General features: G+C 41.4%; 2 protein-coding genes across 2 annotated transcripts; one reads left to right on the top strand and one right to left on the bottom strand.

The window, feature by feature from the left end:
* Window positions 1-23,498: 23,498 nt before the first annotated feature.
* On the top strand, window positions 23,499-83,138 carry LRIT1 (leucine rich repeat, Ig-like and transmembrane domains 1). The gene is made up of 5 exons (XM_082266799.1): window positions 23,499-23,825; window positions 34,224-34,690; window positions 57,480-57,785; window positions 78,575-78,751; window positions 81,973-83,138. Exons 1-5 carry the CDS (start codon window positions 23,704-23,706, stop codon window positions 82,740-82,742), a joined length of 1,842 nt encoding a protein of 613 aa, XP_082122925.1. The 5' UTR covers window positions 23,499-23,703; the 3' UTR covers window positions 82,743-83,138.
* Window positions 83,139-95,519: 12,381 nt separating this feature from the next.
* On the bottom strand, window positions 95,520-104,510 carry LOC309564865 (meteorin-like protein; the record flags this gene model as incomplete). The annotated part of the gene is made up of 4 exons (XM_082269552.1): window positions 95,520-95,833; window positions 97,060-97,119; window positions 98,622-99,022; window positions 104,410-104,510. 4 exons carry the CDS (start codon window positions 104,508-104,510, stop codon window positions 95,520-95,522), a joined length of 876 nt encoding a protein of 291 aa, XP_082125678.1.
* Window positions 104,511-144,179: the final 39,669 nt, after the last annotated feature.

Raw genomic sequence — 144,179 nt, 5'->3', positions numbered from 1 at the left:
TCAAATACAATGCATCATAATTCGCATAAAGTCCATTATTTAAAATCTTCCTAATAGGGAAATAAAGTTCCATCGTGCTAAAGTGCCAATCGCTGTAAACTCAAATGCGGTGCAAATCGTGCTCCCCTCCTGTGTGCCCACTCATTCACCAACTGCTGTGGACTTCCAATGACAGGAGTCACATGCGCTTGTGCAAATATCCTAGGTCTGCTTAGCTTTGTAGTCCTCCTTCATCATCTAGCTGCTATGGACTCTCAAGGACAGGAGTCATATGTGCCTGTGCAGATATCCTGGGTCTGCTGAGGTTTGTAGTCATCTTTAAGGATGATCGAACTTTTGAAAAGTTCGGTTCGGCCAGAACATCCGAACTTCCCGAAAGTTCGGCCCGGATTTCAGAACCCCATTGAAATCAATGGGACCCGAACTTCGGTAATCAAAAAACACCATTTTGAAGCCCCAAAACCCAATAAATGCCCCTAAAAAGTGCCTAGGGTTCTGGGTCATGCCCCATTAACTATTAATCACACAAAAAAAAGTTCTTAAAAATTGTCAATTGAAAAAATGCCAGCAAAAACACACCTGGGCATTTTTTTGGGACGCTAGCGTTTTTTTTGGCATTTTTTGGGGTTCTTTTGAGGCAGGCAAAACATCAGAACTTGTGCACAGTACCACTATACACAAGTTCAGATGTTTTGCCTGCCTCAAAAGAACCCCAAAAAATGCCAAAAAAAACCCGCTAGCGTCAAAAAAAAAAAATGCCCAGGTGTGTTTTTGCTGGCATTTTTTGGGGGGTTTTGGAGGCAGGCAAAACATCAGAACTTGTGCACTGCAAAGAACCCAAAAAAATGCCTTCTATTAAACCGGCAAGGTGTTACAGCAGAGAAGCCATATTCCTGTGCTTAAAGTTTTCTAATACAAACGATCTTTTTTTTATGGTTCTGGACATGCTACAGAGCTGAAACTTCACATGTACACCTTTTATACCCCCCAAATCTGAAATCCAAAGTAAAAATCAAAAAATCTCTTTTTTTTTGTTATTTTTTTTTAATTTTTCAATAATTGGCTTTTTTATCAGAAATGACAATTTTTAAGAACGTTTTTGTGTGATTTTGTGTCTGTGGGGTCTAAAAGGTGTACCTGTGAAGTTTCAGCTCTGTAGCATGTCCAGAACCCCCAAAAAAAAGATCATATAAGTGTAAAAGAGGGGTCCCACCATCCCTGCTCTACTGAAAAATGATCTTTTTTCTGGTTCTGGACATGCTACAGAGCTGAAACTTCACAGGTACACTTTTTAGACCCCCCAGACACTAAATCCAAAAAAAGTCATGCCTGCCTCCAAAAATGCCCGATAAATGCAAGAAAAAACGCCATAGAGAAGCCGTATTCCTGTTTTAATAAAAATTATAAGAAAATGCTAATTTTTGGGGGGTTCTGGACATGCTACAGAGCTGAAACTTCACATGTACACTTTTTAGACCCCCCAGATAAAAAATCTCTCTTTTTTTTTATTTATTTTTTTTAATTTTTCAATAATTGGCTTTTTTATCAAAAATGAAAATTTTTAAGAACTTTTTTGTGTGATTTTGTGTCTGGGGGGTCTAAAAGGTGTACCTGTGAAGTTTCAGCTCTGTAGCATGTCCAGAACCAGAAAAAAAAAGGATTGTTTGTATTAGAAAACTTTGAGCTCAGGAATATGGCTTCGCTGCTGTAACACCTTGCCGGTTTCAAAGCAGGCATTTTTTTTTGGGTTCTTTGCAGTCAGGAAAAACATCTGAACTTGTGTATAGTGGTACTGTGCACAAGTTCAGATGTTTTGCCTGCCTCCAAAACCCCCCAAAAAATGCCAGAAAAAACACACCTGGGCATTTTTTTTTTTTGACGCTAGCGTTTTTTTGGCATTTTTTGGGGTTCTTTTGAGGCAGGCAAAACATCTGAACTTGTGTATAGTGGTACTGTGCACAAGTTCTGATGTTTTGCCTGCCTCCAAAACCCCCCAAAAAATGCCAGCAAAAACACACCTGGGCATTTTTTTTTTTTGACGCTAGCGTTTTTTTGGCATTTTTTTGGGTTCTTTTGAGGCAGGCAAAACATCTGAACATGTGTATAGGGGGTATATATACACATATATGTCTGAATATATACCCCTAGACATATATAGGTGTGATAGTAGCAGAAATATATTACTGTAAATGATTTCATTAGCGCAAGCATTTATTTCTGCTACTATCACACCTATATATGTCTAGGGGTATATATTCAGACATATATGTCTATATATACCCCCTATACACATGTTCAGATGTCATGTCTGACATCAAACATGTCCTCAAAAAAGCACTGGCAGTGGCAGCCCCTGCAGCATAAAAAATGCTTGGCTGGTGAGAAGCCATATTCCAGTTACGAAGCAATTCAGAGAAATTATCATTTCTCTATAGCGGTCACCCTGCTATGGAAGGGTTTTGTCACCCTGCCATAGCAGTCACTGCCAGTTAACCCTATACTACACTACGGTCCCCTGACACTTAACACTTTCCCTACAGAAACTCAATTTTTGAAGCTAACTTAAGTGTAAAGGAGCACTCTAACTACACTAGATATCCCTTTCCTCACACAAAAAATAGCTAAATGACACTTTTCAAGTAAAATTAACAGAACTGCTTCCACTCTCTTCCATGTCCAGTATAACAATGCTAGGAATATGGCGGGGACGATCTTATATACTGGGGGGCGTATTCACTAATGATTGGTCTAGGGACCCCCCTAGTCACTCCAATCACATTCCTAGCATTCTCCTGCCCCCTCAATTGGCTTTTGCTAATGGTTCTGGTCCAATCACGGGCTTTTAAAGCCCATTTCCTGAAGCATTGCATTTTGGGCGGTTCTGGTTGCCGAATTCCGAATATTTTGGGCAAAAAGTTCTAAATTCGGCCGAACCTCGAACACCCAATGTTCGGGCCGAACCGATGGTGGACCCGAACCGTTCGATCATCCCTAGTCATCTTTCGTCGCTCCTTTATTATTGGGCAATGGCATTCTCATACATGGTGTAAATAAATGGCAGAGACCCACATAGGGCAATTCAGTTTATTATAAAATCAAATCATGTAAAACATATCCACTCACATGGTATAGGAAATGATAGGCATAAAACCGGAACCGGAAGTCCACAACGACCTGTGTCTCACTGGGCAGAAATTAAGTTACCACCCACTGTCAGTGACACTTTTCGCCCCTCCCACAGGGCGTTATCAAAGGATATCCTCGGTTGATGTATTATGTGTATTTACAATGTAATACTCCTCCCTCCAGACCTAATTCCTGATCAATCTAAGCTTCCACACTTTCTGTTTCATTACATAATATCTACTTCCTGTTCTGGTCCATCCTGGGTGTACAAAGCCTTATCTCCTATTCAATCCACCATCTTAATACACTAGGGTGACCAGACGTCCCCAGTTTCCGGGGACAGTCCTCGGATTGAGGACACTGTCCGCTGTCCAAGTCTGTCCCCGGTTTTGTCCCTGGATTCAGGGCCGGATTATAGACAAGGCATCCCATGCTGGCTGAGAAACAGCCTGATGGCTCAGATGCTGACGCCCCCTGCTGGATGATCTCACTGTCACTCCTGCTGCTGTTAAGTGGAGGAGAGGCAAAGCCAAAAATTAACTGTGTGGAGGGCTGAGCCTGGGAGATGAGCAGATGGGGGGCTCTGATTGTACACAGGTGAGGGCAGTGGGGGAGCAGGGTTTAGAGCTGATGCAGCTGCATGGAGAGATAAAGAGTTTAGTTGTAGTGGGGGAAGGGCTAGGAGGTGGCTGCAGGGATAATCTGTGAGAGAAGGGTGCAGAGGTGAGCAATGGATGTGAGGGCAGAAGTGTCCTCTGTGCATAGCAAACCTCTGAACCCTGTACTCTATGCCTAACACCCTCATGTATATTATGTCGTCCTGTGCCCAGTTCTCTGTGTATTATGTAGTCTTGTGCCCAGCGCTCTGTGTATTATGCAGTTCTGTGCCCAGTGCTCTGTGTATTATGTAGTCTTGTGCCCAGCGCTCTGTGTATTATGCAGTCATATGCCCAGTGCTATGTGTATTATGTAGTCCTGTGCCCAGAGCTCTGTGTATTATGCAGTCCTGTGCCCAGCGCTCTGTGTATTATGTAGTCCTGTGCCCTGAGATCTATGTATTATGCAGTCCTGTGCCCAGCACTCTGTGTATTATGTAGTCCTGTGCCATTTTCCAATAAAAAAAAAAATATATATATATATATATATATATATGTCCCTGGATTTCATTTTAAAAATCTGGTCACCTTATAGTACACCCAAGATCCCTAATCAATCTAAGCTTCCACACTTTCTGTTTCATGACATAATATCCACTTCCTTTTTTGTCCATCCTGGATGTACAAATCCTTTTCCCCTATTTAATCCACCATCTTAGTACATCTGAGACACCTGTATATATCTACTACTAAAATACCTCGTACATGCCTAAGATCTCATATGTTAATAAACTTATTTATTCATCTAGGTTTACACTATAGGGACATTCATTAATCAAATATTATATTCAATTTATATATAAATTATACTAAATATATTAAATAGTTAAAATACATGAAATACTAATACATAGCAACTCACTTCATACTATCGTCATCTAGTGGCTAATTAGAAAATTAAAAAGTAATATCCCATTTTTCACCAGCTGCATGATACCTTCATCAAGCCTACAAATTAAAATCCGTCCTAAGTATATTTTTGTAGGGTGCATTTTTGAGGTTCTATATTGAAAATTTAATGGAAAGCTATGACATCAGAATTGACAGTGTTAATTCATTATACCACATATCCACATAACATTAACTATTTGAAATAAAACAGTTCACATCCATTTCAACATTTAAGGTGCCATAGTGGCTAGCTTGTGATCCCCCTCCAAAGTTTATTAACTCTATCTATGCCACAGAATTTGAGTTGCTTGGGTCCCCATGATGATACATTCTAAAATGGTTGGACAGGATGTGTTGTCGGAGTCCTTTTTTAATATTATTAACATGTTCCCTCAATCTGATTTCAATTGTCTCATTGTTCTTCCTATATATTGTAACCCGCAGCTACATTCTCTATGCTACATGTATGCTGTCACAAGAAATTCATTTTTTTTTTACATATCATAAGTTTTTCCCCTTGCTATTAGATTTGAATTAGGTTATTTTCCTATTTCTGTGGATCGTCCTACATGTTAGACATCTGCCACAACTGAAAAAACCTTCTACATCTAGAAAGGTAGCTGTCTTTTTTGGGGGGTCAGGTACATTCCTTACCAATTTATTCCTAAGGGTAGGTGGTATTTTAGATGTAGCACCCTCCTAGGTAGGTGCTAGCACAAACTATAACGGGGGCCCTGCCTGCTTATCAGGGGAGTCTGATTGTTCAGCTAGGCTGTCATGTGTTTCCAGGTGTGCCTGTTGAGCTCGGGAGTCTCCCCACTGTGTCCAACAAGAACTCTTATTGGACATTGGAGGAAACCTGACCATTAGCACACCAGGTCTTGTATCTATCCCAGAGGGTGTAGAATATGCCACAATGCATCCTGGGATGGGGTATAAGTCTGAGGGGAGCACATGACAGGGGGTCTTTGGCGGGAAGCAGACACCCAAGAGGAGGGTGATGGCTGTCTCTCCTCCTGTCAGCGTGAGGAAAGTGTCCTGGGAAGTCGGCCTGGGGACAGAAGGTTGAGCTGGGCTGCAGAGAGGGATCCAGAGTGCTGAGGACCAAGCGGAGCTGCTGGGGCAGGAGTTTCCTGGAAAGCAGTGTTGTGAGTACTGTAAACTGCCCAGGGGTCTGCCTAGGATAGGGGACCACTCCGGAAGATCAGAGGGATCCAGGAGCCAGCTAACCAGTAGAAAAGGCTTAGAAAGAGGGTGCCAGAGTCTAAGCCCTGAAGAGAAGTCAGTGTAAAGAGGGTGTCGGTGCGGGCCCTGAAGCATTGAGAGTTGCAGCAGTGTTCACAAGTAGCTACCTCAGCAAAGAGGGCTAAAGGAAGCAGTACAGAGGACTTTGTGTCACCTGGTAGTGTCAAAGTCAGTTCAGAGTTAACGGACAGCAACTCAGTGTTAACCAGTGCCAACTGGCGTCGACCAGCATCCGGCCAGCGTCAAGTCAGCGCCATTAGGCATTTTCGCAGTGTCCCATTCTTTGTGCATAGTTGAGCCAGAGGAGTATCCCACTCATCCCTTCTCCCATCCAAGTTCCTAAATAAATATAAAAACCCAAGATGCTGGACTGTTTACTGTCTCAGTGCTCACATTTGGAGAACATGCTTAAATGTGCTGTTGTCGCTAGCGGTAACCATGGCGGACTCACATCCAGAAAAACGGCTGGGAATGCTGCTACATATATAAAATGTAGCCTTTCCAAAGTATTTTTGACAGTATTGGGTCCTCTTTTAGTATGGGCCAATGTTTTCTTATGGCCTTTGTATTGTTTGTTGAACTGCATACTAAAATTTATTTCATAGTTTTTTTTTTCCTCCCTATTTTTCACCTCCAGTAATTCTTCCCTTCTCATGTTTTTAACTTGTTCCTTGACTCTTACTAATGTTTCTCTTTTGTACCCTTTTTCAATAAACCTTTCTATCAGGATTTCTGTTTGTTTATCAAAGTCCTGGGCTGAATCACAGTTTCTTCCTATTCACGTCATCTGTCCTTTGGGAATACCATTTAACCATTTGGGAGGGTGTCCACTCTTGTCCAGAATGTAGCCATTGCATTCAGGGTCCTTGAAATGTTTGCATGTGTGGAGAATGACCCCACTCGCAAAGATCTCCAAATCTAGAAAATGTACTGGTACCTTACTATGAGTATCTGTGAATGTAATATCATACTTAATTCACCAATAATTTATGGCCTGGACCTACTGATTGGTTCTGGTGAATCACAGAATGTCCTGCACAGGAAATGATGAAATCTTCCCTCCTGGAGCCCTTTTTCAGTTCCAGCTTGAGAGGAGAGAGCATCTACTGTGATTACACTACACTGACACCAGTACACATAGGTACATATTTCACCCCCTGATCACTAGGGATGATCGAACTTTTCAAAAGTTCGGTTCGACCAGAACACCCGAACTTCCCGAAAGTTCAGCCGGATTTCAGAACCCCATTAAAATGGGACCCAAAACTTCGGTAATCAAAAAAAAACAATTTTGAAGCCCTAAAACCCAATAAATGCCCCTAAAAAGTGGCTTGGGTTCTGGGTCATGCCCCAGAGACTATTAATCACACAAAAAAAGTTCCTAAAAATTGTCATTTTTGATAGAGAGCCAATTATTGAAAATATTATTGAAAAAAAAAAAAAGAGATTTTTTTGGATTTAGTGTCTGGGGGGTTTAAAAAGTGTACCTGTGAAGTTTCAGCTCTGTAGCATGTCCAGAACCAGAAAAAAAAGATCATTTGTATTAGAATTAATTTAGAACAGGGATATGGCTCCTCTATTTTCACACCTTGCCGGTTTTATAGCAAGCGTTTTTTTGGGGGTTATTGGAGGCAGGCATTACATCAGAACTTCTGTGTAGGGGTATATATACACACACACTCATATGTATATATACACATACACATATATAGGTGTGAAAGTAGCAGAACACTATACTTGCGCTAATGAAATAATTAACACCCATATGGCTTCTCTGCTATAACACTTATATATGTGTATGTGTATAAATACATATAAGTGTGTGTGTATATATACCCCTATACAGAAGTTCAGATGTTTTGCCTGCCTCCAAAGACCCACAAAAAATTCCCAAAAAAACCGCCTGCAATAACACACCTGGGCGTTTTCTTTTGGCGCAGGCGTTTTTTTGGGCATTTTTTGTGGGTCTTTGGAGGCAGGCAAAACATCTGAACTTCTATATAGGGGTATATATACACACACACTTTTATGTATTTATACACATACACACATATAGGTGTGAAAATAGCAGAACACTATGCTTGCGCTAATGAAATAATTAACAGGCATATGTCTCCGCTCCTATAACACCTATATATGTGTATGTGTATAAATACATATAAGTGTGTGTGTATATATACCCCTATACAGAAGTTCAGATGATTTGCCTGCCTCCAAAGACCCCCAAAAAAATGCCCAAAAAAACGCCTGCGCCGAAAAAAAAACGCCCAGGTGTGTTATTGCAGGCATTTTTTTTGGGCATTTTTTTGGGGTCTTTGGAGGCAGGCAAAACATCTGAACTTCTGTATAGGGGTATGTATACACACACACACTTATATGTATTTATACACATATGCACATATAGATGTTATAGGAGCGGAGACATGTGCCTGTTAATTATTTCATTAGCGCAAGCATAGTGTTCTGCTATTTTCACACCTATATATGTGTATGTGTATATATACATACATGTGTGTGTATATATACCCCTATATAGAAGTTCAGATGTCATGCCTGACAAACATGTCCTCAAAAAAGCCCTATAAACGCCTGCAGAAAAAAGCAGGGTGACAGGCGAGAAGCCATATCGCTTTTCTGTAAGTAACCTAAGAGAAACAATGTTTTCTCTATAGCGGTCACCCTGAAATGGAAGGGTTTGGTTACCCTGTCATAGCAGTCAGAGTCAGTTCACCCTACACTACACTACGGTCACCCTGGCACCTAACACTTTCCCTACAAAAACTAGATTTTTGAATCTAACTAAAGTGGAAAATAGCACCCTAACTACACTAGATATCCCTTTCCTCACACTAATAATTGGTAAATGACACTTTGAAGTAGAAGTAACAGAACTGCTTCCACTCTCTTCCACGTCCCTGTATTACAATGCTAGGAATTTGGCGGGGCTATCTTATATACTGGGGGGTGTATTCACTAATGATTGGCCTCTAGACCCCCTAGTCACTCCAATCACATTCCTAGCATTCTCCTGCCCCCTCAATTGGCTTTTACTGATGGTTCTGGTCCAATCACTGGCTTTTAAAGCCCATTTCCTGTCCCATTGCATTTTGGTCGGTTCTGGCTGCCGAATTCCGAACTTTTTCAGCAAAAAAGTTTGGAATTCGGCCGAATTTCGAACACCCAATGTTCGGGTCGAACCGATGGTCGACCCGAGCCATTCGATCATCCCTACTGATCACCCACCCAGTTAACCTTTTAACTCCCTGTCACACTGTCACTATATACCAGTGTACAGATAATTTACTGATCACTGTATTATTGTCACTGGTGAAGCTAGTTGTGTGAGCAGCAGTTAGTCGTAATTAGCGTCAGTCCCAGATAGGTTTAGGGTACCCGTCATATATTCCCTAATAAATATTTAATCCCTGATCACCCCCAGTTAACCCCTTCTCTGCCCTGTCACAGTGTCACTATTATAGTGTACAGATATTTTTCTGATCCCTGTATTAGTGTCACAGTTAGCGTTACCGTTAGCATCAATCCAGGATAGTGTCAGATTGACTGCCACATATTTAGTAAAAAATTTGAACCCTTTGATTGCCAGTGAAACACACACATGCACACTAAACACCTCCATGACTAGTATAGTGTCTAAAGTGATCTGAACAAAGATATTTATCCTAACTATACTAGCATCCCAAATAGTTTAGTATAGTGTTCCCAAAACTTGGGGCTAGCAGCATTGGCCCCGAAATCTGCCAGCACCTGCGTTTAGCCCCTCCGTCCAGCCCCCAAGGCAGCAAAGCATCAGGAAGAAGTGGATCCTTCCTAAAATTCCAGGAAGAGATCATCACATCCCTTCTGTATCCAGAAGGTGCTGTGGCCCAAATTCACAATCCAGATGAGGTGAGCCGGCTGCATTAAAGATATTTCCGGATGTCCTCCCGGGGTAAGTCTACCCAAAGAGCACCCCAAAGAAGATGTTGTGTCTGTAGAAAATGTGGATATAGGCGTGACACCCACTATACTTGTCCCTCCTGTCCTGGCCAACCTGGTCTCTGCATCTGGGACTGTTTCCGTCCCTACCACACACTAGTGGAGTATAAGTATAGGGTACAGAATGGCACAGTCTAGGGCACACTTTCACACAGGATCTCGAAAGATGTTAGATGGCTATCGAATTTTGAGAAACCCTAGCCATTTAAAAAATTTTTACAGTTACAAAAAAAGTGTAAAAAAAAAAAAAAAAAAGAAAATACAAAAAAATTACAAAAATTTAAAAAGCCAAAAATAGTTGTCGTTTTATTGAGTTCATTTTCTGTTCTTACTGTTTTATGTTAGAGTGGGGGAAGTTGCTTTGTGCTCTGTGCACAAATTTGCATGTAAAAGGTCTGTCTGAAAATTATGGAGACAGAGAGCTGCCTGCAGTACTGAGAGGAATATTCAACCCAATGCTGGGGAGGCAAACGTCAGAAATTCTGAAAATTGATAGAGTGAAAAAAGAGTGAAAAAGTCTCAAAGATACACAACGGAGACACTAAGGATGTCATTGTGAGGTTCCATTATGTGGAAGAGAAAGCGATAATAATGCAAAAGGCACGAAGGATATCTGGAATCATTTTTGAGGTAATAACTCTACAGATATACACAGATCTGGCCAGGGCCGCTGATAAGCCAGTACAACTGGCCCTGTTGTACCGGGCCCAGAGTCCTTCGCTCTGCAGGGGGGCCCAGGCAATCTAAAATCAAAAACACAGTGCAGAATAATTTTTTTTTAAAAGCCTTTTTGAATTAACAGCAGCACCCTCTCCTACTTACTTAACTAGTCTTTTTCCTTTTTCTGGGCCCCTCTGCAATAATGTGCTGGTAGGAGTGGGAGGGACTACTTCTTCTGTTTCGGGTGCATGTCAGTTCAGTGCCCGCTCTGCATAGCATTCTTGCCTGCAGCCTGCTTATTGCCTTCCCTGCCCTGGCGGAGTGATCTGTCTTCCCCTGCTTACGGCACTCAGCTCTTCTCCCCACTCGGCCTGGAAGCTGTAAGGCTGCAGAGGAAGCAGCAGCTCAGCCACATTTCTCCAGGAAGCCGGCAGCAGCACTACAGGAACTGAGGAGGGGAAGAGTTAAGTGAAGAGAAGAAGAGGTTCGTGATCGTGAGGCTGCCAGACAGTGCCTAACACAGCAGAACAGTCAGGTGTGTCTGAACTCTGAGTTTCACACAAAGTCAGGCAAGCAGAGCTATAAATTCAAGGAAAGCCCAGAAAATCCAGATTGTTTCTTTGTATGTATTTGACTTTGTAAACGTTTGCAGGATTGATGTAGCTAAATGTGCTTGCCTGGTATTATTTCCCAAGTCAGCCTAAAGACTTCTATATAGTAAATAGAAAAAAAAAAGTTATGCTTTTAAATTTGTGCTTTTTAATCAAGCTATCTGAGAACAGAAAGCTTTTTTTTTTCAGGTTGGAAATAAAATGATCAATAACCATAGCAGTGTGTGTCATTGAAGGCATCCTGTCACTTCTGTTACAAGGGAAAGTTGCAGGAGTTCAATACGTAATGAACAGAGAGGGTTCTCTCTGCCAGAGGTGGGAAGCATTGTGACACTGACCTAAAAATCTCTGCTTTCACTTTATCTAAAACTCCAATCCCAGACAGAGAGAAAGAGAGAGAGATATAGGGGGAGAGAGAGACAGAGGAGAAGAGAGATATAGATGGGGAGAGAGATGGAGAGACAGAAAAAGAGATGAAAGAGACTGAAAGAGATGGAGAAAACGAGATATAGAGTGAATTAGAGATGGGGGGCAGACAAAAAGGTAGAGACAGAGAGAAAGACACAAATAGTATATCATTTAAGATACAGAGAGAGAGAGAGAAATTGAGAAAGAAGCAGAGCGGTAGGCTGGGCAGAAAGAGAGGGATGGAGAGAGCAATATAGAAAGAGAGAGATAAAGAGAGAGAGAGAGATGCAAGAGGAAAGAGACTGAAAGAGAGAGAGATGGAGAAAACAAGATATAGAGAGAATTACAGATGGAGGGGCAGACAGATAGATAAATATTATATAATATAAGATAAAGATGGAGAGAGATAGAAGGAGAAAGAAAAAGAGAAATGGAGAAAGAAGCAGAAAGAGATAAAGATTATATAATACAGAATAAAGATGGATAGAGAGGGAGAGAGCCTGAAAAGAAAGAGATACAGCAGAGAGAGATAGAATAGAGAGGAGTGGACAGAGAGGGAGAAAGAAAGAGCAGAAAGATATATGGAGAGAGAGGAAAGGATGAGATACCAGAAAAAAAAGAAAGAGGAACAGAATGAACTAACGAGGGAAGAGAGAAACAGAGAACAGAAGAGAGTGCAGAGAGGAGCAGTGAGATAAACCATAAGCTCTATATACAGTATATGAAGCATCAGCTTTTATCAAGAGAACATGAACTTGTATAGAAAACTGTATACGGTGGTAGAAGGCTGTATACGGTGGCAGAAGGCAGTATACGGTGGCACCTGCAGCTCCTCAGGTGCAGACATTTTATGTATATGAGGCCTGAGTTCCCATCACCACCGCTTTAAAATGGGGTAGGGATAGCACTGGTGGCAATTTATTTCAGATCCACCCCAGTTCCATTTCAAAACAGCTAGCTTTAGCCTCAGCATTTTCTGTGTGCCCCCCTTTGGATTTAGTACTAGAATCACTGACTGTCTGTGAAAGCCAGGATTTAGTCCCGGTTTACATTAGTGTGATGTCAAACATCACATGTGATTCGCAGCACACTGCTCTGAAAATCACATGCGATGTCTGTGCAATTCGAATTCAGCCATACAGATTGTATGGCTGAATTTGCATCGCATTCGAACACAACTCGCACAGGACCCTTTTTGGTCCGCAGTAGAATCGGATCGCATGGTGGTTCACATCTATGCGATCCGATTTATGTCCGAACTGACAGTTTGCACTGCGATATGCGATCTGATCTGGGGGTGTCGTTAACTTTGTATTGACACCCCCAGCGATTCGCATATGGCAGTGTGAACTGCTTGCGGTTTGAATGCAATGTGGGAACCCGCAGTGGATTTGCAGAGTTCCCGCATCGCATATATGTGAACCGGCACTTAACACTAAACCCAGAAGCTGAAAAAATAATTTCCTGTGCTTCAAACTGTGCTACACAGCATTCCATATGAGTGCCTGTAGCAGACCCTTCTAGGAAGGGGCCAGGGGCGGGGTCTAGGGAGGGGCCAGGGATGGGGCTTAAGGGGCCCCATCAGGTAGGCTGTACGGGGCCCCATGATTTCTATCAGCGGCCCTGGATCTGGCTGTTGAAACACTAGCAAGAAGAAGGCACCTGAAACCATTGACAGAGCAAATGCGTTGAGCTAATATCCAGTACTGGTGGGGATTTCCTTCCTGCCTTAAAGGGAAAAAAGATGGATGTACAGTGGTACTAAGATTCCCAGAAGATCTACGAGACTTTTGTAGCAAGTGAGGGAGGGAGAGGAGAGGGCAGGCTTTTTTTCCCCTTTGCTTTTCTCTGGTCCCTGCAAAAGAAGTAGGCTGAGTAGCGGCCTTAATAGTCTACCATGGTCCTAGTAAATTTAGGGACCTATAATGTTTGGGGTTTAAACACCCCCAGTAAGAAATATAAGATAAACAGAAAACTACATCAATATGTGGCAAATATAGTTTTTCTGCAAGAGACACATATTACACATGCCTCTGGGTGCAGAATGACTTCTAGATACTATCCCACCTTGTTTTATGGCAATTCTACCTCAAATCGTTCGAAAGGGGTTGCCATCCAATTTAATATCTTTACTTTGTTTATGGTGGAGGAGCAACTCGCAGATCCTGAAGTGCGATTCTTGTTTATTAAAGGAAGACTGTTTAATATGAAATACAAGTTCACCAATATCTACTCCCCTAATAGAGAACCAAATACATTTTTGAAGAAAACATTGGAAAAGTTAATGTCATTTAAAGAAGGGAAATTGATCATAGCAGGAGATCTAAATATCTGTCTCGACCCACAATTGATTCCCCAGGGGATTAGTAGACGTATGGAGAATCAGACATTCACCGCTCAGGAATTACACATACTATTCAGCAGTACATGGGTCCTATTCAGAGATTGACTACATTTTAATAGAACACCAACTATTAGACTCTTTGAAGGATGTGGCTATCAAACCTATTTCTCTATCTGACCATGCACCCATTGTAGTTCAGATAGAAATATCCACGGTGATACCTATTAATTTTACCTGGAACTGAATGAATCACTCGTTTAAGACCCTAAGACTATAAAATGGATAGAGCAGGAGTTCTTTGCTACTAATGATACGCCAGAAATCTCCTCACCCATCTTGTGCGTGTCTCATAAAATAAGGGGTATATTGATTGAAATGGGTACACACGGGAAAAAAGAAATAGGGGAGAGATTAAATTTACTCCTAAAAGAAATCCAAGATTTAGAACAACAGTCCTAACCTAAAGGTATCCCAGAGAAACAGGAACTAATTAGGAAGAGGGAGGAGTTGGCAGCCCTTATAGAACAGAATACAAAGCGCGCATTCCATATGATTATGAAGGAGAATTATCAATGGGGTAATAAACCTGGGAAATGGTTGACAAAAGCCCTTCGGAAAAAGAAAAACGCATCCTTCATTTTAAAGATGAGGGATGAGAAAGGCGAAATAGTGCCCTCATGCCCGGAAATGGCCAAAATCTTCCACACATACTATAGTAAGTTATATAATGTGAGTCAGTTAGAAGACGGTACCTAAAGAAGAGTTGGAAGAGCTAGAATGGCCAATTACACAGGAGGAGGTGATGAAGGCAATCAAAAACATGGCCATAGAGAAAAGTCCAGGTCCTGATGGATACTCATGTCATGTATTACAGAAGGTTCCAGGGTTATTACTTCCTAAGCAAAAAGCAAAGATGCGGGGGGGGGGAGTCATTGCTAGCCTACTTAACCCTCATTTTAAAGGAGGGGAAAGACCCTTTGGCCCCTGTGAGTTACAGGCCGATATCATTGCTAAATGTTGATGTAAAGATACTTGCAAAGGTTCTAGCTGATAGATTAAGACCCTTATTGCCCAAATGGATTTGTATCGGGACAAGAGGGGAAAGACAGTTGCCTTAAGACACTATTCCTGAAGCGAAAAAAAAAGAAAGGACCCAGTTCTTCTCCTGTCAACTGATGCCGAGAAAGCATTTGACTGGGTAGACTGGGGATTTATGTTTGAAACATCAAGACATTTAGGAATAGGAAGCAAGATGATGCAACTGATTATGCATTATATCATCACCCAACAGAGAAAATTAGAGTAAATGGAAGTTTATCCCCATCTCTCTAATTAATAAATGGAACCAGACAAGGTTGTCGCCAATGTTGTTTGTACTCGCTCTGGAACCTTTGCTGATGGAAATCCGGGAGAGTGCAGACATCAAGGGTGTCAGAATCCAGGAGAAGGAGTACAAAGTGGCTGCATACGCAGACGATATTCTTTTTATATCGTCAATCCCAGATGCGTGTTGAAGGAAGTAAGGAGATATGGGATATTATCAAACTTTAAAATCAATACAACTAAATCAGAGATTCTGAATATAACAGTACCACTGAAAGAGCAGCTGGCAATCCAACCTATGTTCACCTTTGCGTGGTGCAGAGAGGAACTGGGAAATCTTAGAATTAAATTAACAACATCATTAAAGACACTGTATAAGGCTAATTATATCCCCTTACTTAATACAATTAAAGAGAACTTAAACTCCCTATATAGGTCAATTTCTTGGCTAGGTACTGTAGAATAAATGCATTTAAAATTAAAATTTTGCCTAAGTTGTTGTATATATTTCAAATGCTTCCAATCACCCTCCCTCAGGAATATTTCAAGAAATTTAGAACTATCATAGTAAAATATATCTGGGCACATACAGATGCACTGATAGGAGGGACCACAGGTCTTCTTGTAGGGGGCCCGAGAATACAGGGGGGTCCACACAGGGAGAGGGATTAGTGATGAATGACATTTACAGAAATCTTTTTCCAGCAGCTGAAAGCAGATCCCCCCCTCTCCCTGCTGCCAGCTTTTATCTGCTAAAAAAGAGACAGTTTTCCCTCACTAATCCCTCTCCCTGTGTGGGCCCCCCTCTCAGCCCTGGCTCTAATGTTAGCTCTGCTCCTGAGGTTGTTATCTCTGTACCTTTGTTTCTTTCCCTGCAGTTCCTCCTACACTCCTTGTCCCAGCCTGTATATTTTTTTTTTTATCTCTCTTCCACATTGCTCTGTCTTCCTGACACAGTCACAGCTGATCAGCTGCATTCCAATAGGCTTAATAATTTACTGTTACAATAGTTCCATAGCTGCCTGTTATCTTGTCCCAGTGCAGTTTAATGTACTTTATATAGCTGGGCTTCCCACTCCTCTCCCCCAGACTGCTTCCTGACCTATGCAACTTTTTTTCTTCTCCCCTACGCCGCCAGTTCCCTCTGCATTCATGTATCAACTCCTTTTATTTACCCATTTACTAGATGATCTGGCAGTAGCAAACGCCATTTGTTTCTTGTATCTACAGGTAAGCCTATATTAGGGCTTACCTGTAGGTTCAGTGAATATCTCCTAAACATAGCAGGAACATAGCTCAGGAGAAGCAGCAGAATGTATTTTGGGGTGTAATTTCACATGTACCCATGACATGCGTGAGCAATTTATAATTTCAAATACATTTTTTTTCTGTCATTGTTAAAACACCTGTGATAAAACAATTAAATATTCAATGGGTTCAACCTGCCTCTCAGCAAATTCCTTGGGGTGTTTACTTTCCAAAAAGGGTAATTTGTTTTTTTTTTTTTTTACTGCCCTGCCATTTTAGCACCTCAAGAAATGAGATAGGCAGTGAGAAAGTAAAAGCTGCGTAAATTCCAGTATATACACCATAGTTTGTAGATGCTATAACTTTTGCGCAAACCAATACATACGCTTATTGAGATTTTTTTTTTTATCAAAGACATGTAGCTAAATACATTTTGGTCTAAACGTATGATAAAAATTTAGTTTATTAGATATTTTTTTTAAGAAAAAATAAGAACATTTCATTTTTTTCTCAAAACTTTTGTTTGTATCAAAAAAATAAAAATCCCAGTGGTGATCCACCAAAAGACAGCTCTATTTGTGGGAAAAAAAAGGACATAAATTTAATTTGGGTACAGCATTGCATGACTGTGCAATTACCAGTTACAGTCACGCAGTGCCAAATTGCAATTGGCCTGGTCATTAAGGGGGTAAAACTTTCCGGTCCTTAAGTGGTTAACCAATTTGATTTTATAATAAAACAGAATTACCCTATGTGGAGCTTTCTCTGCCATTTATTTACACCATATACAAGCATCCCTTTGCCCAATAATTAAGGAGTGATGAAGGAGCTACAAATCTCAGAATACCCAGGTTATCTGCCCAAGCACATATGCTTCCTGTCATTGGGAGTTAATAGCAGATGGAGTGATGAAGGAGGACTACAAAGCTCAGCAGGCCTAGGATATTTGCACAAGCACATATGACACCTGTCATTGGGAGTCCATAGCAGTTGGTGAAGGAGTGGGCAAACAGGAGTGGAGCACGATTTGAACTGCATTTGGGTTTACAGCACATGGCACTTTAGCACAATGGAACCTTATTTCACTATTAAAGCGGAGTTCCGGCACCAAAATCGACATAGTCGATTTTGGGCCATCCGCTTGCTTCTAGGTCCCCTGAAAAGGAAATGGATAATTACGATTTTTTTTTTTTTACTTACCTTGTAATTGCAGAAAAATATACTTACCTTTCTTCCACTTCCTCTCTCGGCAGCCGCGGCCCGCGCGCCGTCACGCTTTGCAATGATTCCTGGGAGCTGAACGTCATCGGTCCCAGGAATCAATGCGCCCGCACCGGCCCCGAAGACAGTTCCGGTGCAGGCGCGTCATACCTTGCTAAACAGCTTCTTGGCATTCCCAAAAGCTGTGCAGGGATGACGCTGCAGCCCCGGAAGTGACGGCGGGGCCGATGCAGTGCATCGTGGGACCGAAGAGGACGGAAGAGGACGCAGAAGAGGATCGCACTGGCTTCAGCTGCCCACACCTGAGATGGCAGTGCTGGAGAAGAAATTTTCAAGGTAAGTATTTCTTCTAAAAGGTAAGTGCGAACCGGGACAGATCAGAGGCTATCCATTGTGGAATGTACTAGCCCTGACTGTCCCAGGGGGATTTTCATTGCAATTTTTTTTTGGCGGCCGGGACTCCACTTTAAGATTTGAGATAATTGTGGACTCTATGTGAATTATGATGCAATGTATTTGATTTATATGTATTAATCATGGTTATATACAGTATCTCACAAAAGTGAGTACACCTCTCTCACATTTTTTTAAATATTTTATTATATCTTTTCATGAGACAACAATGAAGAAATTACACTTTGCTACAATGTAAAGTAGTGAGTGTACAGCTTGTATAACAGTGTAAATTTGCTGTCCCCCTCAAAATAACACACAGCCATTAATGTCTAAACTGCTGGCAACAAAAGTGAGTACACCCCTAAGGGAAAAAGTCCGAATTGGGCCCAATTAGCCATTTTCCCTCCCCAGTGTCATGTGACTCGTTAGTGTTACAAGGTATCAGGTGCAAATGGGGTGCAGGTGTGTTAAGTTTGGTGTTATCGCTCTTACTCTCTCATACTGGTCACTGGAAGTACAACATGGCAACTCATGGCAAAGAACTCTCTGAGGATCTGAAAAAAAGAATTGTTGCTCTACATAAAGATAGCCTATGCTATAAGAAGATTGCCAAGACCCTGAAACTGAGCTGCAGCATGGTGGCCAAGAACATACAGTGGTTTAACAGGACAGGTTACACTCAGAACAGGCCTCCCCATGGTCGGCCAAAGAAGTTGAGTGCGTGTGCTCAGCGTCATTTCCAGAGGTTGTCTTTGGGAAATAGATGTATGAGTGCTGCCAGCATTGCTGCAGAGGTTGAATGGGGTAGGGGGTCAGCCTGTCAGTGCTCAGACCATACGCTGCACACTGCATCAAATTGGTCTGCATGGCTGTTGTCCCAGAAGGAAGCCACTTCTAAAGAAAGCCCACAAACAGTTTGCTGAAGACAAGCAGACTAAAGAAATGGATTACTGGAACCATATCCTGTGGTCAGATGAGACCAATATAACTCATTTGGTTGAGATGGTGTCAAGCCTGTGTGGGGGCAACCAGGTGAGGAGTACAAAGACAAGTTGTCTTGCCTACAGTCAAGCATGGTGGTGGGAAGGTCATGGTTTGGGGTTGCATGAGTGCTGCCAGCACTGGGGAGCTACAGTTCATTGAGGGAACCATGAATGCCAACATGTTCTGTGATATACTGAAGCTGAGCATGATCCTCTCACTTCGGAGACTGGGCCACAGGGCAGTATTCCTACACAATAACAACCTCAAACACATCTCCAAGATTACCACTGCCTTGCCAAAGAAGCTGAGGATAAATATGATGGACGGTCCAAGCATGTTTCCAGACCTAAACCCTATGGAGCATCTGTGGGGCATCCTCAAACAGAAGGTGGAGGGGAGCAAGGTCTCTAACATCCACCAGCTCTGTGATGTAATGAAGGAGTGGAAGAGGACTTCAGTGGCAACCTGTGAAGCTCTGGTGAACTCCATACCCAAGAGAGTTAAGGCAGTGCTGGAAAATAATGGTGACCACAAAAATATTGACACTTTGGACCCAATTTGGACATTTGCACTTAGGGGGTACTCACTTTTGTTGCCAGTGGTTTAGACATTAATGGCTGTGTGTTAAGTGTTTTTGAGGGGACAGCAAATTTACACTGTTATACAAGCTGTACACTCACTACTTTACATTGCAGCAAAGTGTCATTTCTTCAGTGTTGTCACATAAAAAAATATAATAAAATATTTACAAAAATGTGAGGGTGTACTCACTTTTTTGAGATACTGTATATACAGTATCTCACAAAGGTTCTGTCCCCTCAAAATAACTCAACACACCACCATTAATGTCTAAAGCGCGGGCAACAAAAGTGAGTACACCCCTAACTGAAAATGTCCAAATTGTGCCCAAAGTGTCAATATTGTGCGTGGCCACCATTATTTTCCAGCACTGCCTTAGTCCTCTTTGGCATGGAGTTAACGAGAGCTTCACAGGTTGCCACTGGAGTCCTCTTCCAATCCTCCATGATGACATCACGTAGCTGGTGGATAATCGAGACCTTGCATTTGAGGATGCCCCACAGATGCTCAATAGGGTTTAGGTCTGGAGAGATGCTTGGCCAGTCCATCACCTTTACCCTCAGCTTCTTTAGCAAGGCAGGGGTTGTCTTGGAGGTGTGTTTGGGGTCGAAGTGGCGGAAGCTCTGCAGAGGACACAGCCAACAAGGGCTGTGAAATGAATGTGAAGTGATGTCACCCATAGACTTACTATGGGGCTTCCATTGTTGGCTGTGTCCTCTGCACACCCCTCCACAGCGAAGAGGTGCCTGACAGCTCAGCGTGGGATCGGGTCAGATCGGCTTCAAAAAAGGTAAGTATATGGATTTCTTCTTTACAGGGCTAGATAGGTTAGTGTTAGATTGTGAAGGTCTATAGATGCTGGGATTTTAGTGTTAGGGTGGACTTATCCTTTAAAGGCCATTTTCTCCTGTATCCATCTATACTGGATAAGGGTTTGGATTTTGGGGGGGGGGGACCCCACACTATTTATTTTTACATGGGGTTCCCCTTAAAATACATACCAGACGTAAGGGCCTGGTATGGATCTTGGGGGGCCTATGCATGTTCTTTGTTTTTTTTGTCATGGGTTTCCCCTTAAAATCCACACTAGATCCAAAGCACATGGTATGGACTGGGGGAGAACCCCCATGCTTTTTTTTATTTCAGTGCCAGCTCTTTTGTTAATACCCTGACAGCAGGGATGACTGATCATTGTTAATAAGCCTTTGTGTGCCAGCTTCTTTACCACCAATGACTCATTCTTGCTGCCAACAACAGGTTTGAGTCACTGGTTGTTAGGATGCTGGCGGGTGCTGACTCCAAACAGCCAGCACAAATCACATGGTAAAACAAATCAATAGACAAGCATCTAAATTGCATCTGCAGGCTTTTTTGAAGTCTAAAGACCACAAAATTGCACTGAATTGCACCAAACTCAGAAAGGACTCTTTTCAAAGTCAGATCTAAATCACACTGCATGTACAGTATGTGAATGGGCTGAAACTGATGTTATTGCACTTTTCATGCTATTTAATGCAATCCCGGGTACAGGATCGGTACACACTATAAGTTATTTTTTATTTAAAAAAAAAAAAAAACTGATAGATCGCCGTACTAACACAAGCTATGTTAGTGTAGCGATCTCCACCGATGTGCTATTGCTTTCTGACAGCTGGACTGCCCCCTCGCCAGAACACACTGATCAGTTCTGGCAGCCATAAACTGCCAGCGCTGGTCAGATGCTGGTCAGATATTGGTCTTCTAGCATGCCTGATCGACAGAAGCCAGTTGGAAGACTGACTTCTGCAGAACAGACAGCAATACCCACAAGACAAAAGTCAGCCCATTGCAGATGAACCTACTGTATTCAGCTGATTTCAAGCCCGTGTCTACCCAACTTAAGTTATTTTCCTGCAACTCCCTAGATTCGTTTTCCTGCTTTCCTCAGCAGGGAAGGCCACACCTATTGAGGCAGTAGTAGCTGGGCAAGTAAGGGGCCCTTCCCTTTCAGATATGGAGTGGGAGACAGCCAGGCAGGAGCCTAATGCAGGCAGGTTCTCCAGAAGAGCCAGCTACTACAGGGAGCCCCTCCTGGCTAGAGTACTCCAATTCCCGTGGGGTGGTGCATTTTCTTTGGGCCTTGGATCCCTCCAGCTGTTCCCATTTTAAGAGATCATTTTATTTATTTTTGCTGTTTCATTGTATGTACAGTATTTCTGGTAATTAAGTAGTAGTAAATAGAATTGTATTAGTAGCTAAATAATAGTTGATCCATTAGTTATTTTCCTGGAAGATCCACATAGAAGTACAAAACCACACTTATATCTAAAGTAAGGACTTTCAATGTGATACCAGGAAAATATAGATTACATTATACATACCGAAAACTTTGAGTACAATTTTATTCATTTATTTTTAACATTTCATATCAGAGATTATAAAATGTATAAAAAATGCATAGTTACTCCTCCAATCAATAGTTACAATTTATATACGGTATGTATAACTGTATTTTTCAGATATAATTTTAATAGTGTAAATAATAACACATTTAAATACAATTTTTTGAATACATTTATAATTTCTGAGATAAGATTTTTTATGATATACTGCAGTGTTTCTTACCTCCAGTCCTCAGGGCACACTAATGGGCCATATACACTATAAGATTTTCTGAAGACTTTTTCCTTTAGACTTACCAAAACCATATAATATGAGGTCAAACCTAAACACTTTCAATTTGTATGCAATCTGGCAGGCCCTTGCACTACATAGAAAAGGTAAATCTGAAGGAAATCTAACCACAAAAGTTGGATAGTGTGTATCCAGCTTAACAGGCCAGGTTTGCAAGAAAACTGAAATACATCACAGGTGATACCATTTGCTGCTCAATGATTGCAGTATTCTAGTCTGCATCCCCCCAAGGTAATACTTAAAATCTGGCCGGTTAGTGTGCCCTGAGGACCGGAGTTGAGAAACACTGATATACTGTATGTAGATTAAAATGCAACATTTTATTCAAAGTTTTTGGTATGTATAAAGCAGGTAGCACAGAGAAAGTCCTTACTTTCAAAAAAGATGAGCTCATTATTGTGTAGTTCTTTTACGGACCTATAGGTGGTAATTACAGCATAGGAAAGGAAGGTATCCTGCCCTGCAGGGCAGAACTATACCACGTGGCAGATCTGTGTAAATATTATAACTGGATGGACATAACAACAAATCCCTTGGCAGATAACAGCTCCCTTGTATATATTTTAGCTGTATAAATTGTTGTTTGACTAAAATTCAGCTTTAAGTATTAACATTTTTTTAAATAATCTTTATTTTTATTTAATAACAAACGTTACAGAAAAAAGAGAAACTTGGAACCTAGGCAATTAAGGCAGTCCAGTAAGGGTTGGGGAAAAAATCTACTCCCGAAGACTCACAACAGTGCAAACAATTCTGAGACATAACAAGCATCTAGCAAATGGAATCTTCATGTGAAAACTATCGTATACAGCTCAAAAAGAACCCAGGCGCTACTACTAAAGAAACTGCCCTTTAAGTATTATCATTTAAAGAGATTATTTATTCATTGTAGCTGTTTAAACCTGTTATGTATTGTATTCTTTCTGGTAACTCATAGTAGTAAATAACATTACATTAGTAGTGTAAACCCCGAGCTAAAGCTAGATCCCTTTGGTAATAAAGTTTCATTTTGAAATTACCTAGTAGCTTTTCTGTCTTGAATCTTTGTATCAGTGGAAGCTGCCTGCTGTCATTTTCCCAATTGGCCATGGGTAATTTAGTGTCATTCCTCTGCAGCAGCTTAAGAGTACGCTTTCCTATGACATTTCAGGAAGCAATAGGCAGCGACAGGAAAATAAGCAAGTCCCTTCACTAATCCCCTATCCTATTTTATCTGATGGACTGAGCTGCAGCTAAAGCAACACTCCGTGACTGAAAGCAGAAGACTCTTAACAAAATGTGACACGTTACTGCCTGTGGATCTCGACCTGTGCATTGTGGGGTAACCGATGGTTAGTTCACCATGTGTATTTTGCTGGTCATCTTTGGTTGCCTAGTGTTTGGAGGCCTTCCTTTCTTTTGCTTCGCCTGTCCATCTCAGTGCAGCTGCACTTTTCACTCACTCGGCGATGGATCAAAGTCTAGGTATGTCAATATTTGTATTCCCACACTACTGACAATCACTTTGTCATCTTTCAGTACATCATGTGTAATCATTATAATTTATGTATGTTATTCCTATCCATTCACGGTATGGTGTTGTTTCCTGTGTTCGAAGGATTAACTTCTGAGCACATTGTAATCAGATTTTAAAGAAACCATTGAATGCCTACTGCACTGCTCAGAGACTGCAGAATTATAATACTCTAGATATACATAAAAAATTGGTGCATACTCTTTGAAAAAAACTGATGCAGATTTGCCTGAATATGTTTTGTAAAAAAGGAAGCCATTTTTTAAAGGAATTTAAATCATAATGTATTTTACAAACCAACTCTGGCAGCTTCATTAATTTATTTTTCTAAAAAAAAAAATAACAATTTGAATGCATATTTGAAGATAAAATACATTGTTCTGTCTTTTGTTCTCTAACACAGCAGAAAAAAATGACTTCTCAGTGTCTATGTTAATTATTTTAAATAATTGTACTCTCTATTCGTAATACATTTTCTTGTTTATAGCTATAAAGCTACTTTATAGTTGGTTTAGTATTGTCTTTGGTTGATTTTCTTGTTTATAGCTATAAAGCTACTTTATAGTTGGTTTAGTATTGTCTTTGGATGATTTTCTTGTTTATAGCTATAAAGCTACTTTATAGTTGGTTTAGTATTGTCTTTGGATGATTTGTTTAGAAAAGTTAAATCCTTGTAAACAAATGACATCACATATAATTTTTGCAAGTAAATTGCACCAATCACCTATGTACCTATGTTTTTTAGGCTAAATTAACCCATAGAAGTAAGATGATGGTGCCTGATTCTGGTGATTTCAGGAGGAAGGGCACCACAGAAGACCTCTGGCAGATTGCTCCTGGTAGACAAAGTCTATAAGCCAAAATTGGTTACTCTTGGCCATTAGTTGTTATTCCTACTAGAAAATAGGAGTGTCCTCTGAATGTATTGCCATTCTTGCTTTTGAGATTCCCTAATACAAGTAATTGTAATCTGATAAAAAAAAAAAAAAAATAGTTCAGTAATTAGTAAATTAATGAATGTCTAACATCAATTTCGCTGTCCACTTTAAACTGGCTGTAGAGGGCCATTGTCTCACCAAAAGTTATACACAGCGATAAATCAGTCTATCCTCTCTCACTTCTTTTCTGCACTGCACCTGCTGGAATATTCTTCTCAGTTCAGACAGAAAAACATGTATGGGGAAAGTCTTTACAGAAAAGTAAAAGATTAGCTTTCATACGTTACAAATGATGATTCAGTATATCACATTCCATGCTATTACTGGACTATGCATTGACAGCCTAAATATCTTAAAACCCCTGTTAGTCCATTTTTTCTGCCAATGTTATAGTGGGGATTTTTTTATGGTTGTTAAAAAATAAAATAATAATTTGAAGATTTACAATCATCCCCTGTTTTGTTGACAACTATAAAATGTATTAACTATTAACATTTTTTGACAATGGTCACCAGGACAAATAGAGATGGTAAATTTCCCCAGAGGGGACACAGCCAGCAATACAAATTAGACAATGGCTCACACTTTTTCCCACTCTATCCAAAATGAAGAAAAAAAAAAAGGTTTTAGTTTTACATATGCTTTAAATATTTTTAATGTAATTTGGAAAAAATAGGTTTAGTTATCTGTATATGGAGGTTTTCTAGTTATTCATTCTATTTCTTTATTTTTTTTTATTGATTGAACTATATGGACTTTCTTCTACCAGACCAGCTATATAACGATGTAAAATACTAAATAACTGATGCTCAATCAGAAATAGAATATTTTGCAATTAAGAAAAACCTGTGTCAAGTCTATCACTAGTCATATTAAGCATTATAATGAAAATGCTAATCAAGGGTGTACCTTCACTATAAACTACACCTCACAATGAGAGATCTTGCAGAATTTATATGCAGATCTCAATTTTCCCTGGTGGTTTTGGTCATGACCCAACCTCTTTCTCACTGCAAAGTGTCAGACTTTTTGACCAATAGGTAGGCTTGAGGGGCAGAATGGGACAGAGCCAAAAGTAACCTTTATAGGACACATTAAGATGTGCCTATGAAATCAGATGACTATATCTCTGGATATACTGATTTGGAATAGTTTTTTTTTTTCATATCCATGATCTGAATAGCCTAGGTTCGTAAGCTATAGTACATGCTTTAAATATTTTAATATTATTGTTTTTAAATACTATTAGGGCTCATTCACATCAGGATAGTCTGTTGTTCATTTGAAGGGGCTACCTAATGCACTACAATAGATCAAAAATAAAACAGTCGTGTGTTACAGTGCCATTCACAATGAGTAATGTTAATAAATACACTAAAATGTGTCACTAAAAAATAATAAACCCCAATACAACATTAGGTTTTTTAGTTTATTATTAGTTTTGCAATACAATTTGGCTCATTCTAGAGCAGTTACGTTGGCAATAGATTCCTTTTCATTTTCAGGGTCCATGCAGTTAGATAAGCAGTGTAGTTATTCTAAAAAAGCTATAGTAATCAAAACCATATGTATATCCTAGGTATACAGTTATAAATATACTGTTTTGGGATAAAAATATAAAAACAACATTTTTAATATTTGATATTAAGATAACTATTCTTTTTGATACAGTAGTCCACTACACATACAATGAACACCTAGGTATCTCTGACATCAAGTGTATATTTAATCATCTGCCAATTTTATTAGTACAGGCTACAGATGGCTTTACAAGAAGATAAAATCATGGGCACGTGAGCCAGTTGGTAATGCAATCAGCTGCAACTAAACAACTTATTGCAATTAAAAGCAAATTCATTTATTTACATTAGGGCAGCAGAAGAGAAGGTCAAACCAGCCTAAGATGCCATTAATTCTGATTGCTATTAACCCATTTGGACTTTGCTCTACAGCTGTTTGGGCCCTTAGCCCAGTACATTTAGTGTAAGGTTTAGAAATTGTATGCCAGCAGTGTTCATTTTTTTCACATTTAATAACTGTTATACTTTGCTAAAACTGTACATTTTAAAAAGCGGAAACACATTCAGTATACAGTCTGAAGAAATTTTCCTTTTTACAGTTAGCGATTGCATGTACTTTATAATCAATGAGACACTCCTATTTGAAGCCCAGGGGATTGACAACATAGATTGGAACCTGGTTCTTTTACATGAGTTCCTTCAGTATCTGTTTACTCATATGTAAGGGGTAGTAAGAGCTGTCGCCTCTGTGTAAAGCCATTGCAAACCTACAGATTGTATATTCTACACAAGTACTTCAATGCTTCATCGGCTGGAAACTAGAGGAAAGCATACAATGTTGGAAGAGGGTAATTTTTTATTCGTAAAGAAATTGGAGAGTTGTCTTAGAATGGGTGGGGTAGCATAGCTACTGTTGATGTTTTTTCTGCATGTCAAGGTTCGTCTTGGTATGTACAACAGGGGTGGTTCTTCATGTATTGGGGAAGGGTTTCTACACACAAATTTATAAAAAAACTTTCTGAATACTAATGCATTCAATCAGCTTTTGGTCATAAAAATGAACAACTGGGTCAAAGCAAACTACTATTACTGCTGCTATATGAGTGATAATATTTAAAATTGTTAATGAAAGTTTACCTTGATCTCTTCAAATGATAGTTTGATAGGTTGGAAGTTGTTGAAGTTGTTGTTTGCTAATGGTCTACATACTGAAAAGGGCTCTTAGAGAATGAACCACCACACATTAGAACTTAAAAACACTTAGTATTAATGAAATGCCAGATAATCATCGCCATGTAGGTATATCCCACATATTAAAATCAATGCATGTACCCCTTATACCTCTTCCTTTAGTTAGTGAAATGCATAAAAAGAAAATACACTAATAATCAGTTTGTTACCCTCTCTGTAATAGAGATGGACTGCACATAACTGAGAAGGGTGCAGTTCTGTTGGGAGAGAAGGTGGCCAAAAAGTTAGAGGTGGGGGAGGGGGATCCGAGGAAGCGATTGTAGGACAGAGGATGCTATTGGGGGCATTAGCAGTAGCGTACCTAGAAAATCTAAACCCAAGATGAATAGGTTGGCAGAATACAATTGCAGCCTCAGAACAACTAAGGAGAAAATAGTATGCACCCGTCCAAATTTAGAGCTATATACACAAATGCCAGAAGCCTAGCTAATAAAATAGAAGAACTGGAGCTGCTGATACATGTGGAGGATTTTGACTTTATGGGAATATTAGAAACCTGGTTTACTTGCTACTTGCTAGGGGGAGAACCTTTGAGTGACACCATGATGGAAAAATATGTGAGAGTCCTAGCAGATCACAGGCTCAGGAATTCCAAGCAATGTAAAGCTGCAGCAAGCAAAGCAAGCAGAATATTAGCATGCATTAAAAGGGGTATTTGCTCAATTTAAAACTTTAAATATATCACTTTACAAAACTCTAGTCCAGCAACATCTTGAGTATGCCACCCAGTTCTGGTCACCAGTCCTCAGGAAGGATGTGCTGGAACTGGAGAGAGTCCAGAGAAGAGCAACAAAACTAATGTTGGTGCACCTCAGTTACAAGGAATGACTACAAGCATTACACTTTTACACTCCCTGGAGAAGAGATGCTTGAGAGGAGATATGATAGAGATATACAAATACCTCAAAGGAGAAGACACACAGCCACTCAAGGAATTTGGAGGAGAAGCAGTTTAACCATAAATTGCGTAGGGGGGGGGGGGGGTTCTTTACTGTCAGAACGATGCTTCCACAATTGGTAGTGTCAGCAGGAAGTGTCTTTTATTTAAGTGCTTGTTATTATGAGTGTGTTTTCTTGACAAAACTCTATAAGCCTTCGCCCTGCTTCATTTTGTACTTTAAGACCATATTAACCTGTTATTTTAGATATGCCTTTGACTTCCTACTTTAGCATTCCAATTTCCCATTATGAGAAGGATATCTTTTTATGGAGTTAGTTCTAAAAGTTATTGTAGATCCTCATAAAAGCGGTCAATGTCAGCTTCTTTGCCACTTTGTAGACTTATCTATTTAATGTACATCTGACAGGTTTATTGTGCTCCAGGATGATAGTTTCTGGAGCTTTGATGCTGGATGCTCTGGAATCAGCTCCTTCAAGTATAGAGTCAGTGCAGCTGCTATGCCCACCCCCTCCTTCTGCGGAATCACAGAAGCGTTTGCATTATGTGAACTCATTCACAAAATACAAAGGCACCTGTTAATGAGCATCAGAGGGGATGGGCAGGCATAAGCTGTTGCATGCAATTTTCTCCTCCCACAGCCCTGGTGTCTCTTCCAGGAGCTCCATAAACCTGTCAGGTATAAAAAATAAAGATAAGTCCAGGAGGTGGCATACACATCATTGGACTTAACTTAAATTCGTTAATTCAATCAGTTTTAAATATGTACTGTATATACACAAGTGGATGCCTCAGAGAAGTGGTTTATCCTCTTCTCTTTTCCTCTGATTGAGGTTTTGACTAAGAGTCAAGGTACCTAACTGCGGTTTTATCTGTAAAACCCATTGTACTTTGGGAATCCTATGTGAAGTAATACATTTTTTTGTAAAACAAAGTGAAAAGACACCAGTTTTAAACCTTCACTAAAATTATAAAATGTTATAGATTTCCTTTAATGTAAGTCCTGGGTAATCAGTTGCAGAATAAACACATGCAGAGAGCAAGAAGAAGTGTACTTCCAATGTCTGTATTGTGTAACTTCCACTTACCATCCTGCATTACAACCACATTCAGCATTTTAATGAAGGTTTGAATCTATTTGGTGGCTATGAGAAACCTCTCAGTAATGGCATTTCTTGTATCAGATTTTCTTTGTTTGAGTTACAGTAGGGAGCACCTTTTTAGCATTTCCAACATGTGTTCCAGGATCACTAGAGTAAAGTCAAAATAACCTGGGGTGGATTTATGCACCACAGCAATGCCTGAAGTAAATCCTAACTGAATGACATTTTGTTTGCTAAGGCATAAATGAGTGCCATAAAAAAAAAAAAAAAATACTAAAAAGAAAACACGATTAATGTTTTGTTGAAACACAGTGCTGCTGATCTGTAAATAGTTTTCGGTGTTGGTTGATACCCCAAGAACCACATACCTTGTTAAGAGGCAACACATTATTTACATTTTTGTAAATATTTTATTATATCTTTTTATGTGACAACACTAAAAAATTACACTTTGCTACAATGTAAAGTAGTGAGTGTACAGTGTACATTTGATGTCCCCTCAAGATAACTCAACATACAGCCATTAATGTCTAAACCACTGGTAACAAAAGTGAGTACACCCCTAAGTGAAAATGTCCAAATTGGGTCCAAAGTGTTAATATTTTGTGTGGTCACCATTATTTTCCAGCACTGCCTTAACCCTCTTGGGCATGGAGCTCATCAGAGGTTGCCACTGGAGTCCTCTTTCACTCCTCCATAATGACATCACAGAGCTGGTGGATGTTAGAGACCTTGCGCTCCTCCACCTTCCATTTGAGGATGCCCAACAGATGATCAATAGGGTTTAGGTCTGGAGACATGCTTGACCAGTCCATCACCTTTACCCTCAGCTCCTTTCACAAAGCAATAGTCGACTTAGAGGTGTGTTTTGGGTCGTTATCATGTTGGAATACTGCTCTGAGGCCCAGTCTCCAAAGGGAGGGGATCATGCTCTGCTTCAGTATGTCATAGTACATGTTGGCATTCATGGTTCCCTCAATGAACTGTAGCTTCCCAGTGCCACCAGCACCCATGCAGCCCCAGACCATGACACTCCCACCACCTTGCTTGACTGTAGGCAAGACATACTTGTCTTTGTACTTCTCACCTGGTTGTCGCCACACACGCTTGACACCATCTGAAACAAATATGTTTATCTTGGTCTCATCAGACCACAGGACATGGCTCCATTAATTCATGTCCTTAGTCTGCTTGTCTTCAGAAAACTGTTTGCAGGCTTTCTTGTGCATCATCTTTAGAAGAGGCATCTTTCTGGGATGACAGCCATGCAGACCACTTTGATGCAGTGTGCGGCGTATGGTCTGAGCACTGACAGGCTGACCCCCCCACCCCTTCAACCTTGGCAGCAATGCTGGCGGCACTTAAAATGTCTATTTCCCAAAGACAACCTCTGGATTTGACGCTGAGCACATGCACTCAACTTCTTTGGTCGACCATGGCGAGGCCTGTTCTGAGTGGAACCTGTCCTGGTAAACCGCTGTATGGTTTTGGCCACCTTGCTGCAGATCAGTTTCAGGGTCTTGGCAATCTTCTTGTAGCCTTGGCTATCTTTATGTAGAGCACCAATTTTTTTTTTTTTAGATCCTCAGAGTTCTTTGCCATGAGGTGCCATGTTGAATTTCCAGTGACCAATATGAGAGAGTGAGAGCGATAACACCAAATTTAACACACCTGCTCCCCATTCACACCTGAGACCTTGTTACACTAACGATTCACATGACACCGTGAGGGAAAATGGCTAATTGGCCCAATTTGGAATTTTGTGTACTCACTTTTGTTGACAGTGGTTTAGACATTAATGGCTGTGTGTTGAGTTATTTTGAGGGGACAGCAAATTTACACTGTTATACACGTTGTACACTCACTACTTTACATTGTAGCAAAGTGTCATTTCTTTAGTGTTGTCACATGAAAAGGTATGTTAAAATATTTACAAAAATGTGAGAGGTGTACTCACTTTTGTGAGATACTGTATATATATAAAATAACAAAGTGTATTACATACACTTAAACATTATTGCCACATATCAGATAAAAGCCACAAAACATTCAACATTGAAGTAGGGATATTTCATAAAATTGCACCTGAAACCTCAAACCCCTTTCGAGTTTCTTAACCACTTGCCGACCGCCGCCCGACTATAGCCCCTCCCAGGCAAAGTGACGTACCTGTACGTGATAAATAAAAATGTGACGATTGGTGTTGGCGCTACCTTTATAAGTACCCCAGATAACGTGAGTGGGGATAAAAGAGTGTGAAGACCCACAAATAGTGAAATGTGCCAAATAGTATTGTAAAATGATAGTCAGGAATGCAAATCAAAGTGTTTATTTACATGAAGATCAAATTAAATCTCAAACAGTGCAGTAAACAAATACCGTGAGTGTGATGAACCCACTACCACAAATTGTGTAAAATGACTTGGTGATAAGTAAATAAACGTGCCACACAAAGTGTGATAATAAACTGAAAAAGACTTTGTGTGTAAAGTCCGTAGTGGCCACTAGGTGGCGTTTTGCAAATACAACCTGTATGATGATGAGGGGTTCCCCTTCGAAATATGATGCAATCAATAGCCGATGGCGGAAGGCCTAGATGCTCACAGAAGAAGAAACCCCATAGTGAATAGTAAAATCATACATAGCATAAAGCAAGGCGTAGATAACTCACTCGTGAGATGATCAAGATCAGAATACAGTGTGCGCCGGGATGCTTCCGCGTTCCACGGCCGACAACTGGAAGTGACGTATGACGTCGGAGACTCTGCCCTGGGGTACTTATAAAGGTAGCGCCAACACCAATCGTCACATTTTTATTTATCACTTTCACCTTCATCTAAGGTTTGATTGGGGCAGCTTACACCTTATTATTCTATTATTTTGTTTGTGTGTTTTTCCACCCCTCTTTTTTCATATTTTGAAATCCGTAGCGCTGGTCACCTCTCTTTATCAGTACCTGTACGTCACTAGCCTGGGAGCGAATAGGGGGCGAGCGTGCGCCGCCGGAGGCGCGCTCCCACCCCCGCTCGTACCAGAGGAAGCCCGCGCATGTGACCGGCGGACCCGAACAACAAAAATGACAAAAATCTTTCCCTTAGTTAGTAAACGCAATAACCTTTGCGCAAACCAATCAAAATATGCTTATTGTGATTTTTTTTTACCAAACATAGGTAGCACGTCGCACGACCGCGCAATTGTCCGTTAAAGTCACGCAGTGCCGAATCGCAAAGTACCCCCTGGTCAGGAAGGGGGTAAAATCTTCCGGGGCTTAAGTGGTTAAGGGATCTGGGCAAAATATGATTGCATAACACAATGTATAGGCTTAAAGGCATGATGTGCTACCAGGTTCCAAGGTGAAGCAAGAGAAGACAATTAAGTGAAGGTGAATCCCCCTGGAAAAAGAAAGGGTAACTCAGAATCAAGCCTTAGGGAGCCCCGGTTTTTAGGGTAGGCCTGTTCAGAAAACATTTCATAATGTCCAGGAGAGAGAATCCTGATGATGGAGTCACCATTCAAAAAATATATATATTTTCTTTGCAGAAATATAGCATGGGGTTTCCTATATCATGGAGAGCCTGCATCCACCGGCTGCTGTCCTGTAATGTTTCAATGAAACCTTGTCCACCTACTGCACTCCTCCAAACTTTGTAAACCTGATATTGCATGCATGCATCCATCAGTGACCAATGTGGACAATCCACAATAAAGTTTGACTTAAAGGCTTTAAGTGTCTGTGTGCTGTGTTGTTAAAAGTCTTGCCACTAGATGTTTCCTAGATATGCTGTTCTTCCCCTAAAAGGAATGATTTTTATTTTGCATTTCTATTTCTGTGCTTTTTTAATTTATTTTATTGGTTGAAATAGATGGATTAGAGTCTTATTTCAACCTAACTATGTAGCTATGAATAAAATATAGCAGGATAGTGACAGATGGTGCTATGTGGTTCAGCATTCACTGCAGGCATGCTTACACTCAGGGCCAGCAAGGTGACATGTGAAAGGGATAGTCCATGCATGTGCATGCAAAGAATGATGTACTGCTTTCCAGAGTGTATCTCTATTCATTGCTACAGTGCTGAGGGAGCAACTCCTTGTGGTTACTATGCAGAGAGGGCAACTGCTCTGCATTGGATCTGAAGGACTACTACTTTCACTGCTGTGGTAGCAGAAACTACTGATTCGCAGAGTACACAGGGATTAGTCAGGTGTTTGATATGAATACTAACACTGGTCCAAGCCATGTCATTTTTCATTAAAAATAATACCTAAAATTCAGCTTTAATGCTTATAATAGATGGTAGTGATGTGGTTTACAGGCTTTAAATACTGTGCTTCCTGTATGCATCTCAAGGTTTTCAGATTTTACTGGAGTTTACATTTAAGATACTGTATATTTTGTATATTTTATAATTCGATTTATATAATTTTCAGTATTTATCCAAAAAATTACAAACATATCTGCTTTTGAACATTTATTAACCTGTATGAGGTATAAGCTCTGTCTTGGGCAAAACTTGACTAACCTATTATAGAAAAATGTAAACTAGAAATACATAATTTAATTGCGCATGGTTCTAACCTAATATTTATAGTGATGTAACATATGATTTAGTATTTTTTTGTTTTTTTTTCCAAAACAGGGCAGTGCTTTGTAATGATCCGGAGATGACTTTAACACCAGTAAATATTCCAACAGACACATTTAAACTTCGAATAGAAAAGACATCTATCAGGCGTGTGCAAGGAGATGCTTTCCATCTACTCTCAAGCCTGGAGTTTCTCTGGATGCCCTATAATTCAATTTTAAGCCTGAGTGTAGTGACGTTGCGAGGCTTGCGCAAGTTGCAAGAACTTAGACTGGATGGCAATGACCTTGCATCTTTTCCATGGGAAGCCCTAGCCAGTACACCCCGATTAAGGCTGTTAGACTTACACAATAATGAATTGTCATCAATACCTAAAGATGCTGCACGTTTTATAAAGAACATTACTTACTTGGATCTGTCTAGTAATAAACTAGTTACACTCCCTCAGGAACTGATTGCATCCTGGCTAAACCTCCACTCGGCATCATATTTTTCCGGTGATCACTCTACGTTAATCCTTGGTAAGTACTGTCTCTATATGAAAATATTGCTTAAAAGGGACGGAAAAGAAACTGTTCTTACAAGGATATTTTAAAATTCTTGCTGTTTGGGTAATTCAAAAGTGCTGAAATGCAAACATTTCCTGGAGAAAATGATGGTCTACACCTGCTTCAGTGCAAAGAAAGAGAACAACAGGGCGCCAGGTTACACTTGACACTCTGCTCTTTTCTTTCTTTGCATGTCTATGAGGGATCTTTCCCAGATCTACCAGAAGTTGCCAGAGTCTGTTATTCACCTGTTCCAATTTTTTTTAGTCATCATATGAACACCATGGACTTTTCTCTCCTTTATTGTGACTTTAAGCGCTGATGGTTTTTGTATATTTTACAAACCTTTGACATTGTACAGATAGATGAAAGAATGAGGGCACATAAAATAAATAGGTACTACTCACAAACATAGGTAGTGTAAGCTAGTAGTGCTCATCAGGCAACTCACTTTGCACTCTCCAAACACTCGAGCATAGGGGGGGGGGGGCCTCACCAGGGTCCCTGCAGGCTAACGCATGTCCTTCTTCTTCAGTAGAGATGGCCTTGCGGTTCGCCGGCGGTCTGTTCGCGGCAAATTTTGCTTGTTCACAAATTTGCGAAAAGTCTGTTAACATTCACAAAAGTCCTTTTCAGGGCTGGTATTTCAGTATAGGTCTACTACAGTCTCTTTTCAGGTTAGGGACAGGTATCCAGTCTGTGCTTTAGGGGCAGTTAGAGATCGGCAGCAGTGACACAAATCTCTCTGTTAATGTCCACAAAAGTCATTTAAAGGGCTGCAATTTTTTTGGTATTGGTGTGCAGTGCACTATATAGGGGGGGTGAGGGGGTTAATCCACGATATAATATACTTTGTAGAGAGCATATTATAGTGGGTTAGTATTGTGTGCACTGTGCAGCATTGTGACAGGTATGATGACTGAGCGTTGCTGCAGCAATACTACAAACAGTGACAAAAGCACTTTTAATGTATTATAACTAGTGTGATAGACCTGTGCCCCCCCCCCCCAATACCACATATTGAAGTGGGGTGTTATCTGAGTATACTTTTACAAGTGTATTTGTGTCCTGCAACAATATTGCCTCTTTTGTTGTGTTAAGTCTGATACACACAGTGCCAAACTCACTGGCCAATTTTTTGAACAATTGGTGTGATAGACCAGTGGGTCTGTAAAGGTTCCTAGAAATTGTGGAATGGATGCGGACCCATTTTACAGATGTGTGAATGGACCCTATATGTATTTGACATGTATTTACCGGCTGCTGTCAGTTCTGGCTGATTAATGAAAAAAACGAAATAATAATTTTTTGCTGTAAAAAAAAAAAAAAATTTAGGGCAACTTTTCCAATTGCAATACTTCTGTTATGACATTGTCCATGTGCTGGGACTATTTGTGCACAGCTAGTACGTCTTTTGTGGCTGCAAATATGACCTAAAGGTTTTTAAAGTTCGCCTCCCATTAAAGTCAATGGGGCCCGCCGTGAACTTGTGGTTCGCGGACTTTTGAGAAAATTTGCGGCTGACGTTCGCGAACCGCCCCGACCGATGTTCGTCCATCTCTATTCTTCAGAGCCAAACAGTAATTGATGAAGAAGGACATGCCTTCGAAACAAGTTAGCCAGCAGGGACCCCGTTGAGGTCTCCCCTAGGCTTGAGAGTTTGGAGAGTTTGGGAGAGTGCAACCAAATTGAGTTACCTAATGAGCGATAATACTACCTATATTTGTGATTATTTTATTTTATTTTAAATATAATTTGTGGGATAACTAGGCAAGTGCGTGCTCTTTCTTTCATCTATCTTTACAGTGTTCTGAGGACAACCCCCGATCTTTGCTAAGGAGCTATTGTTCCATCTGGTTATCTCACTCATGCACAGGGGATCATTGTTGTAGTTTTGACATTGAGCACCTGCTTTAGTGCTGATCACATATCTAACATTCTAGGTGTTCTTGATCATATGATGTTAACTACAGGAGAGGATCAGATAATTTTAATTTTGATGCATTCCTTCCACAAAGATTACTTGAACAATTGCTTTGGCCTTCAGGAATGTGAGCAGGACCACGAGCAACATTTTCACCAGGTGTTTGAGCCCATCTGTTACTCTATATTTGTCTATTCAAGCAACACTGTTAACATTTTTTTATGTTACTATTAGAGATGTATAGAACTGTTCGCCGGCGAACATTTCCCGGCGAACTTCGCATGTTCGCGTTCGCCGCTGCGGGCGAACATATGCGGTGTTCGGTCCGCCTCCTATACATCATCATTGAGGCAAACTTTACCCTGAACATCACAGTCAGCAGACACATTCCAGGCCAATCAGCATACCTCCCTCCCACACCCTCCCACCTCCTATAAATAAGCAAGGGCAGCATCCATTTTAGATCATTTCTGTGTTACTGAGAGCAGGGAAAGTGCTGGTGCTGCTGCTGTTGTTATAGCTGGGGACAGTTCCCGGTCTTGTTAGCCAGTGTTCTTGGTACACTCCTGCTGTAAGGACAGCACCCCAAAAAGCCCTTCCTAGGGCTGGTATTTGAGGTTTTTTTTGGATATATATATATATATATATATATATATATATATATATTGTCCCCAAAAGCCCTTTTGAGGGCTGGTATTTGTGTAATTTTTTATTGTTCTGTGATATATATATATATATATATATATATATATATATATATATATATATATATATATATATATCTATTGTCCCCAAAAGCCCTTTTGTGGGCTGGTATTTGTGTAATTTTTTTGGTTCTGTGATATATATATATATATATATATATATATATATATATATATATATATATATATATATATATTGTCCCCAAAAGCCCCTTTGAGGGCTGGTATTTGAGTATTTTTTTAATATATATATATATATATATATATATATATATATATATATATATATATGTAGCATGTCCAGAACCAGAAAAAAAAATTCATATAGGTGTAAAAGGGGTTCCCACCATCCCTGCTCTACTGAAAAATTATCTTTTTTTTCTGGTTCTGGACATGCTACAGAGCTGAAACTTCACAGGTACACTTTTTAGACCCCCTATACACTAAATCACACAAAAAAAGTTCTTAAAAATTGTCATTTTTGATAGAGAGAAAATTATTGGAAAACTTAAAAAAAAAAAAAAAACTTAAAAAAAAAAATTTCTTTGGATTTATTGTCTGGGGGGTCTAAAAAGTGTACCTGTGAAGTTTCTCTGTAGCATGTCCAGAACAAGAAAAAAAATAGAATTAGGGTTAGGGCTAGGGTTAGGGTTAGGGTTAGGGCTAGGGTCAGGGCTAAGGTTAGGGTTATTTTTAGTGCTTAGGGTTAGAGGGTTAGAGTTAGAGGGGTAGGGGTAGGGCTACTAACTCTAACCCTAAGTATCTCACCGTAACCCTAACCCTAGCCCCTAACACTAAACCTAACCCTAACCCTTTAACCATAACCCTAACCCTCTAACCTTAACCCTAACCCTCTAAGCCTAGCCATAAAAATAACCCTAACCCTAATTCTATTTTTTTTCTGGTTCTGGACATGCTACAGAGCTGAAACTTCACAGGTACACTTTTTAGACCCCCCCAGATGCTAAATCCAAAGAAATTTTTTATTTTTTATTTTTTTTAATTTTTCCAATAATTGGCTCTCTATCAAAAAAATTACAATTTTTAAGAACTTTTTTTTGTGTGATCCCTCTCCGGCATGCCACAGTCCAGGTGTTTGTCCCCTTGAAACAACTTTTCCATTACTATTGTGGCCATAAAGAGTCCCTGTGGGTTTTAAAATTCGCCTGCCTATTAAAGTCTATGGCGGTTCGCCCGGTTCGCGAACATTTGCCGATGTTCGCGTTCGCCGTTTGCGAACGGCGAATTTTAGGTTCGCGACATCACTACTGAGGAGTCCAGTTGCTAGAGTTTAGGGAAATTAATGTTGTTCCGTTCTTGCCTGATATAGGATTCTAACTGTCCTGGGTCTTCTTTGTCATATTTTTTGTTTGTGATTAAGCACACAGTCAGTGTGTGAAACGCGTCTACCTTGTCACGATTGTCATATTTGGATGTCCAGTCAATAAACCTGGATTTTGACTCAACCTGGAGTGCTGCCAATTCCTTTTCTTTTATCAAGTTTTCACGGAGGCGAGCCGGGGCATGCACCTGTGTGAGTCATCAGGCAATTACACCACCTTGAGCAGTGACTCCTTGTCGGTTCGCCCGGTTCGCCGGTTCGCGAACATTTGCCGATGTTCGCGTTCGCCGTTCGCGAACGGCGAATTTTAGGTTCGCGACATCACTAGTTACTATTTGAGCAAAGGTCCACTTTTATGCTTCTTTCTTTTGAAGTACGCTTTCAAGTAGCGTTTGTACTGCAAAAATCGGAATAGTTTTGTGAATAATTATAAAAAATATTAGTCTTGCTATACTTCTCAAACTGTTTTTTTCAGTGCCTGTGAGTGTGTTGCCCCTTAGGATTCAGGGAGTTCAAAAACATAAACTTGTAATTCTAATGTTATTAGCGATTAAAGGATAAGTTCATCTTTTGTAAAACGTTACACCCATATTCAGGAATCATGATAAAGGCCTAGAAGATAAAAGGACAAGAGAAAACATGTTTGAAAATGGGTAAAGAACTATTTAATTTACTCAGCTGCATCCTATTCTTTACCATCCACAATTGATGATGCATATAACCTTGATGTACACTCTCAATCCCACCTCCACGATTAGGCCCAAGGGAGGGTAAAATGTGTTAGGGGGGTGTAGCATACAGGAGGACTGAGCTGAACTTGATCTTCTACTTCTCCTTGAAATTTGTGATATTAAGCTTCATGGACTCAGCTTCTAGCATTGGCACCTGGCAGGGGTTTTGGAGTTGGCAGGTAGATATATGCAGTAGCTCTAAATGGTAAATTTCTTTTTATGGGATCACAATAAGTAAAGAACTAATTAGGAGACAGAAAACATAGGGCCAATGTAAACATAGCTGTAATTCAGTTAGCCCTTTATAATTCTTTATCATTTCACTTGAATCCCCCCCCCACCAAAATAAAGAATACTCGCTTTTCTGTTGCTCCCCCGTTGAACTTTTCAGATTCCAGTTATACCGCACAGTAATAAGTGCCTGAACAACCAACCTTCCCATTATACAGTATTGGGTGCCTGAAAAACCAACCTCTTGAGCCCCATTTCTTTCATATGGAGGTGGAAAGACATTTTTTTAAGCACTTTGTAAACCCTGACCATAGTGACTTGAAGGTGAAGGAGCTGGGAAGCGAAGATAAGGTAAGCATAAGCAGCACCCTAGGATGGCATTTGATGAAACATGTTCCTTTGCTCTAAGTCGGCAGAGCACATGTTAACGTTATTGTTGAAAGCATAAGCGATGGAATACTGATTAATGGTCAACATACCAGCATTATTCAGTGTTAAACTCTAGCTGTGAATACGAACAAAGATCTGCCATGATTACAATGTGAGAAAAAAAGGATTACTGACTAATACCACCTGTTTAAAGTGGTCACGGTCTTGTGTCAGGCTAGGAGGACAGTAGCTATAGCAGCAGCGCAGCACCCACCGACAAGCGGGAAAGATACACAAGTTGACCTGAGGTGCTGAGTCTAAGTACTAACCGATATTTACCAGAGCTCCTGAAAGTGGAGATGGGCTTTGCTGCATGTTAGTACTAGTTTGCAGTCCTCAGGATTGCCCCACCAGGAGGTGTGCAAGCCGGGGTCCAGTAGCAGATATAGCAGGTAGGGATCAAGCAGAAGCGTAGTCAAGGAACAAGCCAAAGGTCAGTAAGGAATGGTTGCAGGTTTGGATTTAGCAGAAGCGTAGTCGAGGAACAAGCCAAAGGTCAGTAACCAATAGTAGCAAAGATATGGATGGCAGCAGGAGAGACAAGCGAGATATTGGCTGGAGAAGGCAAAATTTTCTGTCAACCAGGAAATGCAGAGACATGGCTTAAATCAGGAAGTTCATGGGAGGAGCAATGGGTTCAAGGAAACTAAGATTCAAGGCAGGATCATTCAAGGATTCCTCCACAAGAACTGTCCAGCATTCCAGGTGGATCAGCAAATAGAGTCATTGCCAGACACAGCAGAGGTCCCAGGTTCAAGTCTGGGTCCTGAAAATAGCTATGCTAAAGGGATGCAAAAACATTGTCAGTTCATTTGATTTCTAGAAAATATCAGTTGAGTATTGCTTCCTCAATGTTCTGTTTTCAATATATTTAGGTTCCCTCTCATCTTGCCATCCTAGCTAATTAGGATAGCCTACCTTCAGTTACCCTAGAGCTGTTACCCTTGCTGATAGTGGCCCCCAGATATTTGAAATGCTACCTGCTCCATAAAGGCAGCTCAAAAGTGTATGAACTGCCTTCACTGATCTATAGCTATTATTATACATTTTGGATATCTTCATGCTTATGGACACATTAGTTGTGGTAGTTCTTCCCTCCATGTGTTAAATGGTTCCTTTAGGTGTTGTTATTAGCTTGATATAACCATTAAAGGTCAGCTGTATGGTGGGCAGGTCTCATTCGCTAGCTGTTAAAATAAACTATCTTGTTTTGGTCACATACTGTAGCTGTGGATGTGTAATGTTCCGGTACCTCTGGTACCCTTGTTTCCATATTTCTCCTCTCTTAATTGCGTCCCATCTTGTATAACAAAGGACGCATATACCTTTAAGACCGGATGACATCACTGCCGAGAGCCGCTATGAGCGGCTATTTCAATCGCCGGTTTGCTCTCACTCATCGCTCGTTCAAACCCACATGTTCATCGCACCTACGCCTGAGAAGTCGGAGCTGCTGACATACCTTCCTTGCTGAACTGAAGCCGGAAACCTCGCTGGTGATCCGTATCTCGCTATGGGATCACCCCTCTCCAATGGACACTGTTATTCCTAAACCTATCTAAGTGATAAGTACCCCGCAGGGGATTCTTGCTACCAATCTCCTACTGTCATCTACTGCAATTACCAAGACTATCTATCTATCTATTCACTATCACCTGCATAAGACTGTTAGCTCTTGGGACTACCTTGAACTATCCTTGCACTAGGTTACTCTGTCTAAGTATACTCCATCTGTGTTCTCTTACCATCTGCACTATACTTGACATCAGAACCTATCTGCTTTACCATCACCTGCAACTCTCCTAATACTACTTCTAGTGCTCACCATACAATAGCCTGTCTCTCATCTATATCCTCATATACTCTATCCCTCCATTAAACATCTATTGATATATATATAGTATATAACAGGCTGTACACGGTGATGAAGTCCTGAGAGTTGGATATGTTGTTCAACAGATTCTCTACAAGGCTACTGAGTGTAATAATTCTGCAGCTGTAAATCCATCCACAAACAAAAACGCATGAACGTTACAGGATGATATTATCTATCAACACCTTTACCGTAGTTACATAGTTAGTCTAGTTAAAAAAAGACACAAGTCCATTCAACCATAAAAAGTGAAAGAAAAAAAAAAAATTATACAATCACATATACACAATCCTATACCCCCAGTTGATCCAGAGAAAGGCATGATCCAATTTGCTCCAGCAAGGGAAAAAAGTCCCTTCCTGATCTCCCAAGAGGCAATCAGATATTCCCTGGATCAACTTAACCTAAAAATGTTAGTATCCAGTTATATTATAAAATTACCAGCAGGAATAGATTGTTATACTCTGTTACCTTTGTTATGCCTCGTTGAGCTCCAGCAGTTGTGAATAACTCACTGGGAGCTTGATGTTTTCATTTACTTCCTATACATCCAATACAAGTTCTGGACTCCTGCATTTAGGCTTTACATGATTTTTTTGTGATACAAAATTGAAGGGTCTAAAATGTTTTGGTCACCTCAATACTTTTTTAAATTTATGGTGGGGTAATTTTGACATTCTAGGTACTTCTACCATACTGGTCCTCTCTTAATTGTTATTCCAATATCTTTAAAGTTTGGTTTAAAAAATCTTGAATACATTTTGTCCAGAAAAGTGAGATGCCATCGTGGTTTTGACATTCTCTACGGTCTTTCTTTTTTAAAAAAAATCAAGAGTATACAGAAACATCCCAGACTTGGTCATCTTCACTGCCTTGTACTTGTTGAGCATTTGCCTGGTCTTTTCTCTCAAGTATTTCCTTTTACTGATTTTATTCTTCCTTACAGCTTCTCTTTTTTGATTGTCAACCATGATATATTCTGTTGATCACAGAACTTTACTGTTTCTGTAGTATGCTGCTGCAGCTTCTGTATTAATGATCTTGATCCTGGTCCATAACTACTTGAGGTCCTATCCTTCACCTAAAATTTCCGCTGGCCTCCAACTTACTGGATTTCCAAACTACATCTGTACTTGTGGTTCTTTCAGTTATACGTTTAGATTCTATATCCATTGCTCTTCTGCCCCTTTACAGAGGGTCACTAACAGGGATCATATTAGAACTGCTCAAATATCATATAATGATTTTCCTGAACATTTTGGTGTCGATATGTATGATCTACAAATAACATTATTTGGAAAAACAGGCAACCATGTTTTATGATTTGTGGGACTTTAGTTGTGTAGCTGGCCTGAACACTGAATGTTTGCATTGTATGGGTTTGTTGGGTTTCCCTAAGACAGAACATTGTTTGATTCTGTATGCAGTTGGGGAGTGTTCTCTACTAGATAAAAAGAGAAGATGCAATGTTGTAGGCTTGGAAAATTTATATCATACATAGATAAGTTGCAGTTTAAGTTGTGGTAACCTATAGCAACTAACTGCGAGGTATTATCTGGCAACAAATGAGCTGTGTTTGAGGCTCTGAAAAGAAGTGTGCCATTTATTGTTGGAGAAGATATGAAGTATAACCGCAAATTGTAGCATTCATTTTTTTTTTTTGGTTTACGTGACCTAGTGGTGAGAGAGCCTGGTGCCTACATGGAAGGAAACTATGTGATCAGACTAGGAACTGGGAGGAGCCACTGCAATCTGCTGCTGCCTGAAAGATGAGTTGTTAAGTACTGGAATGCAGGGATCACCCAAACACTCATGGGTTCAGTTTGGGGAGGTTCAGTCAAATATAAAAAAAGCTTGGATGCTAAATCCGATCCTCACTTAAGTCCATGGGAGTCGAATCTGTAAAATCAGTTTTCTCCATCTTCAAGGCTAATAGGGAAAACGTAAATGGGGGACTGGGTACCTCCCCAGTTAACTTATACCAATGGTTTGGGTACGATTTTAAGGGGAACCTCAAGTGAAAAAATAATGCCCTTGGGCCACCAAATCCACAGCAGACCCTTAATCTGAGCACTCAGCCTGGCAGCCATGGCAGGCCATGCTGTCCCTCCCCCACCCTGAACCATACCATTCCACATGCCCTCAACAAGGGCTTCTTTTGGAGGGACTTATCAGAATCTGGAAGCCCCATTAACATAAATAAATAAACACACACGTTTTTGACAAGTATTTTATTAACCCCCCCAAACTAAAAATAAGCATCTTAATGCCAGCATTAATCATGATGAAAGAAAAACCATCCATATGCCGACCCACCCACTTCTGTCACTCCCCCGTGCTAATGACAGCTCTCTGCTGGTTGCCAGTGGTAGGATTTGAATTGTTCAAGGTGTTTGCAACAAATTCATGGTCACTTTAAAATGTGGTGTTGAAATGTTGTTTGAACAGGGACTTTTATGCTCCATCAGTGTGTAAATAGTTTGTAGATAGCCAGGGAGTGTTCTTTTTTCTTTTTGTTCATGCCGTCAACTGCATCGTGCACACTATTGTTAAAAAAAAAAAAAAAAAATCTAAAAAAATTGCATAAAAGAACTTTGTATGAAAGTTCATATGCGTTTTTAACACTAGGTAGTAACTAAGTTTCATTCAGGAATGGACATTTAAGAAATAACTAACATTGGTATTGCCTTAAAATTGATATTCATTGGAGTGCTATTCTTATGAGAATAAGGCTTCAGGAATTAGTTTTCTTGTTTGTTTTCTGTTTTCTTGCAGGTAATGCTATTACCAACACATTTGTAACTAGACGGACATAACATCTGTAGTGCACTTGAAAAATGATGACTATGCCTTCCCTATCAAACTGTGATAGGATGTTATTGATAGTGTAACATAAGTGTACCAATCACTGTATGACTGTTTAGGCCTTGTGACATCAATCCTTTGCTCTTTGTAATATGTAACTACAATCTTTTTGGATTTCATGTAAAATTTCACATACAGTTTGTAATCCATTCTTTTCCCTTTCACTCAGTTAACCCCTTCCCCATCTCTTTGTTAAATAGGATACCCAAATCTGAGCGGGGGGAGATTGCACAGACCCTGCCATAAGCTGGAGTGTCCCTAATTTAAATTCAAGGGTTTCAGCTAGGCTGTAGCCAGCCTGAGCTCTTGTTGTTTACTTCATCTGGGGTTTCCCTAATAGGACAGAGTAATAAGATAGATGTTGTGGGTTTATGAATTTTTTTGATCAATCATTGAGAGGTTTATGTCAGTGATGTATGGTGAGGAAGGAAATAAATATTCAGGGAGACCATTTAGAAGGGTCTGTTCCCATTAGACTTTCTCTGGAGACAAGGTAGCATTGGAAGGTCCTTTTCCTGCTGCCTGAGGTAAATATATCTCCACAGAGGTTCAGTTTATGCTTCTCAGGTCTGCTGCCTGGAGAAGGAAGCTGAAGATGAAGCATTCTACGTAGTCAATTGCTGGTCACAGCTTAAAGGTCCACAAATAGCCCATGACAAGGTCTGAAGATGATTAAAGGCAGCTGTCCATCTGGCCTACCAAATTTGCATTAGCCTGTAAGTGGTATTAAAAATACTAGCGCGCAGAGGACATTTTTGCTACTGTTTTTGGGTATCCTTTATCCCTAACACTCTTTTACCCAGACAACTAAGACAATACATTTTCAAAAGATTGATCAAGTGAAAACCTGTGTGTCAGTCACCATTAGTGGTCAGTGAGTGAGTGGGTGCAGGGCAAGTCACCAGCAGAAAGACTAGGTGGGTCTGCAAAATCAAGTAGCTCCTGAGGGGGCTATTTCTACCCTAGATTTAAAAAAAAAATATTTCCCTGCTATTAGAAGTATTTCCAGCCAGCAAAGATCTTGATTTTATTAGGAGTCCATAGCTTTCATGCACAGAAGATGGCAGTCCTGTAGGAGGAAAAGAAAGGAGCCAGTGTAATTATAGGTTATGCTGCTAGTGCATTTGCAGTTTGCTAAACTTTACAGCTGAAGTTTAGTTAACATTTTTTTTCCGCCATGAATGGTGTTTTATGTCTTGCTGGCAACTTTATATTACCCGTCACTGGAAGATCACAGCTGCAAGAATCCAACATTGGTGAAGGTGGGATTTCTACAACAGAAAGCAGCCAGCAGGTTGTAAAAATAATGTAGCCTACCTTGAAATTTAGCTTCAGTGAGACACGTGGCATTCACTTTCATTCACAATTTGTTATGTCTGAGGAGTAATTGGTAACCTCATGAAATCTGATGCTGGAGTCCATCATGAAGGCAGAACATTTGGTATTGCGGGAAGACTTGCTTGATTAGTTTCAGGCATGGCTTTTTGCTCTGCGTTCTGGCCTATATAAGTAGTAGGTAGGTCAGTGTACGGAGGTTGTTAGTAGGTAGATCAGTGTACAGAGGTCAGTAGTAGGTAGGGTAGGTTACAGAGGTCAGAAGTGAGTAGGGCAGTGTACAGAGGTCAGTAGTAGGTAGGTTAGTGTACAAAGGCCAGTAGTAGGTATTGCAGCATACAGAGGTCAGTAGTATGTAGGGCAGTGTACAGAGGTTAGTAGTAGTTAGGGCAGTGTGCAAAGGTGAATAGTAAGTAGGTCAGTGGACAGAGGTCAGTAGTTGGTAAGGCAGTGCACAGGGAAAAGTGAGGCAGTGGGCAGGACAGGGGGTCAGCAGAGCAATGTACAGGGGGCTCTGGAGGGCATTGTATGGGGGGGCTCAGGAAAGCATTGTATAGGGGGCTCAGGAAAGCATTGTATAGATCAGAAAGCCATGGTACAGGGGGCTCAGGAAGACCTGGTACAGGAGGGTCAAGAAGGCATGTTATGGGGGAGTCAAGGGACATGCCACTGGAGGCCTCAGAGGGGCACACCCCTGGGGGCCTTAGGGATGCACACCACTGGGAGTATCAGGGGGGCACACCACTATGTGTATCTAGAGGGAACACCACTCGGGGCATTGGGGTCACACTACTGGGGGCATTGTTCGGCACACTACTGAAGAGTTAGGAGGGCACACCACTGGGGGCTTAGGATGGCACAAAACTGTTGCCTCAAGTAGAGCAGTAAAGCTACTGTGGCAGATCTACAGTAACTGTTCTAGTGTTGACCAGCCAGCCCTTCTCTCTCGTCCATTCCCCATGATGTCATAAATCCAGTCCCTTGAACTGAAGAGGAGGGCTGGAGGAAATCAACAGAAAACACTATGGACGAGCTTGGGTGCCTTCAGACAAGAGCCCAAACCCGCCCGATATAAAGGTGGCTGAGTTTCTCCCCACAGCCGACTGGTAGACCGCCATCGGCGGGTTGACGGCCCCGGAATTCTAAGAGATGTGCTTTACCCCTGCCTCTGGTGTCTGCTATTTTCAAGAGATTTGAAATATTAAGTACTGCAATGACAGTTGATAATATCATTACAGTGCTGCTCATTCTTTTTCTCAGAGTCTGCTGAAGAGGCAGTTGTACCTGTGGACATCATTTAAGGATCTCTTTGCTCCCATTCATTCTGTCGCTCTATGCTTCCCTCAGCTCTCTTGCTACCTACTTTTTACCTTTTTTACCTTCTTGGCATATTGATGACTATTTAGGAGGTTTCCTTCGGGTACTGGATGGTTAAGTGCAAGCTTTAGGTTGCTGGTGTTACAGCTTTCACAAATTCATGTACTCCCCCAGAGATAGCTCTGACTGGCCCAGTGCTGTCACAGTAAACACGCATGTTACTTCTTACTTATAGTCAATAGAGTAGTCATAGAAGTAATAAGAACAGATTGACGGAGGAGGAAAAGAAAGGTAAGTATATGCAAACTTGTAAAAGAATGCCCATGGGGAGAGTCCCAGATGAATGGCCTCAATCACTCCTGGCCAGGGAAGTAGAGGACAGATGTAGCCTCAGGATTGCAGGAAGAAGCAACCCCAGCGGGGAAAGCAGAGAAGTCAGCTGCAGCTAAGAAGATCACTGACCATGGCCAAGCTTAAAATGCTGAACAAAAGCAACCACTACAAGCTCAGCATGGCAGAGGGTTACACAGTCTCCATGGCGACTATGTGTTTCAGAGCTCCACCCCTTTTTCAGCCTCCCAAGGCTACATCTGTCCTCCACTTCCTTCCTCGAGTGATCAAAGCCATTCCCAATGGGCATAAGCTTACCTCAGTTACCAGTTGCACTGCTATATGTTTAGCATCTTTGCATGAGGTGTTAAATGAGCTGCAGAGAGTCAACAAACATGGCTGAGGGGCCTCAGTTATAAGGAATGACCACAAAAATTATATTCTAATTTATTCTCCCCAGAAAAGAGGTGTTAAAAGCAGAAAAAACTCATTTTCACAATCAAAATTAATCATTTTTAATCCGTATGCTGCTAGCATTACTAAATAGAACATACTGTATATTTTATTTACTTGTTTTAAGCTCTTTTTTTTTTTACATTTCTTCAGTTGCTTCCTTGTTCCTTTCCTAGGACAAAATTATGTCATACATCCCATGAGTCTTCAGGAGGAGAGGAGGGGTGGAGGGGCTTTCTCAGCTAAGCACACTCTCCTGCCTGCTTGCCTGATCTAGGGCCAGATGGATTACAGGAAGTAAATGCTACATTAATTATCTGCCCTTACTCAAGATGGTCATGGCTAGAAATGCCAGGAGGGTGTTTTTCAAAGTGGTTTTGCAACAAAATTAAGCACAAAGACATAGATAGATGGTAATTTTGCTTTGAATGTTAAAAAATAAATAAATAGAGTTTTCAGTTTGTGGTTTTCAAATACAGTAACATAAACGCACACTCACACACAAACACACAGGTTGAACTTAGTCTTTATTCTAACGTATCAACTATGTAAATGTGGAACTTTTGTAAACAGAGGGATAAGTATTGGATAACTACCAGGATAATGTAGGGTCAATAAAAAAAATAAAAAATTATGTCATTAGAATCAATCCATGGGGGGCACAATCCCATGTGAGACAAGTGTCTCCAACTAACAAGCCGACCTCAATGCACTGTTTAATTGGCCAACTATGTGGCAAATGAGGTTTAATGTTGAGAAATGTAAAGTTATGCACTTGGGGGCTAAGAATATGCATGCATCATACATACTAGGGGGAGGATCTGGGTGTTCTGGTCGATCAAAGGCTGAATAATAGCATGCAATGCCAAGCTGCGGTTTTCAAAGCAAGCAAAGTCCTTTCTTGTATTAGAAGAGGCATGGACTCCAGAGAGAGAGATATATAATTTTGCCCCTGTACAAATCATTAGTAAGACCTAATCTCCAATATGCAGTTCAGTTTTCGGCACCAGTTCTCAAAAAGGATATCAGGGAACTGGAGAAAGTGCAGAGAAGGGCAACCAAACTGATTAGAGGCATGGAGGAGCTCAGCTATGAGGAAAGATTAAAGGAACTGAATTCATTCTCTCTTGAGAAGAGGATATTAAGGGGGAAATTATCAACATGTATAAATACATAAGGGGTCCATATAGTGAACTTGGTGTTGAGTGTTTAACTTTAAGGTTATCACAGAGGACAAGGGAGCACTCTTTACGTCTATAGGAAAAGAGATTTTGTCCCCAAATATGGAAAGGTTTCTTCACAGTAAGAGCTGTGAAAATGTGGAATAGATTCCCCCCAGAGGTGGATCTGGCGAGCTCAGTAGATTGCTTTAAAAAAGGCCTAAATTTTTTCCTAGGTGTACATAACATAACTGGATACTAATATTTATAGGTAAAGTTGATCCAGGGACTATCTGATTGCCTCTTGGTGATCAGGAAGGTTTTTTTTCCCCTGCTGTAGCAAATTGGATCATGCTTTGCTGGGGTTTTGTGCCTATTTCTGGATCAACTGTGGGTATAGGATTGTGTATATGGTATTGTATGATTGTGTATTCTTTTATGTTTTTTTTTGTTTTATATTGGTGGAGCTAGATGGTCTTTTTTCAACCTGACTAACCATGTAACTATGTAACACGTAAGATTATATGAGACACCCTCTTATCATGGGGAAGGACTCTCCACCTGGGGCATATACTTGGTCACACCCATGGCGGCCTTTGCCTACCATGGGATTGGCTAGAGGGGACAGTCCTTGGGGGGGGGGCATTGGGGTTATAAGGATGGGAGGAGCTAGCTGTAGGTTCTACTTCTAGGTAAATGCTTATATGTACACATGTTTATGGGCCATAGAAACAGGATGCTAAATCTGTCCCTTTATGTGTTTGGGGATGACATATATACCTTATAAATTTGCTTTCTTTTCTTTCTTTCTTTCTTTTTTTTTTTTGGTTATTTCCCTGATTCCCCTGGTATACAGTATGGGATTTAATATGTACATTCTCTGTAGTGACCCATGGAAGGCTTGGGAGTTTGCCAATATTCTCTCCCTATAGGATTTAGACTTCTAATTAAGTGTGTTAATGGAATTTGTTTGGTGCTCATGGTATTAGCTATCATAAGAGATGGGATGCCTATTAGTCTTTATTTACACTTGCTTAGACTGGGTGCTGGTCCCACCCTCTGTTAGTCTTTATGTGCACCCTCTCTCCACAGGTCGGGGGAAAAGAGGGTGGCTAGCTTCATCAACCACAGGATGAATCGCCTGTGTTAGTGGGAATTAAATGTGGGGTAGGGATGTGTCTTTTTGGCGTCTTTTTTTTTCTTCACCTCTGTCTAACTTAGGCCTCTTTCACATGGAGCGGACCATATTGCGATCCGCTCCGGAACTTTTTTTTTTTACGGACACGGATGACACTTGTGTCATCCGGTCCGTATGTCCGCATATCATCCCATCCATTTGCGGATGATATACGGATGATATACGGACATAATGTATGTCTATGGGCATTGCGGATGTCAGCGGATGTTACTGCTGACATCCGATTTTGCATCCTTTCCATTTTTTAAACGGAAGAAAAAATAGGGTTCTGTTCCGTTCCAAAAAACGGAACAGAACTGAAAGAACGCAATGGTCATCCGCTGACAACCGCAATCCCATTGACATGCATTATGTCCGTATAACACCCGCAAACGGATGGGGTGATATACGGACATACGGAACGCCCGTGTGAAAGAGGCCTTACTGTAATATTGTAATATTCTGTTTAGTATATTTGTATAATTTTGTTTTATTTATTTTTGTAAATGGATCTTGATTCATTGTTAATATTCACATGAAACACATAGACTGGGCTGGATATTAAATGTTTAGTTTTCTGTGCTTTTCACAAAAAAAAAAAACAAAAAACACTTGTTATCACTTACAAGAGGATCCGCTTAATGTTTTTTATTAAATTGGGGGATATTTTAATACATTGTATACAATATATATGTAATTCCTTTAATAAAAATCAATTTGTAACTATAATCATAGAATTATCCCTGGGGAACATATTTAAACTTGTAAGGGCTTTCAAAATGAAAGGTACAATGAAACATTGCAAAGCAACAATTTTTACCCACTTTACCTATTTATTTAAAAGGTTTCACCCAATGTACATCCCTCCCCCTCCACCCACACCATCATAAAACATCTTCACCAAAAGCAGCATCAACAAATATTACAGTATGCAAAATTTAATGAGAGAGATCACACTGCTGTAGTGCTGTCAAAGCTTAACTAGAGGTAGCAAATAGACAGGATGGTCAAAGCTTACATACAGTAGATCAAAATATAGGTTTATGTATAGGCAGGCTGGTTGTATTGATCGGCTTGCATACAACCAGCCTGTTGGAAAAATTTCAGTCACTACAGTTGGTGGTGCTGATCAGCGTATTCTGATAGTAGGGAAATCTCCCTTTCAGAATACAATAGCGCAGTGGCAGAGATTCCGCTGCCCACATTTGCAGATAGATATAACTATTACATAATAACATTTGGATAATATTACCACTATTAGCAAAAATGGATTTTGTATTTTGGGGGACTAAAAAAAAAAAAAAAACGATATTTGTATTATGAATTGGTAATTTATGTATACATGGGAGTTTCCAGTTGGCATCATCAGAGTCCCATATATTTGAGGTAGTTTTAACCGCTTGCCGACTGCGCACAGTATATTTACTGCGGCAGTCGGCCCCGGCCAGGCAGAGTGACGTAGGTCTACGTCGCTCGCCTGTCACTCCTTCCAGAGCCAATAGCGGGCGGGCGCGCGCCCGCTGAGGCGCGCGCCCGCCTCGGCTCGTTCACGGAGGAGTGCGGGAGTGTGACTGGCGGACCCGATGTCCGCCGGTCACACTACGATCGCCGGTACAGCTGGAGAAAGACAGAGCGGCTTGTGTAAACAAGCCGCCTGTCAGTTCTCCCTGTGTAAAAGTGAAGATCAAACAGTTCTACTATGTAGAACTGTTGATCTTTGTTTTTACACTAGTAGACCTGTCCCTGCACAGTTAGAAACACGCCCCTAGGACACACTTAACCCCTCCCTGTCCAATACTGTTAACCCCTTCCCTGCCAGTGTCATTTTTGCAGTAACAGTGCATATATATAGCACTGATTACTGCAGTAATGTCACTGGTACCCCCAAAAGTGTCAAAAATGTCAGTTGAGGGTCCGATCTGTCCGCCGCAATGTCGCAGTACCGCAAAAAAAATCGCAGATCGCCGCCATTACTCGTTAAAAAAAAAAACACCAAAAATGACAAAAATCTTTCCCTTTGTTAGTAAACGAGATAACTTTTGCGCAAACCCATCAAAATACGCTTTTTGCGATTTTTTTTTACCAAACATAGGTAGCGTAAAACAAATTGGCCGAAAATTTTAAAAAATTTTGATTTTTACATTTTTTTTGGGGGGAATTTCATATAAAAAAAAGTGAAAAATATTGTTGTTTTTGCAAAAATTACGCTCTTTTTTTGTTTATAGCGCGTGATCAAAAAATCGCACAGGTGATCAAATACCACCAAAAGAAAGCTCTGTTTGTGGGAAAAAAAGGACGTGAAATTCGTTTAGGTACATCGTCGCACGACCGCGTGATTGTCCGTTAAAGTCACGCAGTAAAAAATCGCAAAATAACCCCTGGTCTTTTAGCAGGAAAATCCTCCGGTGGTAAAGTGGTTAACCTTCCTAGCGGTATTCCCGAGTGTGACTCGGGGTAAGATTTTAGTGCCAAAAGCGGTAACCCCGAGTCACACTCGGGGTAGCGCTAGGAAGATCGCTGGATGCTGGAGGAGGTTTTACTTACCTTTTCTCCGGGATCCAGCGAAGACTGCCAGCGGTGTGCGGCGGCGGAGCTCTCTCCCGATCGTCTGCGAGCCCCGGCTTCCGTCTCCGGCGACGTGACGTCCGCCGGGGGGTGGAACCGGCGGCAAATTCGAATGTAAAATGCACCAAACACACTGATATCGTTCAAAATAAAATAAAATCACATTACATTACCCCCCAGTGCCCTTTCCTGCAGTTTTACTGTACTTTTTATGTAAATATATGTATATATATATATATATACATATATATACAGTATATATATATATATATACGTATATATATACACATATACATATATATATATATATATATATATATATATATATATATATATATATATATACACACACACACACATATTAAATATATATATATATATATATATATATATATACACACATATATATATATATATATATGTGTGTATATATATATATATATATATATATATATATATATACACGTAATTCTTGTGAATGAGCAGCCCAAACCAACTGTATACATTATATATATATATATATATATATATATATATATATATACACATATATATGTATATATATATATATATATATATATATATATATATATATATATATATACACGTAATTCTTGTGAATGAGCAGCCCAAACCAACTGTATACATTATATATATATATATATATATATATATATATATATATATATATATATATATATATATATATACGTATATATATATATAATATATATATAATATATGTATACATAATATATGTATACATACATATATATATATATATATATATATATATATATATAATATGTATAATAAATGTATACAGTTGGTTTGGGCTGCTCATTCACAAGAATTACATGCTTTCAGCACCTAAAATAATGGTACCGCTTTCAGCACCTAAAATCCAAAAGAATCATACCGCCAGGGAGGTTAAAGGGACTTACTATCAGAACAGTGTCATTTGTACTTTATTGAATTCCCCAGATCGCATCTTTACTGGAAAAGATAACAAATATAATTTATGTTAGATAGCTTATAGTTTGTGATACAAAGAAAATTTGTGCCTTCATTCACAAAATGTATGGCAAACAAAAGAATCTGAAATCCCCAATAGGCAGAGAAATAAATATTAAATAAAACAAAAATCACATATATAAAGTCTGAAATATTATAAATTATTCTGTTCTGTGGCTTCCAGATGCAGAATAAATGAATCCCATAGAGATCCATTATAGTAATAGGAATGGAATTTTTCAGAGATTTTCAAACAGAGGCATGTATGTTGGTGTCAAAAACACAGGGGCTCTTCATGCTGTTAAACATCTTGCTATAGGTGTACAAGCCCACATACTTGGTGCAGAAAAAAAGCTAAACAGGATCTCAGTCTAGCAACAGGAATGAAAATCCTTATTATAGTTTCAGCAGCTGGATAGATCTGCTGACTTTCACTTAAATTGGAAATAACAGATTTGAATAGATTTATCCTTCACACTCTGAGCCAATAAAATGTGATTCATTACATACACTCAACATTGCATACAGGGTATCTAAGCTCAGCATAGATTTCCACATTAAAATTACTTAGCTATATACTATTTTTTCTTCACGTGCTGTAAAAATCGGTTATTGAAATGCGATTTTTCCCCTATTGAATTTTTAGATGCTTAAATTGCTGAGAAGTAGCATGTATGTGTTATTTTGTGCACTGCAGAGACTTGTACTGATCCATAGTGGTTTATTCTAATAGCTGCAATTAACCCAAATTAAAAACTAATCCCACATAATTCCATTAAAAGGAAGATGGCATTACCCTTCTATAAATTATGTATGGTCTTACCAATACAGTTACATAATATTAAACCCAAACTGCAACCAGTGTTTTTTTTTTTTTGGTTATTTGAGTGTGGATGGGTTTAAAATTTCTTTATTAATTATTTAAAGTGTAACCCCACTTTTGTTGAGAAAAAAACATTCCCTTCTGGGTGATCTCTGTACATTGCAAAGATTGCAACAACCTTTGTTGCAGATTCCTACTTTTTGTTATTCTGAAGAAATCCCTGTTTGTTCCTCTGTGCCCCTGTGCTGAGTGGGTCTAATGGGAGTGGTTTCATAATTATCTATCAGCTGTGCACCTGCAAGGGCTCTGTGCACCTGCAGGAATTCTGCTGGATACAAGAAAGGTAAAGGAGACACAAGCGCACAGCCAACCCCGCTTTATACAGTTTTATTAAAAGACATCAAACGTAAAAAAAAAAAAGAAGCACTCAATCTCCTTTATGGCCCCTTCAAGTTCAGCATGGAGCTTGATCACTGCTCCTGTACCCTCTATGATGGAACCCCAACGATCTTCTTGCCGAGCCTCCAGCGTTGTCGGCCAAGTGCGCCTGCACTCGGGCCAGCCTGCACAGTAACTAACGCCCGTGCGCACCTACGGCCCGGCCGGAAGACCGATGATAGCGGGGATAGGAAATCTGCTGGGCCTGCAATCGCTTTGTTCCTATTGGGATTATCTCACCAAAAATTACATTTTTTGCAGCAGGGGAAGCCTGAATCTGACTTGTATCTCAGAGCAGACTTCTGGGAAAATCAGTGAGCCAATCACACAAGCAGGAAATTATGTTTTTGGGGCGTGTTCAGTATACATTCTGTGTACAGAACAACTCCAGGTAGCCATATTGCATTGCATTTTCAGAAAATTACTGTGGCTGTAGATTCAAAAGGAAAGGTCATTTTTAATACCATTCAATCACAATATGACTTATGTTGCAATTGTATACTCTATTTTATATTTTCTTTATTTGCTATTTCCCTCCCACAAAAGTGGAGTTACCTTTTAAAGACATCTTTAAAAAATGTGTTGAATGGGGAAGGATAATATTGTCTGTCTGATTTCTCTTGACTGTTGTGCTAATCAATATGACTGTAGATATGTAAATGGTTATATATACAAATCAACATACAGAATGTAAAGAAATACTGCAAACACTCAGCAAACATAGTGAATTATTATTTTGTTATAACATCAAAAGAACAAAAAATAGATAATTATGTCCAGAATATTTAACAAAATGAGAGATATCATGGGGGATTTGTACAGCTACAAAATTTCCCAAGCTTGTAATTAATGGATATATTATATTAACCTCTTTTCACCTGCAGTCCGTATATATATTAACATTCTCCAGAATGATATGTCATCCTGAGAATACTTTATTAAACATTCTCTACCTTGGGAGCCACTGGCTGACACTTTGTGTGGCTCTTAATCTGGGCTGTTACTGACAGCTCAGATCACCATTGATGATCAGAGTGGCTTCTGATCATGTAATTACTGTTAGATATGACATTTTTAGATTATTAAAAAAAAATAATAAATTAGAAAATTGAAAGCAAAACGTATTTTAGCATATCGTTGCTCATTTGCCAGCAAGTAATAGAAAAAGAGCCATGTCTTTATTAAATCAGTATACAAGATACCGTATATACTCAAGTATAAGCCGACCCGAGTATAAGCCGAGGCCCCTAATTTTACCGCAAAAAAATGGGAAAAATGATTGACTCGAGTATAAGCCTAGGGGGAGAATGCAGGGCGGCGGGCATGGTACAGGAGAAAGCAGGGTGGCGGGCATGGTTCAGGAGAATGCAGGGCTGTGGGCATAGTACAAGAGAGTGCGGGGCTGTGGGCATAGTACAGGAGATGCAGTGCTGCGGGCATGGTACAGGCGTACCATGCCCGCAGCAATGCATCCCTTGTAGTATTCCTACAGCCCCGCATAATGGCAGGTAGTGTGGCTGTGTTTCACTTACCTGTTCCAGAGGCGCCTTAAATTAAAAAATGGCGCCACCCGGCGCCGACACATAACTGTGCATGCCCTGCCGCCGTTCGGGAAAGCTCATATACGTTCAACTATTTCTGGGAATAGCCGAACATGTATGGCCTGTCCCAAGAGGCGGCGGCGCATGTGCGGTGACATGTTGGCGCCAGGCAGTGCCATTTTTTAATTAGAGCTGGCCGGGGCATTTTTTTTTTTGACTCGAGTATAAGCCGAGGGGGGTGGTTTCAACACAAAAAAATGTGCTGAAAAACTCGGCTTATACTTGAGCAAATGTTCTTTAGAAAATTATAAAAATTATTTAGGTCTACACATTAGTCATAGAGTTATAATCAAGTTAACAACACATATTAATGCTGCCTAATTAGGCCTGGACACCTAGGCATCAATTACCTCTGGTCACAAAAGGGTTAACGCTAAAGTACTCTTGTCATTGTACAAACTGCAAAGAAAAAACAATATTTCTTTTAACATATTTTCTAAAATTTTACAGGTTTGCAAGATAATCCTTGGTTGTGCGACTGCAGTCTTTACGAAATGGTTCATTTCCTCAACTTCCCATCCCCAGCTGTAGCATTCATAGAACCACGTCTGAAGTGTTATTCACCACGCAGCCTTGCAGGTGTACAATTTAGTCAAGTGGAACTGAGAAAGTGTCAAAGTCCTGTAATTCACACTTCCGTGGCAAAACTCAAGACGGTCATTGGTAGTACTGTTCTGCTACGGTGTGGTACTATGGGAATCCCAATACCTGAACTGAGCTGGAGAAGAGCTGATGGGAATCAAATTAATGGATCAGGTAGGATCACTAGAATTTTTTGTAATTGCCCTAAGCTTATATGGTTCATTTTTTTAAATTCTGACAATTAATGTCTCCTAACATGCAGGTTAAAGCTCAAATATGGCTATTTTTAATATTTTGAAAAAAAAAAAAAATGCCACTCAACAGTTTCTATAACAAAATGCATCTCTGGCTGCAATACATACCTTCAATCCAAAACTGCTGCCTGGGGTAAATTGTACTTTTTTTTCCCACCACTGAGAACATACTGTGAATGCAAGGCATCATGGGTAGCCGCTGTCTCTACATCATTACACTGTGATGTCCCCTCTGTGAGTGGGCTCATGATGCCATGCACTCACAGAGAGCAGCTGTTGTCTGAGTTGTTATAGACTACCCAACACCGGGAGAGAAAGAGGACCTTGCTTGTCCTGTGGCAGGCCTAAAGACATCTGAAAAAGGTAAGTATCCAAAATTTATACTGCTAGGAAGTCTGCAGTTGGGTTATAAATTTACCTTTAGGCTCCGTTCACATTAGGTCGATCCGACTTAGGGGGCGACCTGTGAAGTTGCGTGCAGCACGACTTCGCCACGACTTGCACGGACTTCACATAATGGAAGTCAATGCAAGTCGCCTCCAGGTCGCCCCGAAGTAGTACAGGACCCTTTTCTAAGTTGGAGCGACTTGTGTCGCTCCAATTAGAACGGCTCCTGTACTAGACTACAAGTCGTACCAGTGTGAATGCGGGCTGATTCCTATTTATATCCACCTTGGGTTTCCATTGCTTTTATTCCATGCTAAATTCATGACTCTTGCAGAGTAAACATGACAAGAATCCAAAATCCCTCTTGTAATTATTCAATAAATATTTTTCTGCTGAGGCCTTTTTTAGGACTATTTTGTTTTTGTGGAAAGGATCCATGTGCAGCTGAGAAGGTTCTGGCACTGGAGAACAGTTTTTCATTTATTTTCCTTTTTCTCTGGTGCTGCAACAAAGATGGAGTAGAGATTACATAAAAATGAAGCCAAAGCAGTGGTGGAACTACTTTTATAGCAACCCACATGGCTGCTATGGGGCCTGAACCAGGGCAGATCCTAGTAGGGCCCCAGGGATTAGAAGCTATGGGTCTGAATCACCATCTAGACCACAGTCAGTATGGACCTGCAGAAGCAGTGACAGCTCAGCTGATATTGCTGTCACGTGTAAACAGAGAGCTGGCAAAGGAATGCTTTAACCAATTGTTTTCTTAACATTAGAAGAAGTCATCAGTGAGAGCCTGACAAAGAAAGTGAGGTTGGAAGCCTTCATCTCTACCTGCTCTTTTTTTACATGTGACATCAGTGATCAGCTAAGCTGGGGGGCTGCCCTCTACAGCCAGCCATGGAGCTGCATCATGCAACCCCTTCTCATCCCACTTCCTTCTTTCCATTGCAAGAGATGCAATACACAAAAAGGAAGAGTGTAGATGTGAGCCTGAAATGCAGTTAAGTTAAAAGGTACCAACATCCAGCATAGATTCATGAAGAGGAAGGGGAAAAAGGGCCATTCCTTCCCATAGGAACAGTCCAGGGGAACGGGAAAAGTGAAACTTTTTTGGGATTTTTCCAGTACTGTCATAAAGTATTATATCACATGTAGAAGTATTTTTACAAAATTTTATTCAAAACAAATTTACATTAAAATTGAAACATTGGTCCAAAATACCATAAATAGATGAATGGCTGATTATTCGAACCAGGAAATACAGAGTAATTTCCAGGCATATATTCCTCAACATGTTTCACAGAGAAGGCCGCTTCTTCAGGAGGATATTGAAAATATGCGTAAGTCAGCCACCAAATTCTCTCACCGGCGGACATGGGAGACACATCAATAGTAGGTTAGTAATTATCCACAAGGGGGATATGAAAGGAGACTGGAGAGTGGAAACACTAGTTCCTATGAGATGGATTTATGTATGGCTATCCTAAACAGCTATTCAGGCAGTCAGTCACCAGATCCTCAAGTCAGTCTCTATTTCATGGCAACAAGTGTGGAGGTTCCACTGGATGAAAAAACAGCTCTGTATTTCCTGGTTCGAATAATCAGCCATTAATCTATTTATGATATTTTGTACCGATATTTCAATTTTAATGTAAATTTGTTTTGAATAAAATTTTGTAAAAATACTTCTACATGTGATATAATACTTTATGACGGTACTGGAAAAATCCAAAAAAAGTTTCACTTTTCCCGTTCCCCTGGACTGTTCCTATGGGGAGGAATGGCCCTTTTTCCCCTTCCTCTTTGTGAATCTATGCTGGGTGTTGGTACCTTTTAACTTAACTGCATTTCAGGCTCAAATCTACACTCTTCCTTTTTGTGTATTGCATCTCTTGCAATGGAAAGAAGGAAGTGGGGTGAGAAGGGGTTGCATGACGCAGCTCCATGGCTGGCTGTAGGTTGCAGCCCCCCAGCTTAGCTGATTTACGGTACCAGAAAAATCCAAAAAATTGTTTCCCTTTTTCCCTGTCCCCTAGACTGTTCCTATGAGGAGGAACGGCCCTTTTTCCCCTTCCCCTTTATGAATAAAAAGGAAGAGGCTGGATCTGTGCTATCTGTCCCTGTGTTGAATTTAAAGGAGTACTTCAGGCTTTCATGGTCCTGGAGTTTGGGAAGTAATTGAGTGATTGATGGAAAGGCTGTTGAGTGTGAATAAAGTGTACGAGGGGATTTGAAGTTCCTTGTAGGTGCTGTTGCACTCTGCCTGCTGAGCTGTAGGATAACACACACCTGACCCCTACACCCCTTGCCCTAGGATGTACGTTGAACAATCCTGACCCCTGCACACTATTCCCTTCACACTGTGACCTTGGTTATACAATACATATCCCTGGCCACTGCACATTGTATTTTCCTTATCACTGCAATGTAACAATAATACCACCATCCCATGTCCTTTGTCACGTGTCATGGGAATTACGGTGTTGCACAATGGTGTTTTTTTATGTTGGAAGCCCATTAAAATGTTATGGCACTGTGATTTTTATGCTCCTTCACCACTTCAATACAATGCCCTTTCACCCCCTTCCTGCCCAGGCCAATTTTCAGCTTTCAGCGCTGTCACACTTTGAATGCCAATTGTGCGGCCATGCTACACTGTACCCATATGAAACTTTTATTATTTTTTCACACAAATAGAGCTTTATTTTGGTGGTATTTAATCTCCGCTGGGTTATTTAAAAAAATTATTATTTATTATTTATTAAATTTATTATTATTTTAAAAATGAAAAAAGACAGGACATTTTGAGAAAAAAAAAGTTTTTCTTATTTTTAATCAGTAAATTTTGAAAATAAGTAATTTTTCTCCTTTACTGATGTGCGCTGATGAGGCAGCACTGATGGGCACTGATAGGCTGCACTGATGGGCACTGATGAGGTGGAACTTATGGGCACTGATGAGTAGGTACCAATATGCCACATTGATGGGCACTGATAGGTGGTACTGATGAGCACTGATAGGTGGCACTGATGAGCACTGATAGGCAGCACTGATGGATACTGAAAGGCGGCACTGATGGGCACTGAGAGGTGGCACTGATGTGCACTAATAGGCAGCACTGACGGGTGGCACTAATGGGCACTAACGGACAGCACTGATGAGCAGCACTGATGGTCACTGACGGGCAGCACTGATGGTCACTGATGGGCGGCACTGATGGACACTGATGGGCAGCACAGATGAGCAGGCACTGATGGGCACTGACTGGCAGCACTATGAGCACTGGTTATGGGCACTGATTGGGCACTGTTTTTTAACTTTTATGTAATCAGGGCACTGATCATCAGTGCCCTGATTACCTGTCCTAGACTTCCCTTTGAAGAGGAGCTGCTGATTGGCTTTCCTCACCACACACTCTGACAGTGTGAGGCAAGGAGAGCCGATAAACGGCACTTCCTCATTTACATGTGACCAGCTGTGATTGGGCACAGCCGATCACATGGGTAAAGAGCCACGTCATTGGCTCTTTACCAAGATCGGGTCGCGCCGTGTCCTAGCAACACGGCGCTGCCACGATTGGCACGCGAAAGAGGCCGTTCTGGCGCGCCGTCATATGACGTCGTCCCAGAAAGAGAGCCGCACCACTCTGCTGTCATTTGATGGTGGGCAGGCGGTAAGTGGTTAACTAAGCTTAATATGACTGTCATACATTTAAAATCATATAGGTCAGTAATTACCGTTTTACTGGGAAAAAAATTGTTAAATCTTAGATGCTCATATACAGTAGCTCACAAAAGTGAGTACACCCCTCACATTTTTGTAAATATTTTATTATATCTTTTCATGTGACAACACTGAAGAAATGACACTTTGCTACAATGTAAAGTAGTGAGTGTACAGCTTGTATAACAGTGTAAATTTGCTGTCCCCTCAAAATACCTTAACACACAGCCATAACTGTCTAGACTGCTAGCAAAAAAAATGAGTACACCCCTGAGTGAAAATGTCCAAATTGGATCCAATTAGGCATTTTCCCTCCCTGGTCTCATATGACTCAATAGTGTTACAAGGTTTCAGGTGTGAATGGGTAGCAGATGTGTTAAATTTGGAACAAAAAGAGGAATTTGGACTTTAAATGAGAGACATGACAAGGCTGGCAGGGATACAGTTTGCACATTTAATAATATAAAAGGATATGAAAACATGACATGTAACAGAATATAAAACACTCAAAGTTGCATAAGAGCTGATTAGTGGTACCCAAGACCAAATTGATAACCACCAACATAACAAAATTCCATGGGGTAATAGAGTAGTATACACTTAATAATAAAGTCATGACATCAACGGGCTCAATACGTTTCGTGGACCAAGCTTGCCACTTCATCAGGAGCAAGTATGTGATGCATATCTGCAATATATATATATATATATATATATATATATATATATATATATATATATATGTGTGTGTATAGAAAATTGCAAACATGATGAATAACAAATTGGAAAGGGAAGGGAGGGGGAGACAAAACACCCACATTCCCAAAATCACAAGTCAGCTCAGGTATTTGTGACAGTGGAGCAGGACCATGGGTATCCCCCCCCCCCCCCCCCGGGAGCTGAGGGAGCATGACACGGGAGGCTAAGGCGGAGCACGACACCCACAGGTGGAGTGTGGGTTAGAGATAATAAAATAAAAAAACTATTGTCTGTAGAAGCATGAAGGAACATCTGTGAAAGAATATAAAAAACAGTAAGTAAAGTGTATACTCAAATAAAATTAGTAGTGCTGCTTACATGGTGAAATAGTATGTAGAGATAAAGAATCCAAATGTAAGTATAGAGGAATTAAAATAAGTGAAGGATATGAAAGTAAAGCAAAGGCCAAACATAAAGGAAAGTGAAACTGAAACAAGGTTATTAATGCAAAATGAGTGATAAGGACCCAAGAGGATACCCCAAGTAGTAGAACCCAGAAATTAACATGAGAAAGAAAAGGAAACTGAAGAGAAAAGGGACAAGACAACCATCCTAAGGTGGTGGAAAAGAATCAAGGGGATAGTGAGAAATAGAGAATGATCACTAAGAAGAAGTGCCAAAAAACAGACACCCAACTCCAAACATGTGCGCCCCATGACCACCAGAAAACCACCAAGTATAGCACTCCCAGCGTCATGCCAGTGTGTTGGAAGGATCTCCAGAGTGGCTGTGAATAGGGTTGAGCGAACACCTAGATGTCCGTGTTCGACGGGTTCGGCCGAACTTTAAAAAAAAGTCCGGGTCCGTGTCCCGGACTTTTACCGAACTTTTCCCGGACACCGAACCCCATTGAAGTCAATGGGGACCCGAACTTTAAGGCACTAAAATGGCTCTAAAACACCAAAGGAAAGGGCTAGAGTGCTGCAAATGGCAGCAAAACGTAATTAAGAGCATGGCAAGTGCTCTGCAAACAAATGTGGATAGGGAAATAACTTAAAACAACAAAAAAAAAACAGAAAAATAAAACAATGTTCTTCTTCATCTCTGAAGGACGAGGCCCATATGGAGTAGGAGGGAGGTTGAGGTGGTGGTGGATGTGGCGGTGACATAGGCGTGCGCACAGGGTGTGCTGGGTGTGCCTGGGCACACCCTAATCACCTAGGGCACATAGCATTGCCAGTGAGGAGATGGGAAAGATCTCCCTGGGACCTGCTCTGCTCTATTTCTGCTTGCCTACAGGTACATGGCCCCGATACATTACTCTCCCTGCTGGCAAACACATGCATGTGTATTTCAACTTTGGGGTGCACACCTTAATGCAATAGGCTGCGCACACCTATGGGCGGTGTAGGTGGAAGCGGCGGTGGAGGAGGACCAGGGCCGGATTAACAGCATCATGGGCTTGGTGCTGAGGATTTTGAAGGGCCTTAAGGGCCGTGCCTTGCCATGCACCCAGAGGAGGAAGGGTGCAGCCATGCATGCCTAATTCAACATGGGATGCTGTCTCTGAAGCCCATAAACACATCCATGCATCGCCAACTGTCCCTCCTTGTCCGGCCTTCACGCTGTGTGGGGAGGTTCTGAGGGTGCTGCCTGGGGAAGCGAGCATAGAAGCCAGACTTCTGTGTTTACAAGTGACAGAAGAGCGGTAACAGTGAATATGGCCAACCCGGGGCCTATATAAAAGGTAGGGGCCTGGAGCTGCAGCTCCAATAGCCCCTACATTAATCTGGCCCTGAGGAGGAGGACGAGGTAGCCAACACTGCTTCTTTTCAAAAATTTTAAATGAGGGTACACCCCAAAAGAGTGAGAAAGAGCAAAAATGGAACAATGGGTGGGTAAGGTCGGTATCCATTGCTATTCTGCATAAGGTACGGAAAAGTCCCGTGGGATCCATGCCTGGTTCATTTTAATGAACGTGAGCTTGTCCACATTGTCTCTGGACAGGCGGCTGCGCTTGTCTGTTATAACGCCCCCAGCCGTGCTAAATACCCGTTCAGATAATACACTGGCTGCAGGGCACGCCAGCACCTCCAAGGCGTAAAGGGCAAGCTCAAGCCATGTGCCCAATTTGGAGACCCAGAAGTTGAAGGGGGCAGACCCGTCATTCACTACATGTAGGCGTGTGCACACATACTGCTCCACCATGTTGGTAAAATGCTGCCTCCTGCTAAGACGTTCCATCTGAGCTGCTGGTGCTGCTGTTTGTTGTGGCGTGCTGACAAAGCTTTTCCACATTTCGGCCATGCTAACCCTGCCTTCTGAGGTGCTGGCGGTGCCCTGGTTGCGTTGGCGACCTCCTCCTCCTCCTCCTCTGCCTTGTGCTTCCACTGTGGCCCCGCTGTCAGATGGGAATGCCAGCAGCATGGCGTCTACCAGCGTGCGCTTGTACTCGCGCATCTTGCGATCGCGCTCCAGTGAGTGAATTAAGGACGGTACGTTGTCCTTGTAACGGGGATCCAGCAGCGTGGCCACCCAGTAATCAGCACAAGTTAGAATGTGGGCAACTCGGCGGTCGTTGTGGAGACACTGCAGCATGTAATCGCTCATGTGTGCCAGGCTGCCCAGAGGCAACGAAAGGCTGTCCTCTGTGGGAGGTGTATCGTCCGTGTCCTCTGTATCCCCCCAGCCACGCACCAGTGATGGCCATGAGCTGGCCTGGGTGCCACCCTGCTGTGAACATGGTTCCATCTCCTCCTCCAGCTCCTCCTCCTCCTCATCCTCCTCATCCTCCAGAACTGTGCCCCTGCTGGACAATTGCGTCCCTGGCGTTTGCGTGTGCAGGAACCCACCCTCGGAGCCCCTTGCGAATGACTGCCCTGAAAGCCTTGGAAATGTTACCTCTTCATCCTCCTCCTCCTCCTCATCCTGTGCCACATCCTCTTCCATCATCGCCCGAATTGTTTTTTCAAGGAGGCATAGAAGTGGGATAGTTAAGCTGAGAACGGCGTCATTGCCACTGGCCATGTTGGTGGAGTACTCAAAACAGCGCAACAAGGCACACAGGTCTCGCATGGAGGCCCAGTTAAATTAAATAGCGGAATAGAAAATATGATCCAAAAAAAGTGTATGTATATCACACGTACACAACCACACTGGGCCCCAATTACTATTGTTTGTACCCCTAAAAGGCTAGATGAGGAGTAGGGGGAGTATGGAACAGGCAGCACCCTCAAACCTTCAGAAGTATGAGATGAACCCCAACAACTTGGAAAGGTGGATCTCTCTCACACGTACCGACACAGACTATCCCGCAATTCAATTGATCCTCAAAGGTTTTTATTGAATAGCGGAATAGGAAATATGATCAAAAAAAGTGTATGTATCTCGCACGTACACAACCACACTAGGCCCCAATTACTATTGTTTGTACCCCTAAAAGGCTAGATGAGGAGTAGGGGGGGTATGGAACAGGCAGCACCCTCAAACCTTCAGAAGTATGAGATGAACCCCAACAACTTGGAAAGGTGGATCTCTCTCACACGTACCGACACAGACTATCCCCCAATTTAACTGATCCCCAAAGGTTTTTGATTAAATAGCGGAATAGAAAATATGATCCAAAAAAAGTGTATGTATATCACACGTACACAACCACACTAGGCCCCAATTACTATTGTTTGTACCCCTAAAAGGCTAGATGAGGAGTAGGGGGGGTATGGAACAGGCAGCACCCTCAAACCTTCAGAAGTATGAGATGAACCCCAACAACTTGGAAAGGTGGATCTCTCTCACACGTACCGACACAGACTATCCCCCAATTTAACTGATCCCCAAAGGTTTTTGATTAAATAGCGGAATAGAAAATATGATCCCAAAAAAGTGTATGTATATCACACGTACACAACCACACTGGGCCCCAATTACTATTGTTTGTACCCCTAAAAGGCTAGATGAGGAGTAGGGGGAGTATGGAACAGGCAGCACCCTCAAACCTTCAGAAGTATGAGATGAACCCCAACAACTTGGAAAGGTGGATCTCTCTCACACGTACCAACACAGACTATCCCCCAATTTAACTGATCCCCAAAGGTTTTTGATTAAATAGCGGAATAGAAAATATGATCCAAAAAAAGTGTATGTATATCACACGTACACAACCACACTAGGCCCCAATTACTATTGTTTGTACCCCTAAAAGGCTAGATGAGGAGTAGGGGGAGTATGGAACAGGCAGCACCCTCAAACCTTCAGAAGTATGAGATGAACCCCAACAACTTGGAAAGGTGGATCTCTCTCACACGTACCGACACAGACTATCCCGCAATTCAATTGATCCTCAAAGGTTTTTATTGAATAGCGGAATAGGAAATATGATCAAAAAAAGTGTATGTATCTCGCACGTACACAACCACACTAGGCCCCAATTACTATTGTTTGTACCCCTAAAAGGCTAGATGAGGAGTAGGGGGGGTATGGAACAGGCAGCACCCTCAAACCTTCAGAAGTATGAGATGAACCCCAACAACTTGGAAAGGTGGATCTCTCTCACACGTACCGACACAGACTATCCCCCAATTTAACTGATCCCCAAAGGTTTTTGATTAAATAGCGGAATAGAAAATATGATCCCAAAAAAGTGTATGTATATCACACGTACACAACCACACTGGGCCCCAATTACTATTGTTTGTACCCCTAAAAGGCTAGATGAGGAGTAGGGGGAGTATGGAACAGGCAGCACCCTCAAACCTTCAGAAGTATGAGATGAACCCCAACAACTTGGAAAGGTGGATCTCTCTCACACGTACCAACACAGACTATCCCCCAATTTAACTGATCCCCAAAGGTTTTTGATTAAATAGCGGAATAGAAAATATGATCCAAAAAAAGTGTATGTATATCACACGTACACAACCACACTAGGCCCCAATTACTATTGTTTGTACCCCTAAAAGGCTAGATGAGGAGTAGGGGGAGTATGGAACAGGCAGCACCCTCAAACCTTCAGAAGTATGAGATGAACCCCAACAACTTGGAAAGGTGGATCTCTCTCACACGTACCGACACAGACTATCCCGCAATTCAATTGATCCTCAAAGGTTTTTATTGAATAGCGGAATAGGAAATATGATCAAAAAAAGTGTATGTATCTCGCACGTACACAACCACACTAGGCCCCAATTACTATTGTTTGTACCCCTAAAAGGCTAGATGAGGAGTAGGGGGGGTATGGAACAGGCAGCACCCTCAAACCTTCAGAAGTATGAGATGAACCCCAACAACTTGGAAAGGTGGATCTCTCTCACACGTACCGACACAGACTATCCCCCAATTTAACTGATCCCCAAAGGTTTTTGATTAAATAGAGGAATAGAAAATATGATCCAAAAAAAGTGTATGTATATCACACGTACACAACCACACTGGGCCCCAATTACTATTGTTTGTACCCCTAAAAGGCTAGATGAGGAGTAGGGGGAGTATGGAACAGGCAGCACCCTCAAACCTTCAGAAGTATGAGATGAACCCCAACAACTTGGAAAGGTGGATCTCTCTCACACGTACCGACACAGACTATCCCGCAATTCAATTGATCCTCAAAGGTTTTTATTGAATAGCGGAATAGGAAATATGATCAAAAAAAGTGTATGTATCTCGCACGTACACAACCACACTAGGCCCCAATTACTATTGTTTGTACCCCTAAAAGGCTAGATGAGGAGTAGGGGGGGTATGGAACAGGCAGCACCCTCAAACCTGCAGAAGTATGAGATGAACCCCAACAACTTGGAAAGGTGGATCTCTCTCACACGTACCGACACAGACTATCCCCCAATTTAACTGATCCCCAAAGGTTTTTGATTAAATAGCGGAATAGAAAATATGATCCCAAAAAAGTGTATGTATATCACACGTACACAACCACACTGGGCCCCAATTACTATTGTTTGTACCCCTAAAAGGCTAGATGAGGAGTAGGGGGAGTATGGAACAGGCAGCACCCTCAAACCTTCAGAAGTATGAGATGAACCCCAACAACTTGGAAAGGTGGATCTCTCTCACACGTACCAACACAGACTATCCCCCAATTTAACTGATCCCCAAAGGTTTTTGATTAAATAGCGGAATAGAAAATATGATCCAAAAAAAGTGTATGTATATCACACGTACACAACCACACTGGGCCCCAATTACTATTGTTTGTACCCCTAAAAGGCTAGATGAGGAGTAGGGGGAGTATGGAACAGGCAGCACCCTCAAACCTTCAGAAGTATGAGATGAACCCCAACAACTTGGAAAGGTGGATCTCTCTCACACGTACCGACACAGACTATCCCGCAATTCAATTGATCCTCAAAGGTTTTTATTGAATAGCGGAATAGGAAATATGATCAAAAAAAGTGTATGTATCTCGCACGTACACAACCACACTAGGCCCCAATTACTATTGTTTGTACCCCTAAAAGGCTAGATGAGGAGTAGGGGGGGTATGGAACAGGCAGCACCCTCAAACCTTCAGAAGTATGAGATGAACCCCAACAACTTGGAAAGGTGGATCTCTCTCACACGTACCGACACAGACTATCCCCCAATTTAACTGATCCCCAAAGGTTTTTGATTAAATAGCGGAATAGAAAATATGATCCAAAAAAAGTGTATGTATATCACACGTACACAACCACACTGGGCCCCAATTACTATTGTTTGTACCCCTAAAAGGCTAGATGAGGAGTAGGGGGAGTATGGAACAGGCAGCACCCTCAAACCTTCAGAAGTATGAGATGAACCCCAACAACTTGGAAAGGTGGATCTCTCTCACACGTACCGACACAGACTATCCCGCAATTCAATTGATCCTCAAAGGTTTTTATTGAATAGCGGAATAGGAAATATGATCAAAAAAAGTGTATGTATCTCGCACGTACACAACCACACTAGGCCCCAATTACTATTGTTTGTACCCCTAAAAGGCTAGATGAGGAGTAGGGGGGGTATGGAACAGGCAGCACCCTCAAACCTTCAGAAGTATGAGATGAACCCCAACAACTTGGAAAGGTGGATCTCTCTCACACGTACCAACACAGACTATCCCCCAATTTAACTGATCCCCAAAGGTTTTTGATTAAATAGCGGAATAGAAAATATGATCCCAAAAAAGTGTATGTATATCACACGTACACAACCACACTAGGCCCCAATTACTATTGTTTGTACCCCTAAAAGGCTAGGAGTAGGGGGAGTATGGAACAGGCAGCACCCTCAAACCTTCAGAAGTATGAGATGAACCCCAACAACTTGGAAAGGTGGATCTCTCTCACACGTACCGACACAGACTATCCCCCAATTTAACTGATCCCCAAAGGTTTTTGATTAAATAGCGGAATAGAAAATATGATCCCAAAAAAGTGTATGTATATCACACGTACACAACCACACTGGGCCCCAATTACTATTGTTTGTACCCCTAAAAGGCTAGATGAGGAGTAGGGGGAGTATGGAACAGGCAGCACCCTCAAACCTTCAGAAGTATGAGATGAACCCCAACAACTTGGAAAGGTGGATCTCTCTCACACGTACCAACACAGACTATCCCCCAATTTAACTGATCCCCAAAGGTTTTTGATTAAATAGCGGAATAGAAAATATGATCCAAAAAAAGTGTATGTATATCACACGTACACAACCACACTGGGCCCCAATTACTATTGTTTGTACCCCTAAAAGGCTAGATGAGGAGTAGGGGGAGTATGGAACAGGCAGCACCCTCAAACCTTCAGAAGTATGAGATGAACCCCAACAACTTGGAAAGGTGGATCTCTCTCACACGTACCAACACAGACTATCCCCCAATTTAACTGATCCCCAAAGGTTTTTGATTAAATAGCGGAATAGAAAATATGATCCAAAAAAAGTGTATGTATATCACACGTACACAACCACACTAGGCCCCAATTACTATTGTTTGTACCCCTAAAAGGCTAGATGAGGAGTAGGGGGAGTATGGAACAGGCAGCACCCTCAAACCTTCAGAAGTATGAGATGAACCCCAACAACTTGGAAAGGTGGATCTCTCTCACACGTACCGACACAGACTATCCCGCAATTCAATTGATCCTCAAAGGTTTTTATTGAATAGCGGAATAGGAAATATGATCTAAAAAAGTGTATGTATCTCGCACGTACACAACCACACTAGGCCCCAATTACTATTGTTTGTACCCCTAAAAGGCTAGATGAGGAGTAGGGGGGGTATGGAACAGGCAGCACCCTCAAACCTTCAGAAGTATGAGATGAACCCCAACAACTTGGAAAGGTGGATCTCTCTCACACGTACCGACACAGACTATCCCCCAATTTAACTGATCCCCAAAGGTTTTTGATTAAATAGCGGAATAGAAAATATGATCCCAAAAAAGTGTATGTATATCACACGTACACAACCACACTGGGCCCCAATTACTATTGTTTGTACCCCTAAAAGGCTAGATGAGGAGTAGGGGGAGTATGGAACAGGCAGCACCCTCAAACCTTCAGAAGTATGAGATGAACCCCAACAACTTGGAAAGGTGGATCTCTCTCACACGTACCAACACAGACTATCCCCCAATTTAACTGATCCCCAAAGGTTTTTGATTAAATAGCGGAATAGAAAATATGATCCAAAAAAAGTGTATGTATATCACACGTACACAACCACACTAGGCCCCAATTACTATTGTTTGTACCCCTAAAAGGCTAGGAGTAGGGGGAGTATGGAACAGGCAGCACCCTCAAACCTTCAGAAGTATGAGATGAACCCCAACAACTTGGAAAGGTGGATCTCTCTCACACGTACCAACACAGACTATCCCCCAATTTAACTGATCCCCAAAGGTTTTTGATTAAATAGCGGAATAGAAAATATGATCCCAAAAAAGTGTATGTATATCACACGTACACAACCACACTAGGCCCCAATTACTATTGTTTGTACCCCTAAAAGGCTAGGAGTAGGGGGAGTATGGAACAGGCAGCACCCTCAAACCTTCAGAAGTATGAGATGAACCCCAACAACTTGGAAAGGTGGATCTCTCTCACACGTACCAACACAGACTATCCCCCAATTTAACTGATCCCCAAAGGTTTTTGATTAAATAGCGGAATAGAAAATATGATCCCAAAAAAGTGTATGTATATCACACGTACACAACCACACTAGGCCCCAATTACTATTGTTTGTACCCCTAAAAGGCTAGGAGTAGGGGGAGTATGGAACAGGCAGCACCCTCAAACCTTCAGAAGTATGAGATGAACCCCAACAACTTGGAAAGGTGGATCTCTCTCACACGTACCAACACAGACTATCCCCCAATTTAACTGATCCCCAAAGGTTTTTGATTAAATAGCGGAATAGAAAATATGATCCCAAAAAAGTGTATGTATATCACACGTACACAACCACACTAGGCCCCAATTACTATTGTTTGTACCCCTAAAAGGCTAGGAGTAGGGGGAGTATGGAACAGGCAGCACCCTCAAACCTTCAGAAGTATGAGATGAACCCCAACAACTTGGAAAGGTGGATCTCTCTCACACGTACCAACACAGACTATCCCCCAATTTAACTGATCCCCAAAGGTTTTTGATTAAATAGCGGAATAGAAAATATGATCCCAAAAAAGTGTATGTATATCACACGTACACAACCACACTAGGCCCCAATTACTATTGTTTGTACCCCTAAAAGGCTAGGAGTAGGGGGAGTATGGAACAGGCAGCACCCTCAAACCTTCAGAAGTATGAGATGAACCCCAACAACTTGGAAAGGTGGATCTCTCTCACACGTACCAACACAGACTATCCCCCAATTTAACTGATCCCCAAAGGTTTTTGATTAAATAGCGGAATAGAAAATATGATCCCAAAAAAGTGTATGTATATCACACGTACACAACCACACTAGGCCCCAATTACTATTGTTTGTACCCCTAAAAGGCTAGGAGTAGGGGGGGTATGGAACAGGCAGCACCCTCAAACCTTCAGAAGTATGAGATGAACCCCAACAACTTGGAAAGGTGGATCTCTCTCACACGTACCAACACAGACTATCCCCCAATTTAACTGATCCCCAAAGGTTTTTGATTAAATAGCGGAATAGAAAATATGATCCCAAAAAAGTGTATGTATATCACACGTACACAACCACACTAGGCCCCAATTACTATTGTTTGTACCCCTAAAAGGCTAGATGAGGAGTAGGGGGAGTATGGAACAGGCAGCACCCTCAAACCTTCAGAAGTATGAGATTGTGTTCACTGTACCCCACAAAGATTGAGTTCACTGCACCCCACAATGATTGTGTTCACTGCACCCCACAAAGATTGTGTTCACTGCACCTCACAAAGATTGTGTTCACTGTACCCCCCAAAGATTGTGTTCACTGCACCCCACAAAGATTCTGTTCACTGTACCCCACAAAGATTGTGTTCACTGCACCCCAAAAAGATTGTGTTCACTGCACCCCAAAAAGGATGTTGTTCACTGCACCCCAAAAAGGATGTTGTTCACTCCACCCCAAAAAGATTGTGTTCACTGCACCCCACAAAGATTGTGTTCACTGCACCCCAAAAAGATTGTGTTCACTGCACCCCAAAAATGATTTTGTTCACTGCACCCCAAAAAGGATTTTGTTCACTGCACCCCAAAAAGGATGTTGTTCACTCCACCCCAAAAAGATTGTGTTCACTGCACCCCACAAAGGATTTTGTTCACTGCACCCCAAAAAGATTGTGTTCACTGCACCCCAAAAAGGATGTTGTTCACTGCACCCCAAAAAGGATTTTGTTCACTGCACCCCAAAAAGATTGTGTTCACTGCACCCCACAAAGGATTTTGTTCACTGCACCCCACAAAGATTGTGTTCACTGCACACCAAAAAGGATTGTGTTCACTGCACCCCAAAAAGATTTTGTTCACTGCACCCCAAAAAGATTGTGTTCACTGCACCCCAAAAAGATTGTGTTCACTGCAGCCCAAAAAGATTGTGTTCACTGCAGCCCAAAAAGATTGTGTTCACTGCAGCCCAAAAAGATTGTGTTCACTGCAGCCCAAAAAGATTGTGTTCACTGCAGCTCACACACAGAAAAATGGATGTGGATCACTGACACCTGCCTATCTCCAATCCCACACCACACAGCAATATCGATTGTAGTTTGTAGAACACAGTTTCCCTAAAATTCAGCAGACTCTGTCCCTAACAGGATTGAGAAGAGATCGTAGATCAGGATTGAGTGCAGATTCACCCCACCCCCCACACAGCAATATCGATTGTAGTTTGTAGAAGACACTGACCCTATAATTCAGCAGACTCTATCCCTAAAATGCCTACAACTCGCCCTGCCTAAACACTCCGACCTGTCCCTCAATTCTATCCGGACACAAATGGTTTTTTCCTGCCTATCTTTCCCTAATCAGCAGCCAGCACGTTGATGTGTGCTCTGTCCCTGAATCTAAGCAGCATAATGACGCCGCTGCGGCTGCCTCGAACTTATAAAGACTTGGTCACATGCTTCAGACGGCCAATCACAGCTACTGAGACATTTGCAGGCATGGCTGGGATGGCTTAAGGCACACCAGTTAAACGATTGTTGATTGGCTGTTGAAAGCCCGCCATGAAAAGAGCGCCAAAGCATGCAAAACCCGGAAATAAAACGACCGAACACGGATTTTTACCCGAACATACAGTAAAGTGTCCGTGTCCGTGTTCGGGTACAAAAAATCCAATTATTCGGTACGAACACGAATAATACAGTCCGTGTTCGCTCAACACTAGCTGTGAATGCTGGTGGCAGAACTGCCCCATGGGAGGCCTGGAACGCACTGAGAGTGGAACAAACAGCCGGCATAGTGGCGCCAAAAAATTACACTACATACCGTTGTGGGGCATGGCACCGATGCGCAGCGGTGACGTTCGCCCAATCCCCCGCGATGTAAGGCAGGGAGAGAGGTAGGACCCCGGTACGCATCGCAGCTCCTGGGATTGGACAGCAACGGCCAGTCCACACAGCAAGCCAGTATGGATGTAAAGGAAAATAATGTTGTAAAGATGATGAGGACAATATTACACACATGTCTGATTATAACATAATAAGAAATATGCAAAAACTCCCCAAACAGATCGGGGGGGGGGGGGGTGGAGGTTTGACACAACATTATGGGCTAGGGGTATAAACCATCATATGTGGTCAAAAAAATAGGCAAATGAGCACCTGCCAGCTTAAGTCATGCCTCTCCATCCCTGATATGCAATGGAAGGAGGGGGGACTTTAAATGAAGCTCAAGGTGGGAACTGCCGTGTGCCTCCATCCCTATTAATTGGAACAATTGGAATTGTAATAATTGGAAGATTTTCCTTCATGCTGCTACAGCCAATACTTTTTTTATTTTATTATCTCTAACCCACACTCCACCTGGGGGTGTCGTTCTCTGTCTTACCCGTCCGTGTCATGCTCCCTCAGCTCCTAGGGGGGATACCCATGGTCCTGCTCTACCTCCAATGCCACAAACACCTGAGCTGACTTGTGAGTTTGGGAATGTGGGTGTTTTGTCTCACCCTCCCTTATTGTGTATTTCTGACTTTTGCAGCTATGTTAGCTATTTTTGAACAATTTAAAGTACATATACATGTGTTTAACCACGAGGGGGGGGGGGTTACATAAATGTACAGATAAGTGAGAATTTCACATCCACCATTTTTCCACTATACAGTAAGTTCTGCTTACCAAGCAAATACTTCCAGCTGGTGATTACTAACAAGTAAAATACAATTTGTAAAAAGCCTTTTCTCAAAGTCCATTAAGGACTAATAAGCAACTTAAATTATACTGCCACCTACAGCAAAAATGGACTCTAGACACATAAAAGGACTGGAGGCCATCCCAAACATGGCTGTAACCATTCCCACACCAATCTTGCTCCGTTTCACCAAGCAGTCAAAGAAAAAAACAATAGCATATGAAGGTAAAGAGCACTGTCTCTCAGTGGGAAAAAGTTTTATAGTGAGTACAAAAATGATACCTTTGATGGAGAAGCACGGCTCGATTGAACAACCTCGGTGATCCTAAATAAGTCAAAACTGAAAAGAAGGCACATCCAAAACAATACAGGCAAATCAGCCCAAAAATAAGGGCATGAAAGAAATGCTTGTAAAAGCTTTCGACTTAACCTAGCATCAAGGACCTTATAGAACAGGGATCCTCAAACTACGGCCCTCCAGCTGTTGTGGAACTACACAACCCATGAGGCATTGTAAAACTCTGACATTCACAGACATGGGTAGGCATGATGGGAATTGTAGTTCCTGAACAACTGGAGGGCCATAATTTGAAGACCCCTGTTATAAAATAAAGAGAAAGCTTATACAGAAGCCCAGATGACATTGAAAAAGTATGAACAGAAGCCTTACATACCCCGTCCTAACAGAAGTCTGAGACACAGTGGCCTAGTGACAAAAAGCCCAAGAAAACTCACTTCCCTAAGAGAATGAGCTTTTGCAGGAAAAGGAGGAATTTTATCCCACAACTTTTCAACCTGTTTGGCTAACCACAAGACAAACAGAAACCTGGACAGGGGGAAAGCAGGGGTGCAGGACTGCCACAGTGAAAACACAAGCATATTTAAAGAACTGGGAAAATCTGTGCAAGTTGGCTGTCTAGAGCCAGGATTCCAAGATTTGTGAATCTGATTTCAATATCCATCTGACTCAACCAATAAAAAACAAAAAACAGTTTATAATTTTCAAATAAAATTTGTCACATTGATCTCAAAGTGAGTCCTGGAACAGATTTCCCTTCTGCAATTTTTTGTTCTGGTCACAACAATCATTTTTGGGATTTTTCCCTCACTTTTAATTGTCTTTAGTACAAATAGAGGGGTAAATCTCCGCAACAGGGACTTGAATAAAAAGCTTGGGAGGGTCTAATGCTTCCCTATATTATCTAAAATTTAAAAAAAGTTTTTGTCTAGATACTATATATAGTCATAACAAGTTGCATCACCTATGGTATGCTAGGTATGTTGTAGATAGAGTCATCCCAAAGTCATCAACATTGCCTCTGCTATCTCACTTACAGAAGGCATGGGAGAGTTATTTTCTAATTGAACAAAACTGTATATGTTTTAATCTTACTTATTATTCTTGCAGTATTTTAGTCTTGCAGGTATAATATTTTGGTCACTGCCACCTGTAAGATAAGGGATATGCAGTAATTATAGAAAAGGATGCTTAACTTTTGTGATAAAGCACTGAAACATAAACTCCACAGCAATCTGCTTTTTTAAACCAACAATAAAGTTAGGCTAGAACCTTAATATGGAATATATTCAGAAGTTCTGTTTTTAACTTTCATCTCTGTATAAGTAGATCAAGCCATCGTTTCTACTTGCCCGCCTGTACTACTAATAGAAAAATATTTTTAGTTTACGACTAAGCTCCTTTTGTCAGAGTAAAACTTTGATCATTCCATTTTAATTTTGCTTGAATAGAAAAGGAAAATATAAACTAGAAGTTGCTAAAGAAGTGTGAAATGCACCCGGTCCAAGTTTGGATACTAGGGTAATTAAACTTACACATACATTACATGTTTAGCACCCTCCTAGGTAGGCGCTAGACAAAGCATATATGTGACCCTGTTCTGCTTATCAGGAGGGTCTGATCTGTTAGTTAGCCTGTCACGTGCTTCCAGGTGTGACCTGTTGAGTTTGTATCAGCACTGTATCCAATGAGGGACCTTGTTGGACAGTGGAGGAGACCTAGCCAATAGCACACCAGGGTTTATGACTGTCCCAGTGGGTGGGCATTACTGCAATGCATCCTGGGATTGGGAATAAATCCAGAGGGGGCATGTGACAGGGTGTCTTTGAGCGGGAAGCCAGGTCCCAGGAGCAGGGGGATGGCTGTCTCTCCTCCTGTTAATGAGGAAGGTGGTCCAAGCGTTCGGCCTAGGGACCAGGGGTTGAGCTGAGCTGCAGAAGGATCCAGTGTGCTGACCAAGTGGAGCTGCTGGGCAGAATACTTCTGGAAAAACAGTATCGTGAGTACTCAAGCATCTGCCCAGGGGTCTGCCTAAGAGATGGGACCACTCCAAAGGGGTCAAGGGGATCCAGAAGTCAACTAACCCAAAGTGTTACAGTAAAGGGGTGCCAAGTTGTTAAGCCCTGAAAATTAGAGGGTAAAGGGGGCGCCAGGAAGGGCCCTGAAGTTGCTCAACAGTACAGTCTACTATTAAAGTCAGCTACCTTAGGAAGCTAAAAGGACTTTTTCACAGTCAAAGGTGAAATACAGTAAGCGGCCTAGCCATGACTAGCTCAACCAGTGTTAACCAGCGTCAGTCAGCGGTAACCAGCGTCAGTCAGCATTTTTTGTACAGTCCCTGCCTTTTTGTGCATAGTTCAGTTTTTCGAGTATCCCACTCATCCCTTCTCCTATCCAAGTTCCTAATAAAACATAAAAACCAAAGAAACTGGACTGGTCCTTGTCTGAGGTAAAAACACTAGGAAACATGTCAGAATGGTCTTCTGTTGCTAATGGTAACCCAGGGGAACCCACACACAGCAGCTCCCATGGGAGTAGTGCTACATATGTATCATGTATTGTATGCATCCCTTTCAAACAGTACTAAGAACTACATGTAGTGTAAATGGAAAATAATTTTATCTTTTTGTCATTCATTATACCAGATTTCACCAACAGGTGAGTTCTGAGATCAAAACTATGGCTCCATGTAGGAGCTATAGAAAAGATTGAAGATTGCTTTTTTTTAAAAAAATGGAAAATCCTCTTTATTTTTCTGCATTTTACACATTCTTTTGTGCGTTTATTTGTTTGTTTATTTTTTATTTTATTTTTTTAATTTGCAGTTCACCAGGAAATATCTAGTGATGGAATGAGTTGGTCCATGTTAAATTTGCCCACTGTCTCTTTCAAAGATTCTGGAGAATATATCTGCAAGTCTAAAAACATTCTGGGAATGACGGAGGCATTTATTTCAGTTTTTGTCACTGACTCCAACACAACTGATGAGCCAAATGACAGCGGTAAATGGCAATAATGTTTTATATGTTGAGCAGGTTATGTTAACATTGGGCTTCGTGGCTAGAATTAAAGTCTGTAAAACGTAACAGTGTTATTAAAAACATATCACAGTTTGCAGGAGTATTATATATGTTCAGGATTCCCCCAGTGTGCAGGGGTTATTCAGTGTTCAAATGGATACCTGGGCAAAAGCCTGATATTCATAAAGGATTCTTGGAAAATTTGGGCAGTTTTGGGACTTAACATGAGACACCGGCGAGCACTGCTCAGCGTCTCCATCCCTGTATATAACAGAACTGAAGAGAAAAAGGGGATTAAAGAAGGTGTGTGTGTGTAGAAACCAACCGGCCCTTAGTTTGCTATACTTACCCATCAGTCTGCTGACAAACCAAATAAACCTGTCTAACATAATAGGTTAAAAACAGGGGTTTAGTTAACACACATTTGCAAACGCATGTATAAGCTGCAGGCCACTCCAAGGCACCCTGTGTATCCTGCAGTTATAACACTACCTAACACTACTCAAACTGAGTGTCTACTGAGTGTCTCCAAACATGGGAGTACATGAATGCTAATGGGTGGATTGGAAACAGGTGAGCTTGGAGGTGGCCCAATCCTCCCCCAACCTGCTCCCAGCCATGACTGGTATTGAAAAACGAATGGCTATGTGAAAGCCATATGGTGCAAACTAAAAAATGACCAGCTGGGAGACACACACCCCCATCCCAGTAATATAGATGGTAAAGGCAACACACACACACCTTCTTTAATCCCCTTTTTCTCTTCAGTTCTTTCATAAAGGATTCTTACCCACTAGGTGCATTAGGTCTGGAAGGGCATTGGGGTCCAGATGAGTAATCTGGATTAGTTCCTGGTGGTTAATGAGAAGTTAAGAATTTCGGAATGGATAACTGAAAGGTATATTGTCTTAAAAGAACAATAAGACGTACCGAGTCTTGCAGAAACTGTGGGCAACATTCAGATAAGTAAATGGAGGGCACTGGATTTTGGATAGTAGGAGGCATTGTATTCCATATTAGGCCCTAGGGGTTAATCAAAGGTTTTTTTTTTTAAATGTATTGATCTCAGAGGAATCATGGTGGTATGCAGCTCTGGAAGTCCTCTGGTAAGACATAGGGGCCCTAGAATAGTGTTGGATGGATGCTATAACAAGTAATATGGTTTTGTTGGTAGGTAATATCAGTAAGGGGGTTGTTCGTATATTAGTGAGCAGCTGCAGCTTCCTAGGATGGGGTATGTGAATATTAATGGTTAGAAAAATAGAATAGAATAAAAAAATGATCAGGAAAATAATAGCTTAGCCAGACCTAATAAAAACATCTTATTCCCCTTATTTAATAGGAACACATTTTAGTTAAAAACAAATTAAAAACAAAACCTTTTTTAATTTTTCAGATTGCTTTAGCTGGCATCATATGCATTTGAAGCTTATCTCTTTGATCAGCAGATGAATGAAACAGTGTAGATATAAAAGTAACAATGGGCGCAATTTACTAAGCGATATGTTACAGTACCCGAGTATGCGTATGAGTCTGACATTGCCATAGTTATCGCATAGTTTTCACAAGATTTGACCAGTATCTAATTACCGCATGCATCTATTCATTTATTTCCTTTAGTTAATTGACTTTAATGCACTTTTATGCTGTATTTACCGATCATTTTTTGCGTTTCCACTAAATACCGCATGCGAGCGATAGTGAATTGACATTTTCATTATCACATGCGTTAAGTGATCTTGTGACCATTATATTGCATGCGATAACCTTTAGTGAATTGTGCCCAATGCCTCTCTTTGTTTCTCGCATGTGAACAATGTTTATAAACACTGTCCCTTTTTAAGACTGAAGCAGCTATTCCAGCTGCTGTATATGTAGACACATTTGAGGTGGCAGAGAGGCAGAAGGACAGAACCTCCTACACACATCCTGTCTACTTTGATGAATATGTCGATTATCCAGTGTCCACAATTGTGAATAATAGAAACGGTAGTAGAATATATAAAACCCAGAATTATATTCACAAGATTTCCTTGTATGCTATTAGAGGAAAGCATAGAGGTCCATGTTTCAAAATAATTCCCCATACTGTGTTTATGGTGGCTGCCGTGGTTTAAAAGAAAACCTGAATTGGGGAGGTTTATGAACAGAAAGAAGAGGCGCCTCTAAGTGTAGACATTCAATGCCTTTATTAAGGTATAATAAAACACTCACATTGGTTCAGGGTAACAAGTGATAGGTAGGCATCCTTCTTGGTATATCCAGGGTAGGGCTGTAGATCATCGGAAGAAAGAGTGTCCCCTCTTCACTGTAGCCGGCAATTGCGGTGGATGGAGCAGGAGTGGGAACGAGGCTTGAGAGACAAACCAGATGAAACCGAGGCTTGGAGAGCAGTGAACTCCGGCGTCGCGGATGGATGATGTCACAATACTGGGACGTGTTTCTGAGCGTGCTTGCTGTCTAGGCGGCTGCACTCCTTATTAGGGGTTCAGTAGTTCAGAAAAGCTTTATCCAGGGGCGTAACTACAGGGGATGCAGGGGTTGCAATCGCTACCGGGCCCCATGCTCCAGGGGGCCCGGTAGCAAACCAGTGGGTGAACTTCCAGGATCGCAAAGGTCACACTTGCGACCGGACCCTGGCATTGCACCACTGTGGGGAGGCCCCAAGATTGCAGGAAGGGGGCCCACAAGATTGCAGGAAGGGGGCCCACTGCAGAACCTGTGAAAGAATCCTGCTGCGGGACCGTAATAAAAGGCCATGCAACGAGTGTAAAGAGCCCCAGGATTAGTGGGAACAGCCCTGGGCTCGAAGGTAAGGGCCCCGGCCAGGGGTCTGGGGGGCCCTTCATGGTTTCTTGCATCAGGGCCCTGAAGGTTCTAGTTACGCCTCTGGCTTTATCATAATGGTAAAAAGAGCAAGAAGGACGAGTCTGGGGAGGTTTATGAAAGTGCTGCTTACTTAATCAAGAATATGTCAAACTCAGAGAAGCTAGTTTGTATTCTAGGCCAAAATTAAACATCAATTATTATCACTTTGACATGCACATCGTATGCATTCCATGTTTATTGTGTTATAATAGTATTTTCTCAACAAGAGCCCTAATCTCATTAATGATAGAACATTTTCCTGTGCAATGTAGCCCATAATGATTGCCTTTTAGCTACTGGCACCTCTAAAGTTTATGTTATCACTGTTTTTGCAGGCAAATATTTATCTGTAGAAGGAAACAACGGAATGCAACATTTCAAATTTAGTGGTCCCCAAATTCAAGAGAGTAATGTGCAGAATATAAATCCTAATTCAGTCATAAGACCAGACACCAAGGATTCTGGCAACATTTTACTGAGTTCTCCCACGAAGCAGCCAGAGACTGAACGATTGGTAAGAGGTGTTAAAGTTATTGGTGATACTGACCACAGTGTGTCCCTTGCATGGAAAGCTCCTCTTGCCAAAAACGGGACAGTATTTAGTGTTTTATATGCAATTTTTGGAGAGAGGGATATGCGGAGAATAAATGTGGAGCCTGGCAAAACCAAAATCACAATAGATGGTCTGATGCCACAAACAAAATACATTGCATGTGTTAGTGTGAAAGGGCTGATCCCCAAGAAGGAACAATGCGTTATCTTTTCTACTGATGAGGCTGTTAGTGCTGGTGGCACACAAAAACTGATAAATGTTGTGGTGATTAGTGTGGCCTGTGTTATCGCTGTCCCGCTAACACTGGTGGTCTGCTGTGGAGCTTTGAAACGACGGTGCAAAAAGTTATTGGTCCGGAAATCTAAAGACCTTCAGGATTCCTATGTGACATTTGAGAGTCTTTCCACCAGCAATAAAGCAAAGACAGCTGAAGGAGAATACCTGACTAGACATAATCCCGATGAATCAAATAGACTGCTCTCTGCACGATCAAGTGTGGACTCTGAGGCCATTCCAAAAACTGATGAACAGCCAAATGAATTCTTTTGTTAATGGCTATTACAGGACATTTTCATGTTGAAGTGTGTATGCTCAGTTTGTATAGAGACATAATGAGCATCAAAAAATAAATTCACCATGTGCCAGAATTTGGGGTATAAAACTAGTTTTATAAATTGCCAGGTTTAAGTCTAGTTATACCCTGGTTCTAAAGTAACTTACTTCCAGGTAAGTGACCTCAAGAAATACTTGACGGTATCCAGCTGTATCTATGGAGCAGTTTGTGAGCTCCTTGTTTCTTTCTCAGCCTATCATTGGTGGTATCAGCTGACAGAACATGTCCTCTGACAATTTTATATTTAGCATTTTGGGTTCCTTGTCAAATGCATGATGCAAATGTTCAGCTATGATGATGAGTCAGTTTAAGTTTGTAAGTTTTACTTACTGGGAGGGGGGGGGGGATTTGCTGTAAAAGGGCAAAGTGATAATGACTCTTTTAAGGGAAATTAAAGTCAATATTTTTTTTAAATAACAAAGTGTCATACCTACCTGCTCTGTGCAGTGTTTTTGCACAGACCAGGCCTGGTCCTCTCATTCTTGGGTCACCTGCCGGCACTCCTGGCCCCTATACCTGCCAAGCTCCTCCAGACCAAGAAGCGTGCAATGGGGGCAACCAAGCAAGCTTGCTTCGGAGTCACGGCTCTGCGTGTCCATTCATACACAGAGCCGCAGCTCGACCCTGCCCCCTCTTTCTCTTCATTGGCTCACTGGTTGGGATTGACAGCAGCAGGGAGCCAATTGCAGTCTTAGCCAATGAGGAGGGAGCGTCCTTGGAGAGTGAGGCTCTCCTGCACATCGCTGAAGGAAAATCAGGCTCAGGTAAGTAGTAGGAGGGCTGGGGGGCTGCTACACAGAGAAGGTTTTTTACCTTCTTAGAATGAAAGTAAAAAACCGTCAGCCTTTACAAACACTTTAACAGTTCAGTAAAGAAAATTAATGACCAAACATGCTCCCTAAGTGATACATGATAGAAGGGCAAGAAAGAATTAAAAAGGATGGGGTGCAGTTTTCCATATACATTATTTTCATAAATAGGGCCCATAGGCAAACTGCATATGGATTAAGAACTGCAAACATTGAGAGAGCCACACTGTGAGCATGGGCGTCTGCAGAACCGGGGGGGGGGCATCTTTTAAAGGTCACCCATGCTCCGCCCCTTTTTGCCCCATAGATCCCCTTTAGAGCAGGCCAGGCAAGGGTCCCCCATAGATCCCCTTTAGAGCAGGGTCCCCATAGATCCCCCTTTAGAGAAGGCCAAGCCAGGGCCCCCCATAGATCCCCCTTTAGAGCAGGCCAGGTTCCCCATAGATCCCTCTTTAGTCTTACCTTTTCACCTATATTCCCTATGCTACCAGGTTTTCCTGCACTGCCAGGTACTCCAGGCTCTTCCTGCAAAGAACATATATATATATTTAGCCAATATGACCCCCTTTAGAGCAGGCCAGGGTCCCCATAGATCCCCTTTAGAGCAGGCCAGGCCAGGGTTCCTCATAGATCCCCTTTAGAGCAGTTTCCCCATATATTCCCCCTCTTAGAGCACGCCAGGAAATTTCCAGGAGGCAGGGCACTTTCTCCCCCCCTTGCCCCCCCCCCTTGCGGATGCCCATGACTGTGAGTTGAACTGGATGGACTTTTGTCATTTTTAAACCAGTCTATGTGACATTTTTGCATACAATACACTCAATTCGCAAAGCTTTAGGAAAAGGTTCTTTATTTTCAGTCATGTGACTAGAAGTTTTCAAGGCTCAATAGAATCAGCCGCAAAAAACTGACTATTTTTCAAAAAAGAGATCCTCGTTCTGATATGCTAGCTTTGTGAAAGCAAAATCTATTACAAAGGTAGTTTGACATCAGTCCGTGTCAACCCGTTGAAGTTTGACCAGGTGCCTCACTGGCTCATCACCCCCAGTGTGGTCTATCCAGAGCACAAAGAGCACACAGTGGTTACTGCTGCACACACTTTCAGCAAAGCACAACAGAACTCAGGTCTACTGATGCGTTTCATGCAATGTAGCTATTAATCCATGATCAAGTGCTATACAGCATGAAACATGTTAGCGCACTTTGTAGCAGTTAAGAGAAAATTATTTACACAGCAGTCACGGGTTTGTGCACTGATCAGTGTTCTGGCTATTTGATACTTTCTGGGTACATTATATTAAAATATCTAACTTTAGGCCAAGACAATGAGAAGGATATAGTCCAGGGATAGCAAACCTTGGCACCCCAGATGCTTTGGAACTACATTTCCCATGATGCTCATGCACTCTCCAGTGTAGTGGATCATCATTGGAAATGTAGTTCCAAAACATCTGGGGAGCCAAGGTTTGCCATCACTGATATAGTCTATACTTTTTAAGCCCAATACTCATCAGTGTAATCCATGTTCATTATTTTATTGACAAATAAATACACACGTTTTGACGTAGACTATATAATATATACGCTTGTATGGAAGGTTAATTTTGATGCCCCTGACATCCTTTTATTTATGTGTTTTGTATACAGGTCAACTATATCATCATTGTGTTTGTCTCTGTGTAATATATGTGCTACTGAAATAAATTTTCATATCATTGTCAAGCTGTTGCTTTATTTTTCTTATCACCAATAATTATGATGGACATGCTTGTTATGGAACATTTCTCCACTTGTCGATTTTAATTTGTTTTGAAGTAGTGCCACAAGATACAAACTCAATTTTTAAGACAGCGATACTGCCTTAATTGAAATAGGCAGACATATGGTTTTGTTAAACTGAAACTGAAGGTGAGAAACCAAACCATAAACATATTCACAGGATGTGTGGTATAAACAAACAAACAAAAACAAAGAAAAAAAGAAAAAACAAAAACAAAAAAAAAAAGATAATATATATCGATATACATATATATATATATATATATATATATATATATATATATATATATATATATATATATATATATATCTTTTTCTTTTTGTTTTTTCTTTTTGTTTGTTTATTTATACCACACATCCTGTGAATATGTTTATGGTTATATGGTTATATATATATGATATATCTGTGTAGGTGTGTATATATATATATATATATATATATATATATACATACTCAAATATTCATACTCAAATACATGACCAAATGACCTGCACATTGGCGTGGGACACAATAAGTTGTGTCATAGTCCAATCAAATAAATTATTTTCAATTTCATTCTTGGGAGGTCAATGATGTAGTAACAACACTGTTAATTAATCTCTATTATTTGAATAGAAATATTTGTGATGTCTTGGAGGAAGCAGATGGCTAGGAGTGTAAAGGTTGCAAAGACCATTCAAGCTGTCAGGAAAGCACAATGACACTCAGCAGACTAGTTTCAGTCTAGTTTGCTTTTTTATGCCATCCATTAAAAGAAAGGGCAGATATTGAGAAAGTAACATGGAAAGAGCTATAGACTCCACTCACCATGCCTGATACTCTTTAGCTCACCAGAAACCTAAACCACCTTAGAAGCTAATGGTTGTGTTCTCTGCCTGACAATACCAGTCATTGCATACTTAATTAACCATGAGTATCAATTGTTCTTTTGTCATACAACACAAAGACATGTGGAACTACTAATCTAATTTGAACCTTTAGACTCATGCAATATCATCTAATTTGCTAGAAGTTTAAACATCTGTAAAGGTTAGGATAGAATAACTACTAATAATCATAAATAATCAGAAAAATTGAATAAGCTCAGAACACTCGAAAATGGGGGTTAAAGGTACGGTACTTACATCCCAAATTAGATAAATGAACGAAAATAGGATATGGGGCAAGCAGCGGGATTTTAATGGTACCGTCTTATGACTAATAGTACTACATGAAAAGGTGAATCTTGTTCATTAAAAATATAACATACTTTATTACAAATTTTCAATTAAAAACAGTATACAGAAGACAAGAACAAGCCACAATACAAAGTGTGTGTGAATACACACATAGATCAGTCATGTATCCAATTACTTGATGAAGCAGTATAATACAGGAGGATCATGAACATAAGCTTTCATCCTGAGTTCAGTTCATGATATCCTAAGTACACATATACCCACTACCTGACATGTTTCGCGGGGATCCGCTTCCTCAGGGGCATAGGGGTGTACAGTGTCGAGGAAAGTACAGTGATTACAATATAAAGGTAAAAGAGATTATCAAAAATTTGTCATACGGCAAATATTGATACTGTTTTGCACCATATATAATTCATAACATTTTATTGTTGTATTAATATTTGAGCCAACAAAACCAAAGAGACCCCACCTATGAAACAGCCATCATTGGTTAGCCAGAGGGACCATAGGGACAACAAGGTGAGTAATCTACCCTGGGCAGACACGGAGCCGCCAATATAGAGATCATAAATAATCAGCAATCATAAAGAAAAAAAAGTAAGTAATAAACATGTTTGAGAATTACATTCCTACCCTGGAAAAAAGAACAATTACCTCTCAACCATACCAATATGAGCATTAGAGACACCATAGTAAAACTGCTTTTTTTTTTCTTCTCAATCCTTCTAAAAATTGATAAAATATACTACATGATAAATACTTATATTTTGTGCTTGAGAAGACAGCTACAGAAGAAAAATTACACATTCAAATGTGCACTGACACCCATCCTGCGCTCTGAGCAGCTGTCTTCTGCATCTGCATCCACCTTGGAGCTACTTACTTGAAGGCAGCCTATGTAAATGGAAGCAGAAGCAATGGCTACACTGACACAGCCGCATTTGACATGCATGCAGGAGCGGCTGCAAGGATCCAAATGCAGACAAAGTGTGTTTGAATCCATGCACCTGATCCTGCAGGCATGTCACATTTTGATATACAACTGTGTCTGTGCAGCCACTGCGTATGCATCCACCTCTATAGGTTGTCAGCTTGCAGCTCCGAGGTGGATGCAGACACAGACAGGCAATGGCTTAACATGCAGGACGGATGTCAGTACCTATCTGAATGAGCGCTCAACAAACTATACACAAAATAGTTACAAATACTTGAAATGTACAAATAGCAAAAGGACAACAGCAATGCAAAAACTATACACACTCAATCACTTTTTACCATTGAAATAAATAAAAAAACAAATTCACAAAAAAGGTAATGCAAAATATTATTTTTGCGAAAGCAAACATGAATAGACATACTGTACAACTTTGAACATGCCTTATTTTTACATCAAAGAAACAAATACAACTTCGCTTTGGAATTCTTTCTTACATTAACCATTTTAAGACTGCTCACGTTGCTGCTACTGCAGCAAAGTTGCAGCCCTGGGTCCAGCGACGTAGACCTATATCGCTGGACTCCTGCCAGTCTCCGCGGCTGCCAGAGGCTCGCTCTTGCTGTATTTAGACACAGCGGGAGTCGGGCCGATGGAGGAGAGACAACGATCACCATCTCTCTTCCCCGATCATCGGGGAAAGAGTGAAAAAATCCGCCCGCTTGTGTAAACAAAGCGGGCGGATCTTCTCTGTGACAAACAGGGACAGATCAGAGGATTCAGCATAGCTGAACCTGCGATCTCTGTCTGTGTCACAGAACCCCCTCCCCCCACACACGTCAGTAAGCATGAGGTACACATTTAACCCCTTGATTACCAACAGTGTTAACACCTTCCCTGCCAGTGTCATTATTACAGTAACAGTGCATATTTATAGCACTGATTACTGTAGTAATGTCACTGGTCCCCCCAAATGTGTCAAAAATGTCAGTTAGGGGTCCGATCTGTCCGCCGCAATGTCACAGTCCCGCAAAAAATCGCAGATCGCCGTCATTACTAGTAAAAAAAAAACAGTAAAAATGACAAATCTTTCCCGTAGTTAGTAACGTTTGTGCAAACCAATCAAAATACGCTTATTGCGATTTTTTCCCCCAGAAATATTAGGCAGAAAACAAATTGGCCTAAAATGTTAAAAAATTTTGATGTATACATTTTTTCTTTGGGAATGTTATATATCAGATTGTGAAAATATTGTTTTTTCTTCAAAATTGTCGCTCTTTTTTTCAAAAATTTTAAATTGCAGAGGTGATCAAATACAACCAAAAGAAAGCTCTATTTGTGGGGGAAAAAAAAGGACGTAAATTTCATTTGGGCACAGCGTCACACGACTGCACAATTGTTCGTTAAATTAATGCAGTGCCAAATTGCAAAATATGGCCTGGTCAGGAAGGGGGAAAAATCTTCCGGTCTTAAAGTGGTTAAAAATACGCTCATTGAGAATTTTTTTTGTCAAAGACATGTAGCTAAATTCCTTTTTGGCCTAAATATATGACGAAAATGGAATATATTGGATATTTTTTAACTGTCAAAGTAGAAAATGTCAATTTTTTGCAAAATTTTCGCTCTTTTGTTATTAATATCGCAAAAAATTAAAAAAGCGCAGATGTGATCAAATACCACCAAAAGAAAGCTCTGTGTGTGGGAAAAAAGGACGTAAATTTAGTTTGAGTACAGCATTGCATGATCGCGCAATTGTCAGTTAAAGTCGCGCAGTGCCAAGTTGCAAAAAGTGGCCTGGTCATTAAGCAGCCAAATCCTCCAGGGCTAAAGTGGTTAAATATATCAAATTAAAAAAACGCATGCAAGATATTTTTCTTTATTTGTGTTGATAACCATGTAACAAATAACAAATCTAGAAAGGTAGGTTACAAAAAAATTATTGTTGCCTAATGAATAGCATAGACATCCTGTTGGCCAAACAACCAATATGTACAAAAACAAACCTTTTTATGACAGTACATCAAACAATGCCCCAAACAAGTGGATGACTGTATGTAAATAAATTGATATAATATTATTTATGAATAAAGACAATCTAATGTATTGCCTTCAGTTAAAAAAAATAACGTAAAAAAGGCACAAATAAAAACCCCAAATAGTTAAAAGCATTTAAAAACACAAACTACTTCTGAGACACATATAAATGTCCCCTTATTTATATATAGGTGACACCAACATCTATAGTAACCCCTGCTCCCCTCGCGAGTCCATAATCAATCACGATGCCCTCTGTCAACTGCCTTAAAAAAATGTATCAATGCAAAAAAATGTTTACATTTTTAAAATGATCATTTTTACAGGAGGAGTCATTTTAATAATGCTTAAAGTGAAACAATAAAAAAGGAAAAATGGACTTTAAATATCGTGCCTCCACTCCTCCAATATGGGTATGTGCGGATGGAATCAAGATGAATGGACATTCAATAAGACCAACAACAAAAATATCTCTATACCATCTCCACAGTAACTCAGATGCCAGCTGTCGGTGAGTGTAGAAGTTATGGATGCTTCTGCTGATCTGTCCCGGCATCTGAGTTACTGTGAAGATGGTCCAGGGATGATTCCGCTGTTGGTCTTATCGAATGTCCATTCATCTTAATTCCATCCGCACATATTGGAGTGGAGGCGGTTACCACTGGCTGTCTACACATCAATTGGAGAAGTTGAGGCGCTCACTGCTGGCTGTTTATGCTTTTGTTGGCCCCTTAGGCGTATGCCTATTTGAGCCTTCTACATTTGGTAAGCTCCTCTCTATCATTAGTGGTGTTTTATACATGATTGGGTGATCCCCATAGATAAAATGTGAGGACTGTGGAAATCTATTGAGCACTCTTCCTGCAGAGTTTTATCACGTCTAACAAAATTTTGCGCATGTTCTTTGTCCATTTGCCTTAATTTGAACAGGTGGATTGGTTAGCACATTATATAAGCTTATCTTATTCTTCAGTCCTATAATAATTTTTTCTTAACAAGACATAGTTATATTTCCTATTTATGCACATATTTTTCCCATGTTAACATACGATGAAGTGAGTATTATACTTTCAATTTTATTCCATTCCCGTTTTCACGCATGGGGTATTGCACTCACATAAGGCTGAGACTGTTTCAGGATTGTTGTACCTGTTGAAGTCCCAGTTCTTCATATACCAATTATAGCATTGCACCTTTTTTCCCCCCTTTTATTTGTAACAGACTGTCCTGTGTGGTGTTAGCAGCTGTTTGACATTTTTGATAGCTGGCACAGTATTCTCTTCCCACCATACGGTCCCCTTAATGTGCCTGTAAAGTGGTGCATCTGTACAATGTATGTAGCCTGTTGCAGCAATACTGACATTTCTAAAGGAAAAAATGTTATTTAAAATTGCTCGCAGCTGTAATGTATTGTCGCCTCCCGGCAATACAAATAAAAAAATGAAAAATACAGCATAGGGTCCCCCCCCCCAGTCCAATATTAGGCCCTTCAGGCTTGGTATGAATTTTAAGTGAAACCCTACGCCAAAAAAAAAAAAAAAAAAACAACAGCGTGAGGTCCCCCCCCAGAATCCATACCAGACCCTTATCCCAGAATGCAGCCTGCAGCCTGGCAGGCCAGGCTGGGGGGGGGACAAGCGAGCGCTCCCCCTCCTGAAACATACTAGGCCACTTGTCTCCAACATTGGGAGGGTGCTTTGGGTGTCCCCCAAAGCACCTTGTCCCCATGTTGATGAGACAAGGGCCTCTTACCGACAACCCTGGGCTGTGGTTGTTGGGGTCTGTGGGTGGGGGGCTTATCGGAATCTGGAAGCCCCCAGATCCTGCCCCCCCATGTGAATTGGTATCGGGTACATCGTACCCCTACCCATTCACCAAAAAAGTGTACAAAAAAATAAACACAAAAGACAGTTTTTGACAAGTCCTTTGTTCAAAAAAAAAATAGTGTCCCTCAATTTAAATCTATTGTCAATCATGACACTCGCCACACCCCAAATATACAAAAAAAATTCAAAGACGCTTCGCCACTCTCTTGAGCTTTGACAGCTGTTTTATAGGCAAGGGGCGGGGCCACCGATTACGTCACTCTTTGGCACCGCCCCGTCTGACGTCGCATGACATGTTGAGAGCAAGCGGCCTGGTATGGTTCGGCCTGCCAAGCTGCATGCTTGGATAAGGGTCTGATATGGATTGTGGGGGGACCCCATGCCGTTTTTTTTTGTTCTGTTATAGGGTTTCCCTTAACCATTTAAATACAAGTTACTTTCACCCCCTTCCTGCCCAGATCGATTTTCAGTTTTCAGTGCTCATTGGCATCTATGGGAAATATTGGTCAGCTTGGCATTGCATTGCTCCCTGTTTTTAACATTGGTTTCTTTGGGAAGTCTTGGTCAGCTTGGCTGCTCACAAACTATTAGTGACAGGGACACAAAACTTGGGGAACACCAAGAGGGGACCAAGGACTAAAACATATTTAATATTTTATATAATATAAATGTTATGTGTTTGTGTTTTGTGCAACATTTGAATTTCCCTCCCAATTCCGCTCCCATGCACCATTGCTGCTGCAGGGAACGGAACCAGGAAGTCATCAGACCGACGGACGAGCGGCGGGGATCTCGGCTGGCGATCACAGCAATGGGAGATCATCGCTGGATCACCAGGAGAAGGTAAGGAACCCCGCTGCAGGCTCTGCACATCTACCCCGAGCGTGACTCGGGGATACCGATCCTAGCATAAAAAATCCACCCCGAGTCACGCTCGGGGATACCGCTAAGGGGGCTATTCATTTTAAATGTGGGGAATGCCTGTACACTACACTTACTGCACTAAACAAACTCAACACACTAACTACCTGCCTAATCTCTATTATTACACACTATACATGGCTGCGGTGTCAGCAGCAGCCTTTTATAGTGTGGGGCGTGGACTTGCCTGCCTGCACCCTGCCTTTGGCTAATCATGGCTCTGACAAGACATTGTGTTGGGATTGGCCAAAGCATGCAGGTCTGATGTAGGTCAATGCACAATAAAGGGAGAATTTGAAATGTCCCATTAGAGGCTAAATGGCAAATTTATCCAAGTTGTATACAAATCTCAGAACACCAGTAACACACACACACACACAGTATGGAATAGGGGCTTCCAGTTGGTGTCACAGTTGCCATGAATCATCTGAGGTGTTTCATGCCAGTCAAAGGATTCCTTAGAGGGGGAAGAGTGCCCTTAGTCTGAAAAAAGGAAGCTAAACCCATCCCAGGTCCACAAATGAGCAACAACAAAGTCACTCACTGGGAAACACATATATTATGGCAGATAAAAACTATGACTGTCAGTGAGTGGCATGAGAACACTTTATTCATGTTTCTTTTGTAACATAGGTGACCAGGGTTTAAAAATCTGATGTAAATGTAGAGAAAGTTTGATATGTCTAATTCTTTTAGCATTGTTAAGATTTTTTGTCTAATTCAACAATTTTTTTATCATCACAATAACTTTTACAAATCTTAACAAGACAATCATATGAACAGAGAGGGAAAATAAAACCCAGGTATAGGAAAAAACAAAGGATGTCCCTGGGTTTCCCATATAGGGAGACACAGGGGTATGGGGGATTGTTTTACATACCCCAACCTATAATAAACCAGATGATATTACTTTCAAAATCAATATTTAATAATCCAAAGATATTTTAAAAACGTGTACAGTGCTATCAGTTTTTCCATACAGTCAACAAAACCCAGAGTGATGGTGGGATTGATGCATTTCGCTCATATTGGGCTTCTTCAGGGTCCGCTTGAGGTTCACATAGTATATAAACCCAGAGGTGCAGATATAGGAAAAATGAATACAAAGGCTGGTTTGTTATAATAGGAAGTAATATCAAGAGAGTTTTATTTTGATGATAAATATGACTGGCTACAAAAGGGGCCCACATTAAGAGCCAGTAGACCAGAGCTGAGTAATGAAACAGGAGGTCAAAATCTTAAGTGCAGTACCATAGGTCAGAAACTGTATACTCGTATGGCCACAACAAAGCCACAGAAAGCCACATGGACAGCCCAGTCTGCCGTAAAGGCGACGCACCATGCGGCTTTCAGTGTCTTGATGTGGGCCCCATTTACAGCCAGTCATATTTATCATTAAAATCACACTCTCTTGATATTACTTCTTATGACAAATCGGTCTTTGTATATATTTTTTGCTATATCTGCATTTTTGGGTTATTAAACTATGTGCACCTCAATCGGATCCTGAAGATGCCCAAAATCCTACCATCAATCTAAAGTCTGCTGATTGTATGAAAAAAACTGACAGCACTGTACACATCTTTTTAAAATATCTTTTTCTATAGATTAATACACGTTGTTTTAAAACATAATATAATTTGGTTTATTATTGCCTGTGGCACGTAAAACAATCCCTTGTGGGAAACCCAGGGACATCCTTTGCTTTTCCTATACTGACTTCTTGGGATTGTGCCACCCTTTTTTATTTGTACAAGTTCTCCCACCAAACCTTTCTAGAAATAAAACCCAAATCAAACATCAGTAGCTAAATAATACAGAAAAGCATCCCTTGTATAACTTATTGCAGCATCAGATCACAATGGCTTGTTTCATAGTCAGTACAAATATATGTAGCACCCTACAGGTAGGTGCTAGGTAAATGCATAGTGGGCCTTGTCTGCCTAACAGCAGGGCCATGATTGCTTTTTGGTTAGGGTGTCATGGCTTCCAGGTGTGTTTGCTGAGAGGGGAGTCTTCCCACTGGCTCTGTGAGAGGGTTCTCATAGGGCAGTGGAGGAAGCCCAATCAGGGACACATTTAGGTTTGTAACTACCCCAGAAGGCAGATTCTGCAGCAAAGAATTCTGGGAGTGGGTATAAGTCTGAGGGGTGCATGTGACTCAGCGTCTTTGGTAGGAGCAGAGTCCCAGGAGGGAGAGAACGGCTGTCTGTCCTCCTGTTTGAGGAAGTGGATGTCTCAGGGTGCTGTCTGAGAATCCAGAGGATGCCGAGTTGAGCTGTGGGGATCCGGTCTGCCGAGAACCAGCGGAGAGAGAGAGGGGTCCAGTCCCAGGAAAGCCTACACAGGTCTTGAGTACTGAGGATTACCCCTGGGGGTCTGCCTAGAGTCAGTGGGGATCACTCCGGAGAAGGTTCTAGGATCCAAGTGTCAGCGAGCTGTAAAGGGGGTACCTAGGTAGAGGACCCTGAAGTGACAGAGGGGGTACCTAGTCAGGGGACTCTGAGGAGTTAAATGGGGTGCCTGCAGTTTGGGCCCTGAAGAGTCAGTGCACAGTGTGTTGTGCATCAGTTAAGAGTTGCAGCCATACAGGATTTCACAACAAGCTACCTCAAGCCAGTGCAAGGCAGGAGGGGGTAGTCAGTAACTTTTGAGTGCAAGTAGTGTCAGAAGTTCAATATTCTACATTCCTGGATCTTCTGGACTTAAGTTAGGGGTTCCAGCACAGCTTTCAGAGATACAGTGTGTTCAAAGCCCCACTAAGCGCTGGCTAGCGTTGGCTGGCGTCAAGACAGTGCTGAAGGGCATTTTTGCTATAGAAGTCCCAGAATTGTACATAGTCAAGCCAAAGGAGTATCCCAGTCATTCCCTTTTCCCATCCTCTAAAAATACAATAAAACAACCAAACAAAGATGCCGGAGTTGTCAATGTGTCAGTTCTCACACCCAGGGTCGCAGCTCACATGGGCTGGAGAGGTAACCGGTAACAATGGCAGACCCACATCAGGCCCAATACCTGGAAAACCTGCTACATATATGTTCAGATCTGAAATTGGCATAGATGTCCAAAGATGATGGTGGATTTCTAGAACCCCTTCAATTGGAGGTGCAAATTCCACCCAAACATCTGGATAAAGCTTAGTAGCACAACACAGAAATACACAAGTTAAATAAATTACATGCACCCTTAGATCATGATGGTTATAGACTATGTTTATAGTCCATAGGTTTATGTTTACATCTGAAATTCACATGGGTTATTCCGAAGATGTTTAGCATTTTGGTAGATTTCAAGAAAGTCTTTAAGGCGGGGAGCACATCCCAACCAAGCATCTCCAAAATGTTCATTACCGGTGAACAAAAAATCTCCCTCCCCTTTCTTGACTCCACATTTCAACAAAGTCCTGATATGTCCAATCCATGTACCAGTGGAGTCATCTTGCTGAAATATACTGTTTCGCTGTTTATATACTTTTATAGCCTTGATGTGGACTTGGGAAATATAGGCTTCCACATCATGTGAGACACTCTGAATGGATCCACTTATGACTTGAAAATAAAAAGTTAAATAAGTGCAACAGCAAATGTTAGATTTTGTTTAAAATGAAAAATCTAAAACAATCGAGGGAAAAAAAATCTAATAAAAAACATTTCTAATACCCAGGAATTCACATATAATATCACAAATGCAGCAACAGTAATGACTGATTATAAAGACATTCTACATTAAAAACTGTGACTATGTAGGTCTATCTGCAGAAAATCAGAGAATCTAAAAAATCCAATAAGTTTACAAACTGCAAATTGAACAAGTGTTCCAGATTTGTCTGTTTTTAAGACAGGTTTGTCCGTAACCATAAAATAACTACTAGCACAGTTGTACATCCCTTCCTCTTATATTTGTATGTATATGTACAGTATACTGTATATATATATGTATGTCTATTCTTACAATTTGTTAGGGGTAATTAAGAAAGTGGGACTCAAAGTAATAAAACCAAAAGGGTTCTAGCTGAGTGAAGTGTCACACTTTCAACTCTAATGAAGCAAGATTTTGTAGTGACATAGGGGCCACTGGAGCAGTAGAGCACTAGACATAAAATATACTCACAATTTACTGGCTGATAAACATCAGCTGCCTTATATCTTGACTACAGTGGTTTGGACTTACTCTGCTGGAGAAGTAACTATTCTCTTCCCCTGCATGGAGCTGTGTTTGGATTTTTTGTGATAGCTTCAAATGTATTTTAATCGATATTAAGGGCAACTGTGGACCAGATGTTACTGATAAACAATGTGTACTACCTTAACTTATTCTTTTCCAACTGTGTTTTAAATTGTTGACTTGATTTTCATTTTGACATCAAATCTAGTTAAAATTTTTAGGGATTTTAGAAAATACTTTTTTCTTTTTTTTTTTTACGTGTTAACAGTATGGTTGTTAAAAAATGAAGATTGGAGATTTAGCAAAATGTTTGTTTTTAACTATTTTTATCACTATAAAGTTTTGTGAACTCTAATTTAATTTTGTGATTTGCAATTCGGTTTAACTGGTGTTGAAAAATTATAGTCCAAATCCAGATCTGGATTTACCATTGTTAGGATTGACTCGCATTGGATGCTCCTAGAGCTCTTTGACCTTGTAATTTACAGGAGAGCTTTTATAGCTTTTTTTATTATTACCTTTAACATCCTTCCCATAGAAGACATGTTAGTGTAACTGATCCTTATATATTTTCTTATTTCTATGTATTTTCATAAGTGAAATCACTTACCATAATCATTCTTGCAAACGGCCATAAGAAGGTCTTTGTTATCACAAGGTCGGCACACATCTATTAATCAGGTAACAGAAAAAAATATAAAACATTTTTTAATAGGTTTAAACACATATGACAATTTTAACCGATTATTTTCCTAAATATAGTGGCTTTCAATATAATAAGATATTCAGTAAGAACATCTTTTTGGCAAATAGCCTGTCACACCTGGGCGTTTTTGTTTCAGGTGTTTATTGGGCTTTTTTGTGGACGTGTTTGGAGGCAGGCATGACATCTGAACTTCTGTGTAGGGGTATATATACACACACATATATATGCATATATACACATACACACATATAGGTGTAATAGGAGCGGAACCCCATCCATGCGCTAATGAAATTATTTGCAGGGATGTGGCTCCGCTCCTATCACACCTATATGTGTGTATATGTGTGTATGTGTATATATATATATATATATATATATATATATATATATATATATATATATATATATATGTGTGTGTGTGTATATATACCCCTATACAGAAGTTCACATGTTATGCCTGTCTCCAAAGACACCCAAAAAATGCCCAATAAACGCCTGCAACAAAAACGCCCAGGTGTGATATAGGTGTGATAGGAGCGGAGCTACATCCCTGGACATGCTACTGAGCTGAAACTTCACAGGTACACTTTTTAGACCCCCCCCCCCGACACTAAATGCAAAGAAATCTCCTTTTTTTTTTTCAATAATTTTTTCAATAATTGGCTCTCTATCAAAAACGACAATTTTTAAGAACTTTTATTGTGTGATTAATAGTCCCTGGGGCATGGCCCAGAACCCTAGGCACTTTTTAGGGGGAATTTATTGGGTTTTAGGGCTTCAAAATTGTGTTTTTTCAATTACCGAATTTCGGGTCCCATTGATTTCAAAGGAGTTCTGGATTCCGGACCCGAACTTTCGAGAAGTTCGGGTTTTCTGGTCGAACCGAACTTTTGAAAAGTTCGATCATCCCTAGTTAGCACATTCAGATTTTTTTTTTCAGTAAATAACCTTCAAATCACATTTATATCTTTAAGGGTTTTTTTTTTTTTTATAAAAGGGTTTAAAGTGGTTGTAAACCCACTTTTATGACTTTTACCTATAGGTAAGCCTTTAATAAAGCTTACCTATAGGTACTATAAATATGTCCTAAACTTGTACCATTTAGGAGATATTTACATTGCATTCAGCCAATGATGTCATCAGCACATGCGCTCTGAAGAGACAGCTGCCCTTTGCCGTGACCTGCGGCTCCCGCATGCATGTGCGGGAGTGACGTCACATTGCTCCAGACAGTAATACAGCCAGAGTCCACAGACCCAGAAGAAATACAGGCGAATATGGATGCGGCAGGCAGCGGGGACAATGTGGGCTTTGTTGCGGGTAAGTGTCACATAATGTGCTAGTATGGGATGCATACTAGCACATTATGCATTTACTTTGCAGGGGGAAAAAAAAGGAAGAGTTTGCTTCCTCTTTAAACCAACAAATAAAACAGAAGGCAGGTAAATAAAAGACAAGTAACTTACCATCAGCAGAAGCAAACTTTTGGAGTAAGTGTCCAAAATATTGGTTACTAATCCATTCATACTGGAATCCTGCTGTTCTCCTGCTTAAGTCCTTTTGGGGACTGGCCTGTAAGAAGAAAGCCACTCTCTGTGTAACATCCATTCCAAAGCAGTTAATCCTCTGTACTTCAACTGCTTCACTAACCAATAAGTGCAGCTCTTGGTTCTTTTCGACATACATATTAGCACCTCTAAAATCCAAAAAAGGCTTTATACAGATAGTTGTATGCCTGCTGTTGACCAGGCTGGACTCAAGAATTACACGCAAGGCATTGGTTGGGTAAAGCCATTCTAGCGAGCCTTCTGCACAGCGTAGGTGAATTTGTTCCACAGCCCTTAAGCGAAAGTCCCACGTAAGACCACTAGTGAAAAAAAGAAAAACCTATTCATATTATTCTTTTAAATACATTGTAAGGCTTAGGCCACTTTTACACGATTCCATCTGTCTATTTTTCATCCATTCATTGAGGAATGAAAAACAGACAGCAATTCATTTCTATGGGGAAAATGGATGTAAACAGATGATCATCTGTTTACATCTGTTTACACCTATGTCAGTTCAGGTCAGTTTTTATAAAATGGTACAAGGCTCCACCCAGATCAGCTGAATTGGACCAGAATGGATGTAAAAGGATGACATTCATTTTTGCAACCATTTTTGCATTGGTTGTTGGCATCCTAACAACCATGACTTATCCCTGCTGAAAGCAGAATGTAAACAAAAGAGCTGAGATTACATTAAAAAAAAAAAGCATGCAGGCCCCCCCCCCCCCACATATCATGTTTTTGTTAATATCACTAAGTGACACTGTCCCTTTGTGTTGTGTTTTTATATTTACCAAACTTTTTTGTGAATGAGTAAGGGTACTTTGTACGGATTACTCGTTCAACGCGCAAGGCAGGCTCTGAGGGCTCACTTCTTGTTAACACCTTCCCCACCTACAGTACAATGACAGCCAGACGGGAGCACTGTTTTGGAAGGATGTCACATAACAGCGGACACATCTGATGACTGATCGCTGTACTGGCCCACTGCCAGTACCATATGATCGCTGTAACCAATCACAGCAGATCACCTGACAGTTGTAAAAAATGGTTGGCTTCTTTCACACCACCCATTGCATACAACTGTGATTGGTCACAGTGATCACATGGTATAGACAGGGCCAATCGCAATCACAGCCCATTTATGCCATTTGATTATCTTTGGCCAGTCACAGTTAATCACAATAAAAGACATTGAATCAACCAGTTTAATTCAGTAAAAAGTGTTGCTTATACTAATGAAATTCATTGGTATAAGCAATCATAATATGTTAAAAAAAAAAAAAACGTGATCACTTTCCTAGAGTAGTTCAGTGTTACTATGGTAAAACTGTATTGTTCTGCTCACAGTGTGTTTGGAAAAAACAAAACAAAAAAAAAAAAACAAATTGTAAAAAAAGATAAAAAAAGTAATAAAAAAATATGAAAACATTTTAAAAAAACTTTTTTACACACTGTCACCAGTCAGAGTCCCTGATCACCGCGACACCTGTTATATGATAACTGTGCAGTGCACTGGTAAAAGTATGTTAAAAAAATGTGAATGTGACAAAAAATCCAACTTCGAAAAAACTCACCATGACTATTTCTAAGTATCTTGGACTGTCAACTTTCCAAAAAATTGGTCATTTGGGGGTATTTGTTTGGTCCTGGCATTTTTGGGTCTCAAGAAATGAGATAGGCCGTCAGTACATCAGGATTGATAGATATACAGATATATACCATGGTTTGTGGATTCCATAACTTTCCTACAGGCTAAATAGTAAACACTGAGCTGGGTTATTTTAACCAAAGAAATGTAGCAGAATACATTTTGACCTACATTTATGAAGAAATGTTATTTATTTGCAAAATTTTATAATAAAAACAAAGAAAAGCATGTTTTCTTTTTAAATGTTCGTTTTTTATTTTTTGTTTTGGCAAAAAAAAAAAAAAAAATACTCAGTTGTAATTAAATAACACCAAAAGAAAACTCTATTTGTGTGAACAAAAACGCTAAATATTTCTTATGTGTACAGTGTTGCATGATCGCGCAATTGTCATTCAAAGTGCCACTGAAAATTGGCCTGAGCAGGAAGGGAGTAAAATTGCCCAGTATTGGATTGGTAAATGGGGCTTCCAGATTCTGGTAAGCCCCCAACTGCAGACCCCCAAAATCACTAGGTCAGGGCTAGGAGGTAGAGGCCCTTGGCCTCATCAACATGGAAGCAAGGGGCTTTGCCAGGAAGGAGCCCCCCTGTTGAAGGCATGTAGCCGGGTATGGTTCAGGAGTGGGGATGCACACTCGCTCCCCCCCCCACCTTTCCTGGCCTGCTAGACTGCAGGTTCAGGTAAGGGTCTTTTTTTGCCTTTTTTGACATGGGGTCCCTCATAAAATCCATAGGTATATATTTTTTATTGTCAGGTCTTTGTTTACATTCTGTTGTCAGCTAGGAATCCCTGGTTGTGAGAACACTGGTTGTTAGAATGCCTATGGGTTCCTACCCATAAGAACCAGGCATTCATTTCATACATTCTTTAAAAAGCACGTGGCTAGACCGTGACGTGTTTAACAAATATATTCATATTTTGTGAATTGACTTTTATGTCAGTTTATGTAGTATTTACCATGCGTTTGTTACCTTGTGATAAATACCACATAAACTAATAGTGAATTAACTTTTTTAAAATTGCATGCAATATTTGGATCAAATGAGACACGTGATCCAAATAGTGCATGTTATTGTTTCGTGAATTGAGCCCTAAGTGTTTTTTCCTTCATTGTAAGGAAAAAACAATGAAAAGGTTTGCAATAAAATTCAATAAAAGATCAGTGCAAGTGCAATGCATCAGCTGCTAGTAATGAAAGGTACACATGCCTCTCTCAAAAATAAACATCAATAAATCATCAATATCAATCAATAAATAATGATAAAATAAGTCCTAGGTTACGGTATCAAAAAGTCCATATAACATCATCAGTCTATGGAACAAATAGTCCTCATTATAAATTCCACATAAAAAACAACCAGGATTTCAAATAGGTACCTATGTAGCCTGTCTTGATGAAAGGAGAGAAAGATATCTCACAGTTCATAAGAATTCCTTCCAAAACTTGATTTGTGGAAATAAGCGTGAATAAATAAATAATAAATACATCATGGTGTAGTAGGTTCAATATTCCATTGCAATAAAGACAGAGGAAGTGCACCCGTAATGGAAAACATAGACCTGTAGTGTTCAGCTCCTTCACCCCGCATGCAATGCAAACCCACCAGATATTATTAGGTAAAACGCCTATTGCTCTCCAATGGTGTTTACACCCATAGGTTCACATTAGAAAGGCAGATATCTACATCACATCCACAGATTAGGTGAGATGATCAATCCCATTCATATAGCCAGGATAATTCCACACTTATTCCTCTCCTGCTTCTGCTGACACCGACACCTGACTCCAGTCACTTGCTGCTTACTGAGTGGGTGGGACTGTTATAATCAAAAGGTTTGACCTTGGCACTGGTCTGCTTTATTTAAAGGTACTGACAACATAATTATTGAAGGGAGGGGGTGTTATTGACAGAGTGGACTACTGAGTTGTATTGTCCTGTAACCATTTGGGGGATTAACTTTCACTTCTTGCATTGTCACTGTTAGAAGAGATGAGGGCAATTAATACTAGTGATTTTTCATTGCCGATACCGATATTTTGGCCATTGCATATCGGTATCGGCCGATATTGTCTGATATTACCGTACATTTAAAAAAAAAAAATGTCTTCTTTTAAATCACTTGACAGGTACTCTTGTGGAGGGATCTGGGGGTCTAAAAGACCCCAAACCCCTCCTCTGCACTTAAAAGCATTCAAAATGCCAAGTTTGGCTGTTTTGAATGCTGTCATTTTTTTTAATCTGGCGCTGAGTACCTGGAAGTGATGTCATGACATTACTTCAAGGTTTTCACATGGAGACCCGATCAGAGCCAAATGCGGCTTTGATCGGGTCTTCGGCGGCCATGCAGGCTGGTTGCCCGGGTCGGAGACCCAGGCGAGCTGCAGAAGGTGGTGGGAGGGGGGGGCAACCCCTCCCACTCCTTGACAAACCCTCAGCCGATTGGTTGTCATTACAAGGCAGCCGACCATCAGCTATGGACGCCGGTACCGGGTGATGCCTCTAACTGCAGGCATCACTCTGGTACAAGCACTTTCCTGAAATATCGGCAATATCGGTCACCTTGGTGGCCGATTCCGATATATCAGGGAAAGTGCATATCGGTCCTCGATATATGGCTTTGCCGATAATCGGTCGATCACTAATTAATACAAAACAATAAACTGAAATAAAATCCCATAATAACCTAGGAGTTATTCATTCCATCCCATTTCCCACATCCAAACTCATAAAGCTTTGGCAATGCTAAATGTATTGGTTCTGGCAATAAAGTTGAATTCTAAAAAGAGAATGGAGAGAGAAAGAAAGAAAGAGAGAGAGAGAGCCTGGTTTGCTCTTGGATACGGAACTAGCTAAAAGGGCGTGTCCAAAGGGTGGTAATAAACAGCGCATACTCAGACTGGTCTGGGTGGTAAGTGGGGTCCCCCAAGGCTCAGTCCTGGGACCAACCCTGTTCAATTTATTCATAAACAGCATTGAGGACGGGATCAGTAGTTCTATATCAGTTTTTGCAGATGACACAAAATTGGGCAGGGCAATAACTGCACAGCGTGAGGCAGATATCCTACAGAATGACCTGGACAAAATAACATAGTGGGCAATGACATGGCAAATGAGGTTTAATGTGGAGAAGTGTAAGGGTTTGCACTTGGGGACTAAAAACATAAAAGCACAATACACTTTAGGGGGGGAACCTTTGGAGGAGTCAAGAATGGAGAAAGATCTGGGACTCTTGGTAGAGGATAGACTATGCAATAGCATGCAATGTCAAGCGGCAGCTGCCAAAGCCGGCAGAATATTAGCATGCATAAAGAAAGGGATGTATTCCAGAGATAAAACTATAATCCTACCACTTTATAAAACTCTGGTCCGACCGCATCTGGAGTATTCTGTCCAGTTGTGGTCGCCAGTCCTCAGGAGGGATGTGTTGGAGCTGGAGAGAGTCCAGAGAAGGACAACTAAACTAATTAGGGAATTGGAGGACCTTAATTATGAAGAGCGTCTGCAATCGCTTGATTTATTCTCCCTGGAGAAGAGGCGCCTGAGAGGGGACATGATAGCAATTTATAAATACCTCAATGGTGATCTCAGCATAGAAAAAAAGCTATTCAGTTGCAAGGATTGCATGAGAACTCGACATACAGGACATACAATGTGTGAGAGAGAGAGAGAGAGAGAGGGGGGGGTAGGGAGAGAGACAGAGAAAGAGGTTGGGGGAGTGAGAAAGATATCTAAACCTAGCTAAACCCAGAAACAGTAAAATAAATGATTTAAAAAAGCTGTATGCCTTTGTGTTCAAAATATATTCTGCCTAATTATTTCAGCATAAGATTAAGAAATTAATTAGAAGCAAAATTACCAGGCAGTTTTACAAACTAGCAAGACTGTTAGAAGGAATTTCTCCTATCAAAAAAAACAAAGACAAGGACAGCACAATTTCACGTCACATGAAAGTGAGAGAGCCTCTTTTAAACAAGCAACAAGGACAATCACAGTATAAAATGTGTCTGGAAAATACTGGCTCCACTATTTCCACTCATGTCAGTATACCATACCTTCCTTTCCAGCTGCAAAAGTCCTCAGCAATGCAAACAATTCCTCTGCTTAGCAGCAGGGTATATATTTGGAGAAGATCCAGCAGCCCAGGTCTCTTCATATTATGATGCCTTTGTCTTCTGAACTACTAAGAGGTCAAGACAAGCTGAGTGTGGATACATCTGTCTATAGTAGGAAAGCCAAACCTCCCTATCAGCATTCCCATTATTCACTCTCATTCCATCCACAGAACTTGCACAGATCATGAATTCCTCACCTTATTCAGCTTTGTAGTTCTTTGTAGCTGCACTGCACAGATGCTTTTTCCCTTCTCCTAACAATCATTTTTATGACTGGTGTTTCTTAACCACTTTAAGACCGGAAGATTTTCCTGTTTAATGACCAGGCCCTATTTTGCAATTCGGCACTGCGTTATTTTAACGGACAATTGCGCGGTTGTGCGAAGCTGTACCCAAATAAAATTGACGTCCTTTTTTTCCCACAAATAGAGCTTTCTTTTGGTGGTATTTGATGACCTTTGTGATTTTTATTTTTTTTGCGCTATAAACAAAAAAAGAGAGACAATTTTGAAAAAAAAAAAAAACAATATTTTTCACATTCTGCTATATGACATTCCCAAAAAAAAAATTAAAAATCTACATTTTTTTACATTTTAGGCCAATTTGTTTTCTACTACATATGTTTGGTAAAAAAAATTGCAATACGCGTATTTTGATTGGTTTGCGCAAAAGTTATTGCCTGTACTAACTACGGGAAAGATCTATGTCATTTTTATTGTTTTTTTTTTTTTTTTTTACTAGTAATGGTGGCGATCTGCGATTTTTTGCGGGACTGCGACATTGGGGTGGACAGATCGGACCCCTAACTGACATTTTTTACACTTTTGGGGGTACCAGTGACATTACTACAGTAATCAGTGCAAAAAATATGCACTGTTACTGTAATAATGCCATTGGCAGGGAAGGGGTTAACCCTGTTGGTGATCAGGGGGTTAAATGTAAGCCTAGGGGAGTGATTCTAACTGTGGGGGGGGCGTGGCTTTTGAAATGATCACAGAGACATGCAATCCTCTATAGCAGGATCACATGAGCTCTGTGATCATTGCAGGGAGAAGGACGGGCTGCTGTGTTTACATCAGCCGACCGTCCTTATCCCTCAGCGGGGAGCGATCGCCGGTGTCAGGCGGGAATCAGAGCTGCCTGACACACCCACAGGCTTCCCTGCTGACGAGCGGGGGTGGGAGTGCGCCGCCGGAAGCGCACACTCGCCCCCTAGCCTCCTGAGAGTGAACGACATAGAGCTATGTCAGTTTGCCCAGGAGCGGCTGTCTGCCGCAGTAAATCTGCGGCAGGCGGTCGTAAAGTGGTTTTAAGTCTAAAAAATAAAAATAAAATTTACATCAGCGCTAAATATTTCCACAATGTATAGCACATATCTCGTGAGGTGTGTACGGTAAAGATTGTAAAAGTAAAATAATAAAAATAATAAATTGACATGGTCAGCAGGAAAATAATAACCTGATTTTTGTTTTGTAACATGTATAGACATATAAAGCTGCATGGCCCAAAATAAATTAATCACTTCCAGCCCAGGCATCTCTGACATCTGGTGGATTCTGCTTCTTTCGTGAATTTGCAGAACGTGCATAAGGGGGAAGGGTCACTATTGGTTGGCAATTCTCCTTGACCACCGTTACAAGTGGAAAGTCTTGGAACTCATCCTGTCCCCACAGAGGTAGCAGAAGATGAAATCTCTTGAGGACACCTTAAAGCGGAGTTCCGGCCACAGAAAAAAAATGTCAATGAACATACCCCCGGGACAGTCAGGGCTAGTGCATTCCACAATGGCTAGCCTCTGATCTGTCCTGGTTCGTACTTACCTTTTAGAAGAAATACTTACTTTTAAAATTTCTTCTCCAGCGCTGCCATCTCAGGTGTGGGCAGCTTGAAGCCAGCGTCATCCCTGCACAGCTTCTGGGCATGCCCAGAAGCTGTTTAGCAAGGTATGATGCGCCTGCACCGGAACTGACGTCGGGGCCGGTGCACACGTATTGATTCCTGGGAGCGATGACGTTCAGCTCCCAGGAATCATTGCAAAGCGGAAGTGACAACCGGGCCGTGCAGCCGAGGGAGGAAGTGGAAGGAAGGTGAGTATTTTTTTCTGCAATTACAAGGTGAGTAAAAAAAAATCCTAACTACCCATTTCTTTTTCAGGTGAGCTATAGCAAGCGGATGGCCCAAAATCGACTATGTCGATTTTGTGGCCGGAACTCCGCTTTAAGGAGGAGTTTATGTAATACCTTTCTTGATTCTGGTAGGTTACAGTCTGGTGGAAAATGTAGTTTTGAGGCTTTTGTCCAAAGAGGAGCAGTGGAGAAGGGGGCCTTTCAGTGATGCCATTCAAAATTTTTTTAGTCCTCGGCGCTCAGGGTTCTCAGCTTTATGATGGGAGATTATCTAGGGGTGAAAACTGTTTTTTTTTTTTAAATTTAAATACCTAACTAAATAAAACCAAAAACCAAAGCATCATGTTCACAGACAGTGTAGGTACTTATATACAAGCAATGTCCCAGGCTAGAACTAAACTTTAACCTCCAACGAATGCTAAAGACCTACAAATAGCAGAATTTACTGCTAAGCTTTCAATATAACATTTCCACATTAATATATGGCAGAACAAAACCTAAGCACTAATTTTTGCAGTAAGCTGTTTGCATAACAATGTTCCAGGTAGGTGAATACTGGCAAACTTTCTATTTAACCACTTCTGGACCAGGCCTTTTTCTGACACTTGTTTGCAAGTTAAAATCTGTTTTTTTTTTTTTTGCTAAAAAAATTACTTAGAACCACCAAACATTATATATTTTATCTTAGCAGAGACCCTCGAGAATAAAATGGAAATCGTTGCAATATTTTTTATCACACCGTATTTGCACAGCGGTCTTACAAACGTAATTTTGTTTTGGAAAAATACACTTTTGTGAATTTAAATATAGGAAAGCAGTAAAGTTAGTCCAATTTTTTTCTATAAGGTGAAAGATAATGTTACACAGAGTAAATAGATACCCAAAATGTCATGCTTCAAAATTGCGCACGTCGTGGAATGGCGACAAACATTAGTACTTAAAAATCCCCATAGGCGACATTTTAAAAATTTCTACAGGTTACCAGTTTAGAGTTACAGAGGAGGTCTAGGGCTTGAATTATTGCTCTCGTGCTAATGATCGCTGCAATACCTCACATGTGTGGTTTAAACACCGTTGACATATGCGCTCGAGCTAATTTTTTTTTTCCTATTTATTTTAACTTTTATTTTTACATTTTTTTTTTTCAAAAATGTTTTTGATCAATTTTATTCCTATTACAAGGAATGTAAACATCCCTTGTAATAGAAATAAATATGACAGGACCTCTTTAATGTCAGATCTGGGGTCAAAAAGACCTCAGATCTAACATCTATGCTAAAAAAGAAAAAAAATTGGCTCTTTAAATCTGTTGCTAGGAAGCGATGTATGACATCGCTCCGGTCCTCCATAGAGTCGAGTGAGGGTCATCTTGCCCTCACTTCACTTCCTGCCTGAGGGGACAGCGGAAGGGATAATTTTCCCCGCTATTGGCCATGCCAGTAAGCGGGGAAAACGACCTGGAAACGGCAGGAGGGGGCACCTCTCCCGCTGCCCATAAGGGTGATCCCGCAGTGAATGCACCATTGAGACCAAACTTATGTTAAAGAGGACTGCCCACAGTTTAAAAAAATACCGGGGTTATGGCAGCTATTTGCTGCCATAACCCCGGTATTTAACGCCAAAGTACCGACGTAAAACTGCAGTGGGCAGTCCGTAAGTGGTTAAAGGACATCTTAAGGCAAACGGAAACCACATTAGTTTCTGCCTAGAAAGTAAATGACTTGTTGGTTACCGTTTTGTATAAAAAGTTGAACTTATCACCCTTCCTAGGCTTGGCCTTTTCTTGGGGGTGGGTCACTTTTAAAAACAGGTACATATGCCATTATAGTTACATAGTTACATAGTAGTTGAGGTTGAATAAAGACAATAGTCCATCCAGTTCAACCTGTGTGGGTGTGTATGGCCGTAATCATTTTACATACCCCTGAATGTTTTGATCCTTGAGATGTATGTCCAAGAGTCTTTTAAAAGTAGCCATACTCCCCGTAGTTACTACCATTTGTGGTAGAGAATTCCACAGTCTTGTAGCCCTTACTGTAAAGAACCCACTGCGTAGCCTGAGGTTAAAACACTTCTCTAATCGCATTGAATAACCTCGTGTCCTCATGCATTCCTTGTGACTGAATAGTTTTTTTCTATGCTTAGATCACCATTGAGGTATTTATAAATTGCTATCATGTCCCCTCTCAGGCGTCTCCTCTCCAGGGAAAATAAATCAAGCGCTTGTAAGCGCTCTTCATAATTAACGTCCTCCAATCCCCTAATCAGTTTTGTTGCCCTTCTCTGGACTCTCTCCAGCTCCAACACATCCCTCCTGAGGACTGGCGACCAGAACTGGACAGAATACTCCAGATGCGGAGATTATACTTACCGATAATGGTGTTTTAGCTCAATCAACCTGTCAGGACATGAAAGCACATTGATTAAAAAGCCTGTCTTAGCTAACAAATGTAGCATTTTCCAAGAACCAAGTCTAGGTACAGCAAAATAAAACCTGGAAACGAAAAATACTGTAGGGAGGGAAATAATTCTAAGCCATCACTGTGGCAGGTTTACTGTAAAATAATTAGTTATTTCTAAGTTTCAATTTATTTAATTTTATATACACAGAGTCCAGTCTCTTGAGGGATAGTGATTTACAGCAATTTGTGAATAACTGAATCCTCTCCCTCAGGATGCTTATAAAATAGAAATAATTATCACAGAGCTTGCACATCTGATGACTAATTATTAGTCTTAAATTAGAAACATTAAAAACAGCAAATCTTTTATAAATAAGGGGATTCCTTTTTAGCAATAAAAAAAAATATCCAAAAACTATTTAATCACTCGAAAATTATGATATACAAGTTAAAGGAAAATAAAGATATAATAACAAAAAAAAAACAAGACATAATCCTTAAAATATTATTTCATTATTAGCGTGCAATCCTATTTTGTAAAGTCCCCACACTTTGTAAAGTCCCAGTTCACACATCAGCATGGCTTTAAAATTGCACTGATGTGCGGCTTTTAAATCACGCTAAAATATCGCAATTTGCAATGATGAATTCATTGCGGCTTGTGACTTCATTTAACAGAAGTTAATGCAAGTTGCAATTAAATTGTCAAAAAGTGGGAACCTTTTTCTTAATCGCTGCAACATGAGTCACGACGCAATGAACGGTTCCATTGCCGAAAATAGTCTTTGACTTGTCATGTGATTTGGAATTGTGAAATTGTATGACAAGTCACACCAGTGTGAACCGGGACTTACAGTCATATATGTAACATTGTACAACAATTAATGCGTACTGTATGTCAAAAAAATTAAGATCACACATAATACATCTCTGCAATACATGCATGTTTCCCTGGGTTTTATCCCTGCATATACAGAAAAAGACCTGTTGATCTGAAAAAATGCACCCGTCCCCATATTCCTGTTGTGGTCTGGTAACACAGCATTTTTGAGGACTGAATGGTTTCAGGCCTGCAGCCTTGTTTTCTTTTGTTAAACTGCTGGTTAATCCAAGATATTAACCAGGAGGGCTAACCAGGATTCTTGAGATAATGCAGGAAGTGTGCACAGAACAGCTCCAAATTTCTGTAAGGATCAATGTTTTGCTTGCAATGGAATATTTATAAGACAAAATCGAGAAAGTATGAGAAGTTACATATTTCATTATTATGGTTTACATACAGGAAGTGTATAAGTTAAGAAAACAATAAGTACATAGAAGGGATTATTACACCAAGTATTATTGGCTTCCAAGAAACCCATTGTCAGGTTAGCATAGCTGGGGGCAAAATTTGTAATCTCCATCAAAGAAGAAGTAGTTATGGAATAAGTAGAAATGAGTGGCATCTATGATGAAGTGAGCTTGTCTATTTTTCAGTAGAGTATCTTCTGCTAGAAGGTGCTGGACCAGTTGGATGCCAGTCTCATGAGATATGTTGGTGTAAAGAGAGCACACGTTGAGGGAATGCCATTTATAGGTTGCAGTCCCGCTGCTATTGTACACAAGGTCACTGTATTTTCAACCCGTTTCTGCTTTTACCCTCCCCCGGCAGCTGATTGGTCTTGTTCTGCAGGGCTAAGCATCGCCAAGTTCCCTTTTTGTGGTAAATAGAGTGACATAATGGACCCTAAGGAATGGAGGGATGGTCCTGATGCCACTTTGACATTGAAAATTTGAGCGTATCCATTTGTGGCTACTTTTTCAAGTGAGTCCTAAATTAACATATATTTATTTGATCCATAGAGACTGACCCTTTATATGTAGTCATTGAAAGAATATCTATCCTCTATTTTGCTTGCTTTTTCAACTCCATCTTTTTACTAAAACCCTAGACTCAGCTTAATTTAAAAGCCTAATATAAATGCAGAAAATCTTGCACTATAAATGTTCACACCCTTTTGAAAAAATCAAAAATCATAATGTGTGAAAAAACGTGTATATATATATATATATATATATATATATATATATATATATATATATATATATATATATAAAAATGAAAATAGATATATGTGTGCCGCAAATTAAATAAACAAGTAATAGAAGTTAGTGAAAGAAAAACATATAACACTAGTTGCGCACAACACCCATTGATGAAAACAATCATAAATGAATAAAATAATGGTACATCAATCAACTGTGCTAAAAAAAGTTGAAAATATAGTCCACAATATAAATGATGAATAAACAGTCCAAAAATCAATATATACTGTGAACAATGAATGAAAAAATGAGTCCAAAAAATAACTTCTATAATAGTGATAAGTCAAATGATCTTGTGAGATTCCAGTGCTAATAGAATAAGGTGACACCCAAATTAGATCCACCACCGATGTGCTCCACACCCGTCAGATTAGCAACACCCTCATTTGTTGCTACCACTCTCGTGGATAAGGCAAATTTTGCTGTATATAATAATGTTGAATATGGTGTTCCACCTAGGCAATGCAGACAGCGGTCCTCATGTAAACCAGAAGGTTGGGGAATTATCCTTAGTGAAGAGAAGTCCGCTGATTCCTGTTTCCTGATCGTTTGAAATCCTTGCTCTTCTGTCCTAATGTATCCACAATCAGTAAACTCCACAGGTGCTGTTCTTATCTGGTCCTAGGACCAGATAAGAACAGGAGACAGGAATCAGCGGACTTCTCTTTGCTAAGGATAATTCTGTTCTGGCTGTACAGTGTCTGGTGTATGCTCTTCGTGGAGCTGGTTTACATGTGATCTCCGTTGTTGGCTTGGGTGCCTTATGTTCCCCTTTGGGGTACGGGTAGGTACCTATGAGCACTCAAATATTTATGCTTGCATAGTATGTCTTCTGTTTTGGCATTTATGACACGTTTATTGAAAAATGTAAATGACGTACTAATGATGTGAAAATGGATTCATGTATTTTGAACTAGGAATTGACCGATTATCGGCAAAGCCGATATATCGGGGGCCGATCTGCATTTTCCCCGATATATCGGAGTCGGCCCCTGAGGTTACCGATACTGCCGATATTTCGAGAAAGTGCTGTACCGGAGTGATGCCTGCAGCTAGAGGCATCACCCCGGTACCAGTGTCCATAGCCGATTGTCGGCTATCTTGTAATGACAACCGATGCGGCTGAGAAGCTGCTCAGCTGTCATTACAAGGAGCGGGAGGGGATGTCCCCCCCTCCCACCGGGAGACCCGGGCAACCAGCTTGCATGGCCGCCGATCAGAGGAAATCCGATCAAAGCCGCATTCGGCTCTGATCGAGTCTCCTTGTAAAAACCCGGAAGTGATACTCGGCACCAAATTCAAAAAAATTACAGCATTCAAAACAGCCATACTTGGCGTTTTGAATGCTTTTAGGTGCAGAGGAGGGGTCTGGGGTCTTTTAGACCCCCAGATACCCCCATAAGAGTACCTGTAAAAAATAAATAAATAAATACAATTTTTTTTTTAATGTACGAACATATCGGCCAATATTGGCCGATACCAATATGCAATGACCAAAATATTGGTATCGGTATCGGCAATAAAAAAAACAATATTGGTTGATCACTATTTTAAACCATATAGTAATTGTGCTGTATCTCCGAGTACCAATAGGATCCCCTGAAGAAACTTTAAGCAAAACGCGTAGTGATCCAATGGCACATGATACATGAGATTCCTGTTTGGCCCGGACAATTGAGATCACTGCAGATCTCTGCATATAATGGGCATGTAACAGGTTCTTTTTGCACAACCATACTTACCCCTTTTATGGGGAGATGCCACAAATTAATCACTACATTATTTCTTATGAAAGAAGATGGTTCCTGGGCTTCAGAAATAATGTGTGCATCAGGACAGTGCTGAGATCATGGCTGTGGAAGCTATTCATTGCAATCGGAGCTCCAATAATATCGACCACCCAGCCAGCACGGATAACATCAACATGAACCTCAAGGGGGAACACACTGACTCACCCTCCGCTAAGGACACTTCAAAAGGGGACACCCAAGAAAGTGCAGACGGAGCCAGAAGCACCCAAGACATCTTGGCACTGTGGATGATTCGTCTGGAGATCAGAGGTCATTAGTGAAGAACAAGGTGCTGCTTTGTTTGGGAACCCACCATCCATCCATAACAGAAGGAATCTGAGGAACAACGCAAGGAGCTTTACTATTATACATGCGTGTTTGGTGTGTATTGAGGTAAGCGCCACTACACACTATTTTATTTGGTGATAAAGAGGGACACTTTGTTTGAATATAGCTCAAGCATCAAGATTCACAGTTTATTTGAAGAATCATCACTCCATACACTCATGATTTTGATCACTTTGAATCATCTAGACTTTGTTTTGAATAATTTTTTCATGCACATGTTTTTTATTGCACGATATTGAATATTTATGTTGCACGAGACTATGTTTTTATCTATTTTTATTTTATTGATTTTTTGAATATCACATCTTCACTTCTTATCATTGATGAATTAGCGCAGATTTTTTGATTGTTTGCACATTGTCACTTACGGTGGGGACACCGAATAGGATTGGCTGCTTTTTCTATTATATACAGTATATTTTTTTTGCACATATTTTCCGCATATTGATATATCACACCTAGAGTCAGACCCCTCAGGTAGCGCATTGGTTCTCTTTCTACTTGACCTGAGCTGAGCCGCTGCTCGATGTGTCCATTCACACACGGAGCCAATTTTGACCCCACCCCCTATGTCTTCTGATTGGCTGTGATTGACTGCTGCCAATAGCCAATCAGGAGTGTTGGTCCCCAGAGAGGCAAGGCTCGAGAGGGGGCTCCCATAAGTATTGGGGGCTGGACAGGCTGCTGCATACAGAAGGTTTTTTTACCTTCATGAATAGAATGCATGAAAGTAAAAAAAAAAAACTTGTGTCTTTACAACCACTTTAAGGTTAACCGCTTCTCCTCAAATCTCATTGTGTGGCCCTTTGTCCTCTTACACTCCCTGAGTCTGAAAAGTTTTCTTCCTACGCTGGGACTACCATTGAGGTATTTGTATACAGCAATCATATCTCCTCTCAAGCTTCTCTTCTCCAGGGAGAATAAATTTAGTGTTTGTAGTCATCCCTCATAATTAGGGTCCTCCAGCCTGCTTAATAATTAGTTGCCTTCTCGGAACTCTCTCCAGCTGCAGTACATCCTTTCTGAGAACCCCCACCCATTCACCAAAAAAGTGTAAAAATAAATAAAAACAGGAGGCAGTTTTTGATAATTCCCTTATTAAAAATAAAAAAACAGTGTCACCAATGTAAATCCATCGTCAATCATGATGTCCACCAGCCAAAAAGAAAAAAAAAAGCCCTGCCGTCAACTAGTGTAAACCACCGAATGCTTGGCTTGCTAATTGTCCTCTTGCGACGTCACCGATCCAGCATGCACCAGTTGGTGACGTCAAAAGGGAGGGTTGCCACCAGGGGACATCACCAGGCCTTAGTTGACAGCAGAGCATTTGTTTTTTTTTATTTCTTTTTTGGATTTGGGTTTCAGCCCCCCCTGCCCCAAAGCAGCCACCCTCCCATGTTGAGGACATGTGGCTTGGTATGGTACTCGCTAATCCATATCGGGGTCTGGTATGGATTCTGGGGGGCCCTACACCATTTTCTTCCACTTTTTTATTGCCGGCAATGTTTTTTTTTTTATTCAGCTGCGGGCGGGTTAGCCCATTGACATCTGAGGACTTATGGGCTGTTAAGGATGCGGCGGCCAGCTTCCCGGCCTGCTCCTTAACCACTTCAGCCCCGGAAGGATTTGCCCCCTTCCTGACCATTTTGCGATTCGGCACTGTGTTACTTTAACGGACAATTGCGTGGTCGTGTGAAGCTGTACCCAAATAAAATTGATGTCCTTTTTTTCCCCACAAATAGAGCTTTCTTTTGGTGGTATTTGATCACCTGTTTGCTCTATAAACTTGTTGCGCTATAAACAAAAAAATAGCGAAAATTTAAAAAAAAAAAACAATATTTTTCACATTCTGCTATAAAACAAACAAAAAAAAAAAATGTAAAAATCAAAATTTTTTAACATTTTAGGCCAATTTGTTTTCTGCTACATATTTTTGGTAAAAAAAATCACAATAAGCGTATTTTGATTGGTTTGCGCAAACGTTATTGCGTTCACTAACTACGGGAAAAATTTATGTAATTTTTATTGTTTTTTTTTTTTTACTAGTAATGGTGGCGATCTGCGATCTTTTGCAGGACTGCGACATTGCAGAGTACAGATCGGAACCCCTAACTGACATTTTTTACACTTTTGGGGGGACCAGTGACATTACTACAGTAACTACAGTTACTGTAATAATGACACTGGCAGGGAAGGGGTTAATACTGGGGGTGATCAAAGGGGTTAAATGTATGCATAATGTACTTACTGACTGTGTGTGTGTAGGGGGGGGGGGGTGTTCTGTGACAGGCACAGAGAGAAGCAGTTTCAGCTTAGCTGAAATGGCTGCTTTCTCCCTGCCTGTCTGAGAGAAGATCGGCCTGCTTTGTTTACATAAGCAGGCGGGTCTTCTCTCCTTTTTCTGATGATTGTTGGAGAAACTACTGCAGAATTTAGAAGGTGTCCTGAGCTAACACATCGCTGCATCTGAACCTTGTTACGAAATCTGGCACTTGTTCATTTTCTGGTGTTGCCATCAGGTCTATGCTGGGTGTCCCCCATCTGGCCAAGACTGGCTCCAGATAGCATCTGTTAAATGTCTATTCTCCAAACTTCCAGCTTAGTTGGTCTGCCATTTGGTTTTGCTTGCCTGGAATGTAGACCGCTTTCACTTGAGTCTCTGCCCAGCAAAAAATCTCGGTTACTAGTTTGAGTAACAGCAGACTCTTGGTTTCTCCATGTCGGGCTATATAGGCTATCGTCATCTGGTTGTCTAGTCTCAGTTTGACTTGGGCTCCCTGAATCACTTCTTCGAAAGCCAGCAGAGCAATGTATGCCGCTTGCAGTTCCAGGAGATTGGAGTGTCTGGTTTCCATTGTACGCCATCTGCCTTGAGCCTGCCTTCCCAGAGAGTGAGCCCCCCCAGCCCCGAAGGAAGGCATCCAAGGTTATCAAGATCCAGTCTCCTGGGCTGAAAGGCATGCCTCATGACAGGGTCTCCAGCAAAGTCCACCAAGCTGGACCCCATCGAATGGGCACTGGCAAAGGGATCTTCTGGTCCAATGACCATTCGTCCTATTGACCCGGAAAGCACATTTGAAAAGCTCTCATATGCAATCTCGCCCATGGCACTATGGGATAGTTACAGTGAATATCCCCAACATCATCATATAGATGCAGGCCTTCAGTACAAAACAGCAGGAGAATCTGCTTTGATTGCGCATCAAATATCATACATAGGTATTCCATCTTTTTGGGTGGGAATGAGATTGCTCTTCTGGTTGTTTATCAGCCATCCAAAATTGGACAAGATCCCCCAAAACTTTATCTTGTTTCCATGTTTTACTGTTCGCTGGACCCAGCTGTCCCTGATCTTCACTATCCATACCCTCCAGAATATTGTCAATCTGGCTCCCACTTGGAGGGGCCAGACAGACTGACCACGAAAAAAGATTCTATGTTTATTTGCTGCCTATCCTGCTCTGGACTTCACACTCCACAAGAAAGAACTTTGCCTACCTTTTAATTACGGTCTAGAATATTCCCGGCCCGGCCTGTATGATCTGGCTTCCCAGGCTCTTTTCAAATTGGACTGCCCTGACTGAAAAGGTTGCTGTCTTTTCTTTGATGTCTGAGGCAGCAGACCCGATTTCCCACCTGTGACTTGCTTGATTGCCTCTTCTAGGGTGCTTCCAAACAGCATCTTGCCGCTTTATGGGATGTTGCATAATGCCTGTTTTGATACCCCATCCACCTTTGCTTCCTTATCCATGGCCACATCTCTCATGCATTCAGCACATAAAAGTTTCCCGGGAACCAATGATGCCTCATAGGCCCAGCACAGGCCATCTGATGGTTTCCCTGTCTGCTTTTGTATCACCTTTGGAGAATTCTTGGAATGGTGGATGAGCAAATTTTCTGCTTAGAATGAGACCCCGTTTGTGGGGATTTAGAGCGATAGCGGGACTTCCCTTTACCCCCAGTGACATCACCCGGCAGCGTCAGAAAGCCAGGGAGAGCTGGTGACCCAACCCCTAATGCCGGGACGAAAGACAAAACAACAGCAAAGTAAATCTGTATGTGAAACTTCCTATGCTTGCCACAGCCTGGATGAATCAAGTGCTTTTAAAACACCTAAATGCCCCAGCCCCAGCACCCAGGCATGCAGTGTATTAAGAGGATTTACCTCTATTATTTATGAGCCTTCCAACTCCAGGAGAGGCTGAACCTGGATGGGGAAGGTTCGATAGGGGGTGAAGCTGGACTACTCTCTTGACCGTGGCCTGGTGACCAAAGTAAAGAGAACAAGAGTGGCCTAGTTTTATTAAGTTGTAAGAAGGTGGTCCTGAGGGTTAAAAGGAGGTGTTAACCCAAAGTGTGCTAATGGGAGGACAACCAGGAAAGGTTTTTTACATTAATGCAGAGAATTCATTGAGGTAAAAAAAACCTTCAGCCTTTATAAACACGTTAACTCATTCAGCGTTTTGGATGTAATACACTGGAGTCAGAGCAATAATTCTAGCAACAGAGCTCATAGTTAACTCTAAACTGAGCTGGGTTTTTAAAGCATCACATATCTTAGGGTTTTTTGCGATATCATGGACACATGCAATTTTAAGACTTGACATGTTGAGTATCTACTGTATGTACTCAACGCAGCCCCATCTTTTCTATTTTTACAAAAAAATTCACTTTTATTACATTTTTTCCCGAATATATGTGTTTAATATTGCATATTATCATGCAACATAAAAAATGCAACACCTATCTTTTTATTCTACATGTCCTCTACTTTCAGAAAATATATAATATTTAGGGGATTTTAAAGCGGAGTTCCGGGCACAGATGTCATTTTTTAATAAACATACCCCCGGGACAGTCAGGGCTAGCACATTCCACAATGGCTAGCCTCTGATCTGTCCCGGTTCGCACTTACCTTTTAGAAGAAATACTTACTTATAAAATTTCTTCCACAGCGTTTCCATCTCTCTTGTGGGCAGCTGAAGCCGGCGCGGTCCTCTTCTGTGTCTTCTTCCGCGTCTTCTTGTCCCAGAATGCGCCTGCACCGGCCCCTCTTGTCACTTCCGGTGCGGCCGGAAGTGATGAGCGGGGCCAGTGCCGTCACATTGATTCCTGGGAGCGATGACGTTTAGCTCCCAGGAATCATCGCAGCGCAGGAAGTGACAGCGGAGCCGCGGCGCTGAGGGAGGAAGTATCCTGAGGTGAGTATTTACGATCGTCAATTACAAGGTGAGTTTTAAAAAAAAAAAAAACCTAACTATCCAATTCCTTTTCAGGTTATGCTGAACTAGCGGACGGGCACAAAAAAAAAAATATTGATTTTGTGCCCGGAACTCCGCTTTAAGTAAATTTATAGCCAAAAACTAAAATTTTTACATGCAAAAAATGAAAAATTGTTCTAGTGCTGAAGAGCTTAAAAAAAATAATGGGGTTGAATTACTAAAACTGGAGAGTGCACACTCTGGTGCAGCTGTTCATTGTATCCAATCGTCTTCTATTTTCAAATTGTTCACTTAAAGCGGAGTTCCACTCAAAAGGGAAACTTCCACTTTAAGTACTCCTGACCTCCTGACATGCCACATTTGGCACATTTTGGGGGGAAGGCAGGTACCTAGTTTTGACAGGTACCCAGGTCCCACTTACACTCGGAGCGCCACTGCGCCCTGAGCAAAAGTTCTCTCCGCCTCACTCCCTGCAATCTTCTTGGGCATGATAGAGGTCCCAGAAGATTGCCTGGCCATTCAGGACTCGCAGCGCAACTTGTGCATGTGCAGTGCACACTCGGCTGTGAAGCCAAAAGCTGTCACAGCCGGATGCCCACACTAGAGATGCCAAGAGGAGAGGGAGAGGAGCAAGGCTTCGGGCAGCCTGGGACAGGTGAGTGTGTTTATTCAAAGTCAGCAGCTACACTTTTTGAAGCTGTTTTTAATAAACACAGAACAGGCTGGAACTCCGCTCTAGTGCCGGTTCACATTAGTGCGATTACGGAGATCGCATGTAATTCGGAGTGCACTGCTCCTAAATTACATGCGATCTCATGTGCGGTGCGAATTTCAGCCATACACCTTGTATGGCTGAATTCGCACCACATCCGCAATAAACACGCACATGAGGCTTTTTTTCATCCGCAGCAGAATTGGATCGCATAGTGGTTCACACTAGTGCGATCCGATTCTGTGCGAACTTGCAGATCGCACTGCGATATGCAATCGCAACTGGGGGTGTTGTTAACCTTTAATTGACACCCCATGCGTATCGCATATGGAAGTGTGAACTGCCAGAGGTGCGGATGCGATGCGGGATCATGCTGCATAATTGCAGCGTTCCCGCATCTCACAAATGTGAACCGGCACTTAAGGCTCGTGCACACTATAAAAAAAAATTGGGGAGAGGGCGTGGCTCCGAGCTCTGTGATGGCTGCTTGATCACAGAGCTCCGCCAGATCGCAGTGATACTCGCCGCATAGAGGGACCCTGGACACCCGAAAACCGCAAAAAACACACAGTGAGTCTCATACTTTCCTTAAGAATGCCACAGAAGAAGAAAGGAGGGCAAACCCAGCCTCACAATCTGACACCATTCACGGGCACAGTCCCGCTCCACAGGCCTCAAAATGGCAGCTGTCCGCACAGACAGGGTCCTGAGGTAATTCAAATACCCACTGCTAATTTAGGGGCTAATACACCGCCCACCCCACACAGTGAGGGGAGTTCTCATTCAGGGACCAATACTCCATCCGCTAGGAGCCCCACAAGGTCCCGCCAGAGATTAGACCCCACAGCAGGTGAAACCTGGGACCTCGACATGGAGGTAGGCAGGGTTTTACCTCAGCAACAGCAAGCGACCACCATCATTGACCCTATTGCTGGATTCCCTACAACGGGCCAGCCAGTCTCAGACACTGTGTTGAAAGACAACGGGCCAGCCGGTCTCAGACACTGTGTTGAAAGACATGGTAATGTCCCTCAGGGACTCAATTCATAATGACCTTACAGCTTCAGTCGCAAGATGTCGCAAGGAAGTAAATGAATTAGGTGACAGAGTTGATCAAATGGAACAGGCCATGGGTGAATATTCCACTTCATACAATACACTAGTTGATGCCCATAGTGCCCAAACGGAAGACATACTATGGATTAAAGATAAATTGGCATACCTTGAGGACCGTTCCCGCAGGAACAATTTAAAACTCAGGGGAGTCCCAGAAACAGTTCTACAGTCCCAACTTCCTCAGTATGTCCAGGAAATGTTCCAAGCGATTATCCCTTCACTTTCTGCACAAGACCTTATTGTGGATAGAGTACACAGAATTCCCAAGCCTTCTTTCTTGGCTGATGATATCCCTAGAGACATCCTCTTGCGGATACACTATTACAAAACAAAAGAAGCCATTATGGAGCAATTTCGCAAAATAGACCAGAGACTATACATCTGTCCAGATTTTGCCAGATTTATCCCGCCACACTCTTCAACGTAGGAGACAACTGGCCAGTATTACCAAGGCTTTGAGAAATCACCATATTTCTCATAAATGGAAATACCTGCAACATTGCTTATTTCACATAACGGTACCACTGTCCCTGTTTCCACAATGGATGAAGGTCTTGCCTTCCTAAGGCAATGGGACATAATACCTGCAATGTCTCCCTCTCCAAACTTAATTTCTATCCAACCTAGAGGTACATCTCAATATGACCGGCAAGTTGTAACCCGAAGACGCCCTCCACATAGGATGAGACATGAAGCGGGTCCCTCTCCCACCCCTCGACGTTCCACCTAATCTCTGCGGTTCTTAGTGGATTTTCCACCATACCCCATGTTCCTAAGGATATCAGTAAATATATCCCCGGTTCTGTTCCTAGTTCCTATTGTTTCTTTTGCTTTTTTTCTTTGCTCTTTTTATTTTTGCTCATTGTTTTAACACAGGATACCTTCCACAGTCTGCATGGAATTCCTTACAGTCCACGCTCATCCCAAGTGACCTAGGACTTGACGCTCGTCTACACAATCACCGGACAGCAACGATGAGGATTTCCCCATTGATAGCCTTGGATCCAAATAAGGCCACATTTTCTCCTGCACAAACCTTCAATCCATCTTTTCTGTGATGATTACATGCTCATCACTCAACTCTAAGGGATTGAACCATCCCGCCAAACGCCGCTCCATGTGGCAGGAAGCCCTCACACATAAAGTGGACATTTTATGTGTTCAAGAAACACACTTTGAAGCCTCTAAAAGTCCTATGTGCTCCAATCATAACTTCCCCCATGTCTTCCTCTCCTGTGCAAGCAATAAAACAAAAGGAGTCTTAATTCCTTTTACAGATACAGTGGGTTTTCACCTCCATAGCTCCACCATTGATGAAAATGGAAGATTCATCATACTGACATGTGATGTCAACTCCAAGCCTTACACAATTGTATCCCTCTACGCTCCCAATGTCCACCAGATTTGTTTCCTCAATAAGATTTTCAAAAAAATACAACATCCTAAATACGGTGGAATTATTGTTTGCGGAGACTTCAATGCTGTACCTGACTCACTTTTGGATGCTTCCAAAGGCCCTTCTAGAAGTCGCCAGGAACTTGGTAGTTTGCTCCACAGAGAGGACTTATTTGATGTCTGGAGATGCAACCATTCCAATGAGAGAGACTACACCTTCTTTTCTCCCAGACATAACTCGTACTCTCGAATAGACCTGTTCCTAACGGACAAATGGCTGCTCCAGAAGATTACGAGATCACATATTTTTGATATCACATGGTCTGACCATGCACCCATTTTGATCTCCATTTCTGATGGCCCGGAGGGCGGTAACCCCAACCTAGTTTGGCGATGTAATACTACAAAATCCTGAATGTATTAAGAAATCATCTGCTAATCTTACAGAGTACTTCTGTTTTAATGCCCCCTCTACTTCTGATGCTTTTACTTTATGGAACGCCCATAAGGCGTATATTAGGGGACTGTTGCTGCAACAAGGGGCCAGATTACGGAGATGCTATAACTCTCGCCTTGACTTGATTTTAGGTGATATTCATTCCCTTGAACAACAGAACAAACTGAAACCGTCTGAGGCGCATTCACAAACTCTTTTGCGATTGAGGGAGGAACTCTGTCTCCATCTTGCGCAGAAGTACGACATGCACCTTAGACGATTGAAACTCACTACATATGCTAATGCCAATAGAACTGTAAAATACCTGGCTAATCCCTTGAAAGCCGTTAGAACTAAAAACATGATCGCATATCTTATACATCCTTTATCTAAACAAAAAATTCACAATCCCCAAGATATAGCAGACCACTTTGCTAAATAATACGGTACCCTATATAATTTAAAAGATGATAATACCATGTCTCATCCTACTGAATCCCAAATTTCTGATTTTTGGATACTATTAACCTTCCTTCCTTGACCCCGCATCAATTGCAACTACTTAGTGATCCTATTTCAGAGCAAGAAGTTTGCAGTTATAGCATCTCTCCCACAGAATAAATCCCCTGGTCCTGATGGACTACCCAATGAGTACTATAAATCTTTTTCTACGATCCTTGCTCCTCATATGTCATCGGTGTTCGCCCAATCGGCTGCCTCTTCCGCCTTTCCTAAGGAAATGCTGCAAGCCTACGTAATAACCATTCCCAAAACCAGGGAAAGAGCCAACTATGCCAGCTAATTTTAGACCCATATCCCTTTTAAATTCAGAAGTCAAAGTCTATGCAAAAAATTCTTGCCCTTAGATTATCAGACATTATCCCACTCCTGATCAAGAATGATCAACAAGGGTTTGTAAAGGGGAGGCAGCCCTCGAATGCAACCTGAAGACTTCTGAATGTGATACATTGTGCAGAGACCTCCCAACCACCTTCCTGTAACGCTCCTGCGTTTTATGTATGATGTGGATTTTCAGCTGCAGAAATATTCCACTTCAGTAGTCATGTAGAGAAACGCTGAGACACCAATCCCAACTCTCAATGACTCATCATGTGTGGATGATCTCAATTCAGCAAGTAAATACACACACTCAATAAGATGTTTCCTAGAGTGACTTATGTATATAGTAACACAGTGATGATAGGCTGAAGAGACAGGTTGGGTAGAGATGGTAGATGACAGACACTTGAAAGGAAATGTTCTTGAAAGTAAGATAGTAGCAGATGGGATGATAGGTTTAGCAATCATGTATGGTAGCAGATGACAGAGTAGCAGGTGGACATACAAGAGAGATCAACCCAGTGCAAGAACAGGTGGTAGTAGGCACAAGAGCTAGCAATTTTAGATAATGCAGATGTAGTAATAGTCCTTAGTATGCAGAGCTAGATAGTGTAAGCTTTAGTATGAAAGTTATAGAGGTTTCCCCTGTGGGGTACTTATCACTAATAGCAATGTAGCAGAGGAGAGGTTCGGCAAGAGCGGATGATCCGGTAGCGGGATACAGGGATCAGCGCAGCGTGGTTCCGACAGCGAGGTATGCTTGCAAGCATGAGAGCTTCAAGACAGGTTAGCATCAAGGCACAAAGCAGTTTGAACGAACACATGTGAGTGAGAGCCGGCGATCTAAATAGCCATCCAGTCCGGCGCTCAGTGATGACAGCATCAGTCTTAAAGGTGTATGCGCACCTTACCAAAAGAGAATGGTGGGGCGCATACACTTATGAAAGAGTAATTAGGGTACCCAAAGGTACCAGAACATTACAGTACCCCCCCCCCCCCTTAAGGCCGGCTCCTGAAGGCCTCTGGAGCTGGAGCTGGTTTGTCTGGGTACTTCGTATGAAAATTGCGGATTAATCTAGAGGCATGTATGTCAGAGGTGTTTAGCCAGGTGTCGTCTTGGGGCCCATAGTTCTTCCATCGAACCAAGTACTGAAGTCTTCCTCTGTGGATACGAGAATCCAGAATCTCTTTTATCTCATATTCTTCTCCACCTTCAACTTGTACAGGAGGAGGAGGTGGGATAGTAGGCCTTATTCCTTGGTCAGGAACATGGGGCTTCAGTAGCGACACATGGAAAATGGGATGTATTTTGAGGTCTATTGGCAATGTAAGCTGTACTGCAGCTTTTCCAATAAGTTTCTTGATTGGCAAAGGTCCCAAGAACAGAGGTCCAAGCTTTTTGCTAGGGATTTTCAGTCTTAAATTTTTTGTTGAGAGCCAAACGAGGTCCCCGATAGCGTACTGAGGAGAAGGTCTTCTGCGAAGATCATAGTACTTCTTTTGTTGACTATGAGCGTGTGCAATGGTAGCATTAAGCAAACCCAGAGAGTCCTTTATTTGGGTATGTAACGGACTGTTTCAGCAGACAAGGGGTTAAAATCCGTTTAGGCGATATGCCCCTTTCTGAGAGACAGGCACAGCTACTTGGAGGAGATCAAACTCCCGAACTGGATACAATATAGCACTCCAACCTGGAACCTCACGAATAGCTGCTAGCAGACGAACAGGAGAAGCATACATCAGCTTACATTCCTAGCAATCGGTCTCCAGCAGCATACAGTGAATCCCCCCAAGAACGAGACAAGGCTCCGTGTGGAAGGTCAAGCAGTGGTATATTTATTGAGGGCTACCTGCCCCCGTATTTATACAGGTCTCCTACCTGGTGGACACTCCCTTAGGGGACCAAATGGAAGACTGTAACACAAACAGACATGTATCACATTACAGACTCCCAGAAGCAAAACATCCCCACAATGCATCCTGGCTTCCTCCCTTAGTAGACAGCCAGGTGAGCTCATTAACATGTTTATCAATAGTCTCAGTTAATCAGTAGACATTCCTCAGGAGGGGGCTGCTGGAAACCATCCCCCCCCCCTCTCTCTGCAGCTAAAGCTAGTTTTCACAGCGAGACTCCATTACACACATGGGGACCAAAATACAGTATTATGCTTTAAAATATATAAAGTTACTTTTTATACATTAAACATAGACATGTCACATATCCCCAGATAGCTCAGGTCTGAGTGCACATTATTAGGTGAATGGCACTCAGACCCCACGAATACAGTTCAATCGCCATGGAGCCAAAGTCTTTTAAAACCTGGTCCATAGTCCAAAGGCAGCAGGCGGGCAACCAGGCTCCTCCAATGCAATGTGGCGAGGTTGGTCTCGTCACATCTCTCCCCCTTTCCAAAAAGACTAACAGGGTACCTGACCTCCTGCCGGTCAGTGCCCTCGTTAGTCCAGCAGCCCACCCACAAAGCAGAAAAAACAGTACAGCCCACCCACAATAAATGGTCACTACACCTGGGTAGAGGAGAAACTTGTCCATGTCCAGGTGCCTCACCACGGCTGTGTAGGGGACTGGTAGGCTGCCTTGGTGGGTTGCTGAGTGGGCAGAGACCAGCGGTACTCTGTCCTGTGGCCAGCACTACCACCGGAGTAGTCTGGTTGGGGCCTGGTTGCTGGAGACGGACTGTCTCCCCCTTAGGTGCATAGCTCTGCTGCGGAATGGGGAGACCGGTTGTCTCCCCCTTGGGTACACAGCTCTGTCGTGGGGGGGTAGGACCGACTGTCTTCCCTTTGGCTAAACAGCCCTGTTGCTGGGGGTCAGGACCGAATGTCCCTACCCCCTGTGCTGTGAGTGCAGAGACCACAGTCCCATCTGCACTGTTGGGGGGCTTACTGTCTCCCCCTGGTACGTTAAGCTGCTGCTGTGGGATGGAGACTGGGCTCCCAATTCCCAACAAATCAAACTGTCCATGGGGAGAGGGGGTAACAAGCTCCTCTCCCAAATATACTTCCAGCCCCTGGGGAGGGAGACCGTCTGTCTCTGCTCCCAATACAGTGTCCTGTTGCTGGGGAAAGGAGACTAGGCTCTCTGTTTCCTGCAGGACACTCTGCTGCTGTGGGATGGAGACTGGGCTCCCAATTCCCAACAAATCACGCTGCCGCTGGGGAGTGAGGACACTGCTCTCCTCTCCCTGCACTTCACACTGCCTTCCTGGCATATCACTCTGCTGCTGGGGGGCAGGAACAACTACCTCTGCCCCCTGTAACTCAGCCAGCCGCTGGGGAGGGAGGACGCTGCTCTCCTCTCCCTGCACTTTACACTGCCGCTGAGGAATGGAGACTGGGCTCCCAATTCCCTGCAGGACCGGTGGAGAGACCTCGGTCCCATCTCTACCGGCCACCTGGGGTTCTTCCCAGTAAAACTTTACCATGTCATCCCCTCTGAATGGGTCTGGCTCTGGGTCTGTCCTGCTGCTCTCCTGCTGAGCCTTCTCATAGTATTGGAACAGCTGCTGGTAGCCCTGTTCTAGCTCCATCTCCCGGGTCACCAGGTGGACCAGGTCTTGCTCAATTTCGTGAGCGTGGTCCCAGTCATACCTGCTCTCCCTCCACTCCAAGAGATCACTGAACCGGGCTTGTGTAGGGCTCCCAAATTCCAGCTCTGAAAAAGACTCCCATAACAAGCCAGGACCATCAAACTCCTCTCCCTCTGGCTTGTCATGCTCGGCTGTCCAGGGCAGGTACTGTGCAACACACCACCACAGCGCCTGGTAGGCATCCTCCAGCCACATCTCCTGCCATACCCGGAGCTCCAATTCTTTTACCCATTCCTCCCGGGGCTGCTCCCCCAGGAAGGGCATCCGCAGGGCTACTCGCTTCTGCAACCGCTGGTCTTCCTTGGGGAGTCTCTCACCCCGCTGGTACTCCACAATGCCCAGTGCCTGGTACCAGATGCCTTTACGGACTGCATCTCGGTCATCCATGGCACCCTCATCGAACTCCACTGCTGGTTCCATGCTGGTGCAGTCAGGGTCGCTGTACTGGGACATGCGTTGCCCTCAATTGTAAAATCCAGAGCAATGGTGTCTCCTGTAGCTGTCCTTCTGGCCGTAGGAACGATCTCGCCGCTTGCCACCAAATGTAACGGACCGTTTCAGCAGACAAGGGGTTAAAATCCGTTTAGGCGGTATGCCCCTTTCTGAGAGACAGGCACAGCTACTTGGAGGAGATCAAACTCCCGAACTGGATACAATATAGCACTCCAACCTGGAACCTCACGAATAGCTGCTAGCAGACGAACAGGAGAAGCATACATCAGCTTACATTCCTAGCAATCGGTCTCCAGCAGCATACAGTGAATCCCCCCAAGAACGAGACAAGGCTCCGTGTGGAAGGTCAAGCAGTGGTATATTTATTGAGGGCTACCTGCCCCCGTATTGATACAGGTCTCCCACCTGGTGGACACTCCCTTAGGGGACCAAATGGAAGACTGTAACACAAACAGACATGTATCACATTACAGACTCCCAGAAGCAAAACATCCCCACAATGCATCCTGGCTTCCTCCCTTAGTAGACAGCCAGGTGAGCTCATTAACATGTTTATCAATAGTCTCAGTTAATCAGTAGACATTCCTCAGGAGGGGGCTGCTGGAAACCATCCCCCCCTGTCTCTGCAGCTAAAGCTAGTTTTCACAGCGAGACTCCATTACACACATGGGGACCAAAATACAGTATTATGCTTTAAAATATATAAAGTTACTTTTTATACATTAAACATAGACATGTCACATATCCCCAGATAGCTCAGGTCTGAGTGCACATTATTAGGTGAATGGCACTCAGACCCCACGAATACAGTTCAATCGCCATGGAGCCAAAGTCTTTAAAAACCTGGTCCATAGTCCAAAGGCAGCAGGCGGGCAACCAGGCTCCTCCAATGCAATGTGGCGAGGTTGGTCTCGTCACAGGTAAGATAGTCTGAAGCTACTGGGTTATTTGAAGGAAGGATGCGTGGTGGAAGAATAGAGGGATGAAACCCATAGTTCAAGTAGAACGGACTCTGCTTGGTCGTACTGTGGGTTGCGTTGTTGTAGGCAAATTCTGCCAGAGGGAGAAGATCCACCCAATCATCCTGTTGGTAAGAAGTGTAACAACGTAAATATTGTTCGATGCATTGGTTGACTCTTTCAGTCTGTCCGTTGGTCTGCGGATGGTAAGGAGAAGTGAGCTTCCGCTCGATCCGTAGTATGTGACATAGTTCTTGACAGAACTTGGAAATAAATTGTGATCCACGGTCAGACAGAAGAGTTTTTGGGATACCATGTAACTTAAAGACATGTTTCATCAGGAGTTCTGCCGTTTGTTTGGACGAAGGTAGTCTGCGAATAGCAATGAAATGTGCCATTTTTGTCAGATGGTCCACTGACACTAAGATGGTATTAAATCCTTTGGAAGGAGGCAATTCCACTATAAAGTCCAAGGACACAACTTCCCATGGAGTTTGGGGTATTGGTAGACTGCATAGTAGACCGGATGGTCTCGTAGTGTCAATTTTGGACCTGGCACAGACATTGCATGAAGAAACAAATTTTTGTATAGATGTTTTCATGTCAGGCCACCAGAATTGCCTGGTAATCAGATTAAGAGTCTTTGTCATACCCATATGTCCTGCCATAGGCACATCATGCGATAATTCCAAGATCTTGGTGCGTATGGTAGGTGGTATGTAAAGTTTGTCGTTGTAGTAGAGGAAGCCTTCTGCATCAGTATTTAGTTGTGGTGGGGGTGAATCCAAACTTATACCATGCAAAACCTCTTCCTTCAAGGAACGGACAACTCCAATAATGCGTTTGTGAGGTATTATAGGAACGGAAGGGATTTCGAAGTAGTTTTCTTCAGTTAGTCGTGATAGTGCATCCGCCTTTTTGTTCTTATCTGCAGGTGTGTAGGTCACTAGGAAGTTAAACCTTAGAAAGAATAGTGACCATCGTACCTGTCGGTGCGAGAGAGTTTTGTTAGTCTGAAGATATTGGAGATTTTTATGGTCCGTGTATATAAGTATTGGTAATTGGGTGCCTTCGAGTAGATGTCGCCAATTCTCCAGAGCCAATTTTATAGCAAGCAGTTCCTTTTCACCCACGGGGTAATTTATCTCTGGACTGCTTAGGGATTTAGAAAAAAAGGCGACTGGATGAAGTGGTGAAGTGTGAGTTGGTCGTTGGGAGAGTATTGCTCCTACTGTCATGTTTAAAGCATCTACTTCCAGAATGTATTGGAGGGATGGGTCTGGATGGCGTAGTATGGGAGCAGAAGTAAACCTTGTCTTTAACAGGTGAAAAGCTTTATTTGCTTCATCTGACCATTTGAATGTTTTTTTAATGCTAGTGAGCTGTGTGAGGGGTCTCACAATGGCAGAGAAGTTTCTAATGAACTTCCTGTAGAAATTTGAAAATCCAAGGAATCGCTGTAGCGCCTTGCGTGTGGTTGGTGTAGGCCAATCCTGAATGCAGGATATCTTACTCATGTCCATCTCGATTCCTGTTTTGGATATGATGTAGCCTAGAAACAGTACCTCTTCTTTATGAAACAAGCATTTTTTCAGTTTCACATAAAGGTTGTGTGCAAGCAATCTCGATAATACTAGTCTTACATGTCTTATGTGTTCAGACAGGGATCGTGAATATATAAGTATATCGTCCAGATATACCACAACACAGACATCTAGTAAGTCTCTGAAAATATCGTTTATAAATCGTTGAAAAACTGCAGGGGCGATGCATAGCCCGAATGGCATTACAAGATATTCGAACAATCCGTATCTGGTTCTGAATGCAGTCTTCCACTCGTGTCCATCACGGATTCGAATGAGATTGTATGCTCCTTTCAGGTCCAATTTTGAAAAATAGGTAGCTCCACGCACCTGCTCAATGAGCTCAGGAATAAGCGGTAGAGGATAGCGATCTTTTATTGTAATAGCATTCAATTGCCTATAGTCGATGATAGGCCTGAGACTTGAGTCTTTATTGCGGACAAAAAAGAGTCCTGCTGCTGTGGAAGAAGTGGAAGGTCTAATAAAACCTTTTTCCAAATTCTCATCCAAATAGTCTTTGAGATGGGAAAGTTCATCCTGTGAAAGAGGATAAACATGACCGAACGGCAATTTGCTATTTGGGAGTAGATCAATGCTACAATCATAGTCTCGATGGGGAGGTAGTGCTTGAGCATTTTTCTCAAGAAAAACCTCAGAGAGATCCTGATAACATAGTGGTGCAATCTCATCTGTCACCACAGACAGGATCTTCCCGAAAGACGGGAGGTTACACGTACCCTCGCAATAGCAAGAGAGGAAGGTCAGGGTCCGTTCCTTCCAATCTATGGTTGGTTGATGTGTGTGCAACCAGGGAAGTCCCAAAACAATGGGAAAGTGGGGTGAAGGTATTAGATCGAAGGTAGTGGTCTCCATATGAGACCCGTTAGTAGTGACTAGGAGTGCCTGTGTCTGATCAGTGATCGGACCAGAGGATAAAGGAACACCGTTAATAAGACTCACTGAGACAGGTTTAAGTTTAGAAATAATAGGAACTTTATTTAAAGCAGCAAAACGTATGTCAATATAATTTCCACAAGATCCTGTGTCAATCATGGCCTTAGTAGTAATCCTGTTCTGGTCCCACTGTAATGTTAAGCAAACAGAAAGGTAAGGGTTAGTGATTGAAGTTGTCAATCCCCCTAGGAGGACATGTGAACACTCACCCTTCTTTTTGTAGACTAGGGGACAGACGTTTATCTTGTGATCCGGGGATGCACAGTACAAGCAGAGATTACCAGATCGTCTTCTGGCTCTTTCCATAGTTGATAGAGGTGGGCGTATGGTTCCTACCTCCATAGGAATGGGGTCATGGGCCGAAATCCGAGAAGAACTGGATAATGGCATTCCCATTTTCTCAGCCTTTCTTTCTCGTAGTCTTCTATCTATGGTGATACTGAGTTGTATCAATGCATCCAGGGTTTTTGGCAGATCCGCTCGGGCGAGCTCGTCTTTAACGGCCTCTGATAGGCCAAGCCTAAATTGGGATTTCAGAGATGCATCAATCCATTCTGAATCAAGGGTCCATCTCTTGAATTCTGCGACAAAGTCTTCTACAGGTCTCCCACCTTGTTTCAAGGATCTTAATTGAAGATCGGCAGTACTCTGCCTATTGGGATCATCATATAGGCTAGTGAGTTCTGCTAGGAACAAGGCATAGGAGTTGAGAAGCTGGTCGCTTTTCTCAAAAAGAGAGTCTGCCCAGGCCCGAGGATCGCCTGTTAGGTAAGAAATAATAGTACAAACCTTAATGTGATCAGTAAGGTAGGTACGGGGTTTTAGCAAGAAAAGTAACTCACATGCGTTTTTAAATTCGCAAAATTTTTTGCGATCGCCTGTAAATACCAAAGGAGGATTTATTTTGGGTTCAGGGGACTGAGCAGTGGTAAGTTGTGTCAGTCTAATTACCTGCTGCGACAGAGCCTGATTGTCTTCTTTTAATTCAGCAAGTGCGTGTATTAACGCAGGTACTTGCTGTTTTAATTGTGTCATCTGAGTGGTTATTTCTGCTGAATCCATTTGTGGTTCGTTCAATCTGTAACGCTCCTGCGTTTTATGTATGATGTGGATTTTCAGCTGCAGAAATATTCCACTTCAGTAGACATGTAGAGAAACGCTGAGACACCAATCCCAACTCTCAATGACTCATCATGTGTGGATGATCTCAATTCAGCAAGTAAATACACACACTCAATAAGATGTTTCCTAGAGTGACTTATGTATATAGTAACACAGTGATGATAGGCTGAAGAGACAGGTTGGGTAGAGATGGTAGATGACAGACGCTTGAAAGGAAATGTTCTTGAAAGTAAGATAGTAGCAGATGGGATGCAGATAGGTTTAGCAATCATGTATGGTAGCAGATGACAGAGTAGCAGGTGGACATACAAGAGAGATCAACCCAGTGCAAGAACAGGTGGTAGTAGGCTCAAGAGCTAGCAATCTTAGATAATGCAGATGTAGTAATAGTCCTTAGTATGCAGAGCTAGATAGTGTAAGCTTTAGTATGAAAGTTATAGAGGTTTCCCCTGTGGGGTACTTATCACTAATAGCAATGTAGCCGAGGAGAGGTTCGGCAAGAGCGGATGATCCGGTAGCGGGATACAGGGATCAGCGCAGCGTGGTTCCGACAGCGAGGTATGCTTGCAAGCATGAGAGCTTCAAGACAGGTTAGCATCAAGGCACAAAGCAGTTTGAACGAACACATGTGAGTGAGAGCCGGCGATCTAAATAGCCATCCAGTCCGGCGCTCAGTGATGACAGCATCAGTCTTAAAGGTGTATGCGCACCTTACCAAAAGAGAATGGTGGGGCGCATACACTTATGAAAGAGTAATTAGGGTACCCAAAGGTACCAGAACATTACACTTCCTTAGATGCAGAGAAGGCGTTCGATAGGGTAGAATGGCATTACATGGACATGGTGTTATCTCGATTCGGGTTTTGTGGAGAAATTAAGTCTGCTATAATGGCCCTGTATTCTTGGCCGTCAGCCAGGGTGTACACATCTGGTCTCCTCTCTAAATCCTTCCTAATTTCTATTGGCACACGGCAAGGATGTCCGCTCTTGCCCACTATTTTCGACCTCATGCTTGAGCCACTGGCCGAGTCCATTCGCCAACACCCCTCAGTATCTGGTTTCCAGATCAGGAGGAGAACTATATGGTCAGCCTTTTTTCTGATGACGTGATCCTCCTCCTGACCGAACCAGAAAAGTCCCTACCTGCAGTGACCAATTTACTTAACGATTTTAGTTCCATATCCTATTATAAAATTATTCTAATCTCTTATTCTTGACTTGGGAATGGCCCCTAAAGTGAAATTTAAGCTTCAGTCTTCTTACCCATTCACATGGGTGAAGGACTGAATCCCCTATTCGGGGATCACATTAACCCCCAAATTACGCCTAATGGCCCGCGCAAACTACGAACCTTTGATAACTAATATTCATTCACAACTGAATAACATGACACGCTCTACTATATCATGGGTAGGTAGAAGTGCAGCATACAAAATGTCTATCCTCCCACAGATTCTGTACTTCTTTAGGGTCCTTCCCATCCCCATCCCAAAAAAGTACATAACGACCCTCACAAAATTATTAACCCAATTCATTTGGCTACACAAAAAACCGAGGTGCGCAAGGAAACACCTTATTGCTCACAAACAAACAGGGGGAATGGGGCTCCCGGATCTGCATGACTATAGACTAGCAGCCATTATAGAACAACTAGGATACTGGTTTAAGCGATCCGATAGAGTTTGATGGGTAGATATGGAAACGTCACTATGCAATGCTTCATATTTGGCATCAGTTCTATATATGGATCATTTAGCCCCTGGAAATACTTCCTCCCTTTCTCCACCCATGGAATCTTCTGTAATAGCATGGCACCATGTTATGAACGGAGCCAATAGGGACCCCCCTATCGAAATTCCTCCTATACCTATACAAAATTTGGAATCCAGAATCCCCTGTCTATATAATAAACCTCTACTCAGCTATGGAATCAAATATGTTCAAGATTTTTACACAGATGGTCATCCCCGTAAGTGGTCTGACATACAGGGTCGTTTTTCCCTCCCTCCCAAACTATATTTTATTTGCTTTCGCATCTCACAATATCTGTCAAAAATACCCCTTACCTGTTTTATATGTTTTTCCTTCTATTTGGGCTTTCCTCACGGCTCCAACACATAAGAAAGGTGGAATCTCGCTTATTAATAATTCTCTCTAATATAAATCGAAATTCCAACTTTCAGTGGCTATTCAGAAATGGAACAAAGATCTGGACACGTCACAATGCCAGATTGGCAGAGGGCAATTCAATCTAACTATCGCTTTTCTAAATGTGTGGGACATTGGGAAACGATGCTTAAATTGCTTCACAGATGGAATTACACGCCTTACAAACTCGCCAAATTTTCGCCTCATCATTCTGACCAATGTTGGAGACAGTGCGGACAGGTGGGAAATCTAACCCATATTATGTGGGAATGTCCATGTCTAACTGGATACTGGAAGCTTACCTTTAGGGCTCTTTCACACAGGTGGACCGTTCAGATCCGCCTGTCCGTTTTTTTGGCGGATCTGAACGGTCCCCCCATGCATCTCTATGGGGCATTGGATGTCAGCGGAGACATGTCCGCTGACATCTGATCCGATCCGTCAAATCTGGATGGATGGAAACCCTATTTTCCATCCGTCCAGCGGATCGGATGGAATCGGATGAGAACGGACCGATGGTCCGTTCCTATCTGATTTCCCCCATAGAGATGCATGGGGAACTGACAGCTGTTTCTCTACACACAGCGTGGAGACCCAGCTGTCATCCTCCTGCTCAGCGGGGGATCGGCGGATCGATCCCCCGCTGAGAAGAACGGACTCCGTCCGTTAGACGGAGTGTGGGAAAGGGGCCTAAAAATGATCTCTTCCATAACATGGATTATACAAAATCCCTCAATTGGACTGGCCCTACTTAATCTTGGGATTGATAAATGTCCATTATCTATGAGACAAGTTGTGCGTCACATACTATTAGCGGCACGCCACAACATTCTAGTCAATTGGGCACTCAAAACTCACTTAATATATCTGATGTCAAATTAGCGGTTAACCGCAATCACTTGTTTGAACGCCTACTAGCTATTAATTAGGGTTCATGTGCAGCATTCGATAACAGATGGAAAATATGGACTGACTTTAGAGGGTAACACAACTGACTGATTATTTCACTATCCACTAGAGGTGGGCACTTCGTCACGGTGGGGACTGGTAGGGATACCGATGTTCCCTCTCCTCTTGCACAGTTAGTTCCAGTTGCGGGTGCGGGAGAGGAGGGGACGTCGGAGGAATGACCGGTGCACCGCCTCCCAATTCTAAGAGATATTATCTTTTTTTTTTTATCAGTCTATGAGACTCTTCTACCATGTTCCTCATCTTAATATTAGTTTTTGACATATTTTCTGACTGTATGGAGATACTGTAATACATTTGATAATTTTATCCTGTGTATTTTTATTTTTGTTTCATCATTGCATGTTGCACCATATTGAAATTGTCATGTTCTTTGATTTTTTTTCTTGTTTGTCTATGTAAAACAAAATAAAATTTATTGATTAAAAAAAAAAAAAAATTGGGCACAAATTTTCGTCTAAATAACTTTCATACCATTTTCATATAGTATGCACACAACTTTCTACAGCGGATTCTGACCTTCTGAATGAAAGTTCTGAAGGGACAAGCTTCAAAATTTTTCTCGTACAGGAACAGAACGAACGATTTTCGCTTAATGTGTACCGTTTTCATATGATTTTCGGATGAGAAAAAGCAGAAACAAAAGACTGCACATAATCAGAAACAATAAACAACAACAACAAAAAAAAGCCTTTGTCGTACAAGAATTTTCGTACAAATTTTCGTTTATCGGTTCTGATTTGCTGTGATTTTCTTATATTATGTACCCCATTTTAGGCTTTGACAAAAAAAAGAAAAAAAAAGAAAATGGAAGCTGATTGGTTTTCTATATGTGCCTTTACTAAATCAAAATATAAACGTAAACAGCATTTCTAAAAGTGGTATACTGTATTTAAACTGCAGAACATTGTATTATGTTTGTGTATTCCTAATACTGCACACACGAGGGAGCCAAAGAACACTATTTCCCATATGGCAACACAGTGTATAAACCCAAGAGAATTGCACAGATCATAAAAATTAAGAGCTATATAATTAATATAAACCAACCAAATTAAATCTTATGTGATCACTACATAATCACTCCAATTTCAAATAATGTAATAATCATGATAGTGCAGCGCTATCCCCTCTAAAAGTGTGTCGTTTTGTGGACTGCACAAGACTAAAGAGGGAACATTAAGCATTCTTTTATTCACGTGGAAGGGGACTGTATCAATGATGAACTATATTACATTTATTCACATTTTCAGAGTTGGACTTGCGTTACATTTTGTCACTTTTGCACTTTAAATATGTCAACATGTTTTTTATGAATAGTTTTGATATCTTTGCAGTGGAAATATTCAGCAAAAAAGCTTTTTGAATATTTTTTATGAGGACTCATCACAATAAAAGTATACATCTTTTGTAGTAATTTGTTTAGGAGATTTTATTTTTACAAAGCAGATTACATATTTTAGAGGAGATTGTGTGCCTTAGCTTGGTTATTAAAATTAATGTTCTGAATTACAATGCTTCACATAGAGATCGAACACTGCCCGGTTTGGTTCGCAACAAAACTCCTGACCATGTAAAAAGTTCAGAACCGAGCCATGATCTCTATTAAACTCTGTGGGACCCGAACTTGAAAAATAAAAAAAGTCCCACATTTTGAAGGCTTATATGCAAGTTATTGGTCATAAAGTGTATGGAGACCTGGGTACTGGCCTGGGGGATATGCTTTAGTGCAAATGAAAAAAAAAAGAAGAAAAAAAAAATATTTTTACATTTGTACCTTGCACAGTTTTTACAATAATATATTTGCACAAATTACCAATGTGATATTTGTTAATAGATTTGGTTTAGCGCTACACTTTTTATTTTATCAATCTGTCAAAAAGGCCATGGTAGCTGAACAGTATGTTGTTTACCGGGCGCTCGGATTCGGCACATCGCGGATCGGGTGGACAGATTATTGGGTGGGGCTGGGGACGACCCGACCCAGCGGTCATGATGCATGTAGGCACCAATGAAAAAAGTAAGGAAGGAAACATTGAACACGGGAGAAAAATGGGAATGCTTTAGGAACATATTAAACAAAGGTATCACACAGTGCATTCCAATGGGAAATAAATATAGAAGAGTGAAGGTCAAACCTGGGTGGCTAAACTGTAAAGTAAAAATTCTTATTAGAGAGAAAAAATGGCCTTTAAAAAAACATAAAGTGGAGGGGCTTTGTCAGCTTTCCAACAATACAAGGAATGTAACAAGAAATGTAAGAATGAAATCAGGGTAGCTAAAAAAAAGACTACGAGAGACACATAGCAGGACAGAAAACTGACAGGAACTGTACCAGTTGGCTGTAGAAAAGCAAATGTGGTACCAATATTCAAAAAAGGGCAGAGACATATTCTGGGGAACTACAGGGCAGTCAGCCTGACATCAATAGTAGGTAAATTACTGGAGGGAATGATAGGGGACTATATCCAAGAATCTGCTGAGGAAAACAGTATCATTAGTAGTAAAATCAGCATGGGTTTACAAAGGGACTTTCTTGCCAGATCAATCAGTTAACATTTTACGAGTAGGTGAGCTGGGATCTAGATAGAGGGGGGCCTAGGTATGTGGTGTATCTGGATTTTGCAAAGGCATTCAATACAGTTCCCCATAAATGCTTAATATACAGAATAAGATCTGCAGGCATCGACCATAAGGTTTGTTCTTGGACAAAAAATTGGTTACATGGGTGCATCCAAAGGGTGGTGATAAATAATGTGCACTCAGACTGGTCTGGAGTGGTAAGTGGGGTGCCCCAAAGTTCTGCCCTGGCAATTATTCCGTTTAATTTATTATATGATATAGAGGAAGTGATAAATAGCTCAATCTCAGTTTTTGCGGATGACACAAAAATAGGCAGGGCAATAACTTCACATCAGGATATAGAAATCTTACAGAAGGACCTGAACAAAATAATGGAGTGGCCAACTACATTGCAAATGAGGTTTAATGTGGAGAAATGTAAGGTAATGCACTTGGGGGCTAAAAACATAATGCAAACTACTCACTGGGGGGGGGGGGGGGAACTGCTGGGGGAATCAAGGATGGTGTAAGACCTGGGTGTCTTAGTAGAAGACAGACTGCATGCAATGTCAAGCGGCTGCTGCCAAAGCCGGCAGAACATTGGCATGCATAAAAAGGGTACATACACCAGAGATAAAACTATAATCCTGCCACTTTACAAAACTCCGGTCCAGCCAAATCAAGTATTCTGTCCAGTTCTGGTCACCAACCCTCCCCAATAAGGGATGTGATGGAGCTGAAGAGAGTCCAAAGAAGGACAACAAAACTAATAATGGGGTTGGAGGACCTTAATTATGAGGAGCGACTACAAGCACTAAATGCATTCTCGCTGAAGAGACGCCTGGTGATCCCAGCATAGGAAAAAAAAAGTTTTCAGTCTCAGGGAGTGTAAGAGGACACGTGGATACATAATGAGATTGGAGGAGAAGTGGTTTAATCTTAAACTGCATAGGGGGTTTTTCACTGTCAGGTTGGTAAGAATGTGTAATTCTCTTTCACAATTGGTGGTATCAGTGGGGAACGTGCATCCCAAAGGGCACAGTATACAGGGATATGGGAAATGATTATCATCGCTGACACACACACCTACACAGGTTTAACTGGATGGACTATTGTCTTTGTTGAACCTTAACTACTATGGTACCATGTATACTTTTTTTGGTGAATAAGTAGGGGTACAATGTACCCCATACTCATTTTCAAATCACCATGTCTGTCGGCTGTTTGGAGTCCTGAGCGAAGCCAGATTCGGTCATGTAACCCGGAAGCGACATCACAATGTCACTTCTGATTTACTCGACTGCCAATGACGCCATTAAAAAAAAAAACTGACAGTATTCAAAAATGCCGATTTGGCATTTTAAATATTTTTAAGTGCAGTGAAGGGGTCTGGAGTTTTTTAGACCCCAGATCCCTCCATAAACAGTACCTATCACTGCCGGTTACTGTCACAAGGAATGTAAACAAGCAATAAAAGTGATCATATTTTTTTTTTTTAATAAAAAATATAATAAAATAAATAGGAAAAAAAAAAATGTAAAGCTCCCCTGTCCCTGTGAGCTCGCGCACCAAAGGCATATAAGTTGCGCCCGCAAATGAAAATGATGTTCAAATCACACGTGTGAGGTATAGCTACGATCTTCAGAGTGAGAGCAATAATTATAGCAAAATACCTCCTCTGTAGCTCTAAACTGGTAACTGTTAACATTTTTTAAAGCATTGCCTATAGAGATTTTTAAGTACCGTAATTTGTCCCTATTCCACGAGTGTGTGCAATTTTAAACCGTAGCATGTCAGGTATCTATTTACTCGGCATGACATCATCTTTCACAATATACAAAAAAATTGGGCTAAATTTACTGTTTATGTTTTTTAAATTCAGTAAAGTGTATTTTTTCCAAAAAAAACTGCATTTAAAAATATCCCGTGACAAAAAAATATATTGCAATGACCACCATTTCATTCTCCAGTGTCTTTGCTAAAAAATATATATATAATGTTTGGGGGTTCCAAATATTTTTCTAGCAAAAAATACTGATTTTAACTTGTAAACAACATGTGTCAGAAATAGGCTTGGTCCTTAAGTATGTAACCTCCCTGGCGGTATTCCCGAGTGTGGCTCGGGGTGGAATTTCAGAGCCATTAGCGGTAACCCCGAGCCACACTCGGTGTACCACCAGGGAGAAATTGCTGGATCCTGGAAGAGATTGCTTACCTTGTCCCAGGGGTCCCCGCGATGTATTCCGGCAGTGTACGGCAGCCGGATCTTCCGCCTGACGCTGTGTGCCCTGGCGCCCGGGGGTGGAATCGGAGGCAAATTCAAAAAGTAAAATACACAAACACACTGATATATTGTAATCCTATTGGATTACATTACTAAATAAAAGAAATTGACCTTAGTTTGCCCCCCCCCCCCCCCCAGTGCCCTTGCCTGCAGTTTTACTGTACTTTATATGTTATAAAGAAGAACGCACAGTAAAAAAAAAATCATATGTAAATAGTTGGTTTGGGCTGCTCGTCCTTAAGAATTACATGCAAAATAATGGTACCGCTTTCAGCACCTAAAATCTGAAATAATCATACCGCCAGGGAGGTTAAACTGCTTCTTGTCCAACTTCATTGTGTGGCCGCATGTCTTCTTTAGACACTTTGTTTTAAATAATTTTCTCCCAATGATACCGTTACCATTTGTATATTGTGATTATATTCCCTCCTAAGTGCCTTCTATCCAGGAAAAATAAGATTAATATTTGTTAGACCCTCCTATTGTTCTATCTCTATTACAAAAAGTGATGGGAAATCCAATTTTTTTTTTGTTTGTCATAGGAACAGGAAGCAAGATGAAATTGTCCAAAAACGCAACTTGTTCTGATAACAATTGGAGCTGGAGAAAGTCCAGATAAGGGCAACTAAACTGATTAGGGGATTGGAGGACCTTAATTATGAAGAGCGTCTGCAATCGCTTAATTTATTCTCCCTGAAGAAGAGAAGCCTGAGAGGGGACATGATAGCAATTTACAAATACCTCAATGGTGATCTCAGCATAGAAAAAAAAGCTATTTAGTCGCAAGGATTGCATGAGGATGCGAGGACATACAATGCGATTAGAGGAGAAGCATTTTAACCTCAGGCAACGTGGGGGGTTCTTTACTGTTAGGGCTACAAGATTGTGGAATTCTCTACCAAAAGAGGTGGTTTCTGCGGGAAGTATGGCTATTGGCTACTTTCAAAAGACTCTTGGACATACATCTCAAAGATCAGAACATTCAGGGGTATGAGAGATGATTATGGCCACACAACCCTACACAGGTTGAACTGGATGGACTATTGTCTTTATTCAACCTCAACTACTATGTAATTTAGGAAGATCTCCTACCAAAATAAAAGGCCAAAAAGAGAGGGGGGAGATACAAATCTATGCTTTAAAACATGACGCATGTAGAATTTGCGGTAATGATTAAAAAAAAAAACTGACAACTCTACTTGTATTCAACTAAAATGCATAATTCTAAAACTGTCAGAACACACCTTGTTCATCTGCAAATGCTGCTTCCCTGTCAAACACAGTTATCTCAGAGCTCATTAAGTGTCACAGCAATGCAATCTGTATTTTGACAATTAAATTGCTATTACACGGTTTAGGTGAGCATATCAGCATGGCACAGGAGTGGGGTGTAATGAGTGTTTCAAAAAAACAGATGATTATTTCTAATTTTTTATTTTGATTGACAAGCATTGCAGTTTACATAAACATGGGCAATAATGTCTGTAAACACCCCCTCCCAAACATGTAAATTTATGTGAAACTTATATATAAAAAGCTTGTAGGCAACCATTGCTGAACTCTTTTTCAAAGCAGCAATCTAGCTGTTAACCTTGATACCCTTTAAACCCTCAGCTTTGATGTATCTAGGCCCCCCTCCCCAATATTAATTATCATTAAGGGTCTTAGTGAGGATGATGATATCTTTCTATTGAGATCCTGGGGAGTTCCAAGTATCTCCTGAGAAAATTCTTTATGATGCTGTCCTGGGGTATCTTGCATTCCCCAGGATATCACTGGAAGTATGGGGACATCACCCCCTTGCAGTTTTAAAGATATGTTTACTGAAAAGATATGTAACTTTTTCCCTACTTCTTTCTTTTACCTTAACCACTTAAGCCCCGGAAGATTTTACCCCCTTCCTGACCAGGCCCTATTTTGTGATTCGGCACTGCGTGAATTTAACGGACAATTGCGCGGTCGTGTGACACTGTACCCAAATGAGATTGACATACTTTTTTTTTCCACAAACAGAGCTTTCTTTTGGTGGTATTTGATCACCTGTGCGATTTTTTGATCATGCGCTATAAACAAAAAAAGAGCAACAATTTTGCAAAAATAAAAATATTTTTCACATTTTTTTATAAGAAATTCCCCCCCCCCCCCCCAAAAAAAATGTAAAAATCAAAATTTTTTAACATTTTAGGCCAATTTGTTTTCTGCTACATATTTTTGGTAAAACAAATCGCAATGGGCGTATTTTGATTGGTTTGCGCAAAAGTTATTGCGTTTACTAACTAAGGGAAAGATTTTTGTCATTTTTATTGTTTTTTTTAAAACGAGTAATGGCGGCCATCTGCGTTTTTTTTTTGCAGGACTGCGACATTGCGGCGGACAGATCGGACCCTTGACTGACATTTTTGACACTTTTGGAGGTACCAGTGATATAACTACAGTAATCAGTGCTATACATATGCACTGTTACTGTAAAAATGACACTGTCAGGGAAGGGGTTAACTTTATTGGAGAAGGAGGGGTTAAGTGTGTCCCTAGGGGCGTGCTTCTAATTGTGAAGGGATGTGGCTAGTGGTGTAACTACAGAGATATACAATCCTGCACAGCAGGACCGTATGATCTCTGCACTTACACAGGGGAGAATGACAGGCGGCTTTGTTTATATTAGCCGACTGCCTTTCTCCCTCTGTAACTGACGATCGCGAGTGACCGGCGGACATCGGGTCCGCCAGTCACACGCGCAGGGAAGTTAGGGAGCGAGCGGGGGTGGGAGCGCGCCTCCGGCAGCGCACGCTCACCCCCTAGAGCCTCACAGGCTAGTGACGTACCCCTACGTCACTTTGCCTGTGAGGGGCTGACTGCCGCCGTAAATAGTCGTGCGGCAGTCGGCAAGTGGTTAATGCTGCTATTATTTGGAAGGGGTCCTGATATATTCACCACTTCTGGACCGAAATAATTTGTCCCCTTAATGACCAGGCCATTTTTTGCGATTCAGCACAGCATTACTTTAACGGACAATTGCGCGGCCATGCAACGATGTACCCAAATAAAATTGATGTTCTTTTTTTCCTACAAATAGAGCTTTATTTTGGTGGTATTTGATCACCTGTGCAATTTTTATTTTTTGTGCTATAAAAAAGAGCGAAATTTCTGAAAAAAAAAAAAACAATATTTTTCACATTCCCCCAAAAAAAAATTTAAATCCAAATGTTTAATCCTTTTAGGCCAATTTGTATTCTGCTGCATATTTTTGGTAAAAAAGAAATTGCAAAAGGCGTATTTTGATTGGTTTGCGCAAAGGTTATCTTGTCTACAAACTTGGGAAAAGATTTATGCAATTTTTATTTATTTATTTTTTTTACTAGTAATGACGGTGATCTGCATTTTTTAGCAGGACTGCAACATTGCAACGAACAGATCGGACCCCAAACTGACATTTTTGACACTTTTGGGGAGACCAGTGACATTCCTACAGTAATCAGTGCTAAAAAGTGCACTGTTACTATAATAATGACATTGGCAGGGAAGGGGTTAACCTAGGGGTGTTCAAAGGGTTAAGTGTGAGCCTAGGGAGTGTTTTATAACTGTATGGGGGTATGGGCTTGTGAAATGACCACAGAGACCTGTGATCCTATATAGAAGGATCACAGGCGCTCTGTGATCATTTCAGAGAGAAGACCTGTCAGCTGTGTCTACAACAGCTGACCGTATTTCTCTCTCAGCGGGGAGCAATCGTAGGTGCCCTGCGGCAATCCCGACTGCCATCTCCATGGATCCGCTTCCCCACTGCCTAGTGGGGGCCGGAGCCCGGCGCACGCTCGCCCCCCTAGCATGACTGAAGTAGGGTTACGTCGGTTCGTGCATTAAAGCCTTTCTGGAGTGTCTGTTCCGTATGTTTGTTTATCATCCCATCCGTTTGCGGATGATAAACGGAGATATTGTATGTCAATGGGATTGCGGATGTCAGCTGATGACACCGCTGACATCCGTTTTTGCATCCGTTCCGTTTTTTTAAATCGGAAGAAAAATAGGGTCCTCTTCCATTCCAAAAAACGGAACTGATAGGAAAGGACGTAAATTGGATGTCAGCGGATTGTTATTCGCTGACATCCGCAATCCCATTGACACGCAATCGGATGGGATGAAAAACGGACATACGGACCGCCCGTGTGAAAGGACTTAAGCTTTGTCAATAAACCTGGAAGCTGATTGGTTTCTGTGCAGAGCTGCACCATATTTTGCACCATGCAGTTTTAGTACTGTAACTAACCCCCTTAGTTGTCCATATCACAGAATGGGGAGTCCAAGGTGCTGCCACTTCTTTACCACAAATGATGGTTGGGTTATGGACCTAAAAAGAAATAAAATTGTTTCTCTTTTTTTTTTTTAAAGTGAGCTTCGTCAGCAACTGCTGTTTTTTACATACATTGGTGTTTATTAGGACATCAGTTGTGGTTTATCAGTAGAAAAAAACATTAGAGGATGTAAACTATCAGGTATCAAGGAAGCCTTTAAGCTAAAGCATCTGCTTTGCTTTGACCACAGAACCTTGACTTTGAATATTAAGAGTCGCTTAAATCATTGGCTGCGTTTCCGCAATCC

Source organism: Pelophylax lessonae, assembly GCF_965119305.1.
Source record: "Pelophylax lessonae genome assembly, chromosome: 9".
NCBI classification, from domain to species: Eukaryota; Metazoa; Chordata; class Amphibia; order Anura; family Ranidae; genus Pelophylax; species Pelophylax lessonae.
Note: the sequence above shows the minus strand (reverse complement) of the source record. Positions and strands in the feature narration are given on the sequence as shown.

Excerpts from the sequence above, each read along its gene's own strand:
- LRIT1 (XM_082266799.1), top strand. The coding sequence starts at position 23,704 with ATGTGTATTTTGCTGGTCATCTTTGGTTGCCTAGTGTTTGGAGGCCTT. Across the intron at positions 34,691-57,479 it reads TCACTCTACGTTAATCCTTG|GTTTGCAAGATAATCCTTGG; the intron begins GTAAGTACTGTC and ends AAAATTTTACAG. Across the intron at positions 78,752-81,972 it reads TGATGAGCCAAATGACAGCG|GCAAATATTTATCTGTAGAA; the intron begins GTAAATGGCAAT and ends CTGTTTTTGCAG.